Source organism: Piliocolobus tephrosceles, chromosome 10 (genome assembly GCF_002776525.5).
Source record: "Piliocolobus tephrosceles isolate RC106 chromosome 10, ASM277652v3, whole genome shotgun sequence".
NCBI classification, from domain to species: domain Eukaryota; kingdom Metazoa; phylum Chordata; class Mammalia; order Primates; family Cercopithecidae; genus Piliocolobus; species Piliocolobus tephrosceles.
In genome coordinates this window covers 43,245,509-43,389,687 of record NC_045443.1, presented here as the reverse complement: position 1 = coordinate 43,389,687, position 144,179 = coordinate 43,245,509, and the positions used below count along the sequence as shown (strand labels likewise).

The 144,179-nt window shown below is 39.3% G+C and overlaps 1 protein-coding gene across 3 annotated transcripts; it reads left to right on the top strand.

Annotated features, from left to right (window-relative positions):
• Nucleotides 1-44,911: 44,911 nt before the first annotated feature.
• SLC38A1 (solute carrier family 38 member 1) lies at nucleotides 44,912-129,981 on the top strand. Of its 3 annotated transcripts, none has more exons than XM_023231181.3 (18): nucleotides 44,912-45,430; nucleotides 59,217-59,344; nucleotides 70,930-71,044; nucleotides 74,402-74,617; nucleotides 84,715-84,790; nucleotides 85,082-85,197; nucleotides 105,348-105,421; nucleotides 106,854-106,946; nucleotides 107,239-107,320; nucleotides 108,312-108,394; nucleotides 109,880-109,938; nucleotides 110,057-110,173; nucleotides 111,382-111,461; nucleotides 113,584-113,684; nucleotides 116,026-116,144; nucleotides 116,714-116,855; nucleotides 116,957-117,054; nucleotides 125,690-129,981. In XM_023231181.3, the coding sequence occupies exons 4-18, from the start codon at nucleotides 74,496-74,498 to the stop codon at nucleotides 125,789-125,791; spliced, it is 1,464 nt and encodes a 487-aa protein (XP_023086949.1). In that variant the 5' UTR covers nucleotides 44,912-45,430; nucleotides 59,217-59,344; nucleotides 70,930-71,044; nucleotides 74,402-74,495; the 3' UTR covers nucleotides 125,792-129,981. The 3 variants fall into 3 exon arrangements, with proteins under 3 accessions (XP_023086949.1, XP_023086950.1, XP_023086948.1); XM_023231180.3 differs by having other exon boundaries at nucleotides 45,299-45,430; nucleotides 70,930-71,037; XM_023231182.3 differs by lacking the exon at nucleotides 59,217-59,344.
• The last annotated feature ends 14,198 nt before the right edge of the window (nucleotides 129,982-144,179 follow it).

Sequence of the window (144,179 nt, the reverse complement as noted above, 5' to 3'; positions counted from 1 at the left end):
TTTATATTATTTTTCTTATTCATATAAGAAGGCAGGAATGTCAGGCCTCTGAGCCCAAGCTGAGCCATGATATCCCCTGTGACCTGCGTGTATAGGTCCAGATGGCCCGAAGCAAGTGAAGAATCACAAAAGAATTGAAATGGCTACTTCCTGCCTTAACTGATGACATTCCGCCACAAAAGAAGTGAAAATGGCTGGTCCCTGCCTTAACTGATGACATTACCTTGTGAAATTCCTTCTCCTGGCTCATCTTGGCTCGAAAGCTCACTGAGCACATTGTGACCCCTGCCCCTGCCCGCCAGAGAACAATCCCCTTTGACTGTAATTTTCCACTACCCACCCAAATCCTATAAAACGTCCCCACCCCGTCTCCCTTCACTAACTCTCTTTTCAGACTCAGCCCACCTGCACCCAGGTGAAGAAAACAGCCTTGTTGTTCACACAAAGCCTGTTTGGTGGTCTCTTCACACAGATGCGAGTGAAAGATCTACCATGCAATGTCCATGTTAACATGTTCCATCAGTCTGAGAGTGGTGAGTGGATACTAGAGAGCTTTGAAAATATTCTTCAAAACTGCCATGCAAAGTGGGTAATGGAGAGATGAAGTCCATGGACAGAAAAAATATGCCTTGACAAGCAAAATAGAGGTAGTGAGAATAGAAGCACATGCTGTATAGAAGAATAGTACATCACTGGTGAACTACAAATATCATAATGGTATGGGAGCAGACCCGGTGAAAATGAAGTCTACGTGAGTGAGTCCCAAGGTAACAGAAGTGGGTAGAGCTATTCTTTAGTTACTGACCAGATGTCATAGGTGCTTAGTCATTGGATGGGTTATATCAAAAGTGGGGCCACCAGAAGTGACTTCAGACTGAGGCAAAAGTTTTAAAGTGTGTCATATGAAGACTTGTTGTAGGCAGCCCTGGATTCAGATGTCTCTAGTTAGGAATGACACGCAGGCATCCCTGGCAAGTAGTCCTTCTTTGTCCTTCTTTCCACGGTAGCCCTCAGGCATTGCTATGCATGGAATTCTTGGGTGATATCAGCAGAAAAGAGGGCTGTTTTGGACCCAGAAAGGAATAATCTCATTTGACTTTAAAGAAGTTGTCAAGGATTGACTCTGTCTCGATCTCTCTTTTAATTAGTGTTTGTTTTATGCTGGAAGTTTATTTTTTAAAGGAACTAGCAATGGATTAGCACATTGAGTATTAGAGATAATTTCTGATAATAACTAATAATAATAATGGCTAGCAGGTTAAGGAGATTTGTGCAGTCATTGCTAATCTGTTTTACAAGTTTTTCTCAATAAGTATAATTAAATGTGTGACCCAAATAAGCTTTGAATCTGATCACATTATGTATTTTTTTGTGTGTGTAGAAACTTTACCATAGATAATTAAGAAATGATCCCTAGCCCCAAAATACCAGTTTCCATACATATGAGATTAGAGCATTGCATAACTTGAAGCCTGTAATATTATTTCAGCCAATTCCCTTACTTTAGCATATTAATAACATTGTTCATTCTAATTCTTAAAGAGGAGTAAATGGAAAAACAATAAAAAACTCAAACTTGTTTTTAGCGTGGACTTTCATCACTGCCTGCCAGTTTCTCAATTTCTGGAATAATGTGTTGCTTAAATAAATTGGGCATAGGAAAACAAGGCTTATTCATCCTGGTAGAGAGCAGAGGTAGAATTTAGAAACAGCTTTGCTAGAACTTCATTAGTCATTCTCTTCAATTCTTCATGTCAATCGTGTAATGCTGTTTTGGCATCACTCTTAATAAGAATAAGAATTCTTCAACCTCTCTAGGAAGCTTTAAATGTTCAGAAAACAAACAATGCCTTAGAAGCTTCAACTGGTGAATATGAATAGAAAGTGCAAACCATAATGCTTCAAGAAGGTTTAAGCAAATTTATTGTTAATGTTCCCTGCTATTCCTAGAAAACCCTGATTTCTAAGGTAAAGATGTTTTCAGAAAAATATTTGCTGGCTTCGTGCAATTTTTTTTTTTTTTTTTTTTTTTCTGAGACGGAGTCTTGATCTGTCGCCCAGGCTGGAGTGCAGTGATGTGATCTTGGCTCACTATAAACTCCGCCTCCCGGGTTCACGCCATTTTCCTGCCTCAGCCTCATGCAATGTTAATAAATAACCCCAGGGTTATTTTAATAAATGATCCTGAGGTCATTTATTAAAATACTATAACTCTTCTATGGTGAAATTAAATATCTATATGATTAAAAAATTAGAATTGTTCTATCAGAACCCAGTTGTGTTTTTCTTTTTCTTTTTAACAGCTTCATTTAGATATAATTCATATACCATAAAATTCATACTTATAAAGTATACAATTCTGTGGATTTTAGTATATTCACAGAGTTGAATATACTCAATATAAATATGCACATATCTATATATAAATATATTTAATTATGTGGATATACCACATTTTATTTATTTATAATGTACAAGAGATGGACATTTGGGTTGTTTCCACTTTTGTGTCTTTATGAATAATGGCGCTCTGAAAATTCTTGTGCAAGTCTTCAGACATACGTTTTCAATCCCAGTTATGTTTTAAATGCACATGTGCATAGCTTGTTGGCGTGCTTTTTTTCTTCTGTGTGCCTTCGGAAATGAGAAAGATACCTTTATAAGCATTTACACTCTCATATGCTGTCTTTGAGCCTGAATAAAGAAGAGAGAAGGTACTGGGGAGGGGAGGCAGGTGAAAGGAAGAGGGGTCTGAAACCCCAAACACATGTAGAACCAAGGGTGAGTTCACCACAGTTGTCTTATAATGGCACATTTCTTTTTTTTCTGTGAAAAAAATGTAAGTAAGCAAACTAAAAATACACACACGCCCATATGAATATATATATATATATATATATATTACATGAGTGTGTATATGTATATGTGTATGTGTATGTACAAGCTTCATCCAAAAAACAAATAAAAAGTAATTGGTAAAGAAGACTTTCAAATCTATACATTAATGTTGTTTTTAAAGTATCTCTTTTGAATATCTAATTTCTAGGCCTTTTTGAGAAAACCAACTTTGTACAACTAGGTCTTGAAAGGTTTTATTTTACCCTTATTTTAAGAAACCATATGCCCACTCAGGCCCAGTTTTATAGGATAAACTCAAGTGAAATAAAGATACTTTCCACTTGCCTATTTTCTAAATTTAATTGCTAAATTGTTTTTGCTTTTATAAAGTCTATTACAAAATTCTTGTTCTGTTGCTTTTGTCTATAATCAATAGAACAATGCTCTGGGCATAATTTCCACTTCACATTGCAAAGTAAGCTGGCTATATTATACTGACAAAGTCAACTCATCAGCAGACAGAAAGAGACCGAGTCAATACTCTCACCTTCTGCTGGGGCTTCTCAGTATAACAACGTTATCTTTTACTGGTTTCAGACACTGTGCACTGTATCATTACATATCCATTTTGTCTTCAAGAGACCACAAAGGAAACATTATCCTCATTTCACAAATGAACAAACGGAGGCTTAGAGAGGTTGCCTAACTTCCCAAAGTCACCTGTGGAGCTCAGATTCAAACCCAGGTCTTTCCGACTTTTCAGATCTAACCCCAGAGCTCAAGTTTTTACCCATTCCATTATAGTAACTTTATATGTTATGATCTAGATAAGGGCAAAGAAACCTGGAAAACAAATTGTCAAAGAACTTCATCCGATTAGGACTCAACTATTTGGCAAGCTTCTTTGAATAAAATGTAGCCGGGAATCAGGAAAGAAACAAAAAGGATGTATAAATAGTCAAAGCAGATTTTATAAACTTCATACACTAAAATTCACACTCATTGCTCATAGGAAAATTCCTCAGATTCCCTCTCAGATATTTTTTAAAAATTGCAGTAAAAGACACATGACATAAAATTTATCATTTTAACCATTTTTAAGTGTACAGTTCAGTGGTATATTTATACTGCTGTGCAACCATCACTGCCATCCATCTCGGAAACTCTTTTCACCTTGCAAAACTGAAACTCTATTATCAATAGCTCCCCAATATATTCTTCCCCTAGCCTCTGGCAACTATCATTTTACTTTCTGTCTCTATGACTTTGACTACTCTAAGTACCTCATATAAGTGAAATCATACAGTTTTGTCATTTTGTGACTGGCTTATATCACTTGGTATAATATCCTCTAGGTTCTTCCAGGTTGCAGCATATGTCAGTGTCCTCCTTTTTGAGACTGAATACTATAACACTGTATGTATATAGCATATTTTGCTTATCCATTCATCCATCCATGAACACAAGGAGTTGCATCCACATTTCAGCTATGGTGAATGATACTGCTGTCAATATGTGTGTGCAAACATCTCTTCAACACCCTTCTTGCAATTATTTTAGGTATATAACCAGAAGTGCAATTGTTGGATTATATGGTAATTCTATTCTTAATTTTTTGAAAAGTAGCCATATTGTTTTCCACAGTGGCTGCACAATTTTACATTACCACCAATAGTGCATAAGGGTTTCAATTTTCCCACATCCTCACCAAAACTTTATTTTATAATAGCCATCCTAGTGGGTGTGAGTTGTTACTCATTTTAGCTTTGATTTACCTTTTCCTAGTGATCAGTAATGTTGAGTCGTTTGTGGGGTTATTGGTCATTTGTAATGTCGTCTCTTGAGAAATGTCTATTCGAGTTCTTTGCCTATATCTGAATCAAGTTGTTAGTTTTATAAGTACTCTATGTATTCTGGATATTAATCCTTTATTAGATATGTGATTTATGAATATTTTCTCCCATTCTATGGGTTGCTTTCTTACTCTGATAATATTGTGATTTTTTCCATTTTTTGTAGCAAAATACACACAAGATTTACCATTTTAACAATTTTTAGGTATACAGTTCAATGACATTAAATGCACTTATAATGTTGTGCATCACCACCAATAATGACTTTTGATGCACAAATTTTTAAATTTTTTCATGAAATCCAATTGTCTAATTTTTGTTTGTTGCTTGTGTTTCAATGATTTTGGCAAAATCATTATCAAATCCAGTGTCATAAAGTTTTTGCCCTATGTTTTCTAATTATAGCTTTAGGCATTACATTTTACATCATGAGCCAATTTTGAGTTATTTTTTGCATATAGTGTGAAGTAAAAGTCTAACGTCATTCTTTTCCATGTGGAGATCCAGTTTCCCAGCATCATTTGTTGAAAAGACTATCTTTTTCTCCATTGGATTATCTTGGCACCCTAACTGAAAATCACTTGACCGTATTTGCAAGGGTTTGTTTCTGAGCTCTCTATTCTATTCCATTGGTTGATATGTCTGTATTTATTCTAATACCATAGTATTTTGATTACTGCTGCTGAGTGGTAAGTTTTGAAATCAGGAAGTGTGAGTCCTCCAGCTTTATTTTTTGTTCTTCGTTCTTTTTGCTTTGGCTATTCAAGGTCTCTTGAGATTTCACGTAAATTTTAGATGGGTTTTTCCATTTCTGCAAAAAAATCATTTGGATTTTGATAGGAATTACATTAACTCTGTAGGTCATTTTGGGTAGTATTGACATCTTAACAATAGTAAGTCTTCCAATCCATGAACATGGAATGTCTTTCCATTTATTTTGCCTTCTTTAGTTTCTTTCAGCAATGTTTTATAGTTTTCATTGTACAAGTCTTTCACCCCCTTGCTTAAGTTAATCCCTAAGTAGTTTATTCTTTTGATGCTATTATAAACAGAATTGTTTTCTTAATTTTTTTGGATTGTTTATTTTTAGCATATAGACATACAACTGATTTGTGTGTGTATGTATGTATGTGTGTGTGCATGTTGGCTTGATATCCTGCCAATTTTCTTAATTTATTTATTAGTTCTAACATTTATTGGTAGAGTTTTTGAATTTTCTACCTATAAGATTATATAATCTACAAACAGATAATTTACTTCTTTCTTTTCAATTTTGATGCCTTTTATTCCTTTTTCTTGCCTAATTGCTCTGGCTAGAACTTCCAATACTATGTTGAATAAAAGTGGCAAAAACAAGCATCATTGCCATGTTCCTAATTTTAGAGGAAAACTTTCAATCTTTTACCATGGAGTCCAATGGTTGCTGTAGACTTTTTATACATGGATTTTATTATGCTGAAGTAGTTTCCTTCTATTGCTAGTTTCTTAAGGGTTTTTATCATGAAAAGATGTTGAGTTTTATCAAATGATTTTTTTCTGTATCAATTGAGATGATTATGTGGTTTCCTTCCTTCATTCTGTTAATGGTATATTACACCAGATCTGTATTATATTGATTGATTTTTATATGCTATGTCATGCTTGCATTTCAGGAATAAATCCCACCTGGTTATGGTGTATAATCCTTTCAATATGCTACTGAATTCAGTCTGCCAGTAATTTGTTGAAAATTTTTGCATGTTCATAAGAAATATGAATCTGTAGTTTTCATTTCTTGTAATGTCTTTTGTTTTGGCATCAGGATAATGCTAGCCTCAATAAATGAGTTAGGGCTGGGCACAATGGCTCACACCTATAATTCTAGCACTTTGAGAGGCCAAGCCAAGAGGATCTCTTGAACCCGGGAGTTTGAGACCAGCCTGTGCAACAAAGTGAGACCCTGTATCTACAAAAAACTTTAAAAGTAGCCGGTGAGGGGGCATGTACCTGTAGTCCTAACTACTTATGAGGCTAAGGCAAGAGAATTGCTTGAGCTCAGTAGTTTGAGGCTTCAGTGAGCTATGAGCATACTACTGCACACCAGCCTGGGTGACAGAGTGAGGAACTGTCTCAAAAAAAAAAAAAAAAAAAAAAAGTTAGGAAGTACTTCTTCCTCTTCAAATTTTTGAAAAGTTTGAGAAGTATTGGTGTTTGTTCTTTTTAAAAGTCTTGGTAAATTTCAACAGTAAAGCCATGAGGTCCAGGGATTTTCTTCAGTGGAAAATTTTTGATTAGTGATTCAATCTTTTTACTGTAGGTTAAGCATCCCTAATCTGAAAATCCAAAGTTCAAAATCTTCCAAAATCTAACCTTTTGCGTTCTCATATGACATCACAAATAGAAAATTTCATACCTAACTGTCTTGTGAGGGTTGCAGTCAAAACTCAGTCAAAACTTTATTTCATGCACAAAATTATTTAAAATAGTGGATAAATTATCTTCACTTTATGTGTATAAGATGTATATGAAACATAAATAAATGTCATGTTTAGACCTGAGTCCCATCCCTAAGATATTTCATTATGTATATGCAAATATTCCAAAATTCAAAATCTGAAACACTTCTGGTTCCAATCATTTCAGGTAAGGGATACTCAAGCTATAGTTGTAGGTCTATTCAGATTTTCTATTTTTTAGTGATTTAGTCTTAGAAAGTTTTGTGTTTTTAGGAATTTGTCCATTTCATCTAGGGTAACCAATTAGTTGCCCTACAGTAATTCATTTAGTCTCTTATAATCCTCTATATTTATGTAGAATTGATAGTAATGTCCTCACTTTCATTTCTGAGTCTGGTAATTTAAATCTTCTCTCTCCTTTTCTTAGTTTATCTGGCTAAAGGTATGTTAATGTTGTTGATCTTTTCAAAAAATGAGCTTTGGTTTTCTTGATTTTCTGATTTTTTCCTCCCTGTTTTCTTTATCTCTGCTTTAATTTTTACTATTCCCTTTCTTCTGTTAGTTTTTTGTTTAGTTTGTTCTTCTTTTTCCAGTTCTTTAAGTTTTAAAGTTAGGTTGTTGACCTGAGGTCTTTCTTTTTTTAAAATGAAAAAAAAAATTGATAGCTATAATTTCCCCTTTAGCACCGCTTTCACTGAATCTCGTAAGTTTTAGTATGTTGTCCTTTCATTTTCATTCATCTCTAAGTTTTTTCTAATTTCCCTTGTCACTTCTTCTTCAATGCATTGGTTGTTTAAGAATGTATTGTTTAGGCTGGGCACTGTGGCTCATGCCTCTAATTCCAGCACTTTGGGAGGCTGAGGCGGGTGGGTCATGAGATCAGGAGTTCGAGACCAGCTGGCCAAGATGGCGAAACCCCGTCTCTACTAAAAATAAAAAAGTAAAAAAAAAATTAGCTGGTCATGGTGGCAGGCGCCTGTAATCCTAGCTACTCAGGATGCTGAGGCAGAGAATTGCTTGAACCCAGGAGGTGGAGGTTGCAGTGAGCCAAAATCGCACCACTGCACTCCAGCCTGGGCAGCAGAGCGAGACTCCATCTCGAAAAAATAAAAAAGGATTGTTTAATTTCCACCAATTTGTGAATGGTTTTCCTTTTCTTATTGATTTCTAACTTCATTATGTTGTGTTTGTAGTATATGCTTTGTATAATATTTAGCTTTTAAAATCTATTAAGACTTAATTTGTGGCCTAACATACAGTCCATCCCAGAAAATGTCCCATGTCCACTTGAGGAGAATGTGTATTTTGTTGTTGGGTAGACTGCTCTACATTCATCTATTAGATCTAGTTGGTTTATTGTGTGGTTTAAGTCTTCTATTTCCTTGCTTATCTTTTGCTAGTTGCTCTGTTATTGAGAGTGGGATATTGAAGTTTCAATTTCTCCTTTCAATTCTGTACATTCTTGATTCATAAATTTTGATAGTCTGTTATTAGGTGCTCAGACATTAATAATTGTTACATCTTTTTGCTGTAGTGGCCTTTTAATGTATATATAATGTCATTTGTCTCTTGTAATCTTTTTGATATGTCTATTTTCTCTGATATTAGTTATAGCAATCCCAGCTCTTTTCTGGTTACTATTTGCATGAAAGAGCTTTTTCCATCTTTTCACTTTCATTCTGTTTGTCTGGATATAAAGTTAGTTTCTTTAGACAGCATATAGTTGGATCATGTTTCTTTTTTAATCCATTTTGCCAATCTCTGTGTTTTGATTGGAGAATTTCATCCATTTATATTTAAAGTAATTATTCGTAAAGAGGGACTTACTTCTGTCACTTTACCGTTTGTTTCCTATGTGCCTTACAGCTTTTTTGTCCCTCATTTTCTGCATTATATCTTCTTTCATGTTTAATCAATTTTTTTGTAGTAAAATATTTAAATTTCTTCTTCATTTCTTTTTGTGTATATTCTATAGCTATTTTCTATATGGTTACCATGGGGATCATAACACTAAAGTTATAACACTCTAATTTGAATTTATAACTTCAATGACATATAAAAATTATACTTTATATCTCCATCCATGCCCTTCAGTTGTTGATGTGACACATCTTTATACATTGTGTGTCCCAAAACATAAACTAATATTTTTTTAAATGCACTAGTCTCTTAAATTATGTATCCTTTCATTTCAGCCTACAAGGTTTCCTTTAGTATTTCTTGTAGAGCAGGTCTAGTGGGAGCAAAGTCCCTCAGCTTTGTTTATCTGTGAATATCTTAATCTTTCCCTCACTTCTGAAGGCTAATTTTGACAGATGTAGGATTTTTCATTGACAGGTGTTTTTCTGTTTAGCGCTTTGAATATATCAATTCACTCCTTTCTGGCTTCCAACGTTTCAGATAAGAAATCTGCTGATATTCTTATGGAGGATCTCTTGTATGTGATTAGTTGCTTCTCTCTCACTGCTTTCAACGTTCCCTTTTTATATTTGTATTTCAACTGTTTAATTACAGTATGTGCTGGTGTGGGTGTCTGTATTAGTCCATTCTTACATTGCATAAAGAAATACCTGAGACTGAGTAATTTATAAAGAAAAGAACTTTAGACTTCAGCAGGCTGTACAGGAATCATTATGCTGGCATCTGCTTGGCTTCTGGGAAGGCCTCAGGAAACTTACAATCATGGTGGAAGGTGAAGGGGATGCAAGCACAGAGCAGCAAGAGAGAGTGAGGGGGGAGGTGTGACATGCTTTTAAACAACTAGATCTCACGAGAACTCACTTACTATCAGGAGCACCAAGGGGGTGATGCTAAACAATTCATGAGAAATCTGATCCCATGCTCCAATCACCTCCCACGAGGCTCCACATCCAACATTTGGGATTACAATTGAACATGAGATTTGGGTGGGGACACAGATTCAAACCATATCAGTGTCTTTGAGTTTATCTTATTCAAAGTTCATTGTGCTTATTGAACTTTGATTACTCTAAGTACCTCATATAAGTGAAATCATACTGTTTTGTCATTTTGTGACTGTCATTTTTGTGTTTATAATAATGTCTCTCATTAAATTTAGAATGTTTTGGCCACTATTTCTTCAAATATTCTTTCTGTTTTTTATCTTTTTTTCTTCTTGGACTCCCGCAGTGCATGGATCAGTCCATTTGATGGTGTTCCACAGGTCCCTTTCATTCTGTTTACTTTTCTTCAATTTGTTTTCTTTCTCTTCCTCAGAGTAGAAAATTTCTTTTGTCCTGTCTTCAAGGTCACTCATTCTTTCATCTGTCTGCTCAGATCTGTCTTTGAATCCCTCTAGTGAAATTTTATTGCAATTATTATACTTTTCAGCTCCAGAATTTTTTTGTGGTTTCTCTTTAGGTTTTCTGTCTCTTTACTGATATTTCCATTTTTGCATACATTGTTTTCATGACTTTCCTTGTGTCTTCCTTTAAACTTTTGAGCGTCTTTAAGATGGTTGTTTAAATTTTTTGATCCATTCAGAATTAGGTGTTTTTCAGGAACAGTTTCTCTTGGTTTATTGTTTATTTTTTTCTTTTGAATGAGTCTTTCTTTCTTGTTTCTTTTTATGCCTGGTGATTTTTTGTTGAAAACTAGACGAATCTAATAATGTGGTAACTCTGGAAATCATATTCTACCCCTTCTCCAGGGATTTTTTGTTTTTGTTTTTGTTTGTCTATTGATTATTGCACAGCTATCTCTGTGCTGAGGATTAGCCAGATGCATAAACCTAAAGTCCTCTCAGGCCTTTTCTGAGCCTCTGCCTTTCCCTGGGCAGGTACTATGACTTTCTAATTTTTCTGTATATGTAGTCGCTTTTGGATGTTCTAGTTTTTCATGTATTGTCCCCAAAGAGGAAAAAGACAAAATGAAGGGGAAAAAAATGCGCCAGGCATTTAAATGCTCTGGAAATCACTTCAGCCAGAGAAAGAGGGACTTCCAATAATAGAGAGAGGTGCAACAATAGTGGCTTCCTGCCCCTTTGTTTATACCTCCGTAATCAGAAGCAGCAATCAGCAAACAGGTCCCAAACATTAGGAGGACAGGGCCCTTTTTGCCCACCCTACTTCCCTCAAGCTGTGTGCAATCTGCTCCAGGAACATGTGTACAGCTGCATGCCAGAGGGTTGAGGTAGCTGTTACTGTGCCAAGAGCTGAAATGGACCAAAAGCAACTGTAATTTACTTTCTGAGCCTTTCCCTGGAAGTTGCAAGCCTTGGAGATACTCCAGAATTCCAAAATAGTTACATCAGCCAGATTCTGCCATTGTGATTGTTGTGTAGGTGGGGAGACAGACTCCTGGTGCTTCCTATTCTGCCATTTTCCCAGAATCCTCCTTTCAGGGACCTTTTATTGTGATTTTACACACAATTCTGACAAGATTAAGTATCTGGTATCCAAGCCTATAGTAGATCAGAAGTGGCAATTCAGAAGGAGGAAAGTAAGCTTCAATGAGCAGGCCCACTGCCTCACTTATACTCAGTGGTGCCTAAAGCAATGCTCTCCCTGCCTCAGTGTCTGCTGTTTGAGCCATCCCCGCTCCACCGATGGCTACTGCTCTGCTACCCACACACCCCTGCCTGTCCTACTCACTCTAGATACTTTCTCACTTTCCAGCTGGTGAGAGACATCTGCTTTTCCTAGTTAGAGACCAGCCATTTCAGAGAAAGGTAGCCACAGCAGAGATATGCTGCACATGATACAGTTCTTCTCCTTCCTCTACTCCTTAATCACTATTTTCTCTTTCTAAACCCTCAGAACACCAACTCTTTCCAGCAACCCAGACCCTGCAGTTAAGCCTGAACCACTCTGTCCAATATATATCTTTATACTAAGAGAATTTTTCCTTAAAGGCTCAATTGCCTCTTCCTGAAGTTTAATGATTTTTGTTTTGGGGGGCGGTTCTCTCTTTTACCATTAAAACTTTCTACATATTGTAAGCCCCCGTTGTGAGCTGAATTCTATCTAGTTCATTTACGCTGAGTTTCTAGATCACTGTAAGTTGAGAGATAAAACTGAACATCTAGCAACAACATTCTAAGGGAGTTAAATTTCTGGAACTTTCTAAGGCAGTTAGGAAATCGATCAGCCCAGATCAGGCAGATGACCTCTAGGGGGCAGTGCTTCCTAGTTCCACAGGCCAGCCTATTAGAGACTTTGCTCTGGCTTAGCAAAAAATATTCTTACATCATCTTTAGCGTCCCACCAAATTAGTAAGCATACACAAACACAGGCACGTGTGTACATGCATGCACACATGCACACACACACACAAATTAACTTTCATATTCAGTCCTGGCAATGGTACAGTAAAACTATTGCTTTCAAATATTGATGATGATATTGGCAGGTATTTGGAAAGCAATACCCCATAATATATCAAAAATTCTAAAAAATGTTTGCTGACATAGTAATTCTGTTAACCTATATGTGGTCTCAAAAGATCATCTAAAATGTAGGGACAGGTATGTCCTGCATTATTTATAATGTTAAAAACTTTAAGAAAATTAAAGGCCAATAATAGATTAAAGATATTATACAAACTTTATCCAATGGAATTCTATGTTGATATTAAAATAATTAACATAAAGTCTATGTAACACTATATTCATGGTACAATAGCTACCATTTATTAAATGCTTATTATGTCCCAAGGTGTATATTAGATATATATGGATATTACTTCTTTTCTGTCTCACAATAACCCTAGGAAGCAGGGTTTAAGGCTCTCTCTCTTGTTTCTTTTTTTTTTTTTTTTGAGATGGAGTCTTGCTCTTTTGCCCTGGCTGGAGTGCAGTGGCTGGGTGCCGGCTCCCTGCCACTGTATTTTCTGAGTAGAGACGGGGGGGGGGGGGTCTCACCATGTTGGCCAGGCTGGTCTTGAACTCCTGACCATGTGATCCTCCCTCCTCAGCCTTCCAAGGTGCTGGGATTACAGGCATGAGCCACTGCGCCCAACCTGTTTAAGTCTCCCTTAAAAGTTCTTCCTTCGTGGCCGCTTCCCTCTTCCTATCTAGCTAGTCTGACTTACCTTTTCCACCTGATAAAAAGAGAATTCCTTATAGAAGCTCAGAGCTGACTCCAGAGCCTGGGAGTTTAACCACTATTTAAACTGTCTCCTATCTAGTATGATATTAAACACAAAAGCAAAAAGGAATTAGATTACAAAATTATTATATCCACTACAATTAAAACTTGACATATGTTGCCTTTAGAAAAAAATCTTGAAAATAAATACACAGGATTGATAACAGTTGTTTTAGGGTAATAGGATGCTATTTTTTTCAAAATTTTTTGGTAATATAGTTTAACTGTTCTTATAAGCTTAAATATTTTAAGGCTCCAAAATGAAAATGATTGGGTTCTCAAATGATGGATCATTCTTTCCTCACTCTAAAACATTCATCATGGTCATTGTAATGTTTTCACATTTTAAAAATATGCTAAGCAATTAAAAATTTTTCCACAACACATATGAAAGTAATGGTGATTAAGCATTGAAGCTTTAGAGCTTAAGGGGAGAAATATTGATAGCCTCACAGAAACTCATCATTATAGTGCTGTGTAGGGTTTTATTTTATGTACATTGGCTCATTTGATCTTTCCAATGCCTGAAAGGTAGAACTTCAACTTTCTGAAAGTTGTCCAGAAAGTTAATTCCCTAAAGGTTCAATGTAGTCCCAGCTCTACCATATTACTGGCTAGTCTACATGTCACAGAAAAAAGCCACTGGGGTGCTTTGCCCATCCCCACTTAGCACAGCTGGAAACACAGCTGCAGGATGCAGCTGGCCAAATTTCTCAAATAATCATCACTGAAAAATGCTGAAAAGGAAGGCCTTTTTGAAGATTCCTCCTTTATCACCACCCCCTCTGCCTTTCCCTGCAGGCTGGCTTCCCTTTCCCACTTAATAGGAAGAACACTTCTATTTACTGTTGTTAAACAACTAACAGCTGGTGAAAGAGGAGGCACCTGACTTCTTTCCTGCACTTAAGACTCCCACAAACATAAATGCAACTGCAGAAATTTAGGGGGCTAATATTGCCCCCACTGGGCAAAATCTCAGCAGAAGCTGCAGCTTTTTTTTTTTTTTTTTTTTAAAGACAGAGTTTCGCTCTTGTTGCCCAGGCTGGAGTGCAATGGTGCGATCTTGGCTCACAGCAACCTCTGCCTCCCGGGTTTGATTCTCCTGCCTCAGCCTCCTGAGTAGCTGGGACTACAGATGCGTGCCACTATGCCCAGCTAATTTTTTGTATTTTTAGTAGAGATGGGGTTTCACCATGTTAGTATGGTCTCGATGTCCTGACCTTGTGATCCGCCTGCCTTGGCCTCCCAAAGTGCTGGGATTACAGGAGTGAGCCACCACACCTGGCCAAAACAGCAGCTTTAATTCAGACTTAAAATACCTAACAGGGAAAACAAACTCTAAATGCCGCTCTTCTTTCTTAAAAGTAGGATTTTTTTCTGATTATAAAATTAATGACTCATGTAGAAAAATGCAAAAATGAAAATGAGTTAAAGAACATAAAATCACCCTGAGTGCTTTCACCCAGAAATAGCCTCTAATTTTATATATATATATATTTAAGAATCCTGACCTTTAAAAACTATGTGATTATATATATTTTTCAAAACCATACATTTACATGCACTTTCAAATTCTGCCATTTGAGAATCATACTGCTTCCCTAATTTATTTTCATACCAGTTTCCTAATTTATTTTCAGTTAACATTACTTGGGTCTTCCCATTTTATTAACTAAGCTGCAAAATTACATTTTTAATGTTTTATGAATAATATCATAACTTCAGAAACCATTCCCCTACAGTTTTGTTGTAATATTAGCACCATCTGACTCCTTTTCCTGTATTCCTTAACTCCAATGTATCCTCATGGGCATTTAACACTCTCTGGCTTCAATGAGAATTAAGCACAGGAAAAGGAAAAGCAGGCCATCTGTGCAGGAAGGCAAAACCAGTGTAAATTAAATGGGGTGTGAAAAAAAGGCACTTATGCTCTTTAAATATGTGCTACTTGAAAGAAATGCTTACCTATGTACAGAACTAATCACTGGACACACAAGCTTCAGGTGAATGATGGGTTCTAAGTGTTCTTTGTTCACAAAGCAAAAGCAATCCTATTTTTCAAAATAAGCTTTATAGCTCCAAACTGAACCCAAGAGATTTTGATCAAATCTTAAACATTTCAAGGACATTAAGCCAAGCACAAAACAACCCTCCACCTCTGGTGATGTTGCCACTCTCCTCCTGGCTCTACTTATCAGCTCAGTTATTTTTGACTCTTTCTGTTCATCCAGAGCTGTTTGCTCACACATTGCCATCTCCTTCTCACTGATGAGTTTTTGTTCTTCCATTTTTTTTCTACTTCTCCCACCACTCATCTCCTCCTTGTCTTCATTGGAACACTTGTAGTGGAATAGCATGGTGATAGAGAATGTGGGGTTTGAAGTCATGCTGAGTTTTCGAATTCTGTCTGTGGCAACTTATGCAAATAATTTATCCTCTCTGTCCCTCAGCCTCCAATTTTACAAATAGGGATGATGGTACGTACCTACCTCATAGGACTGTTGTGAGGAGTACATGTGTTACTTTCTGTAATGCACTTTTAAAATAGTGCCCAGCACACAGTGAGCACTTAACCAATATTGTTATTGTTCTTACTACAGGAGGAGCTCCCTCAATGTTTTCTCTGCTTTCAGGCTCTCAACCCACACACAAGAATAACTATAGTGACCTCTGTTGCCAGCTAAGTGCCTCCTATGTGCCAGCTTTGGTCTGAGCTCAATACATGTTTTATTTTTATTCCTTACAACATTCTGCCCACTAGATATTATGCTCCATTTTACAGATGGGAAAACAGACTTGAAAAAAATTACAGTCCATCTTTTACAATTTCATTAAAAAACTGCAACATCCATTTTAGTCACATGATTTATTTGCTCAAATGTCCCTAAGATATTCTATTAACTGCACACCCACCTTACTTCAGCTTTCCAATCACAGATATTGGGTTAGTGTCTGTTAACTCATTCTCACTGCAACACAATGTAGCCATTCCAAGTCTATCTCTCTGCCTTCTCAGCTCCAGTCCTGAGGTTCCTTTTTATTTTACTCATGCTCCTTCCTTTCCTTATTCTCATTTTTTATCATAAGAAAAGATTTAAATCTTCACCTTCTTCTTGAAAGGCAGTGAAATACTCTATTCTTGTACTTCTGGGAGTACTTCACTCACATTGAACGTCCCTAATTTAACTATGGACACCTTTTTAAAAAATAAATGCATGCAGTCAAAGATAAAATTATTGGTATATGTTGGTGGAATTTTGGAACAAGACATTGTGATTTTAAATTTTTCCAGCCACTGACAGAGAAGCATAATTTAGATGGCTGAGGTGGTCAAGCTGGCAGTGATGGTTTAGAGCTTCTGAGACTTCAGTGTGCACTGCAATCACTTAGGAAACTGGTTAAAATCACTTAGGGACTGCTTAAAATCGCTTAGGGAACTGCTCAAAATACAGATTCTGATTCTGCAGGCCTAGAGTGGAGCCTGATGTTCTGCATATCTGATAAAGTCTCAGGTGATGTTGATGCTGTTGATTATTGAGTAGCAAAGGCTGAGGAGACATTCTCAAGGAAAAAGTGGAAAAACTGAGAACCATAGAAAAACACTAACTAATAAAGAGATAAAAAGCAAAAGTAACCTACAAATGACAAATATTTGCCAAGGAATAGAAAGACCCAAAGTTTTAAGGGATTTCAGGAAATTTGACTAGATGTACTTTTCATCTTTTATATTAACTTTAGATCCAAATTCTACACGCCTCTCGTGCACTTCTCTGTCACTTAGGATTTATCATCTGCACCCTCTCCTAGCACTTTCTGGTCACTCCTACATTCCATGTCCACTAGCACTTTAGAATAATGTTTAAACGCCTCTAGAAGTCAGCACCTTTTACAGGTAAATGTGCAAAGTATTTAGGAAGTTGTCATGGGTTGAAGAGGGAGGAAAAGAAAAAGATCAGGAGTTAGAATTAGAGATTCTTGGAAGCAGGGTGATGGTCTAGAGAAACATCTTCAAACAAAATCTGGGACCAATAGATTTGGCTATTCACAGTAGAATAGCTAAAGTGAGCACAGATCATATATTTGAAAATTTAAAGCATGGGACATATAGTCAAAACACATATAGAAAATAGTTGAGGACACTAGAAGTACTTATGCTGAGGAAGAGGGAAAAAAGACATATTGGCAGGGAAGGAGAGGGGAAGGGCATGGCAGAGAGAATACATGAGAAGCTACCACAAATATCTGGAGTATCTGTCATCTCATGAAATAACTGTTTATTTCCAGCCCAAGGGGCTGGAAGACCATTTATCAGGAAGTGATTATAGAAAATTATCATATGGAGAAATATATTATGAAGAAAATTCCAGCATCCCAGCTTGGATTGCTGTCTTTCTATGATGATTTCAAGATCTGGCCACTTATTCAGCTGATACCTGCATTGCCACTGGTAAGTCTAGTCTTTTCAGGGACTTCGCAAGCTTCCTGAGAGGTTCGACCCCACAAGTAAATCTCTTTCTCCTTCTTTTTTTTGACAGTCTCGCTCTGTCGCCCAGGCTGGAATGCAGTGTTGTGATCTCAGCTCACTGCAACCTCCGCCTCGCGGGTTCAAGCGATTCTCATGTCTCAGTCTTCTGAGTAGCTGGGATTACAGGTGCCTGCCACTGTGCATAGCTAATTTTCGTATTTTTGTTAGAGACAGGGTTTCGCCATGTTGACCAGTCTCGTCTGGAACTCCTGACTTCAAGTGATCCGCCTGCCTCAGCCTCAAAATGCTGGGATTACAGGTCTGAGCCACTGCATCCTGCCCTCCTTCCTCTTTTTGGTGTGTCCTCTGCCCCACTTCTCCTTTTCTCCACCTAAAAAAGTGAAAGTTTCTTGTGGAAAAGAAGTCAAAGAGACCAACTAGATGTCTGGTGATAACATTTTTAAGGCAAATATAAGAAGCCCTGCTTTGACTTATGATTTAGTAACAGAGCCCACAGTTGATGTGGGTTGTGTCTCCCAAACCCAGCATATATAACCCCAGCCACACCAGAGAAGTTGCAGGTAGAGTCGGAATGGTTTCCTTGCTCCACTTGCTGTGGGCTGTCACCACAATGGGGACAGGTATTGAAGAAAAGCAGAAGGACTGGAGGGAGGGAAGCAATGAAGCAAGCATTGCTCCTTCCTCCTCTAAAAAAGGAAAAGTTCCCCTGTGAGGTTTTCTAGCTGAATTTATCAGCAAATACCTTAATCAAAGTTCATACTTTAGCAAGGACTCTTCTGAAATTCACTGAATCCAGGGACTGGACATAGGGGAGGCCCTGGGGTGGCAGTGGAGGATGGGAGTGGCACAAGAAGGAAAGAGGCTGATAAGGGAGGTAAGGAGGGCACTGGGATACTCTGTCCAGAGGTGGCTGTGCCACAGGTTGCCCTTTCCTCTTCTGTTATCTTGCCCATAGATTCTGTTATAGGAGTTATCTCCCTTTCTCAGATAAAGAGCTGAGGTGGAGAGTATTTTAGTTGGAGAGTAGTGCTTTGATGGTCTCCCCAGAGAAGGAACTGCAGCCAATTGGACTATGTGTAACATGTGTATGTATATGTGTGTGTGTATGTGTGTATGTATACATACCAATGTGTGCATGTGTGCCTGAGAGCTTGTGTGTTTTGCAACTTCAACTGATCAGAGGAGCACATATCTTTAACGACCCAAGTGGTAATGATAATGATGATGGCTAGGAATCACTTGGCTCTTTCTATGTGGTGCTATTCTAGAGACTTTATGTACATTAATTCACTTAATTTTCACAAGAACATTATGAGCAGGAGCTGTTATAATCTGCACTTTACAGGCAAGGAAATTGATCGACAACATGGTAAAGTCACTTGCCCAAGGTCATGCAGCCAGCACGGGGCAGAGCCTGGGTTTGAACCCAGACTGCCTGATTCGAATCTGCTTTTTTTATTTAAAAAGATTTTAATCAATACATAATCATTGTACTTATTATGGGGTACATGTGATATTTGGATACATCCATACAATGTGTAATGATCAAATCAGAGTATTCAGTATATGCATCATCTCCAACATTTATCATTGCTTTGTGTAGGGAACATAGAAAATCTCTTCTAGCTATTTTGAAATATACAATAAATGGTGAATTATAGGCACCCTACTGTACTATTGAACACCAGAACTTACTCATTCTATCAAACTAATGTTGATTACCCATTAATCAACCTCTCTTCATCCCCCTACCCTGACCCTTCCCAACCTGTGGTAACTATCATTCTACTCTCTACCTCCATGAGATCAACTGTTTTAGCTCCCACATATGAGTGAGAACATCTGTTGTTTGTCTTTCTGTGCCTGGCTCATTTCAGTTAACATAATGACTTCCAGCTCCATTTATGTTGCAGCAAATGGCAGGATTTCTGTTTTTATGTCTGAACAGTATTCCATTATGTTTATATACCACATTTTCCTTATTTATTAATCTGTTGCTGGACACTTAGGTTGATTCCATATCTTAAGTACTGTGAATAGTACTACAATCAACATAGTGTGCAGGTGTTCTTTCGATATACTGATTTCCTTTCTTTTGAATAAATACCCATTAGTGGGATTGTTGGATCATATGGTAGTTCTATTTTCAGTTTTCTGAGAAACCACCTTACTATTTTCCATAATGGCTGTACTAATTTACATTCCCACCAACAATGGGTAAGTTCTCTTTTCCACATCCTTGCCAGAATTTGTTAATATTTTTTATAATAGCCATTCTAACTGGGGTGGGGTGATATATCATTGTAGTTTAATTTGTATTTTCTTGATGATTAGTTATGTTGATTTTTTTTTTTTTTTTTTTTTTTTTAGATGGAGTCTCGGTCTGTCACCAGGCTGGAGTGCAGTGGCACAATCTCAGCTCACTGCAACCTCCACCCCCCAGGTTCAAGCGATTCTCCTGCCTCAGCCTCCCAAGTAACTAGGATTACAGGTGCACACCACCATACCCAGCTAATTTTTGTATTTTCAGTAGAGATGGAGTTTCACCATGTTGGCCAGGATGGTCTAAATCTCCTGACCTCGTGATCCACCCACCTTGGCCTCCCAAAGTGCTGGGATTACCGGTGTGAGCCACTTGTAGGTCTTTTTTTGAGAAATATCTATATCCTTTGCTCATGTTTTGATATTATTTTTTTCACTGTTAAATTGAATTCCTGTATATTCTGGATATTAGTTCCTTGTCAGATAAATACTTTGCAACTATTTTCTCTCATTCTGCAGGTGTCTCTTCACTCTGTTGATTGTTGCCTTTGCTTTGCAGAAGCTTTTTAGTTTAATATAGTCCCATTTATCTTGTTTTGTTTTTGTTGTCTGTGCTTTTGAGGTCTTAGCCACAAAGTCTTCGCTTATACCAATGTCCTGAAGCATTTCCCTTATGTTTTCTTCTAGTAGTGTTATAGTTTTGAGTCATACACTCAAGTCTGTAATTCATTTTGATTTTTTATATGGTGAGAGACAGGAAATTAATTTCTTTTTTTGGCATATCAGTGTCCAGTTTTCCCAGCACCTTTTATTGAAGAAGGCGTCCTTTCCCCAATGTACGTTCTTGCCTTTGTCAAAAATCAGTTGGAACCTGGTCAACCAAGGGAGACTCCATCTATGCAAATAATTGAAAAAATTAGCTGGGCATAGTGGTCCATGCCTGTGATCCCAGCTACTTGGGAATCTGTGGTAGAAGTATCACCTGAGTCTGGAAAGTCAAGGCTACAGTGAGCCGTGATTGTGCCACTGCACTTCAGCCTGGACAAGAGAGTGAGACCTGGTCTCATAAATAAATAAATAAATAAATAAATAAATAAATAAATAAGTCGGCTGTTGATATGGTTTAGCTGTGTCCCCACCCAACTCTCATCTTGAATTGTAGCTCCCTCATTCCCATGTGTTGTGGGAGGTACCCAGTGGGAGGTAACTGAATCATGAGGGCAGATCTTTCCCCACCCTTCATGATTCAATTTGGAGGGAAAAGTTTGGAGGGCTCAGAAGAAGACAGGAAAATGTGGGAAAATTTGGAACTTTCTAGAGACCTGTTGAATGACTTGCCCAAAATGCTGGTAGTGATATGGGCAATAAAGTCCAGGCTGAGGTGGTCTCAGATGGAAATGAGGAACCTTTTGGGAACTAGAGCAAAGGTGACCCTTGTTATGTCTTAGCAAAAAGACTGGTGGCATTTTGCTCCTGCCCTAGAGATTTGTGGAAATTTGATTTTGAGAGAGATGATTTAGGATATCTGGTAGAAAAATTTCTAAGCACCAAAGCACTCAAGAGGTGACTTGGGTGCTGTTAAAGGCATTCAGTTTAATAAGGGAAGGAGTGCATAAAAATTCAGAAAATTTGCAACTTGACAGTGTGATAGACAAGAAAATCCCATTTTCTGAGGAGAAATTCAAGCCACTGCAGAAATGTGCATAAGTAATGAGAAGCCAAATGTTAATCCCCAAGACAATGGGGAAAATACCTCCATTGCATGTCAGAGGTCTTCATGACAGCCCCTTTCATCACAGGCCTGGAGGCCTAGGAGAAAAAAGTGGTTTCATGGGCTGGGAAGGGTCCCCATGCTGTGTATAGCCTAGGGACTTGGTGCCCCATGTTCCAGCTGCTCCAGCCATGACTAAAAGGGGCCAAAGTACACCTCAGGCTGTGACTTCAGAGGATGCAAGCCCCAGGTCTTGGCAGGTTCCATGTGGTGTTGAGCCTGCTAATGCACAGAAGTCAAGAATTGGGGTTTGGGAACCTCTGCCTAGATTTCAGAGAATATATGGAAATGTTTGGATGCCCAGGCAGAAGTTTGCTGCAGGGTCTGGGCCCTCATGGAGAACCTCTTCTAGAGCAGTGCAGAAGGGAAATTTTGGAGCCCTTACACAGAGTCCCTACTGGGGCACCACCTAGTGGAGCTGTGAGAAGAGGGCCACTGTCTTCCAGAACCCAGAATGGTAGATCCACTGACAGTTTGCACTGTTCACCTGGAAAAGCTGTGGACACTCAGTGCTAGCCTGTGAAAGCAGCCTGGAGGGAGGCTGTACTGTGCAAAGCCACAGGGGCGGAGCTGCCCAAGACTATGGGAGCCCACCTCTTGCATCAGTGTGACCTGGATGTGAGACACGGAGTCAAAGGAGATCATTTTGGAGCTTTAAGATTTGACTGCCCTGCTGGATTTCAGACTTTCATGGGGCCCATAGCCCCTTTGTTTTAGCCAATTTCTCCCATTTGGAATGGTTGTATTTACCCAATACTTGTACCTCCATTGTTTCTAGAAAATAGCCACCTTACTTTTGATTTTATAGGATTATAGGCGGAAGGGACTTGCCTTGTCTCAGATGAGACTTTGGATTGTGGGCTTTTGTGTTAATGCTGAAATGAGTTAAGATTTTGGGGGACTGTTGGGAAGGCATGATTGGTTTTGAAATGTGAGGACATGAGATTTGGGAGGAGCCTGGGATGGAATCATATGTTTTGGCTGTGTCCCTATCCAGCTTTCATCTTGAATTGTAGCTCCCACAATTCCTATGTGTTATTGGAGGGACCTGGTGGGAGATAATTGAATCATGGGGGTGGGTCTTTCCCCTTTTGTTCTTGTGATAGTGAATAAGTCTCAGTCACAAGATCTGATGGTTTCGTAAGGGGGCGTTTCCCTGCACAAGCTCTCTCTTTGCCTGCTGCCATCCATGTAAGAGTGATGTTCTCCTCCTTGTTTTCTCCCATGATTGTGAGGCCTCCCCAGCCATGTGGAACTGTAAGTTCATTAAACCTCTTTTTCTTCCCAGTCTCGGGTATGTCTTTATCAGCAGCATGAAAACAGACTAATAGAGCTGTCAAAAACATGTGTATTTACATCTGGGTTCTCCATTCTGGGTTCACACATTTGTTGATTTGTTTATGTTGAATCATCCTTGCATCCATGAGATGAAGCCTACTTGATCATGGTGTATTATCTTTTTGATGTGCTGTTGGAGTTGGTTGGCTAGTATTTGGTCGAAGATGTTTGTATCTATGCTCATTAGGAATGTTAGCCTGTAGTTTTCTTTTTTTATTGTATCCTTGAATGGTTTTGGTATCAGAGTAATGCTGGCCCTTAGAATGAGTTAAGAAGAGCTGCCTCTTTAGTTTTTGGTAATGCTTTGAGAAGAATTGGCATTAATTCTTCTTTAAAAGTTCTGCAAAATTCATCAGTGGAGTCTTCTGTATTGGGCTTTTATTTATTAGAAGACTTATCATTACTGATTCAATCTCATTACTCATTATTGTTCTGTGCATATTTTCTATTTCTTCCTGATTCACCCTTGTTAAATTATATATATTCAGTAATACATCCATTTCCTCTGAGTTTTCAAGTTTGTTAGCATATAGTTGTTCTTAATAGTCTCTGATGATATTTTGTATTTCTCTAGTATCCGTTGTAATGTCTCTTCTTTCATTTCTGATTTAGTTTATTGGTGTTCTCTCCTTTCTTGGTTAGTCTAGCTATCAGTTTATCAATTTTGTTTATCTTTTCAGAAAACCAACATAAAGTTTTCTTAATCTTTTTATTATTGTTTTTCAGTCTCTATTTCATTAAGTTCTGCTTTGCCATTTATTATTTATTTTCTTCTACTAATTTTATGCTTGGATATTCTTGCTTTTCTGGTTCCTTGGTGTGGATTGTTAGGTTGTTTATTTGAATCTTTCTATATTTTTGATGTAGGTACCATAAAATTATAGCAATAAGCTCTTAGCTGTGCTTTCAGTGGTTATTCAGGAACATGTTGTTTAATTTCTATGTATACGCACAGTTTTCAAAGTTCCTCTTGTTCTTGATTTTTAGCTCTATGTAGCTCAGATTTGTAGTCTGAGGAGACAGTTGACATAATTTTATTTTTAAAAATTTGTTCAGACTTGTTTCATGTTCTAACATATGGTCTATCCTGGAGAATGCTTTATGCACTGATGAGAAGATATGTATTCTGCAACTGTTGGATAAAGTGTTCTATAAATGTTTGTTAGGTCCATTTTTTTTAACTTCAGAGGTACATGTGCAGGATGTGCAGGTTTGTTACATGGGTAAATGTGTGTCATGGTGGTTTGCTGCACAGATCATCCCATCGCCTAGGTATTAAGCCCAGTGTCCATTAGCTATTATTCCTGATGCTCTCCCTTCCCCCACCCAACCATCCAACAGGGCCCAGTGTGTGTTGTTTCCCCACAGTATGTCCATGTGCTCTCATCATTCAGTTCTCACTTATAAGTGAGAACCTGTGGTGTCCGGTTTTCTGTTCCTGTGTTAGTTTGCTGAGGATAACAGCTTCCAGCACCATTCATGTGTCCATTTGGTTTAAAGTGCAGTTTGAATCCAAAGTTGCTTTGTTGATTTCCTGTCTAAATGATCTGTCAAATGCTAACAGTGAGATATTCAAGACCCCAACTATTATTGTATTGGAGCCTATCTCCCTTTTGAACTAATAATATGTGCCTTATATATCTTGGTGCTCTAGTGTTGGGTGCATATATATTTAGAATTTTTGTATCCTTTTACTAATTGATCTATTTAACACCATATTATGAAACTCTTTGTCACTTTTTATTGTTTTTTACTTAAAACCTGTTTTATCTGATGTAAATATATCTACTGCTTGCTTTTGGTTTCTGTTTGTGTGAAGTATTTTTATCCATTCCTTTTACATTCAGTCTGTGTATGTCCTTACACCTAAAGTAAGTTTCTTGTAAGCAGCATGTAGTCAAGTTTTTTTTTTTTTTTAATCCATTCAGACAATTTATCTCTTTTAAGTGGGGAATTCAATTCATTTTCATTTGGTTACTAGTTATAGATGAGGACTTATTTCTGTCATTTTACTAATTGTTTTCTGGTTGTTTTGTGTATCATTTTTCCCTTTATTTCTCTTGTGTTGTTTATCATTAAAGTTTGGTGATTTTCTTTAGTGGTAACATTTGAATTCTTTCTTTGTCTCATTTGTATCTCTGTGAGTTTTACACTGCTAGTGAGTTTTACATTTTTGTGTGTTTTCATGAATGTAGATATTGTCCTTTTGCTTCCAGATGTAGGACTCCCTTAACCATTTCTTGTAGGATCATTCCAGTGGTGAATAAATTCCCTCAGTTTTTGCTTATCTGGGAAAGCTTTTATTGCTCCTTCATTTTTGAAGGATAGCTTTGTTGTCATCACTGGCAGGCTTTTTTTTTTCCTTTTGGGATGTTTATTTATTTATTTATTTATTTATATTTTAAGTTTTAGGGTACATGTGCACAATGTGCAGGTTTGTTACATAGGTATACATGTGCCATGTTGGTTTGCTGCACCCATTAACCAGTCATTGACATTAGGTATATCTCCTAATGCTATCCCTCCCCCCTACCCCCACCCCACAACAGGCCCTGGTGTGTGATGTTCCCTACCCTGTGTCCAAGTGTTCTCATTGTTCAATTCCCACTTATGAGTGAGAACATGCAGTTTTTGGTTTTCTGTCCCTGTGATAGTTTGCTGAGAATGATGGTTTCCAGCTTCATCCATTTCCCTCCAAAGGACATGAACTCATCCTTTTTTATGACTGCATAGTATTCCATGGTGTATATGTGCCACATTTTCTTAACCCAGTCTATCACCGATGGACATTTGGGTTGGTTCCAAGTCCTTGCTATTGTGAATAGTGTCGCAATAAACATACCTGTGCATGTGTCTTTATAGTAGCATGATTTATAATCTTTTGAGTATATACCCAGTAATGGGATGGCTGGGTCAAATGGTATTTCTAGTTCTAGATCCTTGGGGAATTGCCACAGTCTTCCACAGTGGTTGAACTAATTAACACTCCCACCAACAGTGTAAAAGTGTTCCTATTTCTCCACATCCTCTCCAGCACCTGTTGTTTCCTGACTTTTTAATGATCGACATTCTAACTGGAATGAGATGGTATCTCATTGTGGTTTTGATTTGCATTTCTCTGATGGCCAGTGATGATGAGCATTTTTCAATGTGTCTGTTGGCTGCATAAATGTCTTCTTTTGAGAAGTGTCGGCTCATATGCTTTGCCCACTTTTTGATGGGGTTGTTTGCTTTTTTCTTGTAAATTTGTTTGAGTTCTTTGTAGGTTCTGGATATTAGCCCTTTATCAGATGAGTAGATTGCAAAATTTTTCTCCCATTCTGTAGGTTGCCTGTTCACTCTGATGGTAGTTTCTTTTGCTGTGCAGAAGCTCTTTAGTTTAATTAGATCCCATTTGTCAATTTTGGCTTTTGTTGCCGTTGCTTTTGGTGTTTTAGACATGAAGTCCTTGCCCATGCCTATGTCCTGAATGGTATTACCTAGGTTTTCTTCTAGGGTTTTTATGGTTTTAGGTCTAACATTTAAGTCTCTAATCCATCTTGTAATAATTTTCGTATAAGGAGTAAGGAAAGGATCCAGTTTCAGCTTTCTACTTATGGCTAGCCAATTTTCCCAGCACCATTTATTAAATAGGGAATCCTTTCCCCATTTCTTGTTTTTCTCAGGTTTGTCAAAGATCAGATGGCTATAGATGTGTGGTATTATTTCTGAGGGCTCTGTTCTGTTCCATTGGTCTATATCTCTATTTTGGTACCAGTACCATGCTGTTTTGGTTACTGTAGCCTTGTAGTATAGTTTGAAGTCAGGTAGCATGATGCCTCCTGCTTTGTTCTTTTGGCTTAGGATTGTCTTGGCAATACGGGGTCTTTTTTGCTTCCATATGAACTTTAAAGCAGTTTTTTCCAATTCTGTGAAGAAAGTCATTGGTAGCTTAATGGGGATGGCATTGAATCTATAAATTACCTTGGGCAGTATGGCCATTTTCACAATATTGATTCTTCCTATCCATGATCATGGAATGTTCTTCCATTTGTTTGTGTCCTCTTTTATTTCATTAAGCAGTGGTTTGTAGTTCTCCTTGAAGAGGTCTTTCACATCCCTTGTAAGTTGGATTCCTAGGTATTTTATTCTCTTTGTAGCAATTGTGAATGGGAGTTCACTCTTGATTTGGCTTTCTGTTTGTCTGTTATTGGCATATATGAATGGTTGTGGTTTTTGCACATTGATTTTGTATCCTGAGACTTTGCTGAAGTTGCTTATCAGCTTAAGGAGATTTTGGGCCGAGATGATAGTGGTTTTCTAAATATACAATCATGTCATATGCAAACAGGGACAATTTGACTTCCTATTTTCCTAATTGAATACCCTTTATTCATTTCTCTTGCCTGATTGCCCTAGCCAGAACTTCCAACATTATGTTGAATAGGAGTGGTGATAGAGGGCATCCCTGTCTTGTACCAGTTTTCAAATGGAATGATTTCAGTTTTTGCCCATTCAATATGCTTTTGGCTTTAGGTTTGTCATAAGTAGCTCTTACTGTTTTGAGATAAGTTCCATCAATACCTAGTTTATTCAGAGTTTTTAACATGAAGGGATGTTGAATTTGTTGAACGTCTTTTCTGCATCTATTGAGATAACCATGTGGTTTTTGTCATTGGTTCTGTTTATGTGAGTTATTACATTAACTGATTTGCATATGTTGAACCAGGCTTGCATCCCAGAGATGTAGTCAACTTAATTGTGGTGAATAAGCTTTGTGATGTGCTGCTGGATTCAGTTTGCCAGTATTTTATTGAGGAGTTTTGCATTGATGTTCTTCAGGGATATTGGTCTAAAATTCTCTTTGTTTGTTGTGTCTCTACCATGCTTTGGTATCAAGATGATGCTGGCCTCATAAAGTGAATTAGGGAGGATTCCTTCTTTTTCTATTGATTGGAATATTTTCTGAAGGAATGGTACCAGCCCCTCTTTGTACCTCTGGTAGAATTCAGCTGTGAATCCATCTGGTCTTGGACTTTTTTTGGTTGGTAGACTATTGATTATTGCCTCAATTTCAGAGCCTGTTATTGGTCTATTCAGAGATTTCACTTATTCCTGGTTTAGTCTTGGGAGGGTGTATGTGTCCAGGAATTTACTCATTTCTTCTAGATTTTCTAGTATATTTAGGTAGAGGTGTTTATAGTATTCTCTGATGGTAGTTTGTATTTCTGTGGGATCAGTGGTGATATCCCCTTTATCATTTTTTATTGCATCGGTTTGATTCTTCTCTCTTTTCTTCTTTATTAGTCTTGCTAGTGGTCTATCAATTTTGATGATCTTTTAAAAAAAAAAAAAGCAGCTCCTGGATTCATTGATTTCTTGTAGGGTTTTTTGTGTTTCTGTCTCCCTCAGTTCTGCTCTGATCTTAGTTATTTCTTGCCTTCTGCTAGCTTTTGAATTTGTTTGCTCTTGTTTCTCTAGTTCTTTTAATTGTGATGTTAGGGTGTCGATTTTAGATCTTTCCTGTTCCTCTTGTGGGCATTTAGTGCTATAAATTTCCCTCTACCCACTGCTTTAAATGTGTCTCAGAGATTCTGGTACGTTGTGTCTTTGTTCTCATTGGTTTCAAAGAACGTCTTTATTTCTGCCTTCATTTCATTACCTACCCAGTAGTCATTCAGTAGCACGTTGTTCAGTTTCCATGTAGTTGTGCAGTTTTGAGTGAGTTTCTGAACCCTGAGTTCTAATTTGATTGCACTGTGGTCTGAGAGACAGTTTGTTGTGATTTCTGTTTTTTCACATTTGCTGAGGAGTGCTTTAATTCCAACTATGTTGTCAGTTTTGGAATAAGTACAATGTGGTGCTGAGAATAATATATATTCTGTTGATTTGCTGGGGAGAGTTCTGTAGATGTCTATTAGGTCTGCTTGGTGCAGAGCTGAGTTTAAGTGCTGGATATTACTGTCAACCTTATGTCTCATTGATCTGTCTAATATTGACAGTTAAAGTCTCCCATTATCATTGTATGGGAGTCTAAGTCTCTTTGTAGGTCTCTAAGGACTTGCTTCATGAATTTGGGTGCTCTTGTATATTTAGGATATATATATATATATTTAGGGTGCATATAAATTTAGGATAATTAGTTCATCTTGATGAATTGATCCCTTTAACATTATGTAATGGTTTTCTTTGTCTCTTTTGATCTTTGTTGGTTTAAAGTCTGTTTTATCAGAGACTAGGATTGCAACCCCTGCGTTGTTTTTGCTTTCCATTTGATTGGTAGATCTTCCTCCATCCCTTTATTTTGAGCTTATGTGTGTCTCTTCATGTGAGAAGGGTCTCCTGAATACAGCACACTGATGGGTCTTGACTCTTTATCCAATTTGCCAGTTGGTGTCTTTTAATTGGGGCATTTAGCCCATTTACATTTAAGGTTAATATTGTTATGTGTGAATTTGATCCTGTCATTATTATGTTAACTGGTTATTTTGACCATTAGTTGATGCAGTTTCTTCACAGCATTGATGGTCTTAAAATTTGGCATGTTTTTGCAGTGGCTGGTACTGGTTTTCCTTTCAACATTTAGTGCTTCTTTCAGGAGCTCTTGTAAGGCAGGCCTGGTGGTGAAAAAATCTCCCAGCATTTGCTTGTCTGTTAAGGATTTTATTTTTCCTTCACTTATGAAACTTAATTTGACTGGATATAAAATTCTGGGTTGAAATTCTTTTTTTAAGATTGTTGAATATTGGCCTTCATTCTCTTCTGGTTGTAGATTTTCTGCCAAGAGATCTGCTGTTAGTCTGATGGGCTTCCTTTTGTGGGTAACCATGCCTTTCTCTCTGGTTGCCTTAACATTTTTTCCTTCATTGCAACCTTGGTGAATCTGACAATTATGTGTCTTGGGGTTGCTCTTCTCAAGGACTATCTTTGTGGTGTTCTCTGTATTTCCTGAATTTGAATGTTGGCCTGCCTTGTTATGTTGGGGAAGTTCTCCTGAATAATATCCTGATGAGTGTTTTCCAACTTGGTTCCATTCTCCCCATCACTTTCAGGTATACCAATCAAATGTAGATTTGGTCTTTTCACATAGTCCCATATTTCTTGGAGGCTTTGTTCATTTCTTTTTCCTCTTTTTTCTTTAAACTTCTCTTCTCATTTTATTTCATTAATTTGATCTGCAATCGCTGATACCCTTTCTTCCACTTGATCGAATCAGCTAGTGAAGCTTGTGCTTGTGTCACGTAGTTCTCATGCCATGGTTTACAGCTCCATCAGATCATTTAAGGTCTTCTCTATGCTGTTTATTCTAGTTAGCCATTCGTCTAATGTTTTTTCAAGGTTTTTAGCTTCCTTGTGAATGGGTTTGAACATCCTCCTTTAGCTCGGAGTAGTTTGTTATTACTGAACTTCTGAAGCCTACTTCTGCCATCTTGTCAAACTCATTCTCCATCCAGCTTTGTTCCATTGCTGGTGAGGAGCTGTGATCATTTGGAGGAGAAGAGGCACTCTGGTTTTTAGAATTTTTAGCTTTTCTGCTCTGGTTTCTCCCCATCTTTGTGGTTTTGTTTACCTTTAGTCTTTGATGTTGGTGACCTATAGTTGGGGTTTTTGTATGGATGTCCGTTTTGTTGATGCTGATGCTGTTCCTTTCTGTTTGTTAGTTCTCCTTCTAACAGTCAGGTCCCTCAGCTTCAGGCCTGTTGGAGTTTGCTGGAGGTTCTCCCCAGACCCTGTTTGACCGGATATCAACAGCAGAGGCTGCAGAACAGCAAATATTGCAGAACAGCAAATATTGCTGCCTGATCCTTCCTCTGGAAGCTTCGTCCCAGAGAGGCACCTGCCTCTATGAGGTGTCAGTCAGCCCCTACTTGGAGGTGTCTCCCGATTAGGCTACACAGGCGTCAGGGACCCACTTGAGGAGGCAGTCTGTCTGTTCTCAGAGCTCAAACACCATGCTGGGAGAATCCCTGCTCTCTTCAGAGCTGTCAGACAGGGACATTTTAGTCTGCAGAAGTTTCTGCTGCCTTTTGTTCAGCTATGCGCTGTCCTCACAGGTGGAGTCAACAGAGGCAGCAGGCCTTGCTGAGTTGCGGTGGGCTCCACCCAGTTCGAGCTTCCTCGGCTGCTTTGTTTACCTACTCAAGCCTCAGCAGTGGTGGATGCCCTTCCCCCTGCCAGGCCGCTGCCTTGCAGATCAATCTCAGACTGCTGTTAGCTGTGAGCAAGTCTCCATGTGTGTGGGTCCCGCGGAGCCAGGCGCAGCACATAATCTCCTGGTGTGCAGTTTGCTAAGACCATTGGCAAAACTCAGTATTTGATGGGAATGTCCCATTTTTCCATGTACAGTCTGTCATGGTTTCCCTTGATTGGGAAAGGGAAATCCCCTGACCCCTTGTGCTTCCTAGGTGAGGTGATGCCCCACCCTGCTTTGACTCCCTCTCCGTGGGCTGCACCTACTGTACAACCAGTCCCAATGAGATGAATCAGGTACCTTGGTTGGAAATGCAGAAATCACCCGTCTTCTGAATCGATCACACTGGGAGCTGCAGACTGGAACTCTTCCTATCTGGCCATCTTGGAATGGCCTTCCCTTGGCACTCTTTTAATATATCATCCCATACTCTCTTGGCCTGTAAAGTTTCTGCTGAGAATTTGCTGTTAGTCTGATGGGTATTCCCTTTTCTGTGATTTGACACTTTTCTCTTGCTGTTTTTAAGAGTTGTCTCTTTGTCTTCAACTTTCAACAGTTTGACTATAATGTGCATTCAAGAAGATGTTTTTGAGTTCGGTCTGTTTGAGGTTCTTTGACTTTGTTGTGTCTAGATGTTTATATCTCTGCAAGACTTTGGAATTTTTCACCTATGATTTTGGTAAGTAGGTTTTCTGTGACTTTGTCCATCTCTTTTTCTTATGGAACATTGCAATTTGATTATTTGGTCACTTTATGGTGTCCACATGTCACATAGGGTGTCTATGATTTTCCACTCTTTTTCTCTCTTCCTTTCTTCTTTCTTTTTTTTTTTTTTTTTTTTTTTGTCTGACTGAGTTATTTCAAAAGATTTGTCTTTAAGTTCAGAAAGTCTTTCTTCAGCTTAATCTAGTCTATTGTTGAGGTTATCAATTATATTTTTTATTTTATTTATTGAATTCTTTAGTTTCAGGATTTCTAAATTCTTTAGTTCCAGGTTTTTTGTTTTTCTTTTTTCCATGACATTTATCTCTTTGGTGAACTACTTATTCACATAATGAATTGCTTTTCTGCTTTCTTCATATTATTTATCTGTGTTCTCTGGTATCTAACTGAGCTTCTTTATTATTTTAAATTCTTTTTCAGGCATTGCATAAATTTTTGGTTGGAACCTGCTACTGGAGAATTATTGTGTTTCTCTGAATTTATAATGTTTTGTTGCTTTTCTTTTCTTTCTTTCTTTCTTTTTCTTTCTTTTTTTTTTTTTTTTTTTTTGTACTTACATTGATATCTACTCATCTGTTATAACAGTCACCTCTTCTAATTTTTTGGTCTGGCTTTCATAGGTAAGGATTTTTTCCTGCAGATGTATCTGTGGTGTCGGTTGGGTAAGGCACTTTAGCTTTGATTCTGGGTGGATGCAGCAGTGTAATCTCTGTATGATTTCTTTGGCTGTAGACAGCATCATGTGATTTCCTCAGTGGCTTAGGCTACAGTTGTTAGTGGAGGCTGTCATGAGGCTTTGCTGGGGATGGGGATACTAAATGGACCTGTCCTAAGGCCCCAGTAGTGGTGGAAGTAGGCCAACATGCCTTTCCTTGAGCTCTTGGGTAAGTTTTAGCTGGTTCTGGGGGGACATTTATTGGGCCTCCAGGTTGCTTTTCTGTGTACCAGCAATGACAGGGGTAAGTTGGGTGGGTGGGCAGGTTCTTGGGCCCTTGGACAGTACGCATGGCATCAGCAATTTCAGTAGTGGTGGCAAGCCAATCCTTAGGCCCCCAGTCAGCACACATTAGCTTCAATGGTGGCAGCAATGGGTTGAGTGGGCCAATTCTCAGCCTTTGTGGGATGGTGCAGGTGGGTGTTGGTGGTGGTGATGGCAACATGCTGTGCAGGGCCATCCTCAGACTCCTGGGATGTGTGCGTGTGTTTGTGTGTGTGTGTATGTAGTGGTGGTAGGCAGGACGTGACAATCCCCATCCCTCTGGACAACATGCTTGGGCAGTGGGGGTTTGAGTAGTACCCATGGGGTGGGCTTGTCCTCAGGCCCCTGATAATGTGCTCAGGCATGGTCTGTGATGGGCAGGGTGGAGTGATTTCTAGGCCCCTCGGATAGCATGCTTGGGTGCTGGCAGCAGGCAGTCTGGGCCTGTTATGAGGCCCCTTGATGGTGTAGGCACATATCAGAAGTGGCAGGTAGGGTAGGTTGATCCCCAGGCCCCCAGATGCCACACTCAGGGAGTGCAGGGAGCTATGTCAGATAGAATCGGCCTGTCCTCAGGTCCCTCAATGGTGCACACAGGGGCAACTGTGGTGGCTGGGTTTGGGCATTCTTCAGGCTCCTGTATGGCATTGCATGCTTGGATGCTGGCAGCAGGCAGTCTGGGCCTGTGTTAGGCCCCCAGATGGTACACGCATGTGTCAGATATGACAGGCAGGACAGGTTGATCCTTAGGGTCCTGAACACTCAGGCACTGTAGAGGGTAGCACAGGGCAGGTTAAGCCTGTTCTCAGGTACTCCGATGGTGCACATGGGCCAGGCTGTGGTGGGCAGAGCAAGGCAATCCCTAGGCACCTAGTTGTGGTGGCAGTGAGCAGGGTAAGCCTGTCTTCAGGCCCCAGGATGGCATTTGGGCAGGTCAGTCCTCAGGCCCTCTGCAGGCATGTGCAGGTGCATGGCAGCCCCACTACTGAAGGTGTGGGAGAGCAGAGTTGCTGTCAGTGGCCATGGCCTCAAGCTCTGGGGAGTGCACACTTCTGCTCTTTTTGTCCTGGTGGCATCTTCTCTGGTGTGCTATACTGCCCATTTTCTTGGGTGTAGGACACTGCGGGCTAAAGTACTAGGGACCTGGCCACACTGCTAGGTCCAGCCAGCATTGTACCACTGCAGCCCTCCAGGCAGACTTGGGAGGGGGTCAGTAGGGCTCCATGAATGTGGAAATACAGGGATTATTGGGTTCCAGGGTAGGATGCAGTCTGTTGGGGGCCGGGATCTCAAAATGGCATGGTGCTGCAGCTGCTTGGGGTTTTTTGGTTTTTGTTTTTGAGACAAAGTCTTGCTCTGTTTTAAGGCTGGAGTGCAGTGGTGCAATCACAGCTCACTGTAGCCTCGACCTCCCGGGCTCAAGCAATCCTCCCACCTCAGCTTTCCAAATAGCTGGGATTACAGGTGCATGCCACCACATCTGGCTAATTTTTGTATTTTTTGCAGAGATGGGGTTTCTCCATGTTGCCCACACTATTCTCAAACTCCTGGGGTTAACAATCCGCCCACCTCAGCCTCTCAAAGTGCTGGAATTACAGCCATGAGCCCCTGTGCCTGGCCAGCTGCTTGGGTTTTGAGGGATGTGTGGGACCCAGCACAAACTATCTGTCTGGAACAATGCTGTGGTATGGACCTCAGGCAGTTCCCTACACTAGTCTCAGGGCCTGTGAGGGCTGAGGGGCTTTCCTATGGCTAGCACTGTAGGAGTCCATGGTGGGAATGTGGACCACTGGGAGTCTCTCACTTACCCTTTTGCTGCACCAAGGAGCGTCTCCTGGCTCCCAGCTGATGCCAGCTGGACCAGCTGCCTTGCTTCTCTTTCCTTCCATGCCTCAGATGTTCCCTGTCACTTTCCTGATGAATTCCAGTGTTCTTTTGTAGACACTCTGTTTGAGGTGTGATTACTTACTATTTAGGTCCTTCCTTTAGGAGGAAGTGAGTACCTGGTACTTCTATCAGCCATCTTGAAGCCACTCCTCCTGTATCAGGTATTTTTAAATGTTGCTCTTTTAACCCTGTAATTCTACTTCCAGAAATTTATCTTATGGACATAATCAGAGATTGGGACAAAGTATTATACATACTTACACAAAATGAAAATCTGAAATTAGTAACTATTATAAAACTTTATGGTAGAATATTTTGTAGTTATTAAAATTTAGGTTTTTGAAAAATTTTAATGATATCATAAAGTGATCATAATTTAATGTCATATACAAATATGAAATTGGACATGATTCTGAATGTAAAAAATACATGCATATAAACAAAATGAACTAAAAATCAATAATGGTAACTGCAGTATATAAATTTACAGATGGTTTTGATTTTCTTCTTTCCATTTTGCTGCATTTTCCAAGTTTTCTACAGTGAGAATAAATTAATTTTGTGAGTTGGTGTGGGTATTTAAAGAGTGAGTGGGAAATAAAAGTTTTGAAACTTATTAACCATTCTTTCAAAAATCTTGGCTCTTAAATAGAAGAAATATGAGAGCCATAGAAAGAGAAAAATGTAAAATCAAAGGATATTTCCTCTCTTTCTTTTCCTGTCTCCCCTTTCCTCTCTTCTCCCCATCTCTTTCTTTTTAAATAAGAGAGGCTTGACTACTTTACAGTCAATACAAACGAGGATGAAAATATAGAAGCAAAAAATAAATTAAGGAGGAAGTTTCCAGAGGAGACAAGAATCAGATAAAGAATGCTGCAAAAAGAATTAGCTTGGAATACATTCATTGAATAAATGAATAAATAAACAAGTGAAAACAATGCCAAGCTGTAAGATGGTTTTCTAGCGTTCTATTCCTTTTCATCACTGAAAAGGAAAAATCAATGCAGTTCTTTTTTGAGCTAAGTAACAAGATTGAATAAGGAGAAATAATTGTTGACTCCATTATTAAGCTGATTTTGTGAAATGGTTCATATCTGAACCACAGTGTTAATTCCAAAATACTGATTGTTATAAAAATAGCAACAAGAAACAACAGAACAAATTAACCTGTAACTCTTCTTTTAAAGTATAAAATTTAATTAGACTTCGTTTACAAATGTTCATTTCTTTTTCTTTTTTCTTTTTTTCTTTTTTTTTTTTTTTGAGATGGAGTCTCGTTCTGTCGCCAGGCTGCAGTGCAGTGGCGCAATCTCGGCTCACTGCAACCTCTGCCTCCTGGGCTCAAGCGATTCTCCTGCCTCAGCCTCCCAAATAGCTGGGATTACAGGCACGCGTCACCATGCCCAGCTAATTTTTGCATTTTTAGTAGAGACAGGTTTCACCATGTTGGCCAGGATGGTCTCGATCTCTTGACCTCATGATCTGCCTGCCTCGGCCTCCTGAAGTGCTGGAATTCAAGACATGAGCCACCACGCCTGGCCACAAATGTTCATTTCATACCAAGAAAGTGACTTGGAGAATGCTGGCACTTATCCAGATGATTCTGGAAGCAAAAACCATACTTACTCTTAAGGAAGATAACTTTTAGGTGATTGGGGTTCTGAATTCTCCAGATAATTTGCTAAATTAGAAAACTGTTAAATGAAGTATGTTACTTTTTAAATACAGACTGATGTTTCTTTTTTCCTTTAAAAATGACGTTCAATAGACACTTAGTGTTGATGTTTTAAAATTATAATTTATTCACACAAGATTCCAAAAATAGTTACAGTTCCAAATATTGCTATTCATTTGATTTGTGCATATAGCCTACTAAACTTTAAAAATTTAGCTAAATGTACATTTGATATTTCATATTTTTTCAATTCTTCCTCCTCTAAGGACTTGAAATTTAAAGTAAATATAAAAGAATTAAAGTTATTTAACTGTAAAAATATTCTGTTTACTCACTTATCCATTCAACAAATATTTATTGAGCTTCTGTTATGTGCTATGTGCTGGAAAACCATTAAGAACATGGCATCTACCTTTGTGAAACTTGCAGATTAGTGGGGAAGGTAGCCTCTGAATAACTTCAGTGTAGGGTAACACATAAACTAGTCTGGGTTTCAGAAATGGCCTTCTGTGAAAGTAGTTTCTAATCTGTAGTAGAGACATTAGGAGTCTCTACTACATCAGGAGTGGATGGAGGGATTCCAGTTAGGAGACTCTTGTGGAAGGCTAAGAAAGGGTTACGAAGTGGACTGCAGGGTGAAAATATTGGAACTTCTGTTTAGGTTACTAGATTGATGGTGGCCCCCTTCAGCCCATACATCAAATGGCTCCCTGTCACTTACAGTACTCAAGGTATCTCGAAGAAGACACAAAGGAATTCTGTGGTGCCCTCACTGATGTGTTCTCTTTGGCAGATTTCAATGTATTATAGTTCTGTTCACTTAGTTGAGGGAATTTATAAATTATATTATCTAGTTTAGCTTGTCTTCCCAAATAGACAAGTAGAGTTAGAAGATTCCTCTAAACCTCAGATTTTAAAAATAATAGTAACATGAGAATAAAGAAGCAAGAAAAAGTAGAGCTGACACTTCCAGTCCTATTAAGACTTCTTTTGTCAGCCACAATGTCAGGTATAGCAATGGCCCTCTGACTGTGGAAAAGAATCTGTCAAAACAAATTCAGAATTATGAAGTAGGTTTCATGGGTTCACATTCATAATTATTAAGAATGATCCTCATTTTAGTGTCCATTTGCAGGCTAACAATGAAAAATAAGTAAATCTTTGTAAATTAGTGAATGGGATTGAGAAATGAATGGCTTGATTTGGGAAATATAGCCAATAGGGCACTGCCCCCACTGGGTCTCTGTGAGGTCCCTTTTCAGCTATGACAGCCATTACGTGAAAGAATCAAATTTGAAAGCCAGATTTGAAAGTAGACTTGTGAACTGCTGTATCACAGAGTATTAAACTAAGATTTAAAAAAATGATATTGTATAGTGAAGCAAATTTCTCTAACATGAAAATACCTTAATGACAATTAGGAATATATGTTTAGTAATAGAATAAAAGTATTGTTATCAAATAAATAAATGTAAAATCTTACCATTTGAATTTTTAATTTTTTTGTGAATGCTTTTAACGTATATAATAAATAGAATAGTAATATATATATTATTGTCAAATACATACATGAACATATTATGTTGGGGAGGTATATGCGGTATAGTTTTAATGAGATGTGTTATCAGTGCCCTATGAGGGAAACTTCCCCACAGTGAGCTGATGGAGGCCCATACCAGTGAAGGTCGTGAGGATGGAGGAAAGCGAACAGATGTCAGAAATATTTAGGAGATGAAGTGATAGGACTCATGATATTCCTCTAAAAATGTACACTGGGTCATGTCCATCACCCGCTCCTTATTAAAATCCTTAGCATAAACAGAATAGAGTCCAAACAAGGGTCACGTCCTCAGGGAAGTCTTCCTTGATTCCTAGGTCAGAACTGGTCCTCTGTTCCTCTCACAGAGCCATACTCCCTTCTGCAGAGCACTTATCTCCACCTGTAACTTGTACAGTCACTGGCAAGATCATTTGAGTAATATTGATCTCTCACTCTAACTCCAAGCTTCATGAAAGACTAGCAGAAGGCCTGGCATTTAGTAAATGTTATTCAGAAGTGTGAATTAATTAGATGTGAAGAGTGAAGGGGATGAGCCAAAATACCCCCATCCTTCTAGCTTGAGCAACTATGCCCATGGTGGTGCCATTTCCCAATATGGGGTTTATGGGAAGAGAAGAGGGTTCGAGTTGGAAACACACACAATGATTTCAATTCTGGACATGTTACATTTGAATCGAAAACTTTGAACATTTTATTTTAGGAACACATAAATATGTATATAAATAACTATAAATTTATGTCAACAGAAGACTATCAATTCTAAATCTCATTAAATTACCCCCTTTGTGATTATGAAATAGCTTCATATGCCTAAAATATAACCAAATAAAGAGCCCTTCAAAATCAAGCACACTGAATATTATGTGGTGTTTCTTATTTTAAGAACAATCATGGGCCGGGCGTGGTGGCTTATGCCTGTAATCCCAGCACTTTGGGAGGCCAAAGCGGGTGGATCACCTGAGGTCAGGTGTTTGAGACCAGCCTGACCAATAAGGTGAAACCCCGCCTCTACTAAAATTACAAAAATTAGCTGGGTGTGGTGGTGTACTCCTGTATTCCCAACTACTCAGGAGGCTGAGGCAGGAGAATCACTCAAACACAGGAGGCGGAGGTTGCAGTGAGCCGAGATCACGCCACTGCACTCCAGCCTGGGCAACAGAGCAAGTCTCTGTCAGAAACAACAACAACAACAACAAACAAAACAAAACAAACAAACAAAAAAGAACACAATCTTTAGAATGGAAGCTTATTTTAGTAAAGCATGTTACTCTACTCAAGTAATAAATAGAATTCTTCCTCCTAAATACTGCCAGCAGAAAAAAAAAATTTTTAAATGCTTCTTCCCAAAGGTACCTTTTCTTTTCTTTTTTTTTTCTTTTCTTTTTTTTGAGATGGAATTTTGTTCTTGTTGCCCAGGCTGGAGTGCAACGGCATGATCTGAGCTCACTACAACTTCTGCCTCCTGGGTTCAAGCGATTCTCCTGCCTCAGCCTCACGAGTAACTGGGATTACAGGCATGTGCCGCCACACCTGGCTAATTTTGTATTTTTAGTAGAGACGGGGTTTCTCCATGTTGGTCAGTCTGGTCTTGAACTCCCTACCTCAGGTGATCTGCCCACCTCGGCCTTCCAAAGTGCTGGGATTACAGGGGTGAGTTACTGCTCCCGGCCCACTTCTACTTCTTAACTAACACATTCTTATAGGTTCAAAACTTATCTTTCTCACCAAAGTTAAGATTGAGAGTTGAATTGGAGGCCTAACTCTTCTTTAATACCTTCTTTCTCCTCATTCCCACTATAGGAGAAATGGGAGTGGAGGTGTGGGCTTAACAGCTGTTTCAGTATGAAGTGAACATAATAGAATACTTTGTGCCTATAAACTTGGACTTTGAAACTTCATTGCTCCATTTTTATTTCTGCAAAGCGTGCAAAATAATAACAAGTACCATTTATTGGACACTTATTATATACCCAGCCCTGTGCTTAGGTATTCTGTAGGCTTTGAGTCATTTGATCACCAGATGGGTATCTGTATTAGTCCATTCTTGCATTGCTATAAAGAAACACCTGAAACTGGATGATTTATAAAGAAAAGAGGTTTAACTGGCTCACAGATCTGCAGACAGTACAGGAAACATGGGAGCATCTGCTTCTGGGGAGGCCTCAGGAAGCTTTTACTCTTAGCAGAAGCCAAAGCAGTAGCAGGAACTTCACATGGTGAAAGCAGGAGCCGGAGAGTGAGAACAACCAGATCTCTGGAGAACTCACTCACTATCATGAGAAAAGCACACAAGGGGATGGTGCTAAACCATGTGTCAGAAATCTGCCCCCATGATCCAATCACCTCCCAACAGGCCCTACCTCCAACATTAGGAATTACATTTCGATGTGAGATTCGGGTAGGGACACACATCCAAACTATATCCGTATCATTTTCCCCATTTTGCAACAAGCTAAGGAACTGCACTCACAGTTGATCTGCAGAATGTTGCATATCAGACAAGTTAGATATTAAACTTCCAGGATTGATTATTTGGTCCTGGGTCTTTAGTTAAGTTGAATAAATGTCACAGTATTGCCACACAGTTGCAATTCCTAATAAACTCCACTTCCACTTCCCCTAACAGATAAAAAATAAATAAGTGACCTTACAAATATGACTCAGGCCAAAATCAGAGACAATAGACATTTTTAAAGCGTCTTGAGTCGGGTATGGTGGTTCAGGAGACCAAGGCAGGAGGGTGGCTTGAGGCCATAAGGTTGAGACCAGACTGGACATCAAAGTGAAAATCTGTTTCTACAATAATAATAATAAAGAATAAACAGGCGTAGTGGCACACACCTGTAGTCCCAGCTACTCAGGAAGCTGAGGCAGGAGGATCCCCTGATTCCATCTGAGGCTGTGCTGAGCTATTATGATTGAACTACTGCATTCCAACCTGGGCAACAGAATGATACTTTGTCTCTAAAATTAATTAACTAATAAGATAATAAAAGATAGTTTTGTTCTGGGATTTTAATTTAACTTCAGTTTAGAATAAGTGGGGTATTTGACCTCTTGCCAGAATCAGTTATCCATCTGGTGAGGTAGAATGTTCATTTCAATGATGGAAGAGGTAACAATAGCCCCTGACACAGTGCTACCCACCAAGGAATGTTAGGGCACACAGTGCTATGTATCTGCAGAAGGCTGGCCAACACAATTTGGGAGCTCTTTTACTTGCAAATGTGCTTTTCCTATGGCTGCTTTACTAACTTCTAGTGTCAAAATATTGTCATCTATGGATGAGATTCAAAGAACATCAAGTATGATAAAAAGAGTTAATCAGGCAAAAAAATGTGAAAGTCAAGGAAAACCAATCATCTTAAAGACTATTTGTTGTTTAGGGTAGACCCTATAAATAGGAATAAAAGACTGAAGAATAAACAATTTATTTTCCAATGAGATTGGATTTGTTCATCTAATGGCTGCAGTGTTTCTGTTTAAGTAGAAGATATGCAGGACACTTGTTCTGAGATAATCTTACCAGCTGACTTTCCCACTTTTTCATCATTGTTAAAAATCAGATTTTCCACTGGTAGTCCACAGATTTTTAAAAAACACTATATTCAGAAAATAGTTTTGATCTTATTACCCAAAACTTCTTATACAAGACTGCTGGTATCAAACCAGATGTATTTGAAAATCTTTGAAAACTAGTGCAGGAAAGCACATATTCTCTGTAAGTGCACAGCTGGTGGTGGCCCCTTCTGCAGCTGTCCTACTGGGCAACCCAGGTAGGGAGCAAGTGCAACCCGGGTGAGTACAGGGTGAAGCTGGGATGACAGCAGATGTGGCTTAAGTTCAGGCTGAATCCTCTTTGGGGTATAATTGATTTTTCTTCACAAAGCTGCCCCACCTTCCTGGAGCCATACCAAAAAGAGCTATGGGGGCTACAAGAAAACTCTCAGGCCACCTGAAGTTACCCAATTCTCCTTTCATAGTACAAATTCCTTCCCTAACCTCACTTTCAGAGCAGATACAGAATTTTCTCAGTTCCATAGGGCAGCCTACAATCAAACCTGGTAATGTGTCCTGAATACCTTAATAACATTGGAAATCTGCTCAAATGGGAAAGGTCCACAAATAACATTAGATACTATCAAGAAGGCTCTTGAACCTCACAATCCTATTACTGAGAAAACTCCCTGAAAACTCCTGGTTACTGAAAAAAAATCCCTGGACTCTACTAAAATAGGGCAGTGGTTCCTATTCAGAGGCAGAGTGGACCGAGACCCTTTCCACCCACTAGCCCTCCAAAGATGGTTATTCCAGACTCAGGGAACATTTTAGATCCAGCCACAGAAAACTGGCTTAGCAGTCAGCTCTGGATGTAAGATTTGGGTGTGCCACTTAGGGCTGTGTGGACTTGGGATAAATTCCCTAACCTTTGAGTCAGGGATTAGGATAGGCTGCCCTATTAGGAATGTCATGAGAATTAAATGAGAGACCATCTGTGAAGTGTTTAACCTGCTGTTTGTCTCTCAGTAAGCACACAGTGAATAGAGGAATCATCCAGACATCTCTGGCCTCAATTTGAGACCACAGCAGCCTCCATGTTGATGTTTACTCTGGTTCTAGGTTGTCAACTAAAATCCAGAGGAGGGGTGAAGATCCTTCAAACTCTAGGCCCAAGAATGTCTGATTGCAAATGGTTGTAGTACCACTGTGAAGACTGAGCACGGATTTTGAATTCGGACCTGAATGGGAATCACTTCCCCTTCACTAATTACTGTCTAAGGTGAACATGGCTAATTCAACTTTGTACTTGTTTTCTTGTTTATACAAAGAGGATAACACCCAATTGAGGGACTGAAAGCTTTAAATGAGATATTTACATGTAAAGTCCTTAGCACAATAGCTGCCATATCATAGGAGCTCAATTCATAACTATTGAATCCAATTCAAAAAGTGCTAAATAACTGCAGTCATTTTGGTATATAGAAACTAGCCAGTAAGTTAAAATTGGAACCAAAAGATAAGCTTGGTTCAGATAATCTTCAAACAGTGATGAATATACATTCTGCCTTTAATAAGGTAAATATTCCAACAGGCCTATTAAGCTATGGCTCATAGTTCATCTACTTTACCTATTCAGTTTTTTTACCTTATTGATAAGAATTATTTGTGCCAGGCAAGGTGCACGCTACTTGAAATCATTAATTTCACACTAAATTAGCTTCCTTTAGTAAGGTAGAATGAACCAACTTTTTGATGACCTATAGAATATTGCTATGTTGTGTGTACTCTTCTCCCCTTTTTTACAAATGTAGAAAACAGGATTAGTACAAAAGTTAAGCAGATGAGGGAAGCAGTAAGTGTCAGAGGAAGAAATTGAATGCAGGCCTGTCTGAGCTAGCCTGCCCATGTGTTTGCCCTTTCTGTTTGCTCTGAACTTTCCATTTCTCAGTATTTCTCAAGAGCATGCCTTCTAAACAGGATTCTCAGGAAGCCACTATTGAACTAATAAAGGCCATTTACAGCCATTCGAAGGGAATAAGAAGTTTAGTCCGTGATGAGTTTCAAATCTGGTTATCATCTTGCTTTTCCAGTGGTGATGAAAAAGCAAAATTCACTCAAATACAATGACTACTGTCTGCTTGAAACGCTCCAGGTAATTTTTGAATTATGATTCACCTTGCTCTTCCTGTTTTGATGAACCATGAACAGGAGACTGAACCATCCCCGTCAATAAAAAGCTCGCGTTTCCACCCTGCAAATTCGCGCTATGACAGTGTAATTGGCTGAGGCGCAGGTGGGATTTCCTGTCGCCATTTTAAGACACAACTCCTCTGCAAGGAAGTGCCCAGCCAGTGAAAGGGGGCTGTGTCTGAAACAAAGAGTAAGCAGGGAAAAAAGGGAACCAGGCCCAGTTGCCCCTGTTCCCCTCCATCCTGCTCCCTCGTCCCCAGGACTTGGAGCTCCCTCGTCCCCAGCTCAGTTAACCTGGACGCACCAGGTCCTTCGGTCGGAACCACATGGGGTCTCCAGGCCCTCCAAGAGCTCTCCCCCGCCTCTTTGCGCCTAGGCCGGTGCTTTCTCGGCGCTCAGCAAATCCTTCTGGTTGCCTCACACCCAGTCCCCAAAGCAGAGCTCCACAGGGCAGATCTCAGGAAGGGCTTGCCAGGTCTGCGGGTGCTGGATCCGGAAGAAGGGAGGTGCCTCCCGCTTCAGGATAGGGACAAAGGGTTTCTAAAGGTGCCCGAGCTCCCCGCTTCCCCTGTCGCTTCGTTCCCCTTCCCGCCAACCCGGGCCATCTGCGGGCTGTACCCAGGGCCAACCCTCCGCTCCAACGCTGCTCGTAGTCCCAGGCGCTCCCCGCGGCTTTCCGGGCTGGGCTCGGACCGGCTACTCCCGCGGCCATCCTCATGCTGCGCCCTTCCCACAATGCAACTCCCTCGCTCCTTCGGCCCCGGCGGGGCTCTGGCGTACCCAAAATGCAGGCCCCAGCGGAACGCGCAGCCCTCCTGTCCTCCTCCGGTGCCCCTTTAGCCGCCCCACCCCCATCCCTAAGGGCTCTCATTCTCCAGCTGCCGCCGCAGCTGGGTTCCGAACACGCCTCCGGGCCCCGGGAGGGAGAGGGGCAGGTGCCAGGGCGGTGCGCAGCCTCCGCTCCCGGTGCCACCTTCAGTGCGCCGGGCACACGCGCGCCCCGCAACCCCTCCCTCACCCTTTCCCCGTTGCTCAATCTCCGCCAGCCGCGGTCGCTGCATCGTCAGAGAGCTGCAAGAGGGAGGCAGCAAGGCGCGGCCGCCAGCAGTGACACCATGTGACCGGCACGGCTCAGTGACACGCAGCTTTGGTTAAAGAGCGGGCGCACAGGAGGGGAGGAGACGGCGCGCGGGATAGGGAGGAATGGCCTGTCCCCCTTAAACCATCACAAGCCATGGTTGCGGAAGGGCCACGCGCCTCCCAGTAGGAGAATGACTCCGATTCGTGACCCTCAGCGCGGGTGCATGTCGATGTAAGTGCGAGGCCGGCGAGCAGAGTGTGAGTGGGGGTTGGTGGTGAGGGGAGATTCTGATGCAATCGGCCCGGAAAGGAGGAGGAGAGACAGGCGAGCGCGGACTGGGACAGCCACGCCACTCCGCCTGAAGGTCGCCAGGAGCCTCCGCCCTTCACCTTCCTCGGAAATCCGCCAGGCCACGCCAAGCTCCCTGCCCAGCCCTGACTGACGGGAGCCACCTTTTCCCGGCCTCCGCAGCCAGACCTTGACACAAAGGACATCAAACTGCCGAGGGTAAAAACCCCGGAAGGGCAGACACATCCACGTCGCCTTTCGCCACTTTTCCCTTTATCTGCGGAGGTAAGGTGATTATCCGTTCCCTGGGAGGGCTGGGCAAGCGGCGAGGGGATGTTTAGATGTAGGAGGAGGCGGTAAAGTAGAAATCATCTCTGCTGGCGTGAAAGCAGAGAGAGCTAGGCTGTGCCGGATGCTTTCGGATGTTGCTTTTAGGAGAGGAAAAGTCCAGGTCTTCTGTGCTTCCCGAATGCATGCGGCAGAGCGAGGAAACGCCAGGGCCCCCGAGTTCACCTTTGCGTGGGCTGTGGCTTACTTTTTGGTTTGTTTTCCTGTGGCTTTGGTCTGTTTTCCCGTGGCTGTGGCGGAGTGTGGTACCAGATCTGGTTCCATTTTTACGAGGGCCGGGAACCACGCAGGTCTGGAGGGAGAGCGCATCTGACCCGAGGGCGCGACCCTGTTCTAGGAGTGTTTGAATCCCCGACCTATGGGGAAAATTTCCTGTGTCCGCAAGGCCCAGGGGAGATCGTGTGATGTCCTGGGGTGCTGCGTGTGGCCGGCTGGGTAGCCGCGGCGGACCACCAGTAAACCGGGGCGCGTTTGCCGTCCTTCCTGGTGCTCTGCCCCTCTGTAACGCGGGGAAGTAGGAGGGCGCGAGGAGAAATTAGTAAAGGATGTTTGCAAGTGACTCACTGTCCTTTCCTGCCCTGAAGAGATTTTTCTAAAATGTAGAGGGTGGCGGGGGACAGGGATAGTGTTTTTTCGAGAGCCTGGATGTGCTGGAGCCAGCGAACAAAAGGCCACCTCTTGCGCGGTCTTGGGCGCTAACTGCTCTCGCTTCCAGTCCTACCTCCTTCCCAACCCCCGACAGCAAGCTCGCATCCCTAAACGTTGCCACAGAGGCCTTTACATGCGTGGGTCGGTGCCGGGAGGAGAGCGCACCTTCGCCCTTGTGCGAATCCTTTGCCCCCTAAATTATCCACCTCCCGGAGAGTGGGGTTCCTCAGCACCGTTGGGATCCGGTAGGTTACCCGGCTGCCTGGGCGCCGATTCCCTGCCAAATCGCCCGCCCGAGGTTTTTGCTGAACTATAGTCAGAGAAGGCACCAAGTGCATATGGCAGCAAAAGGAATTTCGCGGTAACCGCGTCACGCTGCTCCCAGTGCCTTTCACAGGCTGCCTTGGACTGGGAAAGGTGGTGCTACAATTCAGAGTCCTTTGTCTTGCTCTGCGGCGCGGACCCGGGGCTTATACAAACCCTCGTTCTCTGTTAGAAACTAACTGCCGCCAGGATTCATCTACTTTCTCAGACGAATCCACGGTGATGTGTGTAGTAAAAGTAAAAAAAGACGCCTCTGCTAGAAAACGGTATTCATTTGCGTTTGGAAAGGGTTTTGACCTCTCTGCAGTGGGTTTTTACATTTTTCAATACAAGGGGGAGGAGGAAAATAAATTTATGGTTTGCAGAATGCAGGGCCCAGCGAGGGTGTAATTTGTCACCTTGATAAAAGAAACTGTGCAGCAACTCGTGCTTTTTCTGACGTCAGAAGGACAACGGAAATAAAACCTGAGCTCGGTGCGTGGCTGGCCTCGTTGTCAGATACCTCATGCTAGTTTGGTCCTCCCGAAATCTTGCAGAACAGCGAATTCCGGGGTACTGACCTGGTGTGGACCCCCTGGATTTTGGTTCGACCCCAGCCTCAAAATGGCTTTTCTCTTGAGAGTCACTCGAGTTCTCAGTATGTCGCTGTAAGCAATTGGAAACTGGCCTAGTTTGGTTTGAGGTGTTAATCTTGAGATTTATTCGCTTTTTTAAAAAATGTGGCCAATAACCATTTTCTACAGAGGGTTTACTGTGCGACTGGCAGCAACTAACAAGATTTGTTTGACCTTCTATGAACCTTCCATTCTCAGGGGGAAACAGACTAGATAAATGTAGGCATATAAATTTCAGGTATTCTTAGTGCAATGAAGAAGTAAAACAGGATCATGTGATGGGGGAGGATGCTTGAAATAGAGTGACTCACCGGGAGGGCCAGTGTGAGGGTATAACATTTGTCCTCAGACCCGAATGATGAAAAGGGACCAGCTATTTCTATAATTGAGTGAAGAAGGCCAGCAGAAGGAACAGGAAGAAGGAACAGCAAGTACTTACTGCACTCTTCTTTGACTGTAATATAATTGAACAGATAGATGAATAGATTTTAAAGGTGTTTTGGATCTTTAAACCTATATGTATGTTGTTTATGTATATTGTTTTTATGATGCTCCATGAATTAAGGCCATTTAATGAAAGGAGAACCATGTTTAGGAGTCCTGACATCTGACTGTTGCTACTCTTTTCTTTACTCTGGGTGATGCTTGTGGACAAAAACCGATTTTACTCATTGTTCCTCTAATGTCCAGCACATAGTACCTGCTTAATAAATACTTGTTGGATTGAGACCTTGGTCAAGCCATCTTGTTCATCTCTTTGTGATGTTATTGACCATCCCTTCCTTTCTATATCTCATCTGTTCCCCTTCTCCTAAGTTTGAAAATTAGAGTCTTTTTCTTCTCTGCTTCTCCTTCTCTTACTGCCCTCCCCACTTTGAGCAGTGACCAGGCCCTTGAAAATACCGCTCACACTTGTCCTCTTGTCTTCATTTCCACTGCCCAAGTTCAGGTCCCTGTCACCTGACCTAGACTTGGAGACATATGAAACAGATATAGAGGTGCCTTGAACAATCTCTGGGAAGTGGGAGTGGGCGGTGGAGAAAAATGCAAGCACAACACATGGTTAAGAGTGAAACAGCCAGTTACTGAGGTGCCACAGCTTTCCTGTTGGTCTCCTCCATACCAAATTATGCTCCCCTAATTAAATCTCCATTCTTTCATGAGATTTATACTTCTAAAATTCAGTTCACATTTTGTTAAAGGACCTTGCTTTTAAAAACTTCCGTGGGTTTCCATTGCACACAAATACAGTCTAAATTTCTTAGGCATGCACTTAGGACCCTTTGCAATCTGCCTCCTCATCTCTTTCCAACTTTTTCTCTTGACATTTTCTTTCCCTCAGTTCACCCTATTCCCTCCCTATCACTTTTCTGCTTCAATATCGGTGTGGATTGGATTCCAGTCCAGAATGCCTACTGAAATCCTGTGTACTTGTGATGGCCTATCCCTGATGCCACTTTTCCACCTCTTGGGAGAAGTGTTCACTGATCGCCTCATTGGCATTTTCATGAAGATTTGTTTATCTTTCACGTTTTGCACAATTGTTACTCCAGATGATGGAAGGTGGTGAATAGGGGTTTAAGCTCTGAGTCAAATGTAAATATCAGGCCTCAACTTACTCACCCAGGAACCTTGGGCAAGGTGTTTGGCATCTCTAAGCCTCAGTTTTTCCATTTGCTTAATGGGAATGATGATGGTGGTGGTAGTGTTGGTGGTACTCATTTTATTGAATTATGGTAAGAATTTAATTAAGATAATGAATGTGAAGTATTTGGTATAGTGTTAGCATTCCATATGTATTGAATTAAACCAGACTCTCATCTATCAGAGGAGGGAGAGTAAAGTTCACTTTACCTCTGAAATTCTATGACTATGTAATCTTTTTAAAATACTTTTCTGAAAATAATATCTTAATGGAAACTACCTGGATCTTTTTAGTGTCTGGGAGAATATACACCTATGAAAGGTGGTGAGGAGATGGGAGAAGTAAGTGTGCAGAAGTACTTTGAAAACCTGTGATAGACTTAGAAAGAGACATCTTGTATGCACACAGAGTAATGTAATGGACTGTGGAGACTCAGAATCCAGAGGCTGGAAGGGAGGATGCAAGATAAAAAGCTACATATTGGGTACAATGTATACTACTCAGATGACAAGTGCACTAAAGTCTCAGATTTCATCACTTTCAATTCATTTGTATAACCACCAAAAATCACTGATACCCCAAAAGCTATGGAAATAAAAAATTTTAAGTAAAATTAAAAGATTAGCTTCAATAACCTACAAAAAGACACTGACCCTAAATTTAAAGTAAAATTTTAAATTTAAAAATATTGTTGTACTTATTTCTGAATATTGATCACATTTGTTTTCTAGTGATAACCTTACTAACTGCAGAGGAGTTCCCCTAACCTTGTTACCTTCCCAATCACTGAATTCCTCTAGTATTAGTAAGTAACTCTGTTTCAAGTGAGGTTACAATGTGTCTTTGCCAATAATTAGCTGGGTACCCTTGAGCAACTCATTTCACGTTTTTGTGCCTCATTTTCTCATCTGTCCAATGCTAATAATAGTATCAGAGCTGCCTACCTCGGAGTTGTGAAGATACAATGAGAGCAGAGCTGAGAAAGTCCTTAAACAATTCAAGATGATAGTCGTCTGGCATTAAGCACACTGCTAATCTTCAGGGTCAGGTGATGGTTTTAGATTAGTGAGTCTCAGAGCAGACTTCACACTAGACTCATCTAGGGTGTTTTAAAAGCTATCAATGCCAAGACTTCATCTCCAGAGATTCAGATTTAATTGGCCTGGGGTGGAGCCCAAATATGGGAGCTTAAAAAATATCAGGAGTGATTTTGACATGCATTGGTTTAGATTTAAAGCAAGGAAAACAAAACAAAATCAGAAATTAAATGAGGACCTCCATATGTTGCTTGACAAAGTCTTAGTCTTAGTGGTGTGAAATTATGAGCTTGACTGATTTTCCCCCTGATTTTACTAAACCAACCATTTGTTGACATCATGGAGCCACAGCCTCAGGTTACAGTTTATAACCTGAATTTTCCCAGGCATAGAAGCCTGTCCAGTGATACAGCCAGAGCCACATGAAGATTTAATGTGTGGATCTCAGTTTCCATCTCTTAGGAGTGATGAAGTTGGAAAAGAAAAAGACAATGGAAAGGAAAAAGGAAGGGATAGGCTATGGACCAAGGTATAGGAGAAAGAGGCTCTGGGTAGGAGACAGACAGGGCAGAGCACAGAGAAAATATTGTGCTTGATTTATTGAACCAGTTTTGTTTAGGTTGCAAACTGGTGGCTAAAGAGCCAAATTAAGCTTGTGAGCATATTTTATGTGACTTACGCTTTCTTTTAAAATTAGTTGAAATTAGTTGCCAACTCTTAAATATCAGAATTTCACTTAAAATTTTGATTTCTGGCATTTATTGAAAAAAAAAAAAAAAAAAAACTGGTCTCATTCCTCCCACTGGTTGGAGGGAAATAGATGGGACACGTGTTCTCCAGTTCCTTATGTCCAGTCTGCTTTGCCCATTTATCTTGCCTACCTGAGCACTAGCTGCTTTTGTTTTAACTTTTATTCTAAATCTGGGGATCTTAACACTGGCTGCACATAAGAATGCTCTCCCCTGGCCGGGCACGGTGGCTCAAGCCTGTAATCCCAGAACTTTGGGAGGCCGAGACGGGTGGATCACGAGGTCAGGAGATCGAGACCATCCTGGCTAACACCGTGAAACTCCGTCTCTACTAAAAAATACAAAAAAAAAAAAAAAAAAAAAACTAGCCTGGTGAGGTGGCGGGCGCCTGTAGTCCCAGCTACTCAGGAGTCTGAGGCAGTAGAATGGCGTAAACCCGGGAGGCGGAGCTTGCAGTGAGCTGAGATCTGGCCACTGTACTCCAGCCTGGGCGATAGAGCGAGACTCCGTCTCAAAAAAAAAAAAAAAAAAAAAAAGAATGCTCTCCCCTGTACAGCATTTAAAATAACCATGCTTGGATCCTGTCCTATACCAACTAAGTCAGAGACTGTTGTGTGTGTAGTGTCCCCTTATCACTTCTTTTTTTAAAGCTCCCCAGTTTGTTCCAGTGTCCTGTTAGACCTGAGGCCTACTGGCCTACCAAGGCAACTATTCAAGAGATTTGTCTACAAGTCCACCTTCTTATCTTTGAGAGTGATCCATTAAGAAATAGTGTATAGAATCATTAATTCAGAGAACTGGGAGAGGTCTTTGAGAGAGCAGCCATTAATCCAATCTTCTTATTTTAAGGTGAGGAGATAGAGACCCAGAGAGAAGAAAGGAATTTTTCTGAAACTATAACCGTCATCTGGTATTGGATTATATAGTGTCTTTTATAACATTTTCTCTTTTCAAATAAAAGTCTATTTTTAAGATTTCTTTTTATAAATGATCTTCTTTATATGCACCACTTTGAGAAACTTTAAAGTTCTCATTATTTCTGTTTTTCCTTGAGTATTTTGTTAGGAGTCATAACTTAGCTAGGGCTTAAAAACAAACACACAAAACTGTATCCATCTTTTTTAGTACAATAGCTATCCTTGATCAGAAATATCTTTAGAACAAAAGACATATGTATGCAAAGAAAGGGATTTTTCTCAAGGGCTGATATAGTCCAGGCTGTTTTCAACTGCATGAGTTTTTAGTAATTATTTAAATCCATTAATTTTCAATTGATGAGAAATATTTTTATTTTTGTTGGTATTCACACTACTCATATACACTCACTGTTCTAATTAATTAAGATTAATTCTTTTGGTGTTTTTTAAAAATGTAATATATAGTCTGTCCTCCTATATCCAGTTACAGGTAGACCTCATTAACTTTAGAGTTTATTGATATTTTCTGTCTTAAATAAATTGGAGTAGTTTCAAAATTTCTGAAATATAGATAGATTAGTTACCAACATCATAAGCTGGTCACGTTGATAACAGACATTTAAAAGGTCATATGGGAACTTGAAGACAAGAGGAATTATGGAGCGATTAAGAGCAGGTGTTGGGATCCTGTTAGGATAGGATGCAATGGGCAATTTGTCCAAGGAAGTTAGCGGTTCATCTCCATGCCCAACAAAGAGAGGGTCCATACTCACCCCCTGTGAGCTTCCTTTAACACCGGGCTTCTTGTCCTTCACACTACTGATATTTGAGGCCAGACAACTCTTTGTTGTGTATGGCTGTCTTGTGCACTGTATGATGTTTAGCAGCATCCCTGATCTTTCTCAACTAGATGTTGGCAGCCACCCCCTCACTTATTGCAACCCAAAATGTCTCCAGGCATTGCCAAATACCTCCTGGGGGCAGGGAGAGGGACATAATTGTCCCCAGTTGAGAACCACTTCTTTAATACAACTCATTCTCTGGACTTTTAGAAATCATGCCAAGAATTCTTTAACATTCCAGGCATAGTGGCTGGGACAGTAATGATAAATACCTTCCATTTATATAGTACTTTACAGTATTAAAAGTATTTTTACATAAGTCCCACATGCCCAGATCAAATGTAAAGGAAATTATATGGTAAACGTAATGAAAACTATGAGTTAGGGTTATCCACATTGCTTCATGTTCCCATTTTTGTGCTGTTTTCCATGGGGAGATGGCATTTGTGATGTTCACTGAATATATTGTCTGCAGGCAGGGGATCATAGCTTTCTTTTTAAATTTAGTCCTCATTTTTATTGTTAACACATGTTTACTGTCACCATGTACTAGACCTTTGAGGTGTATGGTCCTTGTCCCCAAGGAATTGAAATAAAAAGATTACTAAAATATGAGAGCCCTTGCTATAAGCCAGTGAGTACACAAAACTGCTTTAAGAATTCATCACAGGTAAACAGTCAAGCAGGTTCTCAACTGGGGCAATTAAGTCCCTCTCCCTGCCCCCAGGAGGTATTTGGCAATGCCTGGGTTGGTCATTGGAGAAAGGCATCACAGAAGAGTTGGCTTGAATTTTTTAAAAAAGCAAGTAAGCTGGGCTTTGAAAGAAAGGTCACACTTAAGTTAGCATAAGCTCCACGGGAAGGTAGAGAGAGTGTGTCCAGGACTAGGGAGATGGTGTGAACAAAGCAGAAAACTGCGTAAGAGTAGACCCATTGCAAGAATGGAAAGTCAGAAGGAATGTAGTGGGAGCATAAGTTAAAGAGAAAGCTGTCTGAGATTCTAGAGATTAGAGCTCATCCTGTAGAGGGAACAGTTATGATTGGCAAGGCAGAAAGTGGAATGTGCAAGACCGTATTTTCAGGAAGAATCTGCCTCTATAGGTGGGAGAGGGCAAGAAGCAGGAGGTAGCATGGTGGACAGTGACTGTGGCAAAGTTCAAGCTGTGAAACTGTAAGGAATAAGGGAAAGGAAAGGGACTTTGTGAAGGAATGTTGGCAGGACTTGGCAACTGATTAGATATGAGGCTGTATGAAAGCCATACCCAAGTTTCAAGTCTGAGTGACAAGGAGAATGTGCATTATATCTTTAACAGAAATAGAATGCTGGCATGTGAGGTCAGGTGATGCGTTCTGCTTTAGGCATGTGGAGTCTGAGGTAATGACAAACATCCTAATGGAGTAGTCCAGAAGGCAGCGGGAGTCTGAAAAGAATTTGTGGAACTGTTTCTGAGAAAGAAAGAGCCTGAGAGATCACCTCTCTCTCCTGCCCTCTCATTTTACAGATGAAGAAACATGTGACATGCTAAGTGGCATGATCATGATCAAGTTGTATTTATGAGGGAGATCCTATTTCATAATGCAAAGGAATTCTAGTTTTATAAAGTGAAAAAGACTGGGAAGAAAGATCTGAAAGATGCTTTTGTAGAATGAAACTTGACACTACAGCCCTGAAGCCCTAAAAAGGAAAGAATTTGGAATGTGTGGAGCAAGAAGAGTGGAGGCCCAAAGAGCTACTTCTACACAGAAAGTTGAGAGGAGGAGGGATCTGGCAGAGGAGACCAAGAAGCAGCTCTTGGGAGGATGCATTGTGGAGTTATTTGGGAGAAGTCAGAAAACAGGAACAACGGTTACAGTAACTCACAAGACCCGGGCCAGACACTGTTCTAAGTGCCGCACATGTACCAAGTCGTGGAATCTTTATGATTGTATCAGATGAGTATTTCTTTAAGTCCATTTTACAGATGAGGAAACTGAGGCAAAGAGAAGTTAACTTACTTGCCTGGGGTTACACAGCTCCTAAGTGGTGGAGCGAGAATTTACTAATCAGGGATGATTTCAGAGGAGTGGTGGCAGTAGTAATCAAAATTTAGGATTATCACATCAAGTTAATGCAGTCTTGCTAACAGTATGGATACCTGACCATTTAGTTAACCTGTTTAGTTAACCCATTTAGTTAACCTGTTAAGCCTGTTTGAGGCCTTTTGAAATATAGGTACATATTAGTTCTTAGATCCTTATCACTATCATCTGTGAACCCTGAGAATCCAAGAACCCCAAGTGGGTAAACAGACACAGTCAGTTATGGGACTAGCTGGCCGAGAATTATAGGACCATTGTTGACCTTAGGCTTAACCCTTTCTATCTCCGCTTTAAAAATTATGTGTATTTAAGGTGTGCAACATGATGTTCTGGTATACATATGCATGGTAAAATGGTTCCTAGAGTCAAGAAAATTAATATATCCATCATCTCACATGGTCACTTCTTTTTTGTGGCAAGTGCACCTAAAATCCACTCTTTTAGCAAAATCCCAAATATACAATACAGTATTACAGATATTTACAGATATAACATTCCTAATCCAAAAATCCAAAACGCTGGCTGGGCACGGTGGCTCACACCTGTAATCCCAGCACTTTGGGAGGCTGAGTTAGGTGGATCATCTGAGGTTAGAAGTTCAAGACCAGCCTGGCCAATATGGTGAAACCCCAACTCCACTGAAAATACAAAAATTAGCTGTGCATGATGGCATGTGCCTGTAATTCCAGGTACTCAGGAGGCTGAAGCAGGAGATTCTCTTGAACCTGGGAGGCAGAGGTTGCAGTGAGTGGAGATCTCATCACTGCACTCCAGCCTGGGTGACAGAGCGGGATTTTATCTCAATAAATACATACATAAATAAATAGGTAAACACATTCTAAAAAGTCCAAAACCCGCAATGTTCCAAAACCTAAAACTCTTTGAGCACTGACATGATGCCCAAGTAGAACATTTTACATCTAACCTCCTGTGATAGGTCACCGTCAAACTGCAGTGAAAACTTTGTCTTATGCACAAAATTATTTAAAATATTATGTAAAATGCCTTTAAGGTATATTTGTAAGGTGTATACGAAACAAATGAATTTCAAGTTTGGACTTGGGTCTCATCCCAGTGTATCTTATAATATGTATGCAAATATTCCAAAATCCAAAAAATCCAAAATCTGAACTACTTCTGTCAGACGCATGTGAACCAGAGCAACTCCATCTTAAATAGGAGCTGGGTAAAATGAGGCTGAGACGTACTGGGCTGCATTCCCAGATGGTTAAGGCATTCTAAGTCACAGAATGAGATAGAAGGTCAGCACAAAATACAGGTCATAAAGACCTTGCTGATAAAACAGGTTGCAGTAAAGAAGATGGCTAAAACCCACCAAAATCAAGACGATGATGAGAATGACCTCTGGTCCTCCTCACTGCTACACTCCCACCAGCACCATGACAGCTTACAAATGCCATGGCAATGTCAGGAACCCTATATGGTCTAAAAATGGGAAGCATGAATAACTCACCCCTTGTTTAGCAAATCATCGAGAAATAACCATAATCAGCAACCAGCAGCCCTTGGAGCTGCTCTGTCTATGGAGTAGCCATTCTTTTGTTCTTTTACTTTCTTAATAAACTTATTTCACTTTACTCTATGGACTCATCCTGAATTCTTTCTTATGCGAGATCTAAGAACCTCCTCTTTTGGGGTCTGGATTGGGACCCTTTTCCTGTAATATCTTTCTGGCAACAACGAAGGGGCTCTAGTGCAGAAACCCCCAGTAAGTGTTGGAGTCTTGTGACATCTTTCTGGAGACCGTGGAAGTGAATATTGTGAGGAAACCCCTGATCCAAAGGCTAGCTTTGGGTAAGTGGTGCGGTCCTGTAATATCTTTCTGGCCACCGCAGAAGCAACCAGTGAGGGAACCACCCAACCCAAAAGCTAACTTTGAGTAAGTGGTGGGGTCTGGTAACATTTTTCTGCCAAACCCTGAAGGTACAATACTGAAGAAGCCTCCCAACCCAAAGGCAATAGACTGATCAGCCGACTTTGGGTAAGTGATGGGGTACCTGGGTAAAGAATGGGATTGGGTTAGAGGCCCAACTTAGGAGAGTTAGAGTTTCTCCTAAGACAGAGATGGTTAAAGGGTCCTCTTGATAAAAAAGCAAGGACACTTGACCATAATGGGTTAGAGGCCCAAATTTGGAGGGTTAGATATCCTTCCAAGATTTAGGGTGTTAGAAATCCCTCTCAGTAAAGTCCTTCTCATGAAGTCCTCGGCTAAGAATGGGCTTGGTACTATGGCCTGTTAACTGCTATTCCCTTTGGATTAATCTGCCTGGCAGTCTCTGCTGATGGCTGTGGGTGACAGGATTAGGCATGTACAGAATCTTGGGACATGGAGTGCTTTTTCCTCCCTAAAAGGGGAAACTTGAGAGCTGATGGGACTGCTGGAAAAGATCACTTCTTGACTGATAAGTGACTTTCTGAACTTTTCAGTGGTGCTGCAATGGGTGAGTCTTTCTCTGGCCTCCCTGAGCATTTTGCCTTCTCCACCCTGCCACAGGCAACGTTTTTCTCTCTCTCCTTTCCCTTTCTTATCTTTTCTATTACTCAGGGTGACCATCTTACCCAAGACCACATGTTGAAACTCTTGGTTGGAGGTTGGGTTAACAATGATGGGGGCAAGTTTGAGCCTTGCCAGTTTGATATTGGGTGTTAAGCAGAGTGGCTAGTGTCTATGTTTTGTCACACATATTTTGTTCTGGCCAGATGGAAAAAGATGATTATCCTTTGTGTTGCCACTTGGCCCCCAGGGCAGTGATGCAGCCAGCTAGGTCTCAGGGAGAGGGAACCCAGGAGCCTGGCATGCTGGCAAAAGGGTAAGAATTTCTTACCAGCCAGACTTCTGGTCTCTCTCTCTCTCTCTCTCTCTCTGTGTATGTATTTTGTGTATGTGCGTGTGTGCAAACTGGATGAGGTTTCCTTCTGGTCAGTCCTTGGGAGCTTGACCTTGCAACGTGGTTACGTGGCAGTACTTTCTCTTGTTCTCTGCCATTACAATGGCAGCCCGGGTTCGGGATTGAATTCCCAGCTTAAGGGATCATCCTTTGTCTTCTATTTGTCTATGTATTTATATGTATTATGTGCGTGTAATATAAAAGAACTTTAATTAATTGGTTTAATAATAATGAGTTTAAATCAAATATTTTGTCACATAAGTAAAAAGTGTAATGCCTTTTAGTTCATGTGACTTAAGTAATCTTTGGGAAATAAAAACAGTTTTAAAGATTATTGGTAAAATTAAGACATTTTGTCTAATTTATGCAGGTCAGATATTAAGTTTGCTAAATGCCTTAAGGTCGTAAACTGCCACTTTGACTTTCTTTTTGAGACGGAGCCTCACTTGTTGCCCAGACTGGAGTGCAGTGGTGCAATCTCGGCTCACTGCAAGCTCTGCCTCTCAGGTTCACACCATTCTCCTGCCTCAGCCTCCCGAGTAGCTGGGACTACAGTCGCCCGCCACCACACATGGCTAAGTTTTTGTAATTTTAGTAGAGACGGGGTTTCACCATGTTAGCCAGGATGGTCTCGATCTCCTGACTTCGTGATCCACCCGCCTCGGCCTCCCAAAGTGCTGGGATTACAGGCCTGAGCCACCACACCTGGCCCTTTGACTTTTGAAAATTGTTCAATTTACCTACTTTGGCTACTTTGGCGCATTAGATTCTAGATAAGGCAAGGGACATGTGGAGTTAGCCACACACCGTAGCTATGCTGAAAAAAGTCAGCCCTTATCTGCATTTCTGTGTGTTGTCCTAGGCTGCACACCTAGTACATAATTAAAATCCCAAACTTACCAAAGTTTTCATCAAAAGTAAAAGAGTTAGCATTGTAACATATAATTAAGACTACTGAAAAAACAGTTCTACATGCAAAGTGTGTAAGAAAAGTGAAATGTGTTTTTGGTGAAAGATTATAAGAACGTATGGGAATGTGGATTTTTCTTGGCCAAATTAAAGGATTAAAGAATTGTTTTAAGTTAGATAGAATAAAGCCGAAGGTTTAAGCAAGTTATGGAAAGTGTGTAAAAAACGAATCTTGTAAAAAAAGATTCTGTATGTGGACATTGGCTAAAACTAAAGGGGTATTATTATTCAGTTTTTCCATAAGTTAAACATTGGAATAAAAGCACAACAGGTTTTTCTTAGAGGAAAAACCATCTCATGCTGTGCTCTTTAACAAAAATTTGTAAAGGCTTATAAAAGGTTTATGAAAATCTTACCGTATGGTCAAACTGATTAAGATGAAATACTTTATCTATAAGATTTCATTAAGAGTTAGGTTTGACATCAATAATACACTAATGCAACAGAGACATTTGGCTTTTTTGGTATAAGAGTTATGTAGGAAGCATTATCAAATACAAAATGGTGTTTGGTTTTCTTTGGGCTATATTCATATGAATATGTTACTGGTATGTGTTCCAAAATAATGGGAAACTTCTACAATTCTGATACAACTTAGTGTATGCTATTAATAATTATAATTGTTACATGAAATTATTGTCTGCACAGAGGTAACCCAAATTTCCTGGTCAATTGTGGCTTTAATAGTGGCTGTTCTAAAAGATTTTTTCATCCACAGATAATCGTTTTCTTGTTTTAATCCTCTTTAAAAGATGGTTTTATAATCAACAATAGGACTTTGACAGATGTACTAAAATGCAAGCTTCTGATAACTTTGGAAATTGTGACATTAGAATAGAAGAAAAAACTTTCAGAACTCTCATAGAGAGGTGAAATGTTCATGAATATCAAGCAGAACAGGAGTTAACTAAATTAACTGAAACAATAGAAGACTAAAGTAATCTTTTGACTTTGCTTAAAATGTTGCTGACTCTTTGTTTTGTTTTTCAGCGTCAAGGAAACTTTTCTTTTGAGCTATTTACAGCTTGTAGCAATTATGTAAAGTATACTCCTCTGAACAAAATTTGGAGCATATTTGTTTCTCTCTACCTGATTTCTCCAGAATCTGGAAACTATCTGTGAGTATTCTTAACTTTTAGCAATATAGTTATTTGCATAAGTGCAGGAAGAATCTGTTTTCTATTGTAACGGAACACGATTGGAGAAACTGGTTATTTTACCAAGGCTTTGACTGGAATAGCATGCTTTCCTTTGAGGAATCAAACTTGACTTGTAAAGCCAATAAAACCCCTTTGGGGAACTGGCCTCATACTTGCCTACACAGTCCCTGTACAGGGTTTCTAACCTATTGTAAGAATGCCACTTTCTAATAGGTCCAGGAGTCCCAAGTTACCTTGGGACCTCAAAAGGAGAGAAATTTACCCTACTCATAGGTGTTTTGAGGGTTCAAACTCATTGCAAGGCTTGGTTCTAAAAAAGTCTTATCTGAGATTCCTTCTATGGAGCAGAGTTCCATCAAAGTCAAATTACAAAAGGCTTATGTGAAAAATAATTATTCTTGCTGCACTTTATACAAAAAATCAGGCCAAGTATAATAAAGCAAATCAGTGTTACTATGACTTGTCTTTAGTAAAAAAAATGGGAAACTGGAGAGAGAAACTGTGTTTCAAGAGCTATGCTACACTTGTTATTAAATTCTAGTCTCATCAGTTGCTTTTAAGTTAGTTGCTGCAATTTAGGCTAACCCTGCTTATTCCTGTGAACCAACCAGTGATCTCTAGCTGTTGCTCAGAAGAAACAAAACAGATGAGTAATGTAACAATCTGGATCAATATTCTAATTCTGGACATAATGGAATCATCTAGCAACGTCATATCAGCTTGGTTCCAACAGTTGCCCTTATAATTTGGAAAGCCTTATAATTTAGTTTACTTGAGATAATTTTACTTATTTTGCTTTACTCTTGTGGAATACATTGCTATTGCACTCTGTATAGGAATAAGGATAAGCTTACTCAACGTTTTCTTAAATTGAACACTTATTCGTCTTCCAAATATCACTTTTTGTCAGAACTTAAGAGTCATCAATGTCCTTCACCATACTGATGCTTTCTGACTGAGCTCCTCTCTACCCTGAACACAAGATATTTCATAGTTAGGCAGGAATACCATCACTCCTATCCAGCCTGAAGAAGTTACTAGAGATGGATCTTCATCCCTCTGCAACCCTTAGGATTAAGGGTTCTGTTATAAAAGGAAGGGGGGAAATGTCAGAGGCATGTGAACCAGAGCAACTCCATCTTAAATAGGAGCTGAGTAAAATGAGGCTGAGCTACTGAGCTGCATTTCCAGATGGTTAAAGCATTCTAAGTCACAGAATGAGATAGGACGTTAGCACAAAGTACAGGTCATAAAGACCTTAATGATAAAACAGGTTGCAGTAAAGAAGCTGGCTAAAACTCACCAAAACCAAGATGGTGATGAGAGTGACCTCTGGTCGTCCTCACTGCTCCACTCCCACCAGTGCCATGATAGTTTACAAGTGCCGTGGCAACATCTGGAAGTTGCCCTGTATGGTCTAAAAAGGGGAGGCATGAACAATCCACTCTTTGTTTAGCATATCATCAAGAAATGACCATAAAAATGGGCAACCAGCAGCCCTTGGAGCTGCTCTGTCTGTGGAGTAGCCATTCTTTTATTTCTTTACTTTCTTAATAATCTTGCTTTTGCTTTGCACTTTGGGCTTGCCCTGAATTCTTTCTTGCGTGAGATCCAAGAACCCTTTTATGGGATCCAGATCAGGACCCCTTTCTTGTAACACCTCTGGTCTCAAACATTTTTGATAAGGAATACTCAAACTGTATTAACTACAGTCCTCATGTTGTTCATTTGCTCCCTAGACTTATTCATCCTACATATCTGCAAGTTTATATCCTTTGACCTACATTTCCATATTTCCTCCCCAAACTCTTTGTAATACCTGTTTTATTCTCTATGCCTGTGTATTACTTTTTTTTTTTTTTTTTCAAAAAAAGATACCATGTATACATGAGATCCTGTAGTATTTTTCTTTCTGTTTCTGGCTTATTTTACATACCATTATGTCCTACAGATTCATCCATGTTGTGGCAAATGAGAGGATCCCCTTCTTTTTTAAGGTTGAATAACATTCTATTTTATATGTGCATGTGTTTCTTATCCATTCACATCCATGGGCACTTAGATTGTTTCCATATCTTGGCTATTGTGAATAATGCTGCAATGCACATGCAAATAATATTTCTATGTGCATAGAAAAACCATGGAAGACCATACAACAATATATATACAGTGATCGTCTCTGCTTGCTGAGATAACAGGTGAACTTTTTTCTTTTTGCTTGTATTATTCCATTTGAAAAATTGTATTTTCTAACTTTTCTACCAAATCTATATTAGTTAATTAATTCATGTATTCATTTTTAATAAATAAATTAGCATTTATTTATTAATAAAGAATGAATATGTATATTATACTTTAAGTTCTAGGGTACATGTGCACAACGTGCAGGTTTGTTACATAAGTATACATGTGCCATGTTAGTTTGCTGCACCCATTAACTCATCATTTACATTGGGTATTTCTCCTAATGCTATCCCTCCCCCAGGCCCCCACCCCATGACAGGCCCTGGTGTGTGATGTTCCCCTCCCTGTGTCCAAGTGTTCTCATTTTTCAATTCCCACCTATGAGTGAGAACATGCAGTATTTGGTTTTCTGTCCTTGTGATAGTTTGCTCAGAATGATGGTTTCCAGCTTCATCCATTTCCCTTCAAAGGACATGAACTTATCCTTTTTTATGGCTGCATACTATTCCATGGTGTATATGTGCCACAGTTTCTTAATCCAGTCTATCATTGATGGACATTTGGGTTGGTTCCAAGTCTTTCCTGTTGTGAATAGTGCCACAATAAACATATGTGTGCATAAGCATGATTTATAATCCTTTGGGTATATACCAAGTAATGGGATGGCTGGGTCAAATGGTATTTCTAGTTCTAGATCCTTGAGGAATTGTCACATTGTCTTCCACAATGGTTGAACTAATTTACACTCCCATCAACAGTGTAAAAGTGTTCTTATTTCTCCACATCCTCTCCAGCATCTGTGGTTTCCTGACTTTTTAATGATTGCCATTCTAACTGGCATGAGATGGTATCTCATTGTGGTTTTGATTTGCATTTCTCTGATGACCAGTGATAATGAGCATTTTTTTCATGTGTCTGTTGGCTCCATAAATGTCTTCTTTTCAGAAGTGTCTGTTCATATCCTTTGCCCACTTTTTGTTGGGGTTTTGCTTTTTTCTTGAAAATTTATTTACGTTCTTTGTAGATTCTGGATATGAGCCCTTTGTCAGATGGGTAGATTGCAAAGATTTTCTCTCATTCTGTAGGTTGCCTGTTCACTCTGATGGTAGTTTCTTTGGCTGTACAGAAGCTCTTTAGTTTAATGAGATCCCATTTGTCTATTTTGGCTTTTGTTGCCATTGCTTTTGGTGTTTTAGTCATGAAGTCCTTGCCCATGCATATGTCCTGAATGGTATTAACTAGGTTTTCTTCTAGGGTTTTTATGGTTTCAGGTCTAACATTTAGGTCTTTAATCCATCTTGAATTAATTTTTGTATAACGTGTAAGGAAGAGATCCAGATTCAGCTTTCTACATATGACTAGCCAGTTTTCCTAGCACCATTTATTAAATAGGGAATCCTTTTCCCATTGATTGTTTTTGTCAGGTTTGTCAAAGATCAGATGGTTATAGATGTGTGGTGTTAATTCTGAGGCCTCTGTTCTGTTCCATTGATCCATATATCTGTTTTGGTACCAGTCCCATGCTGTTTTGTTTACTGTAGCCTTGTAGTATAGTTTGAAGTCAGGTAGCATGATGCCTCCAGCTTTGTTCTTTTTTTCTTAGGATTGTCTTGGCAATGAGGGCTCTTTTTTGGTTCCATATGAACTTTAAAGTAGTTTTTTTTTTTTTTTTTTTTTTTTCCAATTCTGTGAAGAAAGTCATTGGTAGTTTGATGGGGATGGCATTGAATTTATACATTACCTTGGGCAGTATGGCCATTTTCACAATATTGATTCTTCCTGTCCATGAGCATGGAATGTTCTTCCATTTGTTTGTGTCCTCTTTTATTTCTCCTTGAAGAGGTCCTTCACATCCCTTGTAAGTTGGTGGTTTGTAGTTCTCCTTGAAGAGGTCCTTCACATCCCTTGTAAGTTGGATTCCTAGGTATTTTATTCTCTTTGTAGCAATTGTGAATGGGAGTTCACTTATGATTTGGCTCTGTTTGTCATTTATTGGTGTATGGGAATGGTTGTGATTTTTGCACATTGATATTGTATCCTGAGACTTTGCTGAAGTTGCTTATCAGCTTAAGGATATTTTGGGCTGAGATGATAGGGTTTTCTAAATACACAGTCATCATCTGCAAACAGGGACAATTTGACTTCCTCTTTTCCAATTGAGTACACTTTATTTCTTTCTCTTGCCTGATTGCCCTAGCCAGAACTTCAACACTATGTTGAATAGGAGTGGTGAGAGAGGGCATCCCTGTCTTGTGCCAGTTTTTAAAGGGAATGCTTCCAGTTTTTACCCATTCAGTATGATATTGGCTGTAGGTTTGTCATAAATAGCTCTTATTATTTTGAGAAACGTTCCATCAATGCCCAGTTTATTGAGAGTTTTTTAGCCTGAAGCGCTGTTGAATTTTGTCAGAATCCTTTTCTGCATCTGTTGAGGTAATCATGTGGTTTTTGTCGTTGGTTCTGTTTATGTGATGGATTATGTTTATTGATTTGCATATGTTGAACCAGCCTTGCATCCCAGAGATGAAGCCAAGTTGATCATGGTGGATAAACTTTTTGATGTGCTACTGGATTCAGTTTGCCAGTATTTTATTGAGGATTTTCGCATCAATGTTCCTCAGGGATATTGGCCTAAAATTCTCTTTTTTGTTGTTGTGTCTCTGCCAGGCTGTCGTATCATGACGATGCTGGCCTCATCATCATGAGTTAGGGTGGCTTCCCTCTTTTTCCATTAATTGGAATAATTTCAGAAGCAATGGTACCAGCTCCTCCTTGTACCTCCGGTAGAATTCAGCTGTGAATCCGTCTGGTCCTGGACTTCTTTTACCTGGTAGACTATTAATTATTGCCTCAATTTCAGAGCCTGTTATTGGTGCATTCAGAGATTCAACTTCTTCCTGGTTTAGTGTTGGGAGGGTGTGTGTGTCCAGGAATTCATCCATTTTTTCTAGATTTTCTAGTTTATTTGTGTAGAGGTGTTTATAGTATTCTCTAATGGTAGTTTGTACTTCTGTGGGATCGGTGGGGATATCCCCTTTATCATTTTTTATTGCGTCTATTTGATTCTTCTTTCTTTTCTTCTTTATTAATCTTGCTAGCAGTCTATCAATTTTGATGATCTTTTCAAAAAAGCAGCTCCTGGATTCATTGATTTTTTGAAGGGTTTTCTGTGTCTCTATCTCCTTCAGTTCTGCTCTGATCTTAGTTATTTCTTGTCTTCTGCTAACTTTTGAATTTGTTTGCTCTTGCTTCTCTAGTTCTTTTAATTGTGATGTTAGGGTGTCGATTTTAGATCTTTCCTGTTGTCTCTTGTGGGCATTTAGTGCTATAAATTTAAAGACACTGCTTTAAATGTGTCTCAGAGATTCTGGTACGTTGTGTCTTTGTTCTAATTGGCTTCAAAGAATGTATTTATTTCTGCCTTCATTTTGTTATTTACCTAGTAGTCATTCAGGAGCAGGTTGTTCAGTTTCCATGTAGTTGTGTGGTTTTGAATGAGTTTCATAATTCTGAGTTCTAATTTGATTGCACTGTGGTCTGAGAGACAGTTCGTTGTGATTTCTGTTCTTTTACATTTGCTGACGAGTGCTTTACTTCCAACTATGTGGTCAGTTTTGGAATAAGTGTGATGTGGTGCTGAGAAGAATGTATATTCTGTTGATTTGGAGTGGAGAGTTCTGTAGATGCTTTTAGGTCCGCTTGGTGCAGAGCTGAGTTCAAGTCCTGAATATTCTTGATAACCTTCGTTCTCATTGATCTGTCTATTGTTGACAGTGGGTGTTAAAGCTTCCCATTATTGTTGTGTGGAGTCTAAGTCTCTTTGTAGGTCTCTAAGGACTTGCTTTATGAATTTTCGTGCTCCTGTATTGGGTGCATATATATTTAGGATAGTTAGCTCTTCTTGGTGAATTGATCCCTTTACAATTATGTAATGGCCTTCTTTGTCTTTTTTGTTCTTTGTTGGTTTAAAGTCTGTTTTATCAAAGACTAGGATTGCAACCCCAGTTTTTTTGTTTTTTGTTTGTTTGTTTTTTGCTTTCCAATTGCTTGGTAGATCTTCCTCCATCCCTTTATTTTGAGCTTATATGTATCTTTGCATGTGAGATGGATCTCCTGAATACAGCACACTGATGGGTCTTGACTCTTTATCCAATTTGCCAGTCTGTGTCTTTTAATTGGGGCATTTAGCACATTTACATGTAAGGCTAATATTGTTATGTGTGAATTTGATCCTGTCATTATGATGTTAGTTGGTTATTTTGCTCATTAATTGATGCAGTTTCTTCACAGCATTGATGGTCTTTACAATTTGGCATATTTTTGTGGCAGCTGGTACTTGTTGTTTCTTTCCATGTTTAGTGCTTCCTTCGGGAGCTCTTGTAAGGTAGGTCTGGTGGTGACAAAATCTCTCAGCATTTGCTTCTCTGTAAAGGATTTTATTTCTCCTTCACTTATGAAACTTAGTTTGGCTGGATATGAAATTCTAGGTTGAAAATTCTTTTCTTTCAGAATGTTGAATATTGGCCCCCCACTCTTTTCTGGACTGTAGAGTTTCTGCTGAGAGATCTGCTGTTAGTCAGATGGGCTTCCCTTTGTGGGTAACATGACCTTTCTCTCTGGCTGCCCTTAACATATTTTCCTTCATTTCAACTTTGGTGAATCTGATAATTATGTGTCTTGGGGTTGCTCTTCTCGAGGAGTATCTTTGTGGTGGTCTCTGTATTTCCTAAATTTGAATGTTGGCCTGCCATGCAAAGTTGGGTAAGTTCTCTTGGATAATATCCTAAAGAGTGTTTTCTGACTTTGTTTCATTTTCCCCATCACTTTCACATATACCAGTCAAATGTAGATTTGATCTCTTCACATAGTTCCATATGTATTGGAGGCTTTGTTCATTGCTTTTTACTCTTTTTTCTCTAAACTTCTCTTCTCACTTTATTTCATTAATTTGATCTTCAGTCACTAATACCCTTTCTTCCACTTGATCAAATCGGCTATTGAAGCTTGTGCATATGTCACGTAGTTCTTGTGTCATGATTTTCAGCTCCATCAGGTAATTTAAGGTCTTCTCTACACTGTTTATTCTAGTTAGCCATTTGTCTAATGTTTTTTCAAGGTTTTTAGCTTCCTTGTGATGGCTTCAAACATCCTCCTTTAGCTCAGAGAAGTTTGTTATTACCAATCTTCTGAAGCCTAGTTCTGCCATCTTGTCAACCTCATTCTCCATCAAGCTTTGTTCCATTGCTGGTGAGAAGATGCAGTCCTTTGGAGGAGAAGAGGAGCTCTGGTTTTTAGAATTTTCAGCTTTTCTGCTGTGGTTTCTCCCCATCTTTGTGGTTTTATCTACCTTTGCTCTTTGATGTTGGTGACCTACAGATGGGGTTTTGGTGTGGATGTCCTTTTTGTTGATGTTGATGCTATTCCCCTTTGTTTGTTAGTTTTCCTTCTAACAGTCAGGTCCCTCACCTACAGGTTTGTTGGAGTTTGCTGAAGGTCCACTCCAGACCCTGTTTGCCCAGATATCAACAGCGGAGGCTGCAGAACAGCAAATATTGCAGAACAGCAAATATTGCTGCCAGATCCTTCCTCTGGAAGCTTCATCCCAGAGAGTCACCTGCTTGTATCAGGTGTCAGTCAGCCCCTACTGGGAGGTGTCTCCCAGTTAGGCTACACAGGGGCAGGGACTCACTTGAGGAGGCAGTCTGTCTGTTATCAGAGCTCTAACATTGTTGGAGATCCACTGCTGTCTTCAGAGCTGTCAGACAGGGATGTTTAAGTCTGCAGAAGTTTCTGCTGCCTTTTCTTTTCTTTTTTTTTTTTTTTTTTTTTTTTTAGACAGAGTCTTGCTCTGTCACCCAAACTGGAGTGCAGTGCCTGGATCTCAGCTCACTGCAAGCTCCGCCTTCGGGTTCCCGCCATTCTCCTGCCTCAGCCTCCCGAGTAGCTGGGACTACAGGCACCCGCCACCTCACCCAGCTGGGTTAGCCAGGATGGTCTCGATCTCCTGACCTCGTGATCCGCCCGTCTCGGCCTCCCAAAGTGCTGGAATTACAGGCTTGAGCCACCGCGCCCGGCCTCTGCTGCCTTTTCTTCAGCTATGCCCTGTCCCCAGAGGTGGGGTCTATAAAGACAGCAAGCCTTGCTCCACTGTGGTGGGCTCCACCCGTTTGAGCTTCCTAGGCTGCTTTGTTTACTTACTCAAGCCTCAGAAATGGTGGACGCCACTCCTGCTGCCAGGCTGCTACCTGGCAGGTCAATCTCAGACTGCTGCGTTAGCAGTGAGCAAGGGTCTGTGGGCATGGGACCTGTTGATCCAGGTGCAGGATACAATCTTCTGGTGTGCTGTTTGCTGAGACCTTTGGAAAAGCACTGTATTTGAGTGAGGGTGTCCTGGCTTGTCATGGCTTCCCTTGGCCTGGAAAGGGAAATTGCCAGACTCCTTGCACTTCCTGTGTGAGGCAACACCCCACCCTGCTTCGGCTCACCCTCCGTGGGCTGCATCCACTGTCCAACCAGTCCCAATGAGATGAACCAGTTACCTCAGTTGGAAATGCAGAAATCACCTGTCTTCTACTTTGTTCACGCTGGGAGCTACAGAATGGAGCTGTTCGTATTTGGCCGTCTTTGAACAGAACATGACAGAGATCAAGAAATAATATTTTTTCAAAGAACCACTTCTGTTCTTCAAAATGCTTACAATATAATAGTCAATGAAAAAAGTAGGCTAAAAACAATCTAAAATCACCAATGCTAAATTAAGGAAGAGAAGGAAGAGGAACTAGAGCTAGAGAAAGGAAATAAATAGAAAAAAGGAAGAAAAAAAGGAAGAAAAATCTTAACAGTGGCCCATTTGGGGGTGGCAAATTTCTTTTACAATATCTGTTCTGAAGATTCTACAGTGAGTATGTGTTACTTTTATTTATTTTTTGAGACAGGGTTTCACTCTCAGGCTGAGCACAGTGACATGATCACAGCTCAGTGGAGTGTTGACCTCTCCAGGCTCAGTGCACATGTCTTTATGAGGTGGTGATTTCATTTTCTTTGAGTATATATCCAGAAGTGAGATTACTGTGTCATATAAACCAGTAAAGTTCTACTTTTAATTTTGTTAGGAACCTCCATACTGTTTTCTATAATGGCTCACCAAATTACCTTCCCTCCAACACTGTACAAAGATTTCCTTTTCTCCATACCCTTGCCAAAACTTGTTATCTTTTGACTTTAGATAATGGCTGTCCTAAGAGCTGTGAGGTGATAGCTCATTGCAGTATGGATTTGCATTTCCCTGATGGTTGATAATGTTAAGCACCTTTTCACATACTTGTTGGCCATTTTTATGTCTTCTCTGGAGAAATGTCTATTAATACTTTCTAAAAATCACTGACCTAGCTTTTATAATTGATTCTTAGGAGTTGAGCTAAGAGAGGTCTGATTATATTAGTTCTTCACAATAAGAAACCAATGATGATTCATAACAAGTTTTAGAATTAATTGTATGTGGCAAGATATGTAGTGCTACCCAATTTTTGTCATTATTTAAGTTTGATAGTGATGGAATGGTATTGTTTAAGAAGGGGCTTCTTGCCTTTTAGAAATTCATGCTGAGATATTTACAGATGATATGATATCAAGGACCTGCTGCAAAATAATTCCAGGTGATGGTGGGCATAAAAAATCCAACAAGACAGGCCTGAATTGATAATTGAAGTTGGTATATGGGAGTTCAGTATACCATTGTCTACTTTTACACATGTTTAAAATTTCCAGTAATAAAAACAATTTTTAAGGGAAAAATAAAATTAAGGATGGATATCAGTCAGGGTTTAGTTTCATTTAACAGAGATCTGTTTATGCTGAGGAAAACAGATTTAATACAGGGAATTCAGTGTCTAAAAATTTGTTAAAATTACTGGCAGTGCACTCTCTAGGCTGGGCCTCTAGGAGTAATTAGCATAACAATACATGCAACTGGCTTGCTAAGGTTAAATGCTATCTGTGCCTCCTGCAGGAATTCTGGAAATCAGGAAGCCATTATCTCAAGTGCATGCTCCAGAAACACATCACTTGAGCCAGATCTGATGATCAGGAATCATAGCCACAACTGTTGGCACCAGGGCTACCTGCTGCTGCTGCACCTGCTAGAATGGTACCAGCAAAGTGGATGCCTTGCTCTGGCCACCACCACTCTCCCATTGGTGGAATCTAAATTATATCTAGAACTCTAGCTGCAAGGGAGTGTGGGAAATGTAGTTTTCAACTTTCTATCCTTTATAGAACTGGGCTAAAAAGAGGTGGCAACAAATATTGAGTGGACCAATCCACCACAAAGTGTTAGCAACTAGGCTGTCAGTACTGTTCCCAGTACAAGGAAAGTCTTCCCTCTCCTCCAATCAAATATTACCTATTGTTAGACACAGTTCAGGTCCTATCTCTTTATTAAATTAAGCCTTACCTGATCTCTTCTGGCCTCATTGATTTCTCCACCGTTCTACTTTCCTTTCTTCTTTCCTTCCTTGTTTCCTTCTCTCCTTCATGCATGTATGCACTGTGTATGTGTGTGTGTCTCTGAACTGGGCTTATTCTTCATTCTGCCATGTAGTTTAGTCTAGATCATGCAAATGTTTTGAGGTATAGTGTCGTTTTAGATAGGTTAGTCTCACTTGGTTAAATAGGCTCTAGGTGACTTAAGGCCAGGTAAGTTTCTTTGTGTATCCTTTCCTTTGATGTATAACACCATGTAGTATAAATAGCAAGAATATGTATTTTACATTGGTACTATTAATAAATTGTACCAATAAGCACACCAAGAAATTGGTGCCTTCCTTAAGTACCTCACAAGATTGTGGTAAGGATCAGAAATGTTCTGTGCTAAATAAATTGTAATTTGTAACCTATTATAAATGTTGACAGATAGTAATTACGGTTGTGTTAACACCAAGATCTTCATATGATGACCCTAGTCTGCCTTTTAATTAATCATATAGCCTGATGATTATTTCTATCATTCAGTGAAACTATAGTTCTTTGTTTCTTGAACTCAGTCTGCACTTCCCACTTCTGTGCCGTTGACCACGTTCTCCCTCCACTGAGAAGTCTCAGCTCAGGCCCCATCTCCATCTGTCAATCTCCTCTCCACCAACCAGTCTGAATGTCCAGCAATAACCAGTTAGATAACAATTTCTGGCAGAGTTAACCAAGTATCAACAGTAGTGGTGTAGATCTGTGCTTACTGACATAATCAGGATAGGAAATGGTATCTTAAGTGAAAAAAATGTTTTAAAAACTCAATGTTTGGTATAATTTCCATTTTTGTAAATGTGTATATATTTTTTATTTGTACTCATTCTTTCATTTGACAGATATTTATTGAGTGTCTACTGTGTGCCAGGCACTATATCTATGTGCATAGAAAAACCCTGGAAGGCTATACAACAATATATATAGAGTGATCGTCTCTGCTTGCTGAGGTAACAGGTGAACTTTTTTCTTTTTGCTTATTTTATTCCATTTGAAAAATTGTATTTTCTAACTTTTCTACCAAACCTGTATTAGTTAATTTATTCATTTATTCATTTAATTTTAATAAATAAATTAGTATTTATTAATAAATAATATTTTTAAAAGAATCACCTCTGTTCTTCAAAATGCTTACAATATAATACTCAATGAAAAAAGTAGGCTAAAAACAATCTAAAATCACCAATGCTAAACTTAAAAAAGAGAAGGAAGAAGAGCTAGAGCTAGAGAAAGGAAAGGAAAAGAAAAAAGGAAGAAAAAAAGGAAGAAAAATCTTAACAGTGGCCCATTTGGGGGTGATAGAATTTCTTTTACAGTATCTGTTCTGAAGATTCTACAGTGAGTATGTGTTACTTTTATTTATTTTTTGAGACAGGGTCTCACTCTGTTGCCGAGGTGGGAGCACAGTGGCATAATCACATCTCAGTGGAGCTTTGACCTCCCTAGGTTCAGGTGATCCTCCCACCATAGCCTCCCAAGTAGCTGGGACAACAGGCACGTGCTACACACCCAGTTAATATTTTGTTTTGATTTTTTTGTTGTTTTGTTTTTTGTTGTTGTTTGTTTTTTGTAGAGATGGAGTTTTGCCATGTTGTCTCAAATTCTTGGGCTTAAGTGATCTGCCTGCCTTGGCATCCCAAAGTGTTGGTATTACAAATGTGAGCGACCATGCCCAGTCATTGTATTCCTTTTAGAAGCAAGAAAAAAAAAAATTTCAAGGTCCAATCCAAATGTGACTTTTCTATGAAGCTGCCTGAGATCCCTGCATTTAACATTTTTCAAGCTTTTTCAATCCCTTCATCACTTAGTACTCAATAAATATATAATAAGTTGAATTTATACTATTTTTTCAAGTGTGGCCTTGCTGATAGGTGTCATTAATTTTGTTAATTTTTCCCTTCAATTTCTATTTTGATTTTCAAGAACAAGTTAGGTTTCAGAGAGGTTATTTGATAATAATAAAAAATTATTCTTTGTGATTAATTTGTACTAGCATTTGCATAATATTGACCTAATTTTAGTGGCCAGGACTTCATCTGTTGTTTTCATTCTTTTGCCTTCTTCTCTATTTCTTACTAGTTTTACACACACAGGCATGTGTGTGTGTGATATGCATACATACACACACATATATATACATACATATGTATTTTGAATATAAAAATTTAAACAGTAGACTCAAGATCTATTATTAGTCAATCCTTTCTCACTGCAGAAAATTTTTGTCTAGTGCCCTATTTCCTTCCATTTTGTAGAGAGAAAAGTCTCCTTAACCCAGATTGGAAATGCCATCCACTGAATTAACTTTCTATCAGCCCTGTAATATCACTTCAGTAGCCTGGGATGTAGTCACACAGGAGGGAGTCAATGTGGCAAGACTTTTAGAATTACCCAGTCTAGCCCATTTGGACAGCTTTCATCAAAGAGGGGCAAGGGGTAAGAATGGGGCTCAGCCATTTTAATTCATTTCAGCTTTTGCAAAATAAGGCAGATGGTAAAACATCACCACTGCGTGAAGGTACCAGAAACAATCAGAGATGGGCCAGTCTCTAGCACCACCACTGTGGTTAGATGAATCAGCCTCAGACCAGGAGTCATGGGGCTCAAATCTCCCTGTCCTGGCTCTCTTCCTTCTTGAGGAGGTGCCCTGCCCTGAAGACAAGACGAGGCTCCTAGAACCTGAGATGTTATAAACAAACGAGGCTCCTAGAACCTGTGTGTATTATGGCACATTACAGGATCCTGAAACCAGGGAGGTTTTATTCTAGATAAGAGACTGTGTGAATGAAAAGAATAATGTGTGGCCTGGTTATGGAAAGAGGAAAAGAGGGGGATACCTGGAAAAGTTATCATTCTAGAGCACTTTCTGTGGATCTTCAAAATAATAGAAATTAATAAGATGCTTCTTGAAATACTACTTAGTTGGGCACATTGGAGTTTGACCCTTAACTAGACTACAGCCATCTTATGGAATTTAGGATCAGACAAAGTTCAAAGCATTGTCTAAGGGGATTTGCTAATGACATTAAAAAAAAAAAAAAACTGCTCATTGACGTTCTCCTTCATTCCATGGTCCCCAGCACTTTGCTGAGAGTATCACAGTGAGGCTCCCCATGCATTATAGGCCTTGCTTTTGAAATTGCATTTGCCTCTGTGGCCATCTGCTTTTTAGACATGATTGGGCACATTCAGGGTGACATGGCCATAGACAAGCCATCTGATTTTTAATTCGTGAGGCTGCTGTGCCCCCAAAATTCTTTTTCTCCCTCCCTACTTACTATGGGTGATCCCACAGAAACTTAAACCACAGTCATCCATATGGGAGAAAATGTGAACTCTGGAAGTTTTTCATTTCTGATGAGTAATATAGTAGCAGATGGATTAAGCCAAATCCTTTGAGTATGAGTTTTTAATTCCCTAATTCCCTGACGTAAAGTGATTTCATTGAAGAGATTGATTTAATCTCTTGCAGTTGATGGATACACTACTTGCAAAATTTCAAAACATAAATTTGTTGTTTACTGGTTGACTACCAGGTTGGGTACTTGATCCCAGGATTTGCATTTTTTTTTTTTTTAAGCTGGGATTGCTAAACTGAAGGTGTTTTTGTGTCTCTGCAGTCTGTACCCAGCTATATGTGTGCTCTGTGATCTGACACATTAAAATAACTGAATCACTTTCATTTTAAAAATACTGCTTCAGGCCAGGCGCGATGCCTCACGTCTGTAATCTGAATACTTTGGAAGGCCGAGGAGGGTGGATCACCTGAGGTCAGGAGTTCGAGAACAGCCTGACCAACATGGAGAAACCCTGTCTCTACTAAAAATACAGAAATTAGCTGGGCATGGTGGCACATGGCTGTAATCACAACTACTTGGGAGGCTGAGGCAGGAGAATTGCTTGAACCAGGGAGGCGGAGGTTGCAGTGAGCTGAGACTGTGCCATTGCACTCCAGCCTGGCAACAAGAGTGAAACTCCATCTCAAAAAACAACAACGACAACAACAACACTGCTTCATATCATAAAAGGGGGTCTCTGCTACCTACAGCTAGCATGATAGTCTTATAAACCTGATCAGTAAGATTATGGGACATGATTCACTGTATAGTCTAAAGTGGAAGGAAATTTATAAAAGGCATAAAATTTAGATACACCTCCATAACTTGATAGACAAAGATTGCTTTAATGCATCTAGTAGCAACATGTAAAAGTTGTATAATCAGTAAATTAACTACTTGTTTATTTGTGGTAATTTATTTTTAATCAGTAGTGTTTTCATATGTTTAGTTATTTTTTTATTTTGCTATATTTTAGGGGTGTCAAGCTTCCATTTTTGGTATCTACTTCTAAATACACTGAGAACAGGAGAAATTTGGACTAATTTTCAAACTACAGATACTTTCTAATCATGATGCATTTCAAAAGTGGACTCGAATTAACTGAGTTGCAAAACATGACAGTGCCTGAAGATGATAACATTAGCAATGATTCCAATGATTTCACCGAAGTAGAAAATGGTCAGATAAATAGGTGAGTATTTGTCCACTAACACTTCCTGCCAAGTGAAAGAAATGGCTCGTGGCTCACATCTGTAATCCCAGCCCTTTGGGAGGCCGAGGTGGGTGAATCATTTGAGGTCAAGAATTCGAGACCAGCCTGACCAACCTGGTGAAACCTCGTCTCTACTAAAAATACAAAAAATTAGGCATGCTTGGGGGTGCATGCCTGTATTCCCAGCTACTTAGGAGGCTGAGGCAGGAGAATCGCTTGAACCTGGGAGGTGGAGGTTGCAGTGAGCCAAGATCATGCTGCTGCACTACAGCCTCGGCAACAGAGTGAAACTGTGTCTCGGAAAAAAAAAAAAAGTAAAGAAAAAGAAATGGCTATAAAAATTATTCTGGTTTTTAGTTATTCTGTTGAATTATTCATTACTAAAGTTATGTTCCATTTGAAGATGCAATTTGAATTTCTTATGTGACATCTGTTGGGCATAGTCTGCAATAGCAGATGAAGCAAATAGGAAAGTAATTTATTCATCTTTTAAAATCTTTCAATTGAGACTAATAAAAATGTATGAATACACTGAACCCCAACCAAGCTCTGTGTTATGAATTAAACAGACTACTGGAATTTCACTGCATCCCATATCCAAACGTGTACTAAAGTCATCTGTACATATTTTAATCAAGAAATGGTCAAAGTTGCATTTGCTAATGAATCTGTGTTAAACTACAAGTGTGTCATCCTTATAAGCATCATTTGTAGTACGGATTTTAAATAATAATAATGGTTAAGCCCAAATGACTCTATGAGGAACTATAATAGAGACATAGTACATAAAAGAGAAAGAGAAGGAAAGTGACCATGACTGAAGGGAGAAGCAATGGGGAAGAAGTAGAGGGTCAGGGTAGGAAGAGTGCTGGCCCGGAAGCTCCCAGCCACTAGCTGTGTCCTCAGGCAAGTCCTTCCAACACTTGGGTCTTTATTGCTTACGTTACAAGAGTAGAACCGAATGTCTTTTTAAAAAAATGATTTGGGGCATTCTTAGACCCACTGATTGTCTAATTGGCTTAGCAGGAAGCCCTCCAGCTTGGGAGTTAGTGGCACAGCCTCTTAAAAGATTAGGAAAAGAGAGTGGCATATGCAGGACCATTAGAACACCTACAGTGTTATACTTTGGGAGGGTCAAAAGGAAATTGGGGTGGGAAAGGATAAGAATATTATGTCAACTAACCAGGCATCTTTGTAGGAATCATTTCTGATAGTCTACATTCTGATAAAATGTGTGATTAAAAGTCCAGCACAGGATTTAGCTACCATCATTTATTAATACAGATGTTCAGAAGTTCCAGCCTTGTCTCTCCTTTTTTCCTCCTTTAAATGTTCTTAGAGGTTAAGTTCTCAACTCAGACACTCTTCCTCATTATTATCCAAGTACTGTCAACTGTGCTGGATGATGGTTCTTATTATGGGACTCAAGTGTACTTACTTCTTTCACCCTTTTTGAGTAATTATTAATAATAATACCCATTTCTTGAGTGCCGGGTATTTTACATATGCTACCACATATCCTTATAACTGCCATGCAAAGCAGGTATTCTTCTGCAAATGAGAAAAATGTAAAATTTCCATTTACAAATAAGGAAAACTAAGGTTCAGAGAAAGAAAATAACTTATCCAAGGGTACACAAAGGTCTGCCTAAAATTTGTGTATTTTTACCCTACCCTCCTCCCTCTGGTTATAATGCTTGGGCATTGGTAAAAAGCTAGTCTTTAATAGTTCTATTAAATGCTACCAGGGCCATTTTATGTGCTGTACTCCTGGAAGGTTCAGTAGTCCCTACTGACCTCCACTGAACAGTGGAAGGAATTCTCACAAGTAGGACATTGTGATTTTATAAAAATATCAAAGCAATCCATTATCAAAGCAATCCAAACCTCAAGGGCCTTAAAAGTGGGAGTCATTTATAATAGTCAGTTTAGAATCTCAACTTGATTTTTAAAAGTGTCACTTACTAAAAATGCCAAGTTTTTAGATGACTACCACTTGCAGTAGATGGGAGAAACATCCATTCTCACCCGCGACTTAGGCGCCTTGCCCGGATGAACTCATTTCCCTATAGGCTCCGACCAGGCAAGCGTTGGTGGCACAGAGGGAGGTCTATTGGCTTTTGGTTCCTGTATTGCAAATGCAGTGTGATGAGGTTTTTTTTCCCCCCTCCTTCTCTGACTCAGTTCATGACTCTTGTTTCATTTCTGGCTCTAAGACAATTAAAAGCAACATGTTATAGCATGAAGCTAATAAAGAAAAAGACCCTTGCCAGTTTTATTGAAGGTCCCTATTGGGTTATCTGGCTTACTGTATTGGCATATTTTAGTAGTCCATGATTCCTGCAAAAACTACACCTAAATACCCCTCATTCTTCCTACGGCTTTCTCAAATTTGTGAGAGGAGGGTAGGTCCAATTATATGAATCTAAGAAAACCGCTTCTCCCCAAACAGTGAACTTTTAGGAAGCTAGAGAACATGTTGAAAACAAACATTGACGTTGTGTTACTTGGCATCTAGCTGATAGCTCTGCCTGGAAACTTTGCAATTGGATACAATAAGAATTATTCTTTTAAGTGTGGTTGAAAATAAGAGTAGTGTCATTTGAACATTCAGACATCTGCCCTTATTCCAGTTCAGTTGTTTTATTTCATGCCTAAATTTTGGGGCTGTAGTCATAGAAACCTATACCTGGAATGATAATACCTTTTAAAATATCCATTAGACCAGTGCTGCCAACTGGTGTTTTAATGTGTATATGAAACACTTGGAAACCTTGTTAAATGCATATTCTGATTCAGTAAGCCTGGGGTGGGGCCTGCGATTCTGATTTCTAGCAAATTCCCAGGTGACACCCATAACTGCTGGTCCATGAGCCAAACTTTGAGTAGAAAGCTCTAGACTCTTCCTCTAAATGTGAACTTCTTGTGAGAAGGGACTGTCTTAATCATCTTTATATTCCTTCTGCCTATCCTAGTGTCTAGGCAGGGTGGACTGCCTATCCTAGTGTCTAGGTAATGTCTACAGGGTGGACATTACAAATTATGTATTGACTGAGAGAGAGAGACAGAGAGAGAGAGAGTAAAGTACATGGCTTTGGATTTAGACTTGCATTGAATCCTGGCTCTATTATAGATCTTACTGATCTCATGCTCTGAGCTTCAATCCCATCCCTTTAAGATGGGGAAAATAATAATACCTTACCTCACGGTATTTTTGGGGAATATTTAATGCACTATTATCTGTAGGTTAAGAACATAGGCTCTCCACTTAGCCTGCTTATGTTCAAACCCTGCCACAACAGGTTAGTTAGCCTATTTATTCCTAATGTTCCATTATTGGAACGCTAAGCTTGTGAGACTTATTTATATCCTACTGCTCAAGGTCATCGCCAAGGCCTAATTTTTCACACACAAAAAATGCAACCTCCAGCATAAATAGGTTAATAGTAATGTAACTTTGGTCAAGTTACTTAATTTTCCCAAACTGGGGCTAAAAATAGTACCAACCACATATAATTATTGTGAAAATAAATGAGGAAATGCATGTAAAATACTTGGCACAGTATCTGGCAATAGTAAGCCTCTTAGTATGAGAAAAATCTATCAGTAAAAATGCAGTCCCCCTTCTTTGGCAAGCACTTCTTTCTTCTCCACCTCAAGAAGCAATAACATTGCTCTAGGTCTTAGATGATTGCTGGTTTTGCTTCTTAAATTTGGTGAAACATTAGTAGATTATTCTAAGTATACCCAGACAAATATGCACGTATTTTAGTATTTATCTGCTATTGCTCTTTCTGTATAGTTATTGCTATTATGACCCAGGAACTATTTAACAAAATTTGATGTTATTTCATTAAGATTTGTTTTTAAAAGAACTTGAGGCAACTCTTGTCACTACACCCTGAATCCACTTGTCTTTATATATCTTTTGGAGTTTGTGGGCTAAATTTTTATCACTTGAGAGGACCCTTGAAAAGTTATCCCTCTTCTTCTTCTTCTGTGTTTTCTATACCTTAGGGAAGAAGATTCCATAACTTCTCCCTGTATTCAATTTTCATGTCAGGAAATTCTTCTCTTGCTTTCATTTCTCCTGTTACAATTAAAGTCTTTTTTTTTTCCTATTTTCAGTGGAATTTGTCCATCAAATAAGGCTTTGTTTACCTCTCAGTCTTCTCTTCTCTTTAGGTTCCTGTTTCTTCAATTCCCCCTTTTCATGTTTTCCAATCTCTTTGTTACTTGCTTCTTCCCTTTCATTTTTTTCTCTTTTTTAATACAATGTTAGCATTTCAGGGAAAGGAGTGGGAAAGGTCATTTAAGTTCAACCACTCATCTCTTTTATGTTATGACTCCTCAGATGAAACAGTATAATCTAGTAAGAACCTGATGGGTAGGAGATTAAAATAGGAAGATTATCTTTCTGTTGTACAACTCATCCTTAATTAGATTGTTACTGTTGATTTGTTTCTGGTTTTAAATAACAGCTTTCTGCTGCTTGCCTCTCTTCACAATGTACCTGAGTATAATAGCTTACATCATTTTTAAGGCTTTGTCTGTTCAGGGTCATCCAATCACCCATTGTAGAGTTTGTTTTGTTTTGTTTGTTCACAGAGCAATTGGCTACCTAATGGTTAATTAGATTCTGTTTTATGGGTACAGACACAGTGAGAACTCTTTTTTAATAATACTTTATATCATCCTGAGATCACATGTCAAAGGCACCTTCATCCATAGCATATTTTAAGTCAATAAAGAGAAATATTACATCAATTATATTGCCAGAGGTCGTGCTTTGTAACAAGCAAGCGCATCTTTTAAATGGTGAGATAACAGAAACTTGTGAGAAGCTGCTTGACCTAGTTAATTTGAATGGAATTTTCCATTACAAAAAGTTGGTTTTATATATTTTTTAAATGTATAGAAATACAAAGCAAAGATGTAAAGACTTAAAGAGAAGAAAAAGTTGAAACACCATATAGGGAGGCTTTAAGTACTTCATTCTTATTGAGCTAAATTTCCCTCCAGCCTAAGCTACTCCCTAATTTCTAAACAGAAGATGCCTATTCAGCTTATGAGAGCTCCTCTGAGTTGTTAATGTATGGGTAGGTACATATTAGAGGGAGCTGAGAGACGGCACTGGACAATCACAATTGAAGATGAGTGCAGTGTTGACAGTGCGGTACAGATAAAGCAGTAAGTAGGTCACAGTCCAAAAATTCCAAACCAGAGTGTGGAAGACTTGTGGATGATGAAGGTTTTGAATTGATAGGGAAAGATTGGCTGAGAGGAAGAAAGAGGACCTCCTCAAGGGAAAGTGAATTCCTACTGCCATCTGCTTTTCATTCTCTGCTCTCAGAATATTGCTGGTCTTATCTCAGCCCTCAGCCCCTCTCAGGAGGAGCAGGGGAAGCTAAGATTGGAACATTGAGGCAAAATCAAATTAAGCAGTACCTGGAATTGCAGGACGAGGAATTTGTGCTTGAGGCTTATTCACTGGGGGAGCCAGTGGAGATTTTTGGGAAAACCTATTAAGTCTTGTTGCAGAAAGTGGACTGAAAGAGACAAAATCAAGGAGGCACTCTACAAATAATGTGTTTTAATGTGCTATTTAATGGTTACTTATGGCTCTGTCAGTCAGTATCATTATTCTCATTCTGCAGAAGTTCTGCAGGAAACAGCTGGCAGTCACACAGGGACTTACTCTTTATCCGCTTCAACTGCACAATGTTTCACCTGGCTGAATGCGCCTTCATGTCACAGTGCCTGGATCTCTTTCTTCTCTGCTCACCTATGCTTTGCTATCAACCCAGGGGAGTGTTACCAGGCCTGGAATTTAGATCTTCCGTAACAGGCAGTTTATTGGTGTTTTGTTTGGTTTGTTTGAAAATGTTTAGGCTTTTCTATTAATTTAAATATAATGGAAATTCTCTCTGGAAAAAAAGTCCCTCCACAAGAAAGACAGAGGGAAATTGCTGGATAGACTTAGTAGACTTGAGTTGGTTATGAAAATTACCCAGATTAGGTCAAGCACAGTGGTTCACACTTGTAATCCCAGTGCTTTGGGAAGGCAAGATTGGAAGAATTACTTGAGCCCAGGAGTCCGAGACCAGCCTGGTCAACATAGCAAGACTCCATCCATACACATTTTTTTTAAAAAATTAGCTGGGCGTGGTGGTGTATGTGCCCGTAGTCCCAGCTACTTGAGAGGCTGAGGCAAGAGGATTGCTTGGGCCTAGGAGCTCCAGGTTACAGTGAGTTATGATTGTGTCACTGCACTCCAGCTTGGGCAACAAAGCAAGAACTTGTCTCTAAAATAATAATAATAATAGTAATAATAATAATAAAATTAGCCTGACGAAATACAGTTGGCTGCCCATATCTTTGGGTTCTGCAACTGCAGATTCCACTGAGGATTGAAAATCTTTGAAAAAACAAACACAAATTGACAATTTAAAAATGCAAATTTTAGGCCGGGCGCGGTGGCTGAAGCCTGTAATCCCAGCACTTTGGGAGGCCGAGACGGGCGGATCATGAGGTCAGGAGATCGAGACTAACCCGGTGAAACCCCGTCTCTACTAAAAAATACAAAAAACTAGCCAGGCGAGGTGGCGGGCACCTGTAGTCCCAGCTACTCGGGAGGCTGAGGCAGGAGAATGGCGTAAACCCGGGAGGCGGAGCTTGCAGTGAGCTGAGATCCAGCCACTGCACTCCCGCCCGGGCGACAGAGCCAGACTCCATCTCAAAAAAAAAAAAAAAATGCAAATTTTAAAATATACTATAACAACTATTTACCTAGCATTCATATTAGGTATTATAAGTAGTCTAGAGATGACTTAAAGTATACAGGAGGATATGCATAGATTATATGCAAATTCTACAGCTATTTTATGTTTGGGACTTGAGCATCCTTAGATTTTAGTATCTTCAGAAGAGAGAGGGGTATCCTAGAACCAATGCCCTAAAAATACCAAGGGACATTGTACAGTCTTTTGACAACAACACTTAAATATTTTGAGTCAATTTCATTTTGGAAAGTTCAGTGCCCACGTTTCTTAGGGCTGCCTGTGTGAAAGGGAAGGCTGACCTTCTGCAGCCAGATCTGTAAATCTTAGTTCTGTGGAAAGATTCAAAACTTTAAAGATAAAAGAAAAACCAAACTAGTCATTAGCAGCAATGCTATATACAACCACCAGAGTTTGCCTGCAAAGATATTGCTTTTATCATGTCAATCTCTTGCTAAGAACATTCTATATTATTTCTTTTTTTTTTTTTTTTTTGAGACGGAGCCTTGCTCAGTCGCCCAGGCTGGAGTGCAGTGGCGCGATCTCGGCTCACTGCAAGCTCTATATTAGTTCTTAGGCTTTTGTCTTTTAGTTTCCTCTGGCTAATCCCAGTCTATGCTGTTTTTTTCCTTCTCTGGACTCCTTACCTCATCTTAATCTGCACAGCCTGACGTTCTTATACTGGTATTAGCTGGTATGGTCACTCCTTGGCCGGAATGTCAGCTCCTGTGTTTCAGGAGACCAAGGTTTTTCTTCCACATCCTTTTGATTCCCAGTAGGTTCTAGCTGAAAACAGTGTCTGCAGATTGTATAGCTTATACCAAGTAATGATCCCAGCTTAAGTTTGTAATAAGTGTATTGCCTAACTTTGGTATATCCTGGTGACTTGGAGAAATCATGCCTAAAAGAACCAGATCCCTTGGATAAAGACGAAAAACATCGATGAATAAAATCAACATCAATAATACATACGTTTCATTTAAAAACATTTTATTGTGATATACAGCATCATTGAAAAAAGTGTATGAGACCGGGTGCGGTGACTCATGCCTGTAATCCCAACACTTTGGGAGGCCAAAGTTCAAGACCAGCCTGGCTGTCATAGCAAAACTATGTATCTACTAAAAATACAAAAATTAGCTGGGCGTGGTGGTACACATGTGTAATCCCAGCTACTTGGGAGGCTGAGGCACTAGAATCACTTGAGCCTGGGAAATGGAGATTGAACATCTGCACTGCAGCCTGGGTGACTGATTGAGACTCTGTCTCAGAAAAAAGTATATGAAAATCTAATGTACAGTTTAAATAGTCATGCTTTATTAAACTAGTCCAGTTCAAGTGGTTTTATATTTATTAATGAAAAATTCACTGTCATTAGTTCTAACCATGATCAGGTAATTGAATTTCCAGACTAGAGGAGCCAAAAAGCATCCCTAACATATCTTACTAATATATGCAGCAGTTTGCCAATGCATGGACTTTTAATTTTATTTAATTTTTTGTTTTTATGGATTTAGGAGCTACAAGTCCAGTTGTGTTACACAAATATAGTACATAGTGGTGAAGTTTGGGCTTTTAAAATAGTAAACATTGTACCCAGTGGGTATTGTTTCATCCCTTGCCGCCTCCCACGTTCCCTTTTTCTGGAGTCTCCAGTGTCTATTATTTCACTCTCTCTGTCCACGTGGACCCATTGTTTAGCTCCCACTTATAAGTAAGAACATTCAGGTTTTGACTTTCTGTTTCTGAGTCATTTCATATAGACTTTCAGCTCTATCCACATTGCTGCAAATGACATGTTTTATTAAATTTTTGGTGACAGTATTTCGTGGTATACATCTACACTATATTTTCTTTATCCAGTCATCTGTTGATGGATACTTAGGTTGATTCCATGACTTTGCTATGGTGAATAGTACCATGATAAATATACGAATGCAGGTATTTTTTGATTTAATAGTTTCCTTTCCTTTGGGTAGATACCCAGTAGTGGGATTGCCAGATTGAATGGTGTTCTATTTTTAGTTCCTTGAGGAATATCCATACTGTTTCCCATAGAGACTGTATTAATTTAAGTTCCCACCAATGGTGTATAAGCGTTCCTTTTATTTCCACATCCTCAGCAACATCTGTTGTTGGACTTTTCTTTGACAAAATCATTTGTTTTCTAATCGAGAATTTTTTAAATTAGAAATTTAGGCTATAAAGTTTTGATATTCGCCCCGAATATATTTGATGATTCTTAAAGCATTTTAAATTCTTACTTCTGTATATTTGTACATCATTTACTCCATTTAGCCTGGCTGAATTGTTCCCATCTCAAGTCTCATTTCCCCCATGGAGAGGACTGTCTAACATCTATTGCTGTTACTCTGTGCCAAGGGCTGGACTGATGTTTAACATGTGCTCTCTCATTTAATTCTCCCAATAACTTGATAAGATAATGTAATAGTGCTAACTTCTGTTTCCTAGATAAGGAAACAAAGGTAGCATGCTCAGGCCCTTAGAGATAGTGAAGATTTGAACTCAAGTTCTAAGTCCTTTGCTTTCTTAAAGCCATGGCTCTGACTTTCACCATGGACCATATGCCCTGCCTCCCCACCATAATTTCCTAGTCTGAACTCCCATAGCCTCCTGTTTGCATCACTTATTACATACCCCCATGTCTCCCCAATGCCTGTTCCAGTGACTTGCATATAGCAGGTGCTGAAGGAAGGTTTAATGGTGAAACAGTTGTTTTCTTTTCTGCAAGGGAGAGAGAATTTCTATTTAACGATTTTGTAGTCCAAGAACCTGAGCTTAAAGGAAAACCTGCCTCTAGTATCCTTTTAAATACCAGGTTTATAGTAGTCTTGATATTATCTAATTTTCCACTTAGAGAAAAAAACTATACAAAAATTAATTTGTTGTATATAGTGTTTAAATGTATTATTAAAATGATTCGAAATGTATAGCTGTTTTTGACTTACGGTTGCCTTTCATTTCATCTCAAGATGAGCACCTGTTATTGGCATTGTTTTGTACTAGGTAGAGTGCAGGATATAAAAATGAATGAGGCAAAGTGCCTGCCCTTGGGGCACTTACAGTTTATGTGGTAAAACGAGAATATAGACAACCCATACTGGCAAAAAAAAAAAAAAAATTGGGAGGAGTTGGTGGTTGAATAGGGCTGTAAACTCTTAGAGAGCTGATTGGTAACTGCTCATGTATGTTTTGGTGAGTAATAAATCATTTAGTCAAGATGTCAAACTTCAAATCATTATCATAAGGTTAAATATATTACGCATGTCTTTACAGCAAGTTTATTTCTGATCGTGAAAGTAGAAGAAGTCTCACAAACAGCCATTTGGAAAAAAAGAAATGTGATGACTATGTAAGTATCTTTAGAATGAAGTATTTTTTTTTAATCATATAAATTGGGACAAATCTTTTTAATTCAAGTAGCATAATACCAAAAGCAAAACTACATGTATTCACCAGGATATTCTTCATACCTTATGTATTTTCTCTTGAAATCCATTCAAGGAAATAGCTAGACAACTAAGAATGGATTTCCTTGAATTTTATTTCCATATTGGTTCCTGAGAGTGCCTTAAAGGCTTTGGCTTGATGAACTTTCTTGGGGATTATTTTGCTTAGTGTCAATGTTTGTTTCTTTGTTCAGATTCCAGGTACAACCTCCTTAGGCATGTCTGTTTTTAACCTAAGCAACGCCATTATGGGCAGTGGGATTTTGGGACTCGCCTTTGCCCTGGCAAACACTGGAATCCTACTTTTTCTGTGAGTACTGACGTGCCGGTACTTTCCATTTTAAAACTGAAATTTTTGTATGTTTCTGTTATTACATAGAAGAAATGTGAAATATTTGTAAATAATTTTTTAAATTAACTTGGCTAAGTTACAAGTACGTACTTTGATATTTATTGCTTGAGTGATTTTCCAAAATTTACCTAATGCTTACAACAAGGAGGAAGGAGAAAATCGTTTTATTAATCAAAAATACTGAAATAAGCATTTGTGAAAAGGATTAAAACATTTGAAAATAACTTTTTTGGGTATTTTTGGAGTCTACCTGTAACTTTAAATCTCAGTTAAAATATTAAGAGGTGTTTAACCCCAGCAGTCACCGCTTTGGCATTTGGATTGCTATGAAGCATGTACTACATCGAAGCGCAATTACAAATTTGTTTGTAATAAATATTCAAGAAGCATAGAAATTTTCAGTATTTTGAAGATGAGAAATTAGCATGTACTTTCCCGCTGAGATTCAATGAAAACAAAATGGGCAATTTTCTTTTTAAATAACTTTATCTCAAACTGTTGAATGGGACTTTCTGCAAATGTATGTATGGAGGGCTTATTTTTAGTTGGAACAAGATTAAGAGAGATGATAGAATTTGTACTAAGAAAATTCTCGCCCAGCCTGATTCCCTCTCAAATGTCACGTGAGTGTCAGTGGTGAGGTGAGAGAGAAAGCACTTCTCCCAGGATCTTGCCTTTTGTTCCCTGACTTGAAACTCATGCTCTTCATTGGCCTGGCTAGATAGTCCTTGTTGCCATGTCCTTTTGACAGGAGCATCATTTCCTTAGAAGCAGTGACCGAAATGGTTACTAATCCTACAAAGTGTGGATATCCTTTAAAAATGCATCAAAAACTGAGATAAAAGAATATTACCGCCCATTCCGTTACTCCGGAAACAGAAATGCCCATCCATGTTACCCTGTATTAGGCATTAATATTTTTGTGTGTGTAAACTAACGCATCCTTTCTAAAATTAAAAGACTGTGTAAGATGGTGAATTTGATACATTGTCTTCCATATCGTCAGCCTAATTCAGTGAACCTAACTCTAGCCTCCTCTCTTGATCATCCTGAATGCATCTTTCTAAGTTGTTTTTCTGCTTGAGCTGAGTGTCAGGTTTTAAGATAATATGGCAGAATTGGACAACATATTTCTATGATGATTTTTGGGGGTATATGAGAAATTCTGACTCTCTGAGTATAGTAGACAGCTTGAGGAGCTACACTTCTGGTTTTCGGTGCATTTACATGAGACACCTGAGCGCTACTCCCAACTCCTCTTCTAAATGGCTATGTAGTTTTAAGCAAGTTTCTTAGCCACTCTGAGCTTCAGTTCCTTCCTCTTCAAAACAAGGAAGTTGTGCAAGAAAAATTTCAGAACCAGGCCAACCTCCAAAACACTATGGTTTGTGACTATTTTCAGTCATTCCAAAGCTGGGAATATGTTCAGTTCAGAATGTGTATTACATTGATTTCTTTTTTTAAAGTTATTGCAACATATCAAGTTATAAATTAACCTAGTGTAAAAAGTCAATTCTTTGATGATTGTAACAACAGTAACTCTTGTATCTCTACAAGAGATACAAGTAGTAACTAGTAGTGCCAGTCACTACTCCAAGTGTTTTATGCAGAATCCTTACAATAACTCTACGAAGTGGCTGCTATCATTAATTTCCTGCTTCACAGACAAGGAAAGCACTGAGGCATAAAGGATAACTTTACTTTTGGAATCTCTCTTGATCACCCTTCTGAGGATTTCCTCTACCTCTCTTCTTTGCTAGATCCATTGTTTCCTATATTCCATTTATTCCTCTTTCTGGATTTACTTATGTGCTGTTATTGTTCAGAAAAGGTGACTGAAAATAAAATTTTTTAGAACTTTATTTCTGAAAAATATTTTTATTCTACTTTTACCTTTGATTGGTAGTTTGGTTGGATATTGAACTTTATACTAGCAATAATTTTCATTCAGAATTTTGAAGGTATTGCTCTATTTCCTTCTAGCTTTTTTCTGTTGTGAAGTCCTATATGCTTCTGATTCCTGATCTTTTATATATATCCAGGTTTTGTTAGTTTTTTTTTTTTTTCCAGGAAACTTGTCAAATCTCTTAGTTCCCAATATCCTGCAGTTTCACATGACATGCCTTAAGGTGGGCCTGTTTTCATCAATTGTGTCAGGCACTGGGCACAATCTTTTCTTTCAGATATCCATGGCTTTGGCCGGGCTCAGTGGCTCATGCCTGTAATCCCAGGACTTTGGGAGGCTGAGGCGGTTGGATAACCTGGGAGTTCGAGACCAGTCTGGCCAGCCTTGCCAACATGATGAAACCCCGTCTCTACTGAAAATACAAAACATTAGCTGGGTGTGGGGGTGGGCACCTGTAATCCCAGCTACTCAGGAGGCCGAGGCAGGAGAATCACTTGAACCCAGGAGGCAGAGGTTGCAGTGAGCCGAGATCGCGCCACTGCACTCCAGCCTGGGTGACAGAGCAAGATTCCGTCTCAAAAAAAAAAAAAAAAGAAGAAGAAGAAAGAAAGAAAGAAAGAAAGAAATCCATGGCCTTCAGTTTGGGGAATTTTTGTGTTGATGAATTCCTATTATCCCCAGATTTTGGACCTTCTAGACTAGCCCTCTAGTTTTTTAATCTTTCCTTTATTTTCATTTTTATAATGTTTCACTGTAATTTTTGGGATATGTCCTCAATTTTTCCCCTCTTTATTGAATGTTTTATTTCTGTTACTATTTTTTATTTATAGGAGCTTAAAAACTCTAAGAATGTTTCTTTTTAATATTATTTTGGTTCTGTTTCATGATTTCAATATCTTCTCTGAGGATTCCAATGATAGTTTTTTTCTGCATTATGAAAAATTTAAAAAGTAAAGTAGAGAGAATAGTAGAAAAAGATTTTTATGTTTCATTCCTTCTATGGATGGTTGTTTTAGTCAATCCCCCACCAAGATTGTCTTGAAGCAAATCTCAGCTATTTTATGATTTCATCACTAAATATTTTAGTATATATCGCTAAAATATAAGGACTCTTTTAACTCAATATGTCATACCTAGAAACAAGTCGACAACAGTTCCCTAATATCATCAAATATACAATCAGTATTTAAATTGCTTTGATTATGTTATGTTTTTAAACATTTGAGTTGTTCAAATCAGTATTCAAATAAGGTTCATACAGTGCAATTGGTTGATATGTGTGTTTTAAGACTTTTAATTTATATTTTCCCATTTCTCTCCTTCTATTCTGTGCCATTTATTTAAGAAACTGGGCCATTTGTGTAAAGTTTTCCACAATCTGGATTTTGCTGTTTGTGTCCCTGAGGTACAAGCTGATTTTTGTTTGTTTTGGGGTCTTTCACCTTAGACTCTTCCCTGAGATGTCAGATAATTCCTCTTTATCTGCTATCTTCAAGAATGGGGGGAAAACAAGGCTGATTTGAGCCTGGGACACATGAGTGGGGCTTGTTTGCAATAGCTTCACTTAAGATGCTCTCGAGCCCTTTACTTGGGAACCACCAGGGTCAGTTTGTCTAGGACCCTCTTCTTTGGCTGTTCAGATCACCCAGAGAACAGCTCCCAATCCCCTGTTCTGGGGGCCTTGACCTCACCACCATCTTTCTGGGAACCAAGTAGGGGGAAAGGGCTGGAATGATTATCCCAACAGGCATGTGTTCACTCAGTTCCCAATTTTCATTAGAGTATGCCTCTTCCCCACAAATTGTGCCTTGTCTCTCACCTAGAAACATATATTGTATACTTTCCAGAGAACATATATTCAGATTGTTGTCAGGATGGGAGAGGACCAACCACTCAGCTTTATGGAGTAGGACCTGGTCTGGGGAATCTAGCTATTTCTTGAAAAAAGTTCAACAGATCCTCACTATTTTAGCTCACCCCTTTCATTATCCCCAACTTTCGATCATGTCAGCAGTGCCTTTTAGATATTCTGAGAGGTAAACTAAGTTAGTCTTGGCTTTTTCCACTGCCGATTTGTGGTTCAGGTCTGTCTGCTTTCCAGCATTGAAAATTTCATTATTGTCTACTGTTATATTTTATCCTAGCAGCTTTATGCCTTAAAAAAAATATTTTTACTGGATATCAAGGGAGAGGGAGTAAGTTCTTGTATTCAATCTACTATTCCTAGAATTCAATTGATTTTTAACTATACTGGCTGAGGGATAATTGATCCCCTATCTCATGACACTTTAGTGTCTGATTAAAGCAGGGAATTGTAAAAATTTGCTTTTGTAGTTGAAGGAAGATGTTTCCTGGATGAAACTATTATAGATCATTTAGTTATTTGTAAGACGCACGGATAACAAGCGCAATACACCAAGTCTTCAGGCTAAATCTCATGAAGGTAGTTGTACAGAGACTCAAACTTTAAGTTTCTCACTAAACTTAGAACTCTACTACCTCAGGACAAGGACTCACTCTGTGACTGTTGTAAAACCAGCTGCTCCTACAGCTGCTCAAAGCCAAGAAGCAGTTGGCAGGATCAAGATATTCCATCTGGTACAGGGCTCCATTCCAGACTCACATTGGCCAACACAGGAAAGGAGTCCAAGACTGTCCAGGCTTCTTTGGACCAGCAGCTGGGAAGGCTCCTTGGTGTCTCCCTGAGGCTGGGTGTGGAGTCTTCTCTGCGGTCATCTGGAAACTTGTTGGTGCGATTTCTTTTTCTTGGATGAGTCTGTCGCTCATTTTTTAAAAAACCTATCCATAATGGCTGTCATCCCTGTTTAACACACTCTAATTCAGTTAGATTCAGTGGTGCGGGATTTTGCATTTTTCTGAATTCTGAGGATGCTGGTGAGGACTCTCAATTTATCATAGTTCTGCAGGTATATATCCTCTATGGGGAACAAAGTGGGGCTGGACCCTGAGGCTGCAAGTCAGGGATGTACTGAGGCACAGGTACCTCAGGGTAAAGAGTACCTATTGAGCTGTTTTCCTAGGAGTGAGGACCCAAATAAAAGGCAATAGATGCTAAAGGAATTTCCTGCCACCATAACTTCCTCTTTATCTGAGTCTTACCCATAACTCCAGCATAGCAGAAGTAGGGATTAAAACTCAATATTGACATGGAAGAATGGTAGGTTTTGTTTTGTTACATTTTGTTACATTTTCTAGAGATTTCTATTAAAGGCATATATTTTATAGGAAATTAATCTCTAGAACACATCTCATAGTACTAGGTAAGTGTGACGTTTATTACACTACACAGAATCTGATAAAGCAATAAATGCTTTTTATTTTTCTATAACTTCTTAGCATGTATTATCTTTTTATTTTAATAATGTAGACCTTAAGTTGAAAACCATGAAAAATGAAAGTAGAATTCACAACACTTCTGAGATATCAGTTTATTATTAACACTGGGTTTGTGAACAATCTCTTTGAAATGTTAATTGTGAAACAAAAGTACAATGTGTGTAAAACAATAGTTTAAATTTTATTTGGTTGATTATAATGCCAGAAAAATTAAACAATAGTTTAAATTTTATTTGGTTGATTATAATATAATATTCTTGTTTTCCATTTTCCAACTCATTTGTGCTGTGTTTGTGGGAATGAAAAAGATAATTTGTCTAAAAACAGACTTTGAAAAGTGGTATGCAAGAAGACTTTTATTAGTACCAACGCATAGAGCTGCTAGGAGGAATACATGCATGGTGTGTGTGTGTGTGTGCGTGAATGTGAGAGAGAAAGAGACATGGAGAGAGTGATAGTAGTGTGTGGTGCATAGTACATACTGTAGGTATTTGTTAAAATACTACAGTTAGTATTAGGTAGTCACTAAATAACGACTAACATTTATTGAACAGTATCTATATATGCTACACTATCTTAATCCCCACCAACAACATTATGAGGTAGGTATTAGCCCCATTTTACAGGTAGAGTAACTGAGTCTTAATAACTGACCTGTGATCACACATTAGAAAGCAGGGGAGTCAGCATCCCATCCAGACTTGCTTGACTCCAGAGCCAGCATGATCTAAAACACCGTACCACCTTTGGTGATGCCTTCTTCAGACACCAAAGTTGCATTATTACTCTACAACTTGAGAAAAACGTTATTCTTATCAGTGGATGCTTGCAAGTTAGTACTTACCTTTTACTTTCCAATATAATGTACTTTTAAAATCACCTTATAAAATCAGCCAGTGTTCCTGAATTATCTTGCTAGTGTTCCACCAATAACCACGCCCTTTATTGTCATGAAAACAGCTTGGCAATATCAAGTGTACCAAACTGTAGACTGAGAATGTCAGGTTCCTGTTCACAAGTAAAATGTATGCCTAAGGTGTATTGCGAAACCAATAAATCTCTCAGCTGCTTCATATTTGTCATGTGGGTTCCTGCATGTGCAATTTAAGATTTCCCATTGTTTTCAGGAGTCCTTGAACTCCTGAAAGAAGTAACTAAACATTTTTTAACTCAGAATTAAACACCAAGTAATAGCAAAATCAAATAATACCAAGTCTAAACCTAGGAAACTTGTTAAATAATCATGGTACTTTCATAAAATAGAGTATTAGACTACTACTTAAAAGAGTAAAATAGACTTATATGGGCAGGTGAGGAAAAATCTCCTTCGTTGTAACTGGGAACATAGTGTGTAACACTATGTTACTGTGTAGCATAGTATTATTATTTTTTTTTTTTGAGACGGAGTCTTGTTGTTAATACTGTGTAACACAGTACTATTACATGATTACAAACTGAATATTGGGTGGAAGTGAGCATGGAAGGAGGGTGTGTCTATATGTGTACATTATATTGCTCAGAATATTTGGGGAGGGTACACAAGATAACTGTTGACAGTGGTTACTTCTGGAGAGTGAGAAAGGGTCTAGAGGTGGAGTGGAGATGGAAAGTTTAGAGTCTTTAAATTTATTTTTAACATGCTTTTAGAGGAAAAAAAGCTAGTTGAAAAAATTTGTTTTTTTGAAGAACTTAACACCAGTGCAATAAGACTTTCTCCTTTTCCTCTTGCCTACTAAAAACTTGAGAGAGAAAATATATTTTTGATATAGATAGTTAGCCCATGAAGCTAGAATGAGGACTCTGTCAATGCTGTACCACTTGTTCCAGACTGTATTTTCAATCTCTTCTCCCTTCAGATGACCTCGGCTTCTGCCACACTAACCTTCCCTTTTCTGTACAAGCTGCCTGCCTTGAAATCCTTACCTCGGTCTTTCCACCAGCCCACCCCTACCCTGTCTCATTTCTGTCTTCTGAATCCTCATGGTCCTGGAAGACCTAGATCGGATGTTATCTCCTCCAAAACTGGTTGTCTGATCCTCCCAGGTGGAAGGGAGGTCTCTCTTCCTTTCCTTTTTGGTGTAATTTGTATCTTTCTAATAGTAAGTATCACTTCCATTATTTAGGCATACATTTTACCTTCCCTATTGAACGCTGAGCCCTACAAGGGCAGGATTAATGCCAAATTCTTCCTTGTTGAAATCATCCTCCTCCCCCTAACAAGTTCTAGAACAGCGTTTGCATGTAGCTGCTTCTCGGCGAAGTTTTACTGAAATGAGTGAATGGATATGTAAGAATTAGATTTTGCAAAACCAGAAACAAGGCTTTAGGGCAAAACAGTGGCTCTCATTATTGTTATGAATTTATCAGAGAGGAAAAACATCAACTGAAAGATTTAATTCACTCTCAAAATTTTAGTAGGCTGTGGAGATGTGCTGATAATAATCACAAAGTCAGCATGGGACTGGCTGCTCATTGTCTACTTTCCTAGGAATGCCTCCTTCATTTGAAAATTCAAAATAGTTCTGAGACTACTAAGAAATACTAGATGAAGTTAGTATTGCAAAAGGGCATTTGTTGTTAAATTGCTATTTGGGAAGAGGACAGTAATTGTCATTGTCAGTTACAGCAATTACCTTCACTTTGGTGGATTGTTTACTTAATTGTAGGTGAATTCTCTGGCCCTCTCTCTTTCCCTGTCTCTCTGTCTGTCTCTCAATATTTGCCTTTGTGGGCCATTTGTAATTATCCTACCAACAAAACAATGCACCATTGTATTGTCTATGATCCATGTTTACAAACAAACCAGTAAGTACCCCTTCCAGTAAGGATAAGTCTAAAAATATAAGGGTCTGTGTGAACTGAGATCAGACTACCAGGTTCCTTCTCTCTTTAAATTTAGTGTTTTACAATTGAGCCTACATAAGGAGCAAATAGAAATAGAATTAGAACTATAGATCCATCAGCACATTGCCCTAAGTCCTTGCTCATATATTATAGGAATTTGATCTTTATTATCCCATCGCAAAAAACAGTCTTCTCATTCTATCAGGAGAATCATATTCTTAACCAACTGCACCAGCATCACTTTCTGATGTCTCTAAATATTTTTTAGCAAATTCTACTAAGTTGCAGTGAGATTGCAGCATACCTTTATACAAACTGGGCCTATTCTTAAGCTATCATTGCTTTATTACTTTATACATATGCCAAACAGTTTGAATGACACCTACCAAGATAATAATTTTGCTCTCAGTGGCAACGAAGATGGTCTGTGTGCTATTTATCAAGTTATTCCTTATAAATCGTAAGTCATCTCCTCTATGCATTCCTAAGTGAGCAGTTCTTTGCCTCCTTAGGAAATACCAAACCAGACCTTGTGATCTAAAGACAGAGCAGTTAAGAGGAAGTCAATAAGGAAACCCTGCTCTTCCGGATGATCCTAGGAGGTCCACGGGGCTAGTCACATTCATCTTTCCTCTTGCCAATCAGTTTCTTGTTTTTAGAATTCTTTGAGTTATAGTCACGGTTCCTTAGAAATGATTTGAAGAGAAAATTGTCCTTTGGCTGGCAACAAAAATCGTTGGCCTCAGAGTCTGTTGTTTGGGAGTAATAACCCGGGAGAGGGAGAAATGGCACATTCAGGCTTGCCAACATTTGAAATAATGGACAAGGGACAGTGGCAGTGTCATTGAACTCTATTGAAATCCACTGGATTAAGAAGCTTTTCAGAAATAGGGAAATGGGAAAGTGGTTAGTGTTGCGCTAACAATGAGTGCCTATTTTGTAAACAGAAATAGTTGGCATGCGTAGATGCGTAGGAGATGAGTCCCACCCATTGTTTTTAGAAGTTGAGCAGCTATTGCTAGTTTATGAGTCATCTGTGATGCATCGGATAAGGGGCTTCCAAGAATTCAATTCTCTTGGCCCCAGAAAAGTAGGGTGTGTGTGTGTGTGTGCGTGCGCGTGTGTGCACGCACACATGCACACGCACAAGAGCGTACACCCTGAGTTCACTCAATCCTATTTATGCTGAGTTGCATCAGGTGCCTTGGTCCTATCCAGGGACAACAGTGTGACCTCTGTTTTGGTACAGTGTATTTTTCTTAGCCTGCAACAGGCAACTTAACTATACTGGCTATGGTTTGACAGCATTATTCACCTCATGATTTGTAGAATGCCTTTACTCGTCTGGTTTACAGTAGGCCAGGTGTGTGTTAGCACAATAGAGCAGGTTAAGTATGGTGCAGAGAGCTGGATTTTCAAGGTTAGCTTGAACTTTTATTACTCACGGAGTGGTAGTTGGTTTAATTGGAAAACTGCTACTTTGTGGGCCAGTTAGTTTTGCTTTGTTCTCTGGCCACAGACTTTACCTTATGTCAGGCACATGATATCAAAGATCTACATCTATATCAGGGGTCAGCAAGGGACAGCCTGCAGACCAAAGCCACCCGCAGCCTCCTTTTGTGTGGCTGGCTAGGTAAGATTGATGACTTTAAATTGTATAAAGGACTCTAAAAAAGAAAAGATAGTTATAAAGTGTACATTGTTTCATCAGATCTTTATAACGACCCTGTTAATCACCCCCATTTTATAGATAAAGAAACTGAAACCGCCTTTGCAAAATCATAACTGAGGAAATTATGACAGTGAAAGACATCAGACCTAACCGACTCTACCTTGCTTTAACCCTTAAGCTGTCCTTGTTCATTCCTGGGCATAGGCCGAACTAACTTTGGGAAGGAATTCAGTTCATGGTTTGACTCTGAAACAAAATTGGTAACAGCCCTTTTCCAAAAAGACCCCCTTCTTGCCTGGGGTCCAGTCTGCCTTTGCAGGACTAACAAATTAACTACACGGTTAGAAATTACAGTTTAAGAGTCATGCAGCCTCTGGCTCCAAGAGTCTGAACCGCCCCAAATTGCTTCTGGGGGTAACATCACTATTGTGAAACCTAAGCTCAGTGCTTGAGAGATTTTGCAGAGTTGTGCTCAGTGGATCAGCTGACACCACCCAGACTGGTAATCTGGCCCAACCAGTTCTGCCATCACACCCAGGAACAGAAGACAGCAAGAAAATCTCACTTCAACCCCCTATGATTTCACATCCAACCTAACCAATCATCACTCCCCACTTCCCAAGCCCCTAGCCGCCAAATTATCTTTAAGAACTCTGATCTGCGAATGCTCTGGGAGACTGATTGGAGTAACAATAAAACTCCAGTCTCCTGCATAGCTGGCTCTGTGTGAATTACTCTTTCTCCATTGCAATTCCCGTCTCTCGATAAATTGGTTCTGTCTAGGCAGCAGGCAAGGTGAACCCCTTGGGCGATTACAAAACTAAAATTAACAGACAGGTTGAGTAACTTGCCCAAGATGACTGATATCTGTGAAGAGGAGAGCAACAAGTCTATTGGGTGCTCCTCTTAAGCCTCCTGTTTCTCCTTAAATGTGCTTTGTTACCACAAAAACAGAATGGGAAAATATGAATGAAACCCCCAATCCACCTTTCTACTGGAACAAAAGTCCCATTGAGAACAGCATATTCCTTTATTTCAAGTCACATGGGGTTTTTCTGTCACTCAAGAGTTAACATCTTTAGAGTATGATAAAGAGTAAGGATTTAGGTTTGAGGAGAAGGGAAATGACTTGTCCTTATGGAATGGTAAAAGAGGAACAAGGACACATCAAGAGTGTCAAGAGTTATAAATGGAGCACCCACAAAACCCACAACCCTCTACCCACTATAGGTTAAAAACAGGAAGTGGTAGTGGTACATGGCTCTCTTTCTTACTGGTACAACATCCTCATTTAAGCTCAGACCTGTCTTTAACTTTTTTACAAAGAACCAACTAAACTAAAATTCTATTTTTACCGGCATACTTCTTTTAGATTCCTCTTTCTTTTTAGGATTATATTAGATACTATTTGAATTGGCCACCAGCAATGCATATTTCTTTTTCTAGACAAAACAAAATACCTAACTGACAGTGAGGCTAGTTTAAGAGAAGCTTTGCACCACAAAACTTAGATTTACCTACAAGGAAAGAAATGGAATGAACTGTTCAAATAATTGGTCTCCACCTGTTTCCTGCCTGGCCTTTTAAAACCACCCATTTAATTCCCTAATCTAATTTGTAAGCATTATACATGATCACATGCTACAAAGTCACCGTGTGCTGGTCTTCTGACCCTCAGAATTTTGAAATTTGATCAGAATTTAGTGATTAAGAAATCCACTTTGGGACTGAATAATTATCTACTCTTTTCTGTAAGTGTTTTGTGATCTCCTTAATCAAACAGGGACTATATTAATGAGCTTGGGACTTAAACAAATGCAACTCTCCCCTAAAAAGGGGTTAAAATAATAATATGGTCACTTGAAAAGTTCTTTATATTTTTATTGTAAAACTAAGATAATCATTAAACCATTTTGAAAATGCATAAAATAAATGAAATAAAGTATAAAGAAATCACTCAAAGTCTCTCTGTTCAGAGTGTTCAGGCTCACCTTAGACAAGCTCTATTAACATTGCAACGTATTTCATTCTAAGATTTTTGTTTTGTGTTTAGGTCTTATTTTTTACAGTGTTATTCCTCTATAGATGTTTGACTTTAACAGACAATGCAACGTGATGGGTAGGGACTTTGGAGTCATACTACCAGGGTTTGAGTGCTCTGACACTAGCTGTGTGACCTTAGACAAAATATGTAACCTCCCTGGTTACCTTATTTACCTTATCTGTGAAATAAGGATAGTAATAGTACTACTCATAAGTGAAGCATTTTAAAAAGTGTGTAGAATGGGCCTGACATAGAGTGAATACCCCAACATTTGATATTATTAATGATCAGTAAAGTGTTTTATTAATTATATTGAATACCTTAAGGTAAATTAAAGAGCTTGACAAAACCCATTTTCATATAAAAGATCATTTTGAATTTTTCAAACTATTCAACATTTTCATATGAATTTAGGGGCTCAGAACACCTTGTCCCTCTCTCTTCACTTTTGGGCCTGCCTCTTTCCATCTGAGCTCTCATTAAACAAAAGATTTTTTTTTTTTTTTTTTTTTTTTTGAGATGGTGTCTCACTCTGTCGCCCAGGCTGCAGTGCAGTGACATGATCTCAGCTCACTGCAACCTCCGCCTCCCAGGTTCACGCCATTCTCCTGCCTCAGCCTCCCGAGTAGCTGGGACTACAGGCACAGGCCGCCAAACCCAGCTCATTTTTTGTATTTTAGTAGATACGTAGATATGGGGTTTCACCATGTTATCCAAGCTGGTCACGAACTCCTGAGCTCAGGCAATCCACCCATCCCGGCCTCCCAAAGTGCTGGAATTACAGGTGTGAGCCACCACGCCCGGCCAGGATTCTTCTTCTGTGTCTCTTTCCTCACCCCTTAAGTCTCCCATTGGCATTGCTTCCCTGGGCCAGAAACCACTATTCCTGTCCTTGAGCCTCACTGAGAGCCTCTGGTCCCTCACTTAAACCTTCTACTCATGCCCTACTTCCTGTTTCCACTGGCTGGCTGTCACACTGGCCTGGAAAACCCCTGAAGCTGAGCTTTCCAACCGCATAGACAGAGCGACACCAAATTCTTGGTCTCTATTCTCAGTTGGGTCCTCCCCACTGTCCAACCCCTCCATCATTTTCAGCTATTGTTCTAGTCTCTTCAACAGTGTTTTCAAATCTTTATACAGGTATTTCCCCTAGAATAATTGGGGGTGGGATGGAGAAGCAGGGAGAGTTGGTGGAGATGAAAGATGAGCAGGAAAGTGCAGGGTGAAGATGCAGGAGGGTTGAGACCCTTGAGAAGGTAGACAGGAAGTAAGATGTAGAAGAGGGTGAGGGAGAGGCCAGCAACAGCAGAGAGGAGTGGAGAAAGATAGTTAAACTAGCCCAGAACTGATGCATTTCCTATGGTTTGTCTGAGTTTCTTGTCCTGGATTCTAAATTTTCCTTGTAAATACTCTGCCTCAACCAGCAGCATGTCTGAAAGTTTTGGATTGAGGGCTGTGGGTTAACAGAAGACAGTGATAGATCAAAGGAGGACTAGTAATAAAGACCACTTTTACCCCAGCTCAAGGAGTTTTTATATGTACTAGCCTGCTTATTTAATTGAGGATAGTAAAAGTTTTATGCTTCTAACTGGATTTAGAAGAGGAAGAATTACATATTTTAGTAAGCCTCAGATCCCTTTTGGAAGGAGTGAAACATGGGGGAGGGGAGGTTGAAAATAATATTTAAATATGTTTCCTGCTGAAACAAATAATGCTTGAGGTGGGTGGATCACCTGAGGTCAGGAGTTCGAGATCATCCTGGCCAATATGGTGAAACCCCTTTCTACTAAAAAAATACAAAAATTAGCCAGTTGTGGTGGCACGTACCTGTAATCCCAGCTACTCAAGAGACTGAGGAAGAATTGCTTGAACCTGGGAGGCAGAGGTTGCAGTGAGCCAATATTGCACCACTGCATTCCAGCCTGGGTGACAGAGCGAGACTCTGTCTCAAGGGAAAAAAAAAAAAAGTAATGCTTGAGGAAGTCAGCCAAAAGAAGTAAAAGAAGTAGACGAGACCTTACTTTTCATACTAGAAGCTAGTCAGCATCGCACAGCAATGAGAATGATTCAGCTGTAAGTGATTTCTTCACTGCCACCTTACCTGGGTAGCCGTGGGGTCTGTGTTTACAGGTAACTGAGCTGCAGTGTTGGCACAACACCTTACCACAGACAGTGTGGCAGGTGATGCACACAGCACAGTGGACTGAGAAACAGAAAGAACTGGGATGTATACGCCACATGGCCAGAACTCAGCGCTTTCAGCCTTGCTGCTTCCAGGGAGGTCCATGGACCAGTAGCAGCAGCAGCATCTGGCAGCTTGTTAGAAATGCTGAATCTCAGGTCCTGACCCATGACTTGATCCATTTTAACAAGATCCTAATTTGCACACACGTTAAAGTTTGAGAATAGCTGCTTTCAACTTGGCAAGGGAGAGTCATGCTAGGGAGGGCTGCTGGTAACGGTTCCCTCTTCTTTGGGGGAGGAATGGGTCCTGGAGGAGTTGAAAGCACTCAGCTGCACAGCAGCCCCAAACACCCCCATCTGAGCTATTTCTGGATCTGAAGCAGTGAGGGCTGTTTTACCTCCACCCCTACCAAAGGCTCTGATGCTGTGTTGGGAGGATGTCATATGATTTGTTGCTGTGTAGCTAGGCTTTTAAAATATAGTCTTGTCTCCCTTAAAGTGTCCTGAGGTTGGTTTTTGTTTGTTGGTTGTTTTTTGTTTATTTGTTTGTTTGGGGATATCCTTTATATACAATAAAATTTCCCAATTTAAAGGGTGAGATTTGTTAAGTTTACCCAAATACAGTTGTGAAATCACCACCACAATCACGGTATAAAACATTTCAATCACATTAAATGTTTTGGTTTTATTTGTTGTCACAGCTTTCCACTTTATTAGCATATGGTACTTTTAAATATGAAAATAATAATAACATTATTCATACAATCTTTGGGTAAATTATGGAGACCAAATAATTACAATTCTGTTAATATGATTCAAAACATTGACAAATAACGTTTTTTTAGATGTTCATTGTTTAAAAGATGAGTCAAAATTTTCTTGCAGCAAAAAGAGTAAATATATCTAGGACCACTGTCAGAAATCTTTTTCTTTTTTTCTTTTTTTCCTCATGCCACTTTGTCTAAAACACTATCAGAAATCTTTTTAAAAATCATGGAAAGCAAGAGTATCCCCAGAGGATTAGAAATAGGCTAATTTAATCCCAACTTTCAAAAATGGCAAAAAGTAGATGCCAAGAAATAGTGTAGAGAAAATTATTAAATGGCTTGTTTATGTGCAATGACTGCAGAAAACATTGCTCTGTAGAGACCAACAGAGTTTTTGTAAATAGTCACTAAACTAGTATCATCTTTTGAGATAAGGTGAGCTAAGTAGATCACAGGAGTATCTTCATAGAGGGAGACTTGATTTTAGTTAAGATATTTGGCGTAATCTCACATAACTTGCCAATGAGATTCTAATGTTTGTAAATTCATTGATTCTCAGTGAAGACTCTGTTATGTGTGTGTTTGATGTTGAATGTAAATAGGTGAATTAAGCTGTCATGGTCTGTCTTATAATCTAGTGATGGAGACACATAATAACACAATAAAATAAAAAGATTACTCTGGCTGCTGGGTGGAAGATGGATGTGAGGAGACAAGTAAAGGGAGACAAGTAAAGATGATCACAGTTATCCAGAAATTAAAGATGATGGCTCACACTAGAGTGGAGATGGGAACAAAATGCCTGTGGATTTGGGATCAATTTTGGAGGTAGAAATGATAGGGCACTTGCCAATGAACTAGATATAAAGGATGAGGGAATGGGTGAGAGATAAGATCAACTTCCAGGCTTCAAGCAGTTGACTGGACAATGGGCCATTTCCAGATGGTCTTGTTCTATTCACAGTTGATACCAGTGACTTGGATGAAGGTACACTTAAGATATGAAGTTAGATGCAGTGGTTAATATATAAGTAAAAAGGATCAACAATTTAAGAAGAGATCATGAGACTTGAAAGATAAAATGTGATGAAAACAAATATAGGTCTTGCACTTAGCTTCAAAAACTAACAAAAAAAGTACACAAGATAGAATTAGGAAGACAGTCTAGTAGCATTCACACCAGAAGCTCAAAAAGAATGAAAAGTGTGTGGTTACCATAAAAATGAATTCCAAAATAGATCATCTTGAAAGAAGAAAGATGTCCGACTCAAAGAATTTCAAAATCCTATCATGCTTTGCACTGTTTGGACCAAATCTGATGTTATAGCATTGTGTTCATCTCAGCACATAGCCTTTAAAAAGGATGGTTGAGGAACTGGACCATCGCTGAGATGTAAACAGCCCAAACACTTCATCACATGATGAACAGTTCAAAGAATTAAAGATGTTTGAGTTAAAGAGCACAATCTTAAAATGAGCACCCTCAGGACTGTTAGGTAGGAGAGGTGTTAGATTTCAAGTAGATTCAGATAGGTCCAGAAGGTAAAATGAGGACCCAAGGATAGAAGTAGCAACAGTGATTTCAGCTGAGCCTCAGTTCCAGGCAAGGAACTTTTCAGAAACAGAATGGGTTGCATAATATGTCCCCTTTTAAAAGACACTTTGTAGACCTGGATGCCTGTGTGTTGGCATGGAGTGTAAGGGTTTCCCGTCCTGGGTGAAAACCCTGTGCTGGACTAGGTCCTCTCTGAAAGTCTCTCCCTGCTTCAGGAGTCTAAAATTCTAAGTTTCTTCTCAGGAGACTCAAAAATCTACTAGAATGTCCTGCACCACATCTTTCATAATGTTGCTGACACAAGGACTCTTGAAGGTTCCTGACCACATTCTTTGCGATTCTAACTGTCTTGCCACCCCTTCCCCATGACCCATGTACAGTTACATGCTCTAGATCTTCCCCTCAAAGATGAACATAAGTCTGAAATATCAACACCTTGGCAGCCCTATTATCAATCACTGAGCTGTAGTCCCCATGTAAGTACGCCTTTTTTAGCAACCAGTTTTTGTCCCAGCCATATTAATACTTGTGGTCGGTGGTTAACAATGTTGAAGCTTAAATTACATCCAGATGAAATTTTTAAAAGGAATCACTTGTGTTCCTCTGTGTTAGCACAGGAATCCCAGCATGTGTTTCTCTTCCAGGAAACCATAATTATATGTACAGATATCTACCTGGACAATTAGGGGCATAATCATGCTCTAAACAGAAGTGTTCAAACAAGTCAATACGTTCTGTCCAGTTATTCCTCTTTCGTCTTTCTCTTAGGTGTCATGGTTTCTGTGTCTCAAGACATCTATGATTTGATTTTTCTAACCCTGTCTAGGATCTATTAGGGTCAACTAGACAACATAGTCCTTCCTTCTAAGAATCTGAACAAGGAGGCAAACTTTCTAAATTTTAATCCTATTAATGCCAGATTCTGGTATAGGCTAAAGTATTCTTAGAATTTTACTTTTACAGTTTGCCTCTTAGTGATCTGATAGAAAAGGGGGTTTTCCTTTATAGTAGTTTTCAGTCTTAGAAGAGAAGATCTACATTTGGGAAAGGACTAAGAAGAGAGTCTTTGCAGATCAGACAGTTAAAAGCAAAACTGTCAGACTCTGAGTACTCTGAGGTGCAGTGTTATGTCTCTTAAACATGGGAGGGGGTTGTTTGCATCACTGTGGGAGCACCTCATTCTGTTGTGTTTAAGTGGGGTGAGGAAGATAAGTGAATACTACTAAACTCTTCCCTAATCAACACTTTTCTCCCACTTGAAAAGGGGATAGAGCAGTTTATAGTGCTCAAAGGGCCAGATGCCACAAGCATCATCTACAAAGAGATTCAACACATAGATTGTGTTAAGACACAGCCATGTGCCAGAACCATGTGGTTGCGGGGGCTACTGACTGAGGGAACACAGCAAATGTTTCCTTAGAATGTTTCTTTTGCTAATAAATACCGAGTTCTCCAGGGTTAGGGCCTTTTGTAAATCATTAGGTAAATATTCATAATTATCCCCTCCTGCTAGGCACATAGATAGTTCCTACAAGGTCATAGTCTTTATACATTAGCCTTGGGCCCATGAGAAAATCCCTTTGCTCACCTTTGGTCCCAGCAGAGTAGACCCAGTAGGGCACATGGTCACTCCCAAATAGCATCTGGCTCATCCTAAGATATCACTTATTTTATCCCTGCTAGGAAGCCTGCACTCTTCTGTGCCACACGGAAATCTTCTAGGGCCTGTCACATGTTCATGTAGAAGCGGCTACTTAGTGTTGTGTCCCTGAAAACACGAATGAACTCTGCAGGAAACCCAAAGCTTGCTTCTTTGACATAAATATTGCTTATCTTGCTTGATGGGAAAAAAAAATCATGCCACAATTAGGTCCTGTATCTTACTCTGTGACAGAGCATATCAAATCCTGTTCCATTACGTGTCTCAGAACTACTGCGTTGGTTAATAAATGCTTGCTCTCCGTTTCTCACATCCCTCAACCTGAAGAGATAATAAGTGACCTACCCTCTTAATCAGTGTATTAGTCCATTTTCATGCTCCTGATAAAGACATTCCTGAGACTGGGTAATTTATAAAGAAAAAGAGGTTTAACAGACTCACAGTTCCACGTGGCTGGGGAGGCCTCACAATTATGGCAGAAGGCTAATGGCACATCTTACTTGCCCACAGATGAGAGAGAATTGAGAGACAAGCAAAAGGGGTTTCCCCTTATTAAAAGAAACCATCAGATCTTGTGAGACTTATTCACTACCACAAGAACAGTATGGGGGAACTGCCCCCATGATTCAATCATCTTCCACCGGGAATTATGGGAGCTACAATTCAAGATGAGATTTGGGTGGGGACACAGCCAAACCATATCAATCAGCCTCCTCACTCAAGGATTTTAGGGAAATAAGTCCAGATCTGAATGCACTTCCTTATCAATCATATCTTAACTTAAATTCCCCTTTATTGGCAGATCAGCTGGGCCTTTACGCAAAGTGTTAGGTCTTTCGTTCTTTCTCCTAGTGTTTGTTTTGCCTCTGCTGAGCTCTGTCCCTCGTTTGCTTGCTGGCCAGTTTCTGGCAGTTCATCTGTTCTGCTGTTGACCATTCTGTACACCCGGTTTATCTCCTCATGGCTGCCTCGTATGTGGGAGAAACAAAACGCAGTAGGATCGTAGACAGCTGAGGAGCAGTCATTCTGCCTGGGGCCAGGGAAGGCGACTGAGGAGTTGGTATATGAGCTGGGGCCTAGAGCAGCCTTCAACAGGTGTGCTGGGAGGGGGAAGAGCCAGGTGGAAGCAGCCCACGCAGAGCGAACGGCATGATGTGCCAAGTGCCTCTCAACAGCACTTGGCGGAAAAATAATTGCTTTTAATGACTCAAACGTAGAGTCAATTGCAGTAATGTATTGTTCTAGGGATATATTTTCCCACATCAGGAAGTGAGTGGTTTCATTTGGGGACTGGATTTTTTTTTTCTTCTTTTTTAATAAATAGGCTTTATTTTCAATTATCATGTCTGTTTTAGCCAAATGTTTCAGAAAAGATCTATATAATCTCCCACATCATTTTAACTGCACTTTTTCTTGAGAAGGGTTTGATGATGAGCCAGATGTACTAAAACAAAAACATGAGTTCATCATTCAAAAAAGTCTTTTCATTATACTTGATTGTCAAATTTTCCTACTAGTTAGCAAGGGGTGCTTATTCATCTAAGAGGAACCAGGTGCAAGAAAAGTAAATTACATTATTAGCCTAATATATAGATGTTAAAATAGCCACGAAGTGATAGATGAACAGAACCCTAGACATCATTTGGCTTGTATCTTTATATTATGGGCAAGGAATCCAGAGATGGGAAATGTTAAGCAAGTTGCCCAAAGTCAGGTGGTCATTCTCCTAAGGTCACTGCCAGCCTTTCTCTTTGCCCCTACCACCCCATTCTCATACTTTCTCACCCGGATATAACAGAGAGTGCAACATAGACTACAAAAGCTTTCTTTCATATTGTTGTTTTAAAGTCATCGCAACTGAAATGCTCCCAGAGAGCTGTTTGGGCTTTGAATTACATGAAGAATTTGAACTGTTACTCAGATTCTAAAGAGCACTTCTTTATTTGGTAGGACATTTTTATTGAGGATTTTAAAACAGGGATGACTAATAGGTTCCAAAATTTGGATACTATTAACAAATTGTGTTAACCATACAAATAAAACTTTGCCCTTCTAAACTGTAATGTCAGAATATATTCTTTTCTGGTTATTACAACAAGATTTATTTTCTTTGCCTTAGGGTTCTTTTGACTTCAGTGACATTGCTGTCTATATATTCAATAAACCTCCTATTGATCTGTTCAAAAGAAACAGGTAAGCTGAGGACATGTTTGATTTTGTTAAAACCAGGGTGAATTATTTTTATGGTGACATTATGGAGCAAATGATCTTCTCTCTCTGTACAGCAATTTGATTATTAAAAAGAAAGACTAATTTGACCTAGAGTGATTAGAAGACCTATGGGAGTATTTATCTAGAGAAACAGTTGCAGCAAAATATAAATTAAATTGTCATGGACAATGAGGAAATAATGTTGTCACTTAAAGTGAACCCTCAATTATATACCTGTTTGTCTAGTTTAAAATGACTTCATTTCAAAAGCTTCAGTTTTTCCTTAGGTCTTTATAAATCCAGAACAAAGATTCCATGTTTTTATATTATAGCTTCCAAGGTTTTAAAAGTAAGCAGACCTTTCATTCTCTTGTGCATATTCCAAGCAGAAAATGTTACTCCTGAGGCAATGTGGGAGTGAGCAAGCTATGAAGAGACTTCAAGTACTCTGGGCAGTGTAATACCTGAAGTGTTTATTTTCTATTTCTGGGACACTGAATTATGTTTGTAATTCTTTGACTTTTACATTAGCTAAAACCACACTGGCCAGCTATTATTATGTATACATGACTCCATTTAACTGGAACATTTTATAATAAATTGAGGAGCTAACCATTGACTAGTTTAAACACCAGTCTTATGAGAAATTAAACAAAGTTTAATTATAGCCTGCCCCATATTGCACTCCATGAACCTTTGGAAAATATGAACTGAACAGTTATAAAGAAATAAAACACTTTTTAAAAAGCGAATACTTTAGAATTTTAGTATTTATTGAGATGAACTAGTTGAACATTTTCAAATTTTGCTACAGACAAATTATGCTTTTGACAGATTAGTCTTCCACTCTCTTTTATGAGTTGCATGTATTTGAACTGCATTTTATGAATGATTAGATTTTGTATATGGTGGTTATTAAAATGTGTCTAAGCTTGTTACTACATTTAGAACATGGAGGCATTGATGGGATGTTATTAAGATAATTCCTTATTAGCCTAATCAGTCATTAATTCAAAAGGAATCTTTTTGTTTCAACTATTAGGATCTTTTTAAATCAAATATGTATTTTAATGGTATGTACCAGACCTGAAGACAAAGATCACAGAAGGAATTTCCCCTTTGTAAGGTAGAGGTAGTTAAAAATAAGCCTTATGACCTAATAAGTTAATTGTAATGCTCTGGTAGCCAACTTGAAAAAGGAGAAATGATGGTTGTGTCTCACATTTTAAAATGTCAAGAGTTTGTTTTGTAATGAGGATACCTTAAACCCTGCAAAGCCAAAATGACTATTTGTGTGAGTTTGAGAAAGGCACACAGTACCTTGGGGAACTGTCAGTAGAATGACAAAATCTTGACTATTTTAACTTTCTGAAGCCTGTCATGTCTTGTGTTCTCAAATTTGATTTTTAAATAGGCTGCATGGTATATGAAAAGCTGGGGGAACAAGTCTTTGGCACCACAGGGAAGTTCGTAATCTTTGGAGCCACCTCTCTACAGAACACTGGAGGTAAAAAGAACATGCTTTTCTATACATAACTTGAAACTAATTCTGGTGGCTAAGCGGCCGCATGAATTTTAACATAATTCAAGCAGTTATCATCCTCATTGCTAAAATGGCACAGGGAAAGTAAAGCAGAGACAGCAGTCACTTATTTAAAGCCACAAATCCTGCTAGAGTAGCTGAAGTTGCCTTTGTGTCTTATTAACGGTTGGTCTAAGAACGGGCTGATAACTTTTTACGTAGCTTGCAACGTAAGCCTTCGTATCTTCTTTCTAAAAAAGTTCTCATTTTCCTTCAGCAATGCTGAGCTACCTCTTCATCGTAAAAAACGAACTACCCTCTGCCATAAAGTTTCTAATGGGAAAGGAAGAGACATTTTCGTAAGTTATAGACCATTTTTTAATGATATCACTAAAATATTTTTAATTTAAATATGGGCAAATCAAAATTCTTGCTTTATGAATACTGCAGAAAGTTTTTCCTAGGCTGGTTTTTGTTTGTTTGTTGTTTCAACAATAAATTTCTTTGGGGCTATATAAATGAAAAAAAGTAGGAGAGTCATTTGAATATGAACATTTGAAAAGTAGATTTGTCTGTCATGCTGTGAGCGGTAGATACTGCATTTTCCCAAGAGCTTGAAATCTATATCTAGTTTTGGTGAAATAGAACAGATATGGAATATCTTTAACACAAAAGTGGAATATGAAAAAAAAAATTAAGACCCTAGCCTCTTGCTTAAGGAAGGGACATAGTATTTTGGGAGCAAAATTTATATGAGCCAATCTCGCTAAAGATGTAGATAACCCTGGAAAATGTTGCAGCTACATTTGGCACAATTGTGTTTTGACTCCTTCTTGTTTAACAGTTCTTGTCAGTCTTAGTTTCTCTGTTTTCTTTCAAGGGAGAATCATAGAAGCCAGAGTTTCTAGTGTTCTCAGGATTCAAGGTCAAATCCAAGGGATCAGGGAGAGAGAAATGCCTACCTGTGGTGACTTGTTTCTCGCTGATACTAGCCCAGCAAAACAAAAAGGAGCTTTCTCTTTAAATAATTGGTAGGACAAGTTGTAATCTGACAGAATACAATATGTGCATTCAGTTTTGAAACCATGTAAATAATTCAAAAGAATGCCACATTTAGCCAATGGGAAAGAAAAAAAAACAACAATATTCCTTCTTCCATTACATGGGAGTGAAGCTGTATTAAATAAGTAGTGGTTGGGTTAAAGTGTTTGAATAAGATCTGAATAATGATTTTAAAAGTTAATGGATATAGTAAAAATTAATAAAAATATATATCATGAAATTTTACACTGGAGGAGAAAAAAGTCACTTTCTAAAAAAATATAACCTAACCCTTGAAATGCCTTTCAGAGCCTGGTACGTGGATGGCCGAGTTCTGGTGGTGATAGTTACCTTTGGCATAATTCTCCCTCTGTGTCTCTTGAAGAACTTAGGTAAGGACAGATTTTGTTTTTATCATATTCTGCAGTGCCCAAGTGAATTAGAAACTGAGTAAAAATGGACAGCATTGCCCTCTGCTTCCCCTCTGCATGCGCTCAAAGATTAAGTGCATGATAAATTGCAAGTATTAATCGGTCCCAACTTTAATATGGCATAAAAACAATAGTCAGTATGTGACCTCCTAAACAATCCCTCTACTGAGCTGTGGAGGGGAGAAGGGAGGTTCTGGGGCCAGAGCAGACAGGGCTATTTTCAATAGTACAACTTATATGCTACTCTGAGAAAAGTCCAAAAAATGGAATTCTCTTCATACGAAGTCTTAACTACCATCATTATTTAGATATATTTTCAAATCTAGTATGGAGAACGAGAGCTGCCTAGATTTATACCCACAAGTATTATAAATTTAGAGAGTCTAGCCAGCCTCAATTATTTTTCTTCGAAGTAGGAGAGATAAATCAAAAGTCAGAAATGGTGGATAATCCCCAAGTCATATCCATTTGGCTTTGATCTACTACTTGTTTTTATGCTTGTATTTGAAGACAAGAATGCCTGATGTTAGGGGAATTTCATACATTGAATAATGTGGCCAGACTGCCATCCAGTCAAAAACCTGTAAAATGTATTTACTTTAATTCTGGGCTAATTCAAACAAAAGTTTGGATAAAAGTTCTTCAAACAATAATTATAAGCCTCAGTTTTTTGTTTTGTTTTGGATCAAAATATCAGACCTCTGAAGCTGTTCTGTGAGGTTTATAAATAGATTTTTTTTTAACTACTTAATTTTCTGGTTTCTGCATCTGTGTTTTCTGTACCTATAGAGGTAGCTCTTTTCAGTTAAGTAGAGAAAAGCTCTTCCCCAGGGTTGAAAATAATGCAGTCCTGAAAGGCTACTTAACTCTACTTTTCTGGAGGTCATGGTGGCAATTGGAGATCGCCTAGGCATTCTACAGGGAGCTAGCTAAAGATGCCCAGATACTCAATTTACCACTGGAAATTCGCTTCATCTACTTTCTCTCATCTGGGGAGAAAACTATTATAACTGACATTCAGTATGCACACAATAAGTGTATAATAAAGAGCTATTGAGGGGATCAAGGAGTAAATGGGTTTGCCCATAGGAGTCCATCAGAGTCCACCAACACAGACTTAAAACAAAAATTGGAAGGCTCTTTTCCACTGGATTCTGGGAATCTGTGTTCTCTAGTGTGCAGGGAGAGTTGGAATCAAAACACATAATATAATGTTTTTATTCAGAGCCCCATATTTTTTGCCAAATAAAGTAGCACTGTCAAATAATAAATCTTGTATTCACTTGGGCATGTATGTTTATTATTAGAGCTCTAAAATATGCTTGAAATAATGCATTGAAATAAATGAGGTGATGAATTTTGAAATAATAACAGTTTATGATGGGTAGCTCCAAAATTTTAAAAAATGGAAAAAAAGAAATAATTTATTTTTTACTTTTTTTAAAGGGTATCTTGGCTATACTAGTGGATTTTCCTTGAGCTGTATGGTTTTTTTCCTAATTGTGGTAAGTGCTGATTGAAATGGCTGGTTTGGTTTTATGATGGTACAATGGCATGTAATAATTATTCATTATTTGGCTTTACTAAAGTCCATACTGCTTCTACTATACTTCTTAATACCAGGTTATTTACAAGAAATTTCAAATTCCCTGCATTGTTCCAGAGCTAAATTCAACAATAAGTGCTAATTCAACAAATGCTGACATGTGTACGCCAAAATATGTTACCTTCAATTCAAAGGTAAGTTTCTTGATCCTTTGCAGAAGAAATGAGCATTTTTATTAAGGGCATTCTATTTCTCATACTTGTAATTGCACTGTTTTGAATGTGTTAGTTCTCAAAAGAACACATGGTACCATTGCTTCTAGATTACACATCTATGTAGAGATCCTTGAGAAATATACAAATATTGTATTTTACACTCTCTCTTACCATTAAGCATTCCCTGTCAAAATCCCATTCTGGATAATTGTCTCAGCTTTTCCTGTGTAGAGTGCTAGGTGATGCTTCAAAAACAGATTAGGAACATCCTTTGCCCCCTGGTTCTGGTGATGACAGAAAGGAATACTGCAGACTTCCTCAGCTTGCACAGTTGAAATGTAGATGCCACCACAAACTGACACTTAAAAGACTCTCATACTATTAAAATATTGTTGATACCGATGGGAACAGAGGATTATAGAGTCAGTCAGGCTTGGATTTGAATCCTCAGGCAAGTCACCCAACCTCTTGAGTAAAAATAAGGATTCTATTCTGTATCTTACAAGGTTTTGTTAGAATACGCCTGGCATAGTGCATCAGCAGAGTCAGGGCATAAGATAGGCTAGTTTTCACTTCTTTTTGCATAGGAAGTTAGATTGAGTTTGAGAGTTTCAAAGAGCCTTATCTAAGAAAACTAAATAGATTGGATTCTCTCTCTTTCTCTCTAATTGTAAGGATATAGCCAAAGTAGTGCAATATGAAACAGATTTTCTTTTCAGAGGATATCTTTTAAGTCTGATTCCATGCACCTGATGTAGAGCAAAGAGCAGTAAACTAGAGGTGGGAGTGCTGGGCCAGTCGCCTGACCTGTTGGAGGGAGCCAGGAGAACAGCCATAGTCTGCCTACTGCTTGGGATTGCTGTGGGGACCCAGTGAGCTATCCTAGGAAGAGTGCCATGTAACTGGCTCATGCTGTATAAACAGGGGTGTTGTATACCTGAAGTATATAAAATACGCCGTAGGTGAGCCAAATCCAAAGTCCCTCTGTGACAAGTGGCTAATGGCTTGAGCTAGATAAGCTCTCTTAGAAAAGCTGCTTCTATTTTAGAGATCAAAACCCTCCTAATAACCGAATAATCCAGGGATTCTGAAGAGCTGTCAGATGCAAAGAGCTCAGAAATACTGGAGCTGTGTCATTTTTATGGTAAAAGTGTTTTTCCTAATGTCTGTTCTTTTCTCTCAAATAGACCGTGTATGCTTTACCAACCATTGCATTTGCATTTGTCTGCCACCCATCAGTCCTGCCAATTTACAGTGAGCTTAAAGAGTAAGAAATTTGTTTAATTTTTTAATCTTAATAGTTTTACATCTCCTCATTAATAGGCAAGTATGGAATTAAAATAAACAGACTTGTCTAATGAACGTCGGTGGATTCATCGCCTAGCTTCAACATTTACTCACATCCTGCCATTCTTAAACAAGCATTGTATTTTAAGAAACAAGAAAGCAAGAAAAATCAGAAACTTACAGTATTTTGGGGGGTCATAAACATAAAAAGTAGCCAACCATGTGGGCTTTTTCATTAATTGGTTTTTCGAATATTGTATCACCGAGGACAGTTTAAGTATTTGTGTTGCTTTCCATTATGTATGCGTATTTTGCAAGTGGGTGATAATCTTCAGATTTGTCTGTAAACTGCTAAATACATTGTCTCTGATTGCCTGTTGGTTTGGGTGAAAAGGCTAGTAAATCAGACAATAAGACATCAATGTTAAGGCCACAAACTAGGAAAAGAGAATATTGCTGTTCATTTTTAACTATTAAGAAAATTCTACGGATTTATTGATTTATTTTTGATTGCTGGTTTTGAGAAAATTAAGGCCTGCTTATAAACTTCTTCATGTGTTCTCTTTTTAGCCTACGGTTATCAAACATAAACAAAAATAGTCACCATAGCATAATCTTAAAAACTTAGAAAAGATAGACAATATTGGTATTTATTTCCATTTTGAAACAAAGTTGATGTCATTTAGCATTGAATCCACTCATTTTTTTCATATTTAATTGATACATGGCTAAATTTTCAACCATCTACATCTATGTGTATATACATCACTCCTAGTTTGTGATCCTCTATTTGGAGAATTTAAATATATCTTTGGCATCTTTTTTTTTTTTTTTTCCTGCCACAATATTTTTAATTACATACAAAGGTCTGACATGTCACCCAGGGACCCATTTCACCCACTGCTCTGTTTGGCCGCCAGTCTTTTGTCTCTCTCTTCAGCAATGGTAAGGCGGATAGCCTTTCCTCGGGGAAGAGAAATCCATGTTTTGTTGCCCTTGTCTTTGGCATCTTTTAATAGTTCAGCTTTTTGTTTTAGCTTTTAATTTTCTCAAGTGTATACTTCTCAATTTTTCTTTACTTTTTTTTTTTTTTTTTTTTTGAGACAGAGTCTCACTCTATCACCCAGGCTATAGTGCTATAGTATGATCTCAGCTCACTGCAGTCTTAACTTCCCAGGGTCAAGCAATCCTCCCACCTCAGCCTCTCAGGTAGCTGGAACTACAGGCACATGCCCGCACGCCCAACTAACTTTTGTATTTTCTGTAGACACAGAGTTTCACCATGTTGCCCAGGCTGGTCTTGAACTCCTGAGCTCAGATGATCCGCCTGCCTCGTCCTCCCAAAGTGCTGGGATTACAGGCGTGAGCCGCCGCGCCCAGCCTTCTTCTTAATTTTTCTTGTTTTCCATACTCACATGGCATCCCAGATTCCTTGTTATGACATAATCAAATGTTATGACTATCTGTGGTCTGTTATTTATTGAATACCAGTCTTGCAGATTAATTGTTTGGGCAGTTAAAGAAACTTAGAGGGTCATCCCAACCCCAGAGTGAACTTGACCTGAGAGATGGAGTCCTTCATCATTCCAGCTGTGATCTCTTGGGCGCTTGGTGCACTGGAGACCTGCAGACTTCCAGGTGCATCCCTGAGGCCACCCAATGGGAAAATCAGAACCTAAAACAGCAGCTTTAGAGACAGAACACCTTAGGTCAAGTTCCAGCTCTGCCGCTAATCTCTGGAGCTAGGAGAACAGCACTGATTTTTTTTCTGCATGCTTTCCTTTGTCCAGCTAGTGTGGAGATAATATCAAGGCCAAATATTTAACAAAATGCTGTCTGCCCTTCCGATGAGAACTTGATATTCTTTTAAAAGAATGGGGAAGAACACTTACGGGAGTGTAGTTCCGTGAATCTCCATGGATCTATACCAATTCAGTGTAAGAGAGGTTATTTTCAACTGGCATAACTGCCGGGGTAATTTCAGCTGTTCAGATCTTCCCTAACCTGACAGAGGCAAAGTTAAATTAGTATTCTTCAATGTTAACACTGGCACTTAAATTCAGTGATATAATTTTTAATTTTTAACATTTATTTGTTTTTAGCCGATCACAGAAAAAAATGCAGATGGTTTCAAATATCTCCTTTTTCGCCATGTTTGTTATGTACTTCCTGACTGCCATTTTTGGCTACTTGACATTCTATGGTAAGTAATTTCTACTGGTACATAAATATAAGTATTTGTAAACAAATTAGTAAAAATCAGTGTTGAAATAACTTTTAACATGAAAGGCAAAGAAAGCAACAAAGCTATCCATTGGTTTTTCTAGTTTTTTCTTCTACTTAAAGCAATGGTGATCTTTACATGTTCATGCAGACTGCAGAATAAAATATTTACTAAAACAGTATTTATAATTTTTTTCTCTAACAGTGTCCTTAAAAGAAATTGCATTTTAGAAGCATGCTAACTTTACTGAGGAAGGTTTAAAACTACATCAGACAAGGCTTTCCTAATTGACACTGCAAATTGGGTCAGATTCCATTAATAGAATGGAGAGACAGAGACAGATGCTGAAAGTGAGAAATAGCAGAGTGCTACACTCATGACACTCTGAGTTAATTAAAAATGAAACTTCTAATTGTTCACTGGAAGTCGGAGCCTTGCAAAGATCTGAAGGAATGATATAGAAAATTTTAAAAAATGAAATCTGAAAAGGAAACAAGGTTTCATATGTAACTTTTACTGACCCTGAATGAACAGTTTACTGGCTTTTACTGCTTCTTCATCCTCTCCTATTCAAATTATCCTGAAACTTTATTTAATGCCTTTCATTATCTTTATAATTGGGGACCTAATTTAAATATATATATGTGTATATATATGTGTGTATGTGTGTGTGTACATATATACATATCTGTATGTATTTCACAATCTTCTCTACTAAATAATAATTCTTTGGAACTTTTATCATAAACACAAATGTCTCAAAATTAAGCACATTTCAAAATTATTAATTCAGCCTGGAGAAAAAGGCTACTCTGATTATACAGATGTTATTATTATCATTTTCACTAGCAATACAGAATAGCATTGTCTAATGAATTCATAAATACCATATTTAATTTTTACATAAAAATGGTGTTGCTAAGGTGCTTACAGAGTTGCAGGGCTGCAGTGGGTATAGGGAGAGACAGGCAGAGAACTTAATGTTAGTTGAAGTCTCACTGTTGTCTTGTTCAAGCTATAATTTTTCTTTGTAAATGCATTATTTTCACATAGAATAGAACACCAAACACTTTTATTACTCTTGGATTAAATAAAAAGGCTTAGCTATTTGTAAGTGGTTAGTTACTTTGAATTAAGGAAATTAGAACTAGTGAGATTCGTATTATAACTTATGGTTCCGTTTTGGAAACTGAGACCAAGCTCTATGGTACAGATTAGCATTTGAATTCCATGCTGAGAACCTTAAGACTGGTGCAGTGAGAAGCCCTTGCAGGAGACAGGAGGGGAAATTATCTCTTGTCAAAAGAGTGAGTAGCTTCATACTCTATGTGACTGCCATTCTAGCTTTGTTAGTCTTTAAAATAACACTTTCTGAAGTTCTGAGTTGAGAAAAAGTTCAAAGTAGTACATAAGGCCAGGTGTGGTGGCTTGTACCTGTAATCCCAGCCTCTTGGGAGGCCTAGGTAGGTGGATAGCTTGAGCCTAGGAGTTCGAGACCAGCCTGGGCAATGTAATGAGACCCCTATCTCTACAAAAAAAAAAAAAAAAATACAAAAATTAGCCACGCATGGTGGCACATGCCTGTAGTCCCAGCTACTCGGGAGGCTGAGGCAGGAGAACTGCTTGTGCCCATGAAGCAGAGCTTGCAGTGAGCCAAGATGGCACTACGGCAACCACACTCCAGCCTGGGTGAAAGAGCAAAACCCTGTCTCAACACACACACACACACACACACACACACACACACACACACACACAGAGTAGTACATAAACTAAATTTTTTTTTTTTTTACAAGAACACTATACATGGAAGAGTGGAATTATTTCCTGATGGTGAAATTTCAGCTAGTGCCTCTGCTGCTTGGCCACTTGAAGTTGACTTAACAAGAGAAGAGTTTGAAACAAGCTCCAAGGTGGCTTGTAGCACCCCCCCAGCCCCACCCCCACCCTCCCTGAGCAAGCCTGTGGTAGTTTGGCGTGGTTTGAAGAGCAGAGGGAAAGTCTAGATTAAGAGCAGCTTCGTGTTTCAACTGTATGTTTCATTTTCAAGCCCAGTGTACTCCTAGGTTTAATTTAGTCTAAATTAAGCATTCCCACCCCATGTAGCTTCTTCTAGTGATTACTTTAAATTCCTTTGCTAAGTTGCATATGCACAGTGGAGCATGTCTTACATAGAGATTTTTCTTTCCAACTTAATTGTTTTAATAGACATTTCAAAACATTGCTTTTCTTGCCCTTTAGTTTACAAATTCTTTGTTGTTCAGAAAAACTGATATAGTTTGTCTCCCTTTAAAACCCTCTTGCTTTTCCCTCATTTCAGACAATGTGCAGTCAGACCTCCTTCACAAGTATCAGAGCAAAAATGACATTCTTATCCTGACAGTGCGGCTGGCTGTCATTGTTGCTGTGATCCTCACAGTTCCGGTGTTATTTTTCACGGTGAGTAAGGGCCTCGGTGCAATGTGAGAAAACCTGAGGTCTCGGCTTTCCTTCTGCCTGCAGGAGCCCGTTGCAGAGAAAGCCTGCCCCAGGTAACTTTCCTGGGTTATTGAATCTGCATCTGGGAAAGATCCCGAGACTCAGTTCAGGCTGTTTGAAAAGCAAGTGGCATTCGGTGCATCAGGGAGCCTCTGATGCAGTGAATCTCCATTCTAATTAATCTGACCCTGTTCTTTACAAAGAAATGACAATAGAATGTTCAAATCTCAGTCAGACATGAAGAGAGAATGTAAAAAAACAGAAATGAACACTCAAGTCTTAGATAAATCAAAGACAGAAACTGCACCCCCCCCCACAAAAGAAAACTCTACTATTCTATAAATAAAAATACTTTCCCTCTTAAGTCAAGCCCCAGAACTTCCAAAACTGTTAAGCTATCTATAAATTCACTAGGCATTACAAAACATTTCATGAATTCGTGTGCACCAATAAATCAGTTACTCTGCGGAGAAATGTCAGTGTTGGCATGCTGTAGGCATTTACAGAATCTTTGTTTTCTCTTCTTGCAGGTTCGTTCATCTTTATTTGAACTGGCTAAGAAAACAAAGTTTAATTTATGTCGTCATATCGTGGTTACCTGCATACTCTTGGTTGTTATCAACTTGTTGGTGATCTTCATACCCTCCATGAAGGATATTTTTGGAGTCGTAGGTATGGCTTCATGACTTTGTGCTTCTCATTCTACAGTAGCTGTTTGGAGGGAAAATTTCACAATAGCAATGCTAAACTTTCTCTTTTTTCTTATTTTATAGGAGTTACATCTGCTAACATGCTTATTTTCATTCTTCCTTCATCTCTTTATTTAAAAATCACAGACCAGGATGGAGATAAAGGAACTCAAAGAATTTGGGTATGTCTCTTGCCAGCCCCTCTAACTTTTCTGATTAGTTTTCCACTTAAATTTACAAAATAAATAGTCCACCTTTCTATCAAGACTACTTTCAGTTGCCTTGAAAGGAGGCAGAAGCCCTGTAGCTTTGCTACTTGGGAGAGATTTAAAATATCATATCAGAATCTTCTCCCGTCCCTCCAAATATCTTCTCTGATTTTACTCTTTTTTTTTTTTTTTTTTTTTGAGACGGAGTCTCACTCTGTCTCCCAGGCTGGAGTGCAGTGGCATGATCTCAGCTCACTGTAAGTTCCGCCTCCCAGGTTCACGCCATTCTCCTGCCTCAGCATCCTGAGTAGCTGGCAACCACCACCATGCCTGGATAATTTTTTTTTTTTGTATTTTTAGTAGAGACGGGGTTTCAACCATGTTAGCCAGGATGGTCTGGATCTCCTGACCTCATGATCCGCCCACCTTGGCCTCCCCCATTGTGGGATTATAGGCATGAGCCACCATGCCCAGCCCTCTGGTTTTACTCTTATTGTGCCTCAGCTTTTGTTCTGATCCAGGGCATGGCCAGTCAGAAGAATGGACATTCATCCTCCTGTGTCTCTATAGGACAGTGTCTAGTCTTTAGCAAGAGAGGAAGTGACGAGGGACTCACAGAGGTTATGCAGTCCACTGTTTCCATATGATTTCTACTCATGTAACTCCTCCCTACAGCCCAGGGAACATGCAATGCCTTAATTAAAATGTCTGAGTTAGCTTAAATAGTCTTTTTATTATTTGACAGATATGCTTTGGAACAACAGATCTGGATTCAAAAACTGCCTTTCTATATTGGGATTCTTGTTTCCAGGTCTGATGAGGTTCAAGGGCATCTTGAAGGTGGTGCACTTGGAGACAGTGAGGGAAGCAGGGGTGAAGTGGCTGGTACCTGAGTCCCTTCTGGAGCTTCATTTTGCTTGGCCTCAGAGAAGGCTTCCTACTTGCCCTCCCAGCTAGTGAAAGCACCGCAACTGTACCTGTTACCTGAGTCAGCAGATCCAGATGAGAAGTGTAGGCAAGAGGGCCATCCCTGTGCATTTAGGAAAAGCAGCACTGATGCTAGTGGAGCATCCAGTTCCCCAACGTGATCACCCCTGAAACCTTAATTTCCAAATCCTTCCAAGACTTACCTGTAGGGGCTTAATGAGGACAGAGAGGATGAAGCAGTCACTCTGGCACAATGGGACAGTATATTTAGACTAAATTTGAAAATGGTGGAGGCCTGCTGTCCATGAATTCTGAGCTTCTCTAACCCTGGTCCCATAATAAAACGAGTAGTAGGGTCTGCCAAATGGCATTAAACAAGGGCTCCATCTGTGTAGGGATCACTGGGAGTTAGACTGGACCCAGGATGATATGCCATGTGCAGCCATCTCAACCCCCAATTCGCTCCTCTCCTTCCCTAGCTCTTTCTCCTCCTCCAGTTTCCAGTCCAGCCCTGTTGGCTCTCAGAATGCATCATCCTTCTCCCTGCAGCACTCTCACTGAACATGCTCAAGCACAAGGAACATATAATCTTGTGTTCTCTGGATTCTGGATTTAGTAATCTGTATTAGTCTGTTCTCACACTGCTAATAAAGAAATACCTGAGATTGCTTCCAAGATAGCTGAATAGGAACAGCTCCAGTCTGCAGCTCCCAGAAAGATTGTAGAAGATGGGTGATTTCTGCATTTCCAACTGAGGTACCTGGTTCATCTCATTGGGACTGGCTGGACAGTGGGTACAGCCCACGGAGGGCGAACTGAAGCAGGGAGGGGCATCGCCTCACCCAGGAAGCACAAGGGATCAGTGGATTTCCCTTTCTTAGCCAAGGGAAGCCATTACAGACTATACCTGGAGAAACGGTACACTCCTGACCAAATATTGCACTTTTCCCACAGTCTTAGCAACCAGCAGACCAGGAAATACCCTCCCGTGTCTGGCTCAGTGGGTCCCATGCCAGTGGAGCCTTACTCACTGCTAGCGCAACTGTCTGAGATTGACCTGCGAGGCTGCAGCTTGATGCGGGGGGGCATCCACCACTGCTGAGGCTTGAGTAGCTCACAGTGTAAACAAAGAGGCCGGGAAGCATGAGCTGGATGGAGCCCACCGCTGCTCATCAAGGCCTACTGCCTCTACAGAGTCCACCTCTGGGGATAGAGCATAGCAGAAAAAAAGGCGGCATACAGCTTCTGCAGACTTAAATGTCCCTGTCTGACAGCTTGAAGAGAGCAGTGGTTCTCTCGGCATGGTGTTTGAGCTCCAAGAACAGACAGACTGCCACCGCAAGCAGGTCCCTGACTGGGAAACACCTCCCAGCAGGGGCTGACTGACACCTCACACACACAGGTGCCCCTCTGGGACGAAGCTTCCAGAGGAAGGATCAGGCAGCAATATTTGCTGTTCTGCAGCCTTTGCTGGTGATACCCAGGCAAACAGGTTCTGGAGTACACCTCCAGCAAACCCCAACAAACCTGCAGCTGAGGGGTCTATTAGAAGGAAAACTAACAAAAAGAAAGGAATAGCATCAACATCAACAAAGAGGTCATCCACACCAAAGCCCCATCTACAGGTCACCAGCATCAAAGACCAAAGGTAGATAAAACCACAAAGTTGAGGAGAAACCAGAGCAGAAAAGCTGAAAATTCCAAAAAACAGAGCACCTCTTCTCCTCCAAAGGATCGCAGTTCCTCACCAATAAGGAAACAATACTGAATGAAGAATGAGTTTGATGAGTTGACAGAAGTAGGCTTCAGAAAGTTGGTAATAACAAACTTCTCCGAGCTAAAGGAGGATGTTCTAACCCATTGCAAGGAAGCTAAAAACCATGAAAAAAGGTTAGATCAATGGCTAACCAGAATAAACAGCGTAGAGAAGACCTCAGATGACCTGATGAAGCTTAAAACTACAGCACGAGAACATCATGACCCATGCACAAGCTTCAATAGCCGATTTGATCAGGTGGAAGAAAGGGTATCAGTGATTGAAGATCAAATTAATGAAATAAAGCTAGAAGAGAAGTTTAGAGAAAAAAGAGTGAAAAGAAATGAACAAACCCTCCAAGAAATATGGGACTATGTGAAAAGACCAAATATACGTTTGATTGGTGTTCCTGAAAGTGACAGAGAGAATGGATCCAAGTTAGAAAACACTCTTCAGGATACTATCCAGGAGAACTTCCCCAACCTAGCAAGGCAGGCCAATATTCAAATTCAGGAAATACAAAGAACACCATGATACTCCTCGAGAAGAGCAGCCCCAAGACACATAATTGTCAGATTCACCAAGGTTGAAACGAAGGAAAAAATGTTAAGGGCAGCCAGAGAGAAAGGTAGGGTTACCCACAAAGGGAAGCCCATTAGACTAACAGCAGATCTCTCGGCAGAAACCCTACAAGCCAGAAGAGAGTGGGGGCCAATATTCTTAACGAAAAGAATTTTCAACGCAGAATCTCATATCCAGCCAAACTAAGCTTCATAGGTGAAGGAGAAATAAAATCCTTTACAGACAAGCAAATGCTGAGAGATTGTGTCACCACCAGGCCTGCCTTACAAAAGCTCCTGAAGGAAGCACTAAACATGGAAAGGACCAAGCAGTACCAGCCACTGCAAAAACATGCCAAATGGTAAAGACTAGTGATGCTATGAAAAAAACCGCATCAACTAACGAGCAAAAAAAACAACTAACAGCATAATGACAGGATCAAATTCAAACACAACAATATTAACCTTAAGTGTAAATGAGCTAAATACCCCAATTAAAAGACACAGGTTGACAAATTTGATAAAGAGTCAAGAACCATCAGTGTGCTGTATTGAGGAGACACATCTCACATGCAAAGACGCACATAGGCTCAAAATAAATGGATGGAGGAAGATCGACCAAGCAAATGGAAAGCAAAAAAAAAAAAAAGAAGAAGAAAAGAAAAAAGAAAAAAACGGGAGTTGCCATCCTGGTTTATCATCTCTGATAAACCAGACTTTAAACCAACAAAGATCAAAAGAGATAAAGAGGGCCACTACTTAGTGGTAAAGGGATCAATTCACCAAGAAGAGCTAACTATTCTAAATATATATGCACTCAATACAGGAGCACCCAGATTCATATAGCAAGTCCTTAGAGACCTACAAAGAGACTTAGATTCCCACACAATAATAATGGGAGACTTTAACACCCCACTGTCAATATTAGACAGATCAACGAGACAGAAGGTTATGGAGGATATCCAGTACTTGAACTCGGCTCTGCACCAAGCAGACCTAATAGACATCTACAGAACACTCCACCCCAAATCAACAGAATATATATTATTCTCAGCACCACACTGCACTTATTCTAAAATTGGCCACATAATTGGTAGTAAAATACTCAGCAAATTTAAAAAGAACAGAAATCACAAAAAGCTGTCTCTCAGACATAGTGCAATCAAATTAGAACTCAGGATTAAGAAACTCACTGAAACTGGAAACTGAACAACCTGCTCCTGAATGACTACTGGGTAAATAATGAAATGAAGGCATTAATAAAGATGTTCTTTGAAACCAAAGAGAACAAAGATACAACATACCAGAATCTCTGGGACATATTTAAAGCAGTGTGTACAGGCAAATTTATAGCACTAAATGCCCACAAGAGAAAGCAAGGAAGATCTAAAATCAACACCCTAACATCACAATTAAAAGAACTAGAGAAGCAAGAGCAAAAACATTCGAAAGCTAGCAGAAGGTAAGAAATAACTTAGATCGGAGCAGAATTGAAGGAGGTAGAGACACACACACACAAAAAAAAAATCCTTCAAAACATCAGTTAATCCAGGAGCTGGTTTTTTGAAAAGATCAACAAAATAGATAGACTGCTAGCAAGACTAATAAAGAAGAAAACAGACAAGAATCAAATAGACACAATAAAAAATGATAAAGGGATATCACCATCGATCCCACAGAAATACAAACTACCATCAGAGAATAATATAAACACCTCTACGCAAATAAACTAGAAAATCCAGAAGAAATGTATAAATTCCTGGGCACGTACACCCTCCCAAGACTAAACCAGGAAGAAGTTGAATATCTGAATAGATCAATAACAGGTTCTGAAGTGGAGGTAGTAAATAATAGCCTACCAACCAAAAAAAAAGTCCAGGACCAGAAGGATTCACAGCCGAATTCTATCAGACGTACAAAGAGGAGCTGGCACGAGTCCTCCTGAAACTATTTCAATCAGTAGAAAAGAAGGAATCCTCCCTAACTCGTTTTATTAGGCTAGCATCATCCTGTTATCAAAGCCGGGTAGAGACACAACAAAAAAAGATAATTTTAGGCCAATATCCCTCAGGAACATTGATGCAAAAATCTTCAATAAAATACTGGCCAACCAAATCCAGCAGCACATCAAAATGCTTATCCACCATGATCAAGTCAGCTTCATCCCTGGGATGCAGACGGGTTCAACATATGCAAATCAATAAATGTAATCCATCACATAAACAGAACCAATGACAAAAACCACATGATTATCTCAATAGATGCAGAAAAGGCCTTTGACAAAATTCAACAGTCCTTCATGCTAAAAATTCTCAATAAGCTAGGTATTGATGGAACATATCTCAAAATAATAAAGAGCTATTTATGACAAACCCACAGCCAATATCATACTGAATGGGCACAAACTAGAAGCATTCCCTCTGAAAACCGTCACAAGACAGGATGCCCTCTGTCACCACTCTTATTCAACATAGTGTTGGAACTTCTGGCTAGGGCAATCAGGCACAAGAAAGAAAAAAAGGGCATTCAGTTAGGAAAAGAGGAAGTCAAATTGTCTCTGTTTGCAGATGACCTGATTGTATATTTAGAAAACCCCATCATCTCAGCCCAAAATCTCCTTAAACTGATAAGGAACTTCAGCAAAGTCTCAGGATACAAAATGAAAGTGCAAAAATTACAAGCATTCCTATACACCAATAATAGACAAACAGCCAAATCATGAGTGAAATCTCAATCACATTTACTCTAAAGGGAATAAAATACCTAGGAATCCAACTTACAAGGGATGTGAAGGACCTCTTCAAGGAGAACTACAAACCACTGCTCAATGAAATAAAAGAGGACACACACACACAAAAAAAAGAACATTCCATGCTCATCGATAGGAAGAATTAATATCATATAAAGGGCCATACTTCCTAAGGTAATTTATAGATTCAATGCTATCCTCATCAAGCTACCACTGACTTTCTTCACAGAATTGGAAAAAACTACTTTAAAGTTCATATGGAACCAAAAAAGAGCTCACATAGTCAAGACAATCCTATGCAAAAAGAACAAGCTGGAGGCATCATGCCACCTGACTTCAAACTATACAATAAGGCTACAGTAACCAAAACAGCATGGTACTGGTACCAAAACAGATATATGGACCAATGGAACAGAACAGAGGCCTCAGAATTAACGCCACACATCTACAACCATCTGAGCTTTGACAAACCTAACAAAAACAAGCAATGGGGGAAGTGTTCCCTATTTAATAAATGGTGCTGGGAAAACTGGCTAGCCATTTGTAGAAAGCTGAAACTGGATCCCTTCCTTACACCTTATACAAAAATTAATTCCAGATGGATTAAAGACTTAAATGTTAGACCTAAAACCATAAAAACCCTAGAAGAAAACCTAGGCAATACCATTCAGGACACAGACATGGGCAAGGACATCATTGCTAAAACACAAAAAGCAATGGCAACAAAAGCCAAAATAGACAAATGGGATCTCATTAAACTAAAGAGCTTCTGCACAGCAAAAGAAACTACCATCAGAGTGAACAGGCAACCTACAGAATGGGAGCAAATCTTTGCAGTCTACCCACCTGACAAAGGGCTAATATCCAGAATCTACAAAGAACTTAAACAAATTTACAAGAAAAAAACAGCCCCATCAAAAAGTGGGCATTGGATATGAACAGACACTTCTGAAAAGAAGACATTTTTGCAGCCAACAGAGATGTGAAAAAATACTCATCGTCACTGGTCATCAGAGAAATGCAAATCAAAACCACAATGAGATACCATCTCACACCAGTTAGAATGGCGATCATTAAAATGTCAGGAGACAACAGAGGCTGGAGAGGATGTGGAGAAATAGGAACACTTTTTCACTGTCGGTGGGACTGTAAACTAGTTCAACCATTGTGGAAAACAGTGTGGCGATTGCTCAAGGATCCAGAACTAGAAATACCATTTGACCCAGCCATCGCATTACTGGGTATATACCCAAAGGATTATAAATCATGCTACTATAAAGGCACATGCACACGTATGTTTATTGTGGCACTATTCACAATAGCAAAGACTTGGAACCAACCCAGATGTCCATCAATGATAGACTGGATTAAGAAAATGTGACATATGTACACCATGGAATAGCATGCAGCCATAAAAAAAGGATGAACTCATGTCCTTTGAAGGTACATGGATGAAGCTGGAAACCATCATTCCAAGCAAACTATCACAAGGACAGAAAACCAAACACTGCATGTTTTCACTCATAGGTGGGAGTTGAGCAACAAGAACACATGGACACAGGACAGGGAACGTCACACACCAGGGCCTGTCATACGGTAGGGGGCTTGGGGAGGGATAGCATTAGAAGAAATACCTAATGTAAATTACAAGTTGATGGGTGCAGCAAACCAACATGGCACATGTATATCTATGTAACAAACCTGCACGTTATGCACATGTACCCTAGAACTTAAAGTATAATTAAAAAAAATACCTGAGACAGGGTAGTTTATAAAGGAAAGAGGTTTAATTGATTCACAATTCCACATGACTGGGGAGGCCTCACAATCATAGTGGAGGGCAAACAAGGAGCAAAGGCACATTTTACATGGTGGCAGGCAGAGAGCATGTTCAGGGGAACTCTCTTTTATAAAACCAACAGATCTCATGAGATGTATTCACTATCACGAGCACAGCATGGGAAAGATCCGCCCCCAGGACTCAATTACCTCCCACCGGGTCACTCCTATGACGTGGGAATTATGGGAGCTAAAATTCAAGATGAGATTTGGGTAGGGACACACCAAACCATATCATCATCTGTCCACCTATGGCCTTCATCAGCCCTTCAGGTAACTTAGTTTTTGACATCTGTTTCCTATTTCACTTAAATCTATTTTGCTTTCGTATGTTTTTTTCCACTGTTTCAAACAGAAATGTTTGCTTGCCAGTGATAAGCTAGGTTGGTAGGTAATGAATAACAAAATGACCTGGATATTTTCTAAGGCCTTTTTTTTCCCTTTGGTTGTAATATTAGTTTGAGAGAAGCCCAGGATACCCAGTCATTTGTAGAATGGATACATACACTTGAGGTGACCATGAAGTCAAAGAATGGGACATAGAGGACTACTCTGCTTAGCTTGTTTTTTTTTTTTTTTTTTTCTATTTTCCCATCCTTGCAGAATCAGATTCATACAATTTTAGAAAGATTCTCACAGTTCAGCCATGGTTGTGACAAACTCTGAATACCAGGGGACACAAAGGGAGAGGGAAAACCATTCTATTTTTTTTCCCCCAGGAACATGTGGAAAATTTTTGCTGCACTGAAAATAACCCTTGCCTTTCTCTTGCTCCAGGCTGCCCTTTTCTTGGGCCTGGGGGTGTTGTTCTCCTTGGTCAGCATTCCCTTGGTCATCTATGACTGGGCCTGCTCATCGAGTGGCGACGAAGGCCACTGAGACCCGCCAAGAAAAAGAAACAGCCCTGTTGTCTGCTCAGTCAAGTCCCCACACATCAGCAATCTCTCATCACTTATTCTGCAAGTTTACAGAAGCAAACAGAAATGTACAGAATACTTAAAATGGAATAATACTTTGGTTGCAAAACAGAGACGTGTTTCTATAATGCTTCATGTCCCTCCAAGATTTGGGATCAATTTAGGGATTGTTAATTTTTTTTTTCAATTTTCATACAATCATATTTCCCAGTACTTTTCACAGTCATTTTTTACCCGTCTAACTCTATGTTTTGTGGCTTCCCGGTCTCTTAGAACTTTGGAAACATGATATGCAATCATGTTTATTTATTATACATCCAGATTCTGAAATAATTTTCCTACTGATGTTCAGCTCACACTATCTGTACCTTTTTAGAAAAGAATCTTGAATTGTATATATTTATTTTGCTTTACAGAAAAAAAATGGTTTCGTAAATAATTTGCCTATTTTGGTTAACATAGCACACAGAGATAATCATCTGAAAGTTATAGGGCACTGCCACTGCTGAATCAGAGCATGCCCAATATTTGAGGTGGCTCTGATCGCCTGGCAGCTGAGCTCGGGTAGTCCAGTGGACTAGCTGGTACCACATCCATTCCCATCCGGAGACATTCTCTGGCAAGTGTTCTCAGCTGAAAAGTGGTTGGGGAGGATTCTTACCTTGGTAATTAAATGAAGCTACACATTTGGGTAATCTAGCAAATGAAGTATTGTTTCCCTCTTGGCAACTTGTGTCAGAGTTACTCTGGTCTGAGTCAACTTTCGCTGGGGAAAACCTGTGGAACCCACTGCAAAATGATTGTCCAAAATGCCTAAGAAAATACTACTCTGATGCGTTTAGCCTTCAACCCTGTCTCGCTGAAGGGAGAAAAATGTTTTAGTACATTACAGGCCCAGCAGCTTTTATTCATGTCCACCAGCTAGTTGCACAGAGAATCATGTGTACCTAACTAAGGATGATCTAGGATAAGTAACTCCTGTTTTATATTGAGTACTTTAGGGAAGTCTTTAGAAGACTTGTTTTATATCTATAAATCTAGGTTATTACAAATACAAGATTTTGTACCTTAAATAAGCCTCATTTCCATTTCTTCTTCATTAATTCTCCATCTAGTCTTGTGGGAAAAAAAAAAAAAAAAAACCCTCAGAGATAGTCTTTGTGAAGAGCTTCTGACAGAATCACTGAGTACCTTCCTTCCCCCAGACGAGGAAGACAAGGGGGTCTCCGTGTCTGTGCTGTCTCCTCTTCTCTTCCCCAACCAAGGACTGTGCCATTACTGCCCATCTCCATTGCTGTCCATGCAGGAGGACAGAGTTGCCTGGTACTCTTACCCTAGTCCCTCTCCTAAAGGGAGCACGAGGAAACTGAAGAGACTGAAAGAGAGGAGAGTTTGTAGCTGAAAAAGGAATAGGGATAGCAAGGAAACCCAGAACTGCACTCCCCTAAGTGGGGCCATGCCCTGTGATTGAATTGTCCATAGCTTGCATATGGTGAGAAATGTGCATGCTCCGTGAGCTGGTCTCTTGAAACAGGACTTATGTTTCCTCTATATTCTGGTTGAATTTTCCAAACACATAAGTTCACTGAGCACAGATTTCTTATCCAGAGATAAGTAGAATCTAACTGCAGACTGTTTGCAGAGTTTCCAGGCACTTAGCCATATTCTCTTCCTGACTCAAATCCCCAAAGGCCTTCACTCTCACTGAGAATCACACTAATGTCCCATAGATACGGCAGGCATTGAAGCACTTGTCGTGATCCTCTTGGGGGGAGAATGAAAGGTTATTTCCTGCATTGCATCATCATAGCTTTTAATATAATGCTACAGAATCATATCCACATTAGGTCAGAGTTCAGATATCTAGATATGAATACCTACCCTAGCCATATCTATGGTCATCTCTGTCCTTTTCAGCAATGTTTTCCATATTATATTAGCAATGACAGAAACAGAACAAGCCAAGATTCAGTCGGTTCTTGGGAGCTTGTCTAGAGCACCAGTAATGAAATAGCCAGGAAGTGGGATGACCTTACCTTTAAAAATACATAATTTAGTTCACAAGCTATATTATGCTACTTTCTATTTTCTTCGTTACTTTATAGCATTTCATTTTACACTCACAAAGTCAATTTAGAACATTATCATTAACTGGGATGTGTAGGATATTTTTGGGCCTCTGGGTTTCATGTGTCAATACAAGGAATATTTATTTAAAATAGATTTGTTTAGAGGAGGCACACTGTTGTTGCTGTATGTGATGCCACACATATTTTTAAAAACCTTTGTATGTTTATCTAAATTTGTTGTTGACTGAATATAATAGACCTACTGTAATTTGTCAAATATCAATGATTAGTTACATCCTTTGTGTGGGATTAGCTGTAAAGTGTACTGCTCTTATTCTTGTTCAGAATGTTCAGAATAGTGAATTGGTAGCCAAAAATACATGTATCACAGATGTTAGGTCGAATTTAAACAGCACAGTCAAGTGCTCTGGAAGTTTTTCTGCTAAATTAGTAGATTAAAGAATACTATACCTTAGCCATGGGGAGCAGCACGTTTTCCTTTGGTAGGTAGGATCTCTATACTAGTGAACAGTGCCAGTTTCACACTTTGGATTTAGAACTGTTCTCTAGTTATTGTAACACAGAATACTGTCAATTCCTAATTTACTTAATGTTACTTATTGGAAGTGGGGCTGTTGAAATATGCACAGGAGGGAAACCTACTCTGTTTAGGCACAGGGAGCCCCAATATATAAGGAGATCATATTCCAAAGGTTGTCAGTTGATTGTTTGCAACCTGGAATGTATTTTCCTTTAGAGACCACGTTATCCAAGGTGGTTAAGCCCCTAGAGCAGTTGAAAAAGATGATCAAACCTATAGTTTAGCTGAAATCGAATAATGTAATAGGTTTGCTAAAGAATCTAACCATCAAATATAATATTGTTTCCAGGGAGGGTGTTTGTTCAGAGTTGCCTGTTAGTAGAATCTGGACTATCCATCCCAGCCACATCCCACCTACTGAACAGTGGGGGTAGAGATGCCACCGGACTACAGGTGACCAGAGTGGCCTGAAACATGGTGTCCAGCAAAAATGGGGAGGAATAAGTCCATAACTGCCAGAGAGCCTGATGGTAGGAGGAGGGTGAAGGAGGGTGAAGGGGCCTCTCATGGGTCAGAAACCTCCAGGGACATCTGTCAGCTGCTACCTCTGCTGTTGTCCGGAGGGTTCAGGCATGGTCTGCCTTCTTCTGCTTGTCTGACTTTTGGCTCCTATGGCCCATATCCTGCCCTGGCCACCACAGAAAAGGATGCTGCTGCACAGCTTCTCCCATGTACCAGTCATTGAGGCCAGCGCACAGCACTTTTAATGTTTTTAGTGCTAGTAACCATGTTTTGACTCTCCAGGAATCAGCTGGGAGGTTAGAAAACAAGAAAAAAGAAAAAGAAAAAAAAAAAAAAACCTCTCCACCCACTTTCCTTTTTTACAGGTACAGACCCTGTTGAGAAAAAGCAGCACCCAGATGGGTGATGGCGATAGGGCTTATGGTGGACACAGGGTTGTGGTAAGATTCCTCAGTGTTTCGGAGAGCACCTAAGACTGTTACCCTGGAACTGACTGCTTTTTGGAGCTTGATTCATGCCTCTAAGCCAGTGGTTCTCAAAGTGTGGCCCCTGGACCAGTAGCATTAGCATCACCGGGGACCTCATTAGAATGCAGATTCTCGGCCCCCTCCCAGACACGGTGAAGTCAGAAGCTCTCAGGGAGGGACTCAGCAGATGATTCGAAAGTGCATCAAGTTTGAGAACCACCCTAAGTCAATGAGTCTCCCTTTTACTTCCCATTTGTCCTACCTCACAAGATGATTCCTAGGACTCATGGTGCAAGATACAGGAGCAAGGCTTTAGGGAGGGGATGAAAGGAGCCTGGCGGCAGGGGTCTCTGCAATGGCAAGAAAGCGAGTGAATCCAGGGATGCCACCTGGTCATCCCCCTCTCGTTGAAAATACCAGTGCAGGTGCACATCCCTAAACACAGGCTGCCTGTACTCGGTGTTACCTCGGGCTGAGGAGTGATAATATTTTATTTTTTAAAGCTGTGAGGAAATGAAAGTGAGGCTTTAGTGGGGGCGGGGCAGTTGTGAAAGAAATTAAAAGAAAAGACCCTTTGTAAATGCAGACTTAGAAGAAATACTAAATTTGTCAGAAGTAAGTTCTCCAGTGTTTGTGTTAATCGCGTGATGATAATCCTGTCCTCCTTTTAAAGCGAATTCTCTACTGAAAGGTCTGCTCTGCTTAAGGAGCTACAAACTGCTCTCAAAAGAATGAAATAGTGAGTTCCAATTCAGTGGGGCACGGTGTTGGACTATGGCACATTTAGTTGGAGTCGGTGGGAGGTCAGGAATATGATCAGTTATTGGATTTTATTCCTTAGAGTAAAACCTGTTTGTCTCTCTCAGTTTATCAATTTAAATGGCTTTAGGCTTAGAGGGGGTGTAAACTTTAAGAATATAATTCTCCCATTCAAATTCACAGCAAACATCTAGTCACCTTCAGAACAAAGAAGATACAGACCATCATTTAGCAATACTAATATATGATTTTCCTTGGGGATGGCAGGTTTGAAAATCCTTGAGCAACAGGACATACTTCCCCTAAATTACAGTGAATTATTTATAACGAGATAAAGCTTTCAGGTACAAACTGAAGGCAGGGTGTCTAACAACTAACAGCTATCACTAAATCTCAAAGAGAAAGTTCTTGCAAAATATGTAAAGTTCACAAGGTGCAGACATTTTTCTTCTTTAGGCTTTTATCTAAGGAAGGGCTATGAAACTGGGCCCATCTGTGTACAGGCTCGAATTTACATTTTTAAAGGAAGAATCTATGCAGCTGAGGCTTATTGCAGGAAATACTTCATTTGTATGTAAATATTATTGTAAATAAATAGGAGGCTGTATATTTTTGCAGTTGTTGATCCACACTGAAATAGAAGTCTCTAGGATCTGCATATAAACAATAAATGTTTCCTAGATATTAGTGGTTTTGTTTGGGAATTAGAAAAATTTACATTCTCTCCCAGGTAACATAATTCTCTCAATGTAAACTTGGAACCTAAAACCCTACTTAATTGTTTAGAGAAAGAAATGTCTGAGAAATAGTTCCTTTGATTTCTTGTGCTGGCATTAAGATCAATTATTTAACAGATAGTCCTCTGAGATACAAATAAGGAATATTTAGACACAAATCCTTGTCATATAGAAACAGATATACCCAAAATGACAAATTGTTTCTTCATAATGATCTACCATTGTTAACACTGATACCACTACATAGTACATATGAAAACAGAAGTTGGGGAGAAGAATGTTTTTTTTTCACAATTGAATTGCTGCGTTTCTCAAACTTTGGGATCTATGAAAGCGGGGAGAGGGAACCTGAATATGAATTATGAGCACAAATTTGAAGGAAAGAAAACAAAGAACCATTATCTAATCACGCTTTGAAAGTCCTGCATGTTTGCCTTTTATTTTAGTGTTGACGCCAACATAGACTGTCTTAGGTAATTTCTTCCCCAAACACTTGAATCTTGGTCATTGGTATGTAATCCACTCTCTAGAGTCCAGTGTACCTTAGACTTCATCTGAGTCCGGTACATGTAGCACACTACTGTTTTATTAATGTAAAAACCTTGTAAATGAATTTCAGATGGGTGATTTAAGTGAGTCACAAGTCACAAAACTTTGCTATTCATAGTTAATCAAATAGAACTGGGGTTTTTTCAGGGTGTGGTGTAAATAAAGAAATGTAAGAAGTTCTCTTCTATAACTGCTCTGTTAACATAGTTTTTAAACATTAAAAAATGTGAACTAAAAATATTTACAAATTTTGTACTTGTTCTTTTGCAATGCAATACTAAACTGGGGCAGTTGAGTACTATATACACTATTTAGGATTTCTGGAGAAGGGTTGTACACATTTGTCAGTGTTCTAGATCATAGAAGGTTATATATTTAAGCACCCTAACATAAATATTTTTTAAAATACTTCTGATAGAACTCTATCTGGCCTGAAACATATACTACATTTCTCCATTCTTCATAATCAGAGTAGATTGACCATAATATTTTCTTTTTTAAGTCAAGTTTATCTTTATAAGTATAAATTTCTGCCCTATGTTGTAGGAAGGAGTTGAATCTTCCTGTACCCACATTGCTGCCACCTATAAAATAGGAAATTCTATCAACGCTTCCTTTTCTCAGTAACTATTGGGTCAAAGCTAGTGCAGCCTCTTGTCTTTTCTTTATCCATCACCAGCTCCTCTCCAGCATCTTAGAAAGGCTTTACCAGATCAGCAAGATGGCCAAAGTCTGCTATCCAAGTTCTTCTTGTGGACAGGGCTAGAACAGGAATAGCCTGGGTCTTTTACGGTGTGGCTGGGGATGAAGACCCCCTTGATGAACTCCTCTGGCCTGCCCAGGTGACAGCAGCGCATTCTGCGGGGCCTCGGTGGCACACATGCAAAACTCAAAGTAGAAACCTGGGGCACGGGAGTCCAAGTCATGTTCTCCAACCTAACTTCATTCAGAATAAAGCTGATATTTTTATCCTTACATGCCTCCTATGCCTACTTCTTAATTGATCAAAACCCCAAGGGCAAAGGGTGTGAGTGAGTAATTATCACTTTTAAACTCAAGCAGTGGTAAAAGTTAAAAGACTATTGAGAATCTGAGCAGATTTTGTTCCAAATCGAAAGGACCAGTCCTGCAATGCCTTTGATAGTTCTGGCTTCTTCCTTCTACTCTCCCTCCACGAGTCTTTGCTAATACTGTTCTCTTCCGTCCTTTTTTACACAGAATTGCCAGGGAAGAACTATTCTCGCCCTTTCCCATGGAATAAACTGTGGGCTTGTATTAGTCAGGGCTCTCCAGAGGGACAGAACTAATAGGATATATGTATATATGAAAGAGAGTTTATTAGGGAGAGTTGGCTCACACCATCACAAGGCGAAGTCTCACAATAGGCCGTCTGTAAACTGGGGAAAAAAGAAGCCGATAGTAGCTAAGTCCAAGTCCAAAAGCCTCAAAAACAGGTAAGCTGACAGTGCAGCCTTCAGTCTGTGGCCAAAGGCTGGAGAGCCCCCGGCAAACCACTGGTGTAAGTCCCAGAATCCAAAAGCTGAAGAACCTGGAGTCTGATGTGCAAGGGCAGGAGGAATGGAAGGAGGCACCCAGCACGGGAGAAAGATGAAAGTCAGAAGACTAAGCAAGCCAGCTTAGCCCATCTTCTTCCGCCTGCTTTGTTCTAGCCGTGCTGGCAGCTTATTGGATGATGCCCACCCACACTGAGGATGGGTCTTCCTTTCCCAGTCCACTGACTCAAATGTCAATCTCCTCTGGCAACACCCTTGCAGACACGCCCAGAAACAATACTTTACCAGCATCCTTCAGTCCAATCAAGTTGACACTTAATATTAACCATCACGGGGCTTAATGATAATTTTGCAGCTCAGATGCCCTGTTTTCTTACTTTCTAGGTTTGTAATTGTGTTTTGCCTAGTTTGGAAAGGGTGGATGAGGCCCAAATAACTAGGCCAATTTTTGAATATCAATTTTTAAAAATCTTTTATTAGTTTACATGTTAGGCTAATCCAAGTTGGTAGAATAATTTGCTCATTGGAAGAGTCAGTACAACATCAAAATAACCTGCCAAATTATCCAAATGTATTATAAAGCCATAGCACTTAAAACAGACTTGAATTGGGTGCAAATAAATAAATAGATCATAGTAGTGAATGCATAAATGACCCAAATAATACCAGAAAGGTGGTCTTTCAAATCAATGGGGAAAAATAAAGATTACTTAATAAATGATAGGAAAAAATACATAGCTTTTGAAGAAAATAAAACCAGATTTCTATATTACCCCTTATGTCTAAAGAGAACTTAGATATATTAAAGACTTTAAATAACACAAGATAAATCTATTTTTATAAGCATGAAATCATGAGTCAAATAAAGTATGCGTCAAAAAATTGAGTTAGCTTATTAATTAAGGAACAAGTAATTTGTTTAAAAATTGGTCCAAAGGAGAACTCAAAGAGCAAATACATATATCAGCAATCAGGAATGCTAAAATGAATTTGCTAGTAGATGCAAAACTGGCCTGTTCACAGAAGGAAATTAATTGCATCTTAATCAGACAGAATTATTTTGTATGTCTGGACAATAATCATTTCCATCTCTCAGTTTTCCACAATTTAGAGGGTTATAAAGTAACTCAAAAACCAAAAAAAGGGGGTGCGAGGCAAAATTCTTATAGAATCAGATAACCCAGAAGCAGCATATAATATTTCGTTGAAAGTACACCTACCCAGTAATCTTTTTTGCTTCTTTTAAAGTCTTTCCAGTTTCCCTAATAACTTCCCCTTTGTGACTATAAAAATCTCAAAGATTATTCTTGGTCATAATAAGAATGGTCTCATTAGGCTTGGCCTGATTATTTGCATGGGTGTGGCAAGAGTGTTATTTAACCACATAAGCTGCCTTGAGTTTGCTTTGCAAATCTAGAGTTATGTTCTATTGAACAGCTATGGGAACCATAGAACTGCACTTTTAAAAGTCTCTGTGAGGGGTGAGGGGGCAGTGGGTTGAGGGGGAAAAAGTCTCCATCATTTGCTAGCTCAGGGCTAGGAAAGCAAGCCTAAGACACTCCACCATATTCACCTATACCATCTGTAGATTTGGATGAATTCCTCTCGACTTGAGTTCCCTTAAATTTACTAAGGTTCATGACCTTCCAGGAAGTGCTCTTTGTCACCACCCTTCATAATAGGATCCTATAGACCAGTTTAGGTACTAGGCTATAGGTTACAACCCTAGGAGGTTGGTACTAAGCCAGGGTTTTGTAGGCATTGGCTACGGAAGTAAAATTAACCTTTGTTCCCTGGAGTTGTTTGACATACCTGTTAAATGACCATCATCCTCACATAACAATCTTCCAAGTAAGGCCATGGTGACATTCAATTTTGTCCAGTCATGTACCAGGAAAGCAAAAGACTCTTGTTGAACCTATGCAAATAACTACATTGCTGTGAAAAAGGTAACTCAGTCACAGTGTTTAAAATCAGGGGGGGGGGGGGGTCAGTGAGAAGAAAAAAAAAAAAAAAAAAAAAAAAAAACCAAAATGTTTAGTTTCATTTTACAAAATCAGAGTCTACTGAATTGTTGTAGACTGAAGATAGTCTAAGAAGAAAGAGAAATGGCTTCCTTATATATCCAGCAAATATAGCCTTAAAACAACATCAATACAACCACAGTAAAAATTTTCCTCATTAGCTCATTCTGTCCTTTGTAATTTTGTTTTGCTGAATTTTGGATTAGCATTTCTGCATTCAGAAAGCTATGTGCTTCTGCATTGAAAAGACTCCTGTAAATTCATACTCATTACACAGGTACAGACTGAAAACTGTCTAAATACCATCAGCTCAGGGTTTGTACACAAGAGTCTGTTCTTTGAATAGACTTTGATAGTTTTAAGTACTTGGCGCAGTCTTTTTCCATGTGACTCAAGAACCAAATTTTGACTTGTAGTTAATAGCAGAGACTAAGGAAAGTTTCAGAAAGTAGAAACCTATTTGATAATAAGACCTAAAGGTTGTAGTTAATTTACCTCAGTAACTAATAGTTATCCATCATATCTTAGGTATCCTTATGGATAACCTTGAAGGACGACGTGGTATTCCACTGAAAGGTCACCTAATAATCTGCTTTGCCCATTTCAAAGTCCTTCGCAGTTTTTCTGTTGCAATATGTATATATATATATCTTATATAGATAATACCTTGGAGTGCAGAAGACCTTTCTTGTTATAAAACATAGGAGCCACAGAGGAAGTAATTGATCAGTAAATATTTTGAAACTCTGTATGACATATAATAGTGCTAACAAGTAAAAAAATCTGACAATCCAAATGGGATGCAAAACTAACATTTGCCACTCACATGTTGCAATGGATGGGACCTGCCTCTTTAGTTTGAGGTTCAAATTATTCGAAGTATTCCCCTGGCCAAATTTCCAGGATGCCTAACACCTCTTTCTTCCCCACTTCCAAATGGTGCAAGAACCCAGAGGTGTCTGCTTCCAATCTCCAGGCAAAGAGAGAACTGGTGAATGTAATCAGTTCACAGCAGGCTTCTTTCCCACCTCAGTCACTTCTGTCACTGTCACATGATGTCCCTGTTGAACACCGGCCCTGTGCAATGTTACATCTGTGTCTGCTGCTACAATCATGTCCTCACAGGTCCACAACTCAAGGAGGGCTGAAGCAGCAGAGGAAGGTTGACTCCAATCCACACAGTGCTATGGTAGCTGTCACTTTCGGAGCCCAAGCAAGGAACGGCTCCTCAGTTTGCCACCAGCTCGCTCCCAATCCATGCCCTCCACAGTGTCTGGCTCAGGAGGGACTTTTGTTTACAACTGCACACTGTGTTAAAACCAACCCTCTCACTTTCCCCCAACCCGTGGAAGTTGAAACTTGATATTGATTCCAGGTTCTACTCCTGATGTCCTCACGGTCAGTTCCCCTGTAGAGCTCTTAGGACTGTTTCCTGCTCCTTCCACGATTATCTTAATCCACAAGTGAAGTATAAAAAGTAGCAAAACCCAAAAGGGAAAAAATTGAGTAGGAGACAATATTATTTTCCCAGGAGCCATCCTGGTGCCTCTGCAACTTTGCCTGACTCAATAATCTTTGGTGCAGAAATGTCTGACTTGGGGCACTCACGTTAAACCACAGAAACACTGTCACATCCTTCTTTTGGAGTGATGCTTGCTTGATTAGCTCCTTTTTAAAAAATCCCCTTTTCAAGAAAATTTGGCTCCTACTGTCTCCTTTTTAAAAAATCCCCTTTTCAAGAAAATTTGGCTCTTATTCAGAATTTAAGGGCCATTCGACTTTTCTCTTGTTTAAAAGTGACTAATTGTCTTCACAAAGAAGCACCTAGAAGCTTCTTAAAGTTTCCCTAAGCAGCCCTTGGCTACGTAGCATAAAGCTAATCTCCTTAAAAAATCAAGAGCTTCTAAAAATCACAAAGAAGGAAAAAAATAAACTGTAGAAATATAAAAAAGGAGCTACCAGAAAAAGAAATACAATAAACACTTGAGATGTGTTCAATCTAACACTCTAACTCTTAAATACATGCAGATTAGAATATCTGTGTGATACCTTTTTATTTATTTTTCATATTGGCAAAGACCAAAATGGTTGCTGTTATAGTTCTGGTAAGGATGTAAGAAACAGGCATTTGTGTATGCAGTTGGTGACCATGTAAACTGTTGCAACCTTTTTGTAGATCGATTTGGCAATATCTATGAATATTGTAAATGCTCTTTACTTTTGTCCCATCAATTCTGTGTCCGTGAATTTTTCTAAACTCACAAGAAAGTATAAGAACACATGAACAGTAGAATGTCAGATTCTCATCTTGTCTCTTTACCTCAGTTCATATTCCAGTCTCTCTTCTTTTATGTTTCTGTAGTCCTCCTAGCTGTTTCTTCACCACTTCTCTTTTTTCAATAAGCTCTTCAACAGTCCTTAATATTTATACTTCCCGCAACTAAACCCAGCCCCAGCCCTGTTTTCCATATTCAAGCTCCCAGTTAGCCCAGCTCCCTACCACAGATAGAAACTAAAGATGATATTTTACCATATGCATCAGAAAATATTAATTGGCAAATTCCTTTTCAACTCCAGTTTGTTTCCTCATAGCCAGTTTCAAAATGTTAGTGGTAGTTTTTATGAAATTTATGAATTTAGGACAGCTTTAAAAAATAATCATGCTAGGGCCCTACTTCAGACCAATTAAATCCTAATCTCTAGCGGTATAGTCAGAGATATTTTCAAAATCTTCCAGGGTGGAAAGTGGGAGGAGATAGAGGATCAGGAAAAATAACTAATGGCTTAATAGCTGGGAGACAAAATAATCTGTACGACAAACCCACATGACACAACTTTACCTATGTAACAAACCTGCACATGTACCCCTGAATTTAAAAGTTAAATTTTAAAAAATTATTTTAAAAAATTACTCCAAACTTAAGATGAAGAGAGGATATAATATGAAACTGGGAAATTGTTTACCAGTCCTAGCCAAGGATTATTTAATTATCTAGAGGAATGTACTTTTGTTTGTTCAGATTTTTATCTGGTAGAGATGCAAATGATTTCTGCCCAGTAGAAAAATAACCTCAAAGGTTTGTATCTAATTTAACAATTTTGTTATATTATTCTATTATTTCTATATGCCTATAAACATCCAGTTCTTCAAAATACTCTGAGGTTTTTTTTTTTTTTTCTTTGAGACAGGGTCTCACTGTCACCCAGGCTGGAGTGCAGTGGCTAGAATACAGCTAACTGCAGCCCTGACTTTCCGGGCTCAAGTTATCCTTCCACCTCAGCCTCTTCAGTAGCTGGGACAACAGGCACACACTACCACACCTGGCTAATATATATATATATATATATTTTTTTTTTTTTGTAAGGATGGGGTCTTACTAACTTACAAGAAGGTATAAGAACAAGCAATCCTTCTGCCTCTGTCTCCCAAAGTGCTGGAATTACAGGTGCAAAGCACCACACTGGGCCTCAAAATGTTCTTTGAACCAGTTTTACCATCCTACTTCAGATCGCCTGTGTGTGGCCTTTGTCTTATCATTTTTGTTAAGAATACTATCAGCCAGGCACAGGGACTCATGCTTGTAATATCGGCAGGAGGATCGCTTGAGCCCAGGAATTTGAGATCTGCCTGGGCAACAAAGTGAGACCCTGCCCCTACAAAACAATATATTTGTTAATTAGCCTGGCATGGTGGTATGCACCTGTGGTCCAAGCTACACTGGAGGCCAAGGCAGGAGGATGGCTTGAGCCCAGGAGGTTGAAGTTGCAGTGAGCTGTATTCACATAACTGCACTCCAGCTTGGGTGACAGAGCAAGACTCTGTCTCTTAAAAAAAGGAAAAAAAGAATACTATTCACAGGATGTGAAATTCTCATCTCTGTTGTGATATTTGATGTTGTCATACTTGCTGCCCCCATGGTATTTATTATCTTTGATTATCAGCTTTTTATTTTGCTCATGATATGGGTACCCTGGACATAGAGTAACTTTTTGGTATATTCTTGATGGTCAAAAAATATCTTATATGAAGATAAACATTGCAATTCCAATTTTTGAAAGCAATAGGCAGGCCAAACAAAACGTGTCTGAGAGCAGGACAGGCCCCTGACCGCCACCAGTTGGTGACTTTTTCTTCAGTCAGTCACACTGGAAGCAAACTAGATCTGTATGAACAGCTCAGCACTTGGAAATTGGGCATTAGGAAAAATGTTATATATCATCCCTACCTTTTGAAAGGATAGCCCTTCTAAGTAGTTTAGAAGCATACCTTTCTGCCTGGGGAAGCCGCTTGCTTTTACTTTTCAAACATCAAAGTTTTTATTTGAGGTAAAGGTTTATTTTCCTGTGGAATTCAGATGGTTTGGAACAGCATGAAGGAAAATCTACTTTCCATTCATAGTTTCCAAAGACGCTTTTGACAGTCAAACGATGTCCTTATTCCTGGATCTGTTCCCTAAGAGATTTTCAGTAGAGCCCACTCTGTGATGTACATGCCGGGTATTTAACATTTCCCCCCTTACTTAACCCGTGACTGACGGGTGTAAATGGCACAGCGGCCCCGCCACTGATGGGGACGGTGTGGAGATGTGTTTGCGTGTCTGCGCTGCTCCCCCATGAGATGGAGCCAGTTTCCCTTTCGGCTTTGCTGGATACTGCATCCTTCCTTGCATGGCTCCTTCCCTTCCCAGCCTCACTCCCTGACCCTCTGTGAATTCTTCTTGGGAACACTTCCTAATAAATCACTTTCACATACATTCTGTCTTGGGATTTGCTTCTGGGAAACCCAACCTAAGACATTAAATGTGCCTCAGTCCACAGTACCTATAGGTTATATTTAAAATGATCATTTCCCCCTATTATTTTGAGCTTTCTTTAAAAAAAAAAAAAAAAAATCCTGATTATGGTTTTTGTTTGTTTGTTTGTTTGTTTGTTTGTTTTTTAGTGTGGGGTTGGTGCAGGCCTTAGCTAAGTCCTGTGGACCTTCTTCCCCTTGTTCAATATCAAACATATAGAAAATGCTCCTTTTGGAATAAAATTCCCCTACCAATCTCCCAAGGTTCTTTCTCTGAATGAATAACCATGTAAACCATGTAAACAGCATATTCTGTCTGCAGTGTCTGTTCACCTGGGACCTAGCATGGGATTTCCAAACTGTTCTCAGGAATACCCCATAGTTCCCCTCTCAGACTTCTCTGAAAACTCTTGCAGACCACATCCTCTTTTCAAATAATGCTCTCAGGGGACACTCACTGCATTGTTTGTGTGTGCTATGTGGAATGAGTGGCAAATACTTTACTACCTTCACATTTGAAATGACCAACTAAATAATCAATTCTTCCAGTAGTAGGTCAGTAAGTCATATTATGTGATTGTTTACAATTCCTCCATGGCTCCACGACTTCCCATATCACTCAGAGAAAACACTGAAGCCTTTCCCCAGATGGTCTTCCCGTGATCTCTTCCTCCCACACCCTGAAACCCCCCACACCGGCCACCATCACCCAAACTGGCCTTGTTCCTGGAACATGCCAAACAGACTCTGACCTCAGGGCCTGTGCGCTTGCTGTTCCCTCTGCTGTCATCCTCTTCTCATGCTTATTCATGTATAATTTATTTCACTGCCCTCAGGTCTCTTCTCAGATGTTACCTTCTCACTAAGACACTCTCAGAGTATTTCATAACAAATAACAACTTACCTACCCAGCCCACTCATACTTCACTCCCTACTCCCTATATCCTTTCTCTTGCTTTATTATTAGTATTTTTTTAGTCAACTCTGGTCTTCATCTGAAATGCTTTAGTTTGCTTAGTTATTTGTTTATGGTCTATGCCTATCTAGAATGTAAACTCTGTGAGGGAAGGGTTTATTTTGTTCACCGCCGTCTCTCAGCACCTGAAACAGGGTAGATGTTCAAATAAATATTTGAGTGAATAAATACATGAAAGAGTTTACACTAAGTCACATTTCATCTTTAAAGTGGAATAATTAGACACAGGATTCAACATCATGTTTCCAGATTTATTTTTCTTTTCTCTTTACAATTGTTTAATTTAATTTAAAAATATATTTCTTCCCAGGGGTTTCAAAAAGTATAGGTTCCTCCTTGCAAGATGTCAAATATTACAGAGATGTATTAAGAAATGACCAATAATCTTCTCTCTTATTATCCTACCCACTGAAACAATCAAAATTAATACCCTTTTCCCCACTGCTCGCACAGCAATACATATCTACCTAAAGACACATAGATGTAGGGCTGGATTTGTTTGGTTTGTCATTAGAATATTAGACTGATATTAAATATCAGGAATATGACTTTCACGGTAGTGGTTACACAAATGGATTCTAAAGTCAGACTGGTTGGATTCAAATTTATTGGACTGGCAATCTTAGACATGTTATTTGATGCCTGGTTTTGCCTTTGTAAAATGGAAATAACAAGAGAAGCTTTCCATAAAATTGCTGTGAGAAGTAAATGACATTAATTGAAACAACAGCAACAACTTAGAATGGTACACATCACGTTTAAGCATAAGTAAATTATCTGATTCTTTTCCCACTTAATAGATTTTGGATATGCCTCTGAAATAGTACCTACAGATTTAATTCACTCTAGGAATACTTGCATAGCACTCCCTGGTATGGATAAACCAGGGATATAATTTTTTTTAATCTCTCCTCTATTGAGAGACATACAGATTTTTATAGTTTTAACCAGTACACACAGTGCTGCAACAAATATCCTAACCATAGGTGCTTGTAAATTGCTGCATTGTTTCTCTAAATATCCCAAAACAACTCATAAAATCCTAAAAGTGAGATTGTTTTTGGTATTCAAAAGGTCTGTGCTTATTTAACTTTAATAGAAATTATCAAATTACTTTTTAAAACTATTAGTAATAATCTACAAATACACAAATAATAAATATTTACCCCTTTTCCTGCACCCTCACCAGCACTAAATGCTGAGACGCTTTTAAAGTTTTGCTTAGTGATGACAAAAACATGGAATCTTGTTTTCATTTTATTTTAAAATTTTAAACCATGACTGATCATTGCTTCATGTGTTTACTGGCAATTCTCATTTCCTTTCCTATGAAATATCTCTTCATGTTCTTTATCCATGGTTTAGCAGGGTTGTCTTTTTTATTTTTAACTCAGTTTATATAAGAAGCACAAAGGAACACTTGTTTTTTGTTGTTTGTTTGAATTTTTGTTTTTTGAGACAGGGTCTCACTCTGTCACCCAGGCTGGTGTGCAGTGGAGCAATCGTAACTCACTGCAGCCTCAAGCTCCTGGGCTCAAGCGATCCTCTTGCCTCAGCCTCCTGAGTAGCTGGGACCGCAGGCACATACCACCATTCCTGGCAAGAATATTTGTTTATGATTTGTGTTACGAAATATTTTTTCCCAGTCTACTGTGTTTGGTTTTAGACTTTGTAATATCTCTTGCATCCTTTTATTTTATGTTTTCATGTAGTCAAATTTATCTATTCTTATTTTAGGGTGTGGGGTTTTCTGTATTTCCTGTTTTTGTAAAGAAATTCTTAGTATCAAGTAATAAGAATATCTTCCTAAAATTTAATCTAATGAGTTTATTATCTTGTTTATAATATTTAAGATCTTCAAGCCATCTGAACAATATTTTTGTGTGTATATGAGGTGAGGGCATAACTTTTCTTATAGATGGATAGATAATTGAGTCAGCACCATGTATTATATAAGCCACTCTTTGCCTGTTTATTGATGAAGTTTTCAAGTATATTTTGATTTGTTTCTTGGCTTCCTCTTCTAGCCTTCTTACTAATCTTTCTAGTCCTGTGCTAACACTGTCTAGATTACAGTCATTTCATATTATGTTTCAATAATTGATATAGCAAAGCTCTCTCAACCATTCTTTTAAAAAATTATTGGTCACTTTTAAATATATAATCTTCTTTCTTGGTGCTAAAATAATTTTGCGCAAGCTTTTAAAGCCTATTTGGATGCAGTTAGACATGGAAATAAATTAGCCATGTTTATTTGGGAAAAAGAGACATTTTTCTTATATTGAGTCTTCTTCCCATCTAAAACATGGCATGTCTCTCAATTTATGTAGATGCTATTTTGTATCTTTCAGAAAGAATTTAGTCTGCTTCATATAGATACTATACCTTTCTTTTAAGATTTATTCCTGAGAATTGTGTCATTTTTGTCACAATTACAAACTGAATATTTTTCTCCTTCTCCATTTCTAACTGATTACCAGCAGGTTCTAGATTCTTTATGTTATTATGCCAGGTAGAAGAAGCATCTTACTTATTTCCAACCTTGTCAACTTATCACTGACATTCTTTTTTCCTTTAAAATTTGCCATTATTCTAGCTCTAAACACTTACAGTAAGTTTGAAAAGCTGTCTGCTTTATATTATGTGCTTTATATATAACTCAAGTGATTTTCCCTTGCAAGAAAGTTTAACAGAAGGTCGGGTGTAGTGGCTCATGTTTGCAATCCCAGCACTTTGGGAGGCCATGGCAGGTGGATCACTTGAAGTCAGGAGTCTGAGACCAGTCTGGACAATGTGGCAAAACCTGGTCTCTTCTAAAAAATACAAAAATTAGCCAGGCATGGTGGCACGTGCCTGTAATCCCAACTAGTCAGGAGGCCGAGGCACAAGAATAGCTTGAACCCAGGAGGTGGACATTGCAGCGAGCCAGTTAGCGGAGATCGCACCACTGCACTCCAGCCTGGGTGACAGAGCAAGACTCTGTCTTAAATAAATAAATAAATAAATAAATAAATAAATAAATAAATAAATAAAAATTAACAGAGTATTTAGGTTTTATCTGTGAACCAAAATGGTATTTTACAAATATTTATGAGAAGAAACTCTAAGAATGCAGGATTTGGAATTGGACATAGGATTACTTTACATCACACAATGTGGTTAAAAAGACTATTATGTGACTAGCACCTGTCACTTTGCTGTGTCCATTTATAGATTCCCCTTCAGTAGTATTTTCATAACTCAGCCCCCTAATTCAAGCCATAATGGCCTCAACAGCAAGAGCAGATGGGAAGGGAAAGAGATTCAGCATGAGGACTGGTTCTTGGGGGAGGCCATCCAGCTGTCAGTTGAGAGGAGGTTCAAGAGGCCCATAGGGACTGTCATACCAGCTTCAGGGGTG

What these genes read in the sequence shown, in the direction of transcription:
- SLC38A1 (XM_023231182.3), top strand. Translation starts at nt 74,496, where the DNA reads ATGATGCATTTCAAAAGTGGACTCGAATTAACTGAGTTGCAAAACATG. An exon ending in CTCTCTACAGAACACTGGAG is followed by an intron (nt 106,947 to 107,238) that starts GTAAAAAGAACA and finishes ATTTTCCTTCAG; the next exon opens with CAATGCTGAGCTACCTCTTC. An exon ending in TTCCGGTGTTATTTTTCACG is followed by an intron (nt 116,145 to 116,713) that starts GTGAGTAAGGGC and finishes CTCTTCTTGCAG; the next exon opens with GTTCGTTCATCTTTATTTGA.